Genomic DNA, 144,179 nt, shown 5'->3' with positions numbered 1-144,179 from the left:
TTTCCTTTCCTTGTAATATTAGACAGTTGTAGGGCACTCATGTTTCATGTATTTGATTTCCTGTTTGTCGAAAGAGATGGTAAATGTATGTCGTTTGTTTCAACCTTCCAATGGAGAGGTGATCATAATAATAAAATAAATAGATAACCCCAAATTTTCCTTAATTTCTCATATATCTGATATGTTTTATTCTCTTAATAATTAGATTTCCAAATAATGTTAGAGAAACCACATATACAACGGGTGTACCATTTGTTCTGACAAATGATAATTACATGTTACCTCAATTAATGTGTTTATCTCACTGGAAGCTAGTTGTAATATCACTTAATTACCACATTATATGGTGATGTGGTGTATATATGTGGCATCCTTAACATCACTCGAGATTCCTCGTAATTAATAATATATGTTAACAAATCAAAGGATGAGAAAGAAGAGTTAACAAGAGTTGGTTGAGTTGGTAAGGATCATTATCTTCGCTAGACCAAATTTTATGTTCGAGTTCAACTGCTGACAATCCCTTAGTGGACAATCTGTTAAAATAAAAAAAGGGGCTAAGACCCCCTCTATAAGTCTTCCATAAGGCTTGTGTATGCCTTAATCTTGGGATGGGATATCCTCCTGCACCCCTAAAGTTTTGATTAACACTAAAAAGAATGAGAAAAAAGAAAAAACTATTTACAAATTCTCTTGTTCCATAACACAAAATAAAGAAGACCACAAATTGTTAAAATGCCTACATAACCAAAAGATTACATTTTGTCAAACTTTATTTTTGTACTAAGTTACAACATGTATTTATAAAGACCTAATTCTAAAACAAATTGGAAAAAAGTCACATCCCGGCCCGGGACGGATCACTTCCCGGGCCTGCTCCACCACCGTAGCACGATATTGTTCGCTTTGGGCTTACCATTCCCTCACGGTTTTGTTTTTGGGAACTCATGAGTAACTTCCCAGTGGGTCACCCATCATGGGATTGCTCTAGCCCCCTTCTCGCTTAACTTCAGAGTTCCTACGGAACTCGAAGGCAGTGAGCTCCCAAAAGGCCTCGTGCTAGGTAGGGATGAGAATATACATACAAGGATCACTCCTCTGGGCGATGTGGGATGTCACAATCCACCCCCCTTAGGGGCCCGATGTCCTCGTCGGCACACACGCGATCAGGGTTAGGCTCTGATACCAAATTGTCACATCCCAGCCCGGGACAAATCACTTCCCGGGCCCGCTTCACCACCGTAGCACGATATTGTCCGCTTTGGGCTTACCATTCCTTCACGAGCAACTTCCCAGTGGGTCACCCATCATGGGATTGCTCAAGCCCTCTTCTCGCTTAACTTCGGAGTTCATACGGAACCCAAAGCTAGTGAGCTCCAAAAATGCCTCATGCTAGGTAGGGATGAGAATATACATATAAGGATCACTCCTCTGGGCGATGTGGGATGTCACAAAAGTAATCTAATTAAAAGGCTTTAGGACAAAAGTTACAACATGTATTCACATTTACGCTGCAAGTGCAAAGAAATCTGAATAGCTCACAACTTCAGGACAAAAGTAAGTTTTGTGGACTCTTTCTTAAAAGGCTTAAATGTTAAGATGGTACTTGTAATATAAGCATATGGTCAATTTAGTCTTTATATTTTTTATTGGGTTTAGTTGACATACCCCGACCCAGAAAGTTCACTTGGACCCTGAATCGAGCTGTGCTGGCCGACACCTGGAAGGTGACGAAGCCATAAAATGTGATAGAGTGTAGAAAAATGTGAATAATTTGAACCTAAATTTTTTTAATACCAGTGTGCGTTGTGAGCGAGAGCGAACCCATTTCACACACGATGTCAGAGCATAAGTAAGGCACATGAGTGTGGGTAAGAATCATACCCTCAGAAATATCCATCGATACTAAGATTTGCCACAGATCCTTGTCGATACAAACTCAGCAGCCAAAACCTGGAGGGCACCAAACAGAAAGTGTGACTGAGTAATAAAACCAAGTTTCCCAAAGTTATTACCTCTCTAAAAGTAATGCCCCTAAATGTAAAACCCGTATCGTTTTCCATAAGACAATACAACATATATACATATATCCAAACCATACTCAGAAATGACCAAAACCACGGTTTGCCATCAACTCCACCATGCATTAATAAGTAGGCCAATTGAACTTAATCAATACAAAATGATATATCAGTCGGAGTCATCTAATATGACATGTACAACTTATCCATATCTCATCAATCATGGCGAGCATATAAGTCAGAGCCACCTGTACGACTTATTCATATCTCATCAATCATGCTAGCATATAAGTCGGAGTCACATATAGTGACCTGTACGACTTATCCATATCTTATCAATCATGGCTAGCATATAAGTCGGAGTCACCTATAGTGACCTGTACGACTTATTCATATCTCGGCTAGCATATAAGTCGGAGTCACCTATAGTGACCTGTACGACTTATTCATATCTCATCAATCATGCTAGCATATAAGTCGGAGTCACCTATAATGACTTGTACGACTTATTCATATCTCATCAATCATGCTAGCATATAAGTCGGAGTCACCTATAATGACCTGTACGACTTATTCATATTTCATCAATCATGTTAGCTAATAGCTCAATAAGTATACCTGCACACGAGTCGGAACCACCTAAAGTGGTCTGTACGACAAAACTGGGTGTAAATAAATACGCTCAAGTGCTACGATCACGTGAAGACTGTGCGAATAATCGCAGGTCACCTACGAGTTGAAACCACCTAAAGTGGTCTATATGACAGGACTATGCACCTACCTTGGATCCAAGGTGAGCATAAAGTGAGGGAGGTGAACATCACGTGAAGGACTGTGCCCTGGCCACGGGCAGGAGCACTAACACCGAGGTGCAGGTTTATGAGCTATAATATATCTCAACATAATCATACTCACTAACATCAACATGTACTCACTTGAGGCTTACCTGGGCGTCTGCGGCGTCATATAGCACTTCAAAGCATTCACAATAGTCAGGTCCAGGTAATATCCATATGAATATGCCATGATGCAATCTAAACCCAAACATTTCATGATATTCCCAAAATATATAATACTGCGTAACATGTACAATCAATAACACCCTACTCCCAAACTATTTACTTTTGAGAGTAATCATTAGTGATAAGCCCAATTAGACTCTAGTTGCATTAACTATCATTACTTACCTTTCCTTACTTCAATTTCTTGATTCTTCACGCATTGATTTATGATCAACATTTAATTACCAAATCACAAAGCTAAATCTCACAATTCCCACCAATGTCCCTCACATTGCCCAATTCACTAAACAAGCCTATTGTCTCAATTATTTAATCTCATTTATTATATGGCTGCATCTAACGTCTTGTTAGACTGCCTACGTGCTCTAAACAGGGATCAAGCCATTCGTAGTTCGCAATGATTAATTGTAGGTAACAAGCATAGATCACTATAGAAGTGCTTGTGCAACTATCAATTATATGCCTATGAAAGAAAAAGACCCATTCACCTGGAGTCCACACTATGATTATCTTGCACGCACATCGAGACATCACAATTTATCGTTGCCTGTGACCAATTATCAAATCATGTCTCAAAGTTCTTACCGATAGAATACATAATTTACATAAAACATATCCTCAAGGACCTTCAAGAATAATTTGAAACCCATTGACCAAAAGTCAACCGTCGATCTTTCTACAACCCTGTATAACTCGATTCGGAAGATCCACATATTAGATTTCCAATCCATAACTTCCAAAGATCCACATTATGCTTCTAGAATAACATATTAAAATTTTATTATGATCCAAAGGTTAGATCCTAGCAAATTTCCAAAACTGATTAGCGGTTAACGTTTTATTTTATGAATTTACAAATCCAATTCGGAAAGATCTGTACCTGGGATTCCCAATCTGTAAGTTCCTACATTCTTCAAATATTATGTACTACAAAGTAACAAAGTTTGGTGACGATCCAACGGTTGGATCGTCGATTCACATAAATACCTATTAACATATCGTAGAGAATTTAGGTTCCAACGATCAACCTACATCATTCAAATATCAAGACTAAATTCAAGACATTCGACATAGCCTAAAAATAGCATTGGCGGCCCACTGGCCACGCGCCGCCGCACGCGCCGCCGTGGGTGGCGGTCGGCCGCCCCGACTCGTTGGAAAATCCAACTATTTCCAAAAATTCTCAAACTTCACAGAAATGAAGATCTCAGTGAGTGGAGCAACTTTCATACCTGTCACGAAGTCCAAAAGTGGACGGAAGATGGTCAATTTTGCCCACAAAGTCGGTAGGTGCCTAAAACTTCCCGACGTCGATTTGTCGTCTACGGTGGTCCAACGGGTTCAAGGTTGGTTGGGTTTTTCTCCTGGGATGATGGGATACAAAGCCCAAGTGGTGGCATTGGCCATCGCTTTGCCGATTTGTCGGAAAATCGAAAAGGGTGGCTGGAGCACTATTGATTTTCGTCAACTTTCGTGGCCTCCAACCGCCACATACCATGGTTAATCAAGGTGGTTCTTGGGTCAATTTTGTAGAGGGGAATGAGAGCTTTAAGATGGTGGTGGTGGCGTCGAAAAACTCCATCGGAGTTGGCCGAAATCGGCCTTGAAAGATGGGTGGTCGTAGAGGTGTACGGACGGAACCCGCGGGAAAAGCTCCCAGCTTTTCCTTTTTTTCTTTTTTTTTTTTTTTTTTTTTTTTCTCACTAGTCCTCCACCCCTTTTAATTTGATTGGTCCATTTTTCTCTTTACTTAAGACTGATTAGTTAGTCTTCCCACAAGGTGGGAGTTCAAATAATTTAACTACCTTTAAATAACCAACTTCAAACGTCCGTAATTATACCATTATAATTCGGACTTGCAAACGGCTTTCGCCTATGCATTCGTAATGACAAGTACTACGAGGATATGCTAAAAGAATAAGTCATATGTCGCTCTAACTGATGATCAATGGAAGTCAAAGTCTTTGCCTCTAGGGCATTTTCATAAATTTACGCTTCTAAAATTAATAAAAATGTAAAATTTGGGACAGGTTGTCACAATCTATCCACCTTAAAAAATTTCTTCCTCGAAATTATAATCAACTAGAGGTGTATAAAAGAGAATGCCCTTCCGTCACGATTAGGGTGCATTGATTTCTCTTTCATGCCTCAAAACTCAAACTTTCATTCTCTTTCAAAACAATACTACAGTATAAAATCTCTTATGAAAACATCAAGTCAAAATAGATATATTTAAATCAAAATTGAACATTGAAAGTTTCCGCCCACACACTCGTAGTTTTACCTAATTTGAAGGTAAATGTATAATAACATTGGGTTAAGCCCAACAATAAGTAAAAGACTAAATGTAATCGAACGAGGGTGCAACATTACCATCTTGTCCCTCATTGGAGAAATACCCATACATTATCTGAACAAGCTTCAAACGTGCTCACACACTACTTTCCCAAGCACCATCATCAATACTATATAATTTCCGTGTCACACTTTCCATCATTCTAATACTTACCCACAACTCTCTGCTACAACTCACATATTGCTACCATATCTCAATTGATGTCGTACTCATAACTAGGAATGTAACCTCAGTTACACATAACTCTAACAAAGCTAAGTGTCTAACAATCATGTACCAAGCATAAAATCTCCGTTTATCAATTCCAATGGTATTATAACTAACTATGGATACAAACAACTAAAACAAAGATAGTGATATATTACAACCATAGTACTTGTGGGATGAACAAAATGCAACATGTCCACTAAAGTCTAAGTAATTCGCTTCAGTCAAATCTTTAGTTTATGGGTGGAAATATGATACTAAACAACATCTCACTTCTATTTTAGTTGTCTTCACACGTGTCTTGCTGTTGAAATTTCAACGTCCATTTTAAAGAAAGAATCATCACCAATACCTTAAACTTTGAGGCTAAGAAAATACTACTTTCTACTTAAGAAAAACTACCACCAATTGGAACATCATATAAGTGTATCATTGGTTTAGCATCACGATTAATGAATTTCACATTCTTTACACATACAACATATCTCGAACTGAGCATATAAAAAGATACTTCCTAACTCCATTCATATAACAAAATGATTAAAATCATTTGAACCATTTCTTGATAGATTAAAGGTAACTCTATATCGATACTCATATTTCCCAACTAAATAGAATAGGACAGGCTGAAAGTGTGCGAGAGTAGATACACAATAGTGCACTCATAGATGCTAATTTAATTCTACTATTGCCTCTGACAGAACTTAGCTTGTTCCAAAAAGTAAATGTAATAAAAAGTTCTAAGATCAATGAAGATTTGGACACACTTTCCTACATAAGAGTACCAATCAGTTTTCCAATGAAAATAAAAATTGTTAATTCTAGGTCATAAATATGATGGTTCATCTTTAGCAGTTCTACCACTAAGAAACATAAGCGTTAACATACTAAGAAAGTCTGAATCCGAATTGACTTGTCACATCAATCAACAATCACCATGCATCATCAAAATCTCCACAGAGAAGTGTCATCTAGCCTTCGAAATAAGGTGATGATTGTTGACTTTAGGTCAATGAATAAGATGGTTCGTTTCAAACAGTTCTAATCGTTGAAAAATAAAAGCAATACTCCGTCATGTTGCCATACCAACTTAACAATGTGGTGGCATCCGCGGTAAGATTTTTGGAATATGATGCCCCAAAAGTATACGTCCTCAAAATGAAAATACTACTAACCAACTCTACGACACGAACTAAAAGGTCTTCACAGTTTCCTCAACACTCATAACAATCTAACAGTGAGATATCATCTCGCATTTCGATTCTAATGTCTACCTATGGAAGTGATCAAGAGGTGGTTAGTCAAAGGGTTTTCGTTTACCTAGATAAGTGATAGGGTAAAAACAACAATCATGAGTTTACCGTCCTATTACAAAGCTTATTCCTAAGCTTCCACAATCCTAATTTATTCGGCTCAAGCGAAGTAGTTCATTGATCCTAGAAGGATTTGATGACTGCTTTTCGGATTTCTACAACTCCCAGGATATGACAACTTACATTCGCAAGCCTATTCTCACCCATTTAATAAGTAGAACTACGAAAGCAAAAATCTGGGAATAACGTTGATTGAAAAATCTCAATGCTAGAAAAAAACCTTGCTTAAGATCTACTTTCAAAAAGACTTCATTGACAGTCGATCTTCCTCCTGAATATCCAACATGAACACAAGTATGCTTGAAGATATTAGTGCTAATAGGGACCAAAAATATTTATCCCTCAGATGATCTTCCGTGAAATGTTACTAAGAAATCAAGACTAACTAAGATTTCCAATCTCTAAAGGATCAATACTAACGGCGATAGTTCAATGATAGAATTATTTGGTAATATCTCTGGCGATACATGATTATCAAAACATTTACTTAGGCCATCAACTTGCCTCACTTTCATACCTTTCCTCCACAAGGAAAATCTTCGTTTTAATCCTAAGGACAAATGCCAAAATGATTTATAAAATGTCGTCAAGGCCACAAAACAGTCCAAAACTGAAGAAAAGTTAACATATTTTTCCGTAATCGACGAGGCGGTAAAGTCCGAGCATTAGACACAAAACCAAGAATGCTCACATCACGCGTGTGATGAACACAATACTGCCCAACTTATGCTCTAATACCAAACTGACACACCCCGACCCAGAAAGTCCACTTGGACCCTGAATCGAGCTGTGCTGGCCGACACCTGGAAGGTGACGAAGCCATAAAATGTGATAGAGTGTAGAAAAATGTGAATAATTTGAACCTAAATTTTTTTAATATCAGAGTGCATTGTGAGCTGGAGCGAACCCATTTCACACACGATGTCAGAGCATAAGTAAGGTACATGAGTGTGGGCAAGAATCATACCCTCAGAAATATCCATCAATACTAAGATTCGCCATAGATCCTTGTCGATACAAACTCAGCAGCTAAAACCTGGAGGGCACCAAACAGAAAGTGTGAGTGAGTAATAAAACCAAACTTCCCAAAGTTATTACCTCTCTAAAAGTAATGCCCCTAAATGTAAAACCCGTATTGTTTTTCATAAGACAATACAACATATATACATATATCCAAACCATGCTCAGAAATGACCAAAACCACGGTTTGCCATCAACTCCACCATGCATTAATAAGTAGGCCAAATGAACTTAATCAATACAAAATGATATATCAGTCGTAGTCATCTAATATGACATGTACAACTTATCCATATCTCATCAATCATGGCGAGCATATAAGTCAGAGTCACCTATAGTGACCTGTACGACTTATCCATATCTCATCAATCATGGCTAGCATATAAGTCGGAGTCACTTATAGTGACCTGTACGACTTATTCATATCTCATCAATCATGCTAGCTAATAGCTCAATAAGTATACCTACACACGAGTCGAAACCACCTAAAGTGGTCTGTACGACAAGACTGGGTGTAAATAAATACGCTTAAGTACTACGATCACGTGAAGACTGTGCGAATAATCGCGGGTCACCTACGACTCGGAACCACCTAAAGTGGTCTGTACGACAGGAATGTGCACCTACCTTGGATCCAAGGTGAGCATAAGGTGCGGGAGGTGAACATCACGTGAAGGACTGTGCCCTGGCCACGGGCGGGAGCACTAACACCAGGGTGCAGGTTTATGAGCTATAATATATCTCAACACAATCATACTCACTAACATCACTAACATCAACATGTACTCACCTGAGGCTTACCTGGGCGTCCACGGCGTCATATAGCACTTCAAAGCATTCACAATAGTCAGGTCCAGGTAATATCTATATGAATATGCCATGATGCAATCTAAACCCAAACATTTCATGATATTCCCAAAATATATAATACGGCGTAACATGTACAATCAATACCACCCTACTCCCAAACTATTTATTTTTTAGAGTAATCATTAGTGATAATCCCAATTAGACTCTAGTTACATTAACTATCATTACTTACCTTTCCTTACTTCAATTTCTTGATTCTTTACGCATTGATTTATGATCAACATTTAATTACCAAATCATAAAGCTAAATCTCACAATTCCCACCAATGTCCCTCACATTGCTCAATTCACTAAACAAGGCTATTGTCTCAATTATTTAATCTCATTTATTATATGGCTGCATCTAACATCTTGTTAGACTGCCTACATACCCTAAACAGGGATCAAGCCATTCGTAGTTGCAATGATTAATTGTAGGTAACAAGCATAGATCACTATAGAAGTGCTTGTGCAACTATCAATTATATGCCTATGAAAGAAAAAAAACCCACTCACCTGGAGTCCAAGCTATAATTATCTTACACGCACATCGAGACATCACGATCTATCGTCGCATGTGACCAATTATCAAATCACGTCTCAAAGTTCTTACTGATAGAATACATAATTTACATAAAACATATCCTCAAGGATCTTCAAGAATAACCCATTGACCAAAAGTCAACCGTCGATCAAAGATCGACGGTAGGGTCTACAACCCTGTATAACTCGATTCGGAAGATCCACAAATCAAATTTCCAATCCATAACTTCCAAAGATCCACATTATGCTTCTAGAATAACATATTAAAATTTTATTACGATCCAACGATTGGATCCTAGCCTATTCCCAAAACTGATTAGGGGTTAACGTTTTATATTATGAATTTACAAATCCAATTCGGAAAGATCTGTACCTGGGATTCCCAATCTGTAAGTTCCTACATTCTTCAAATATTATGTACTACAAAGTAACAAAGTTTGGTGACGATCCAACGGTTGGATCGTCGATTCACATAAATACCTATTAACATATCGTAGAGAATTTAGGTTCCAACGATCAACCTACATCATTCAAATATCAAGACTAAATTCAAGACATTCGACATAGCCTAAAAATAGCATTGGCGGCCCACTGGCCATGCGCCACCGCACGCGCCGCCGTGGGTGGCGGTCGGCCGCCCCGACTCGTCGGAAAATCCAACTATTTCCAAAAATTCTCAAACTTAACAGAAATGAAGATCTCAGTGAGTGGAGCAACTTTCATACCTGTCACGAAGTCCAAAAGTGGACGGAAGATGGTCAATTTTGCCCACAAAGCCGACGGGTGCCTAAAACTTCCTGACGTCGATTTGTCGTCTACGGTGGTCCAACGGGGTCAAGGTTGGTTGGGTTTTGCTCCTGGGATGATGGGCTACAAAACCCAAGTGGTGGCATTGGCCATCGCTTTGCCGATTTGCCGGAAAATCGAAAAGGTTGGGCGAAGCACTATTGATTTTCGTCAACTTTCGTGGCCTCCAACTGCCACATACCATGGTTAATCAAGGTGGTTCTTGGGTCAGTTTTGTAGAGGGGAATGAGAGCTTTAGGATGGTGTGGTGGCGTCGAAAAACTCCATCAGAATTGGCCGAAATCGGCCTTGGAAGATGGGTGGTCGTAGAGGTGTACGGACGGAACCCATGGGAAAAGCTCCCAGCTTCCCTCCCCCCTCCTTTTTTTTTTTTTTTTTTTTTTTTTTTCCTCTTCCTTTTTTCTGATTTCTCACTAATCCTCCACCCCTTTTAATATGATTGGTCCCTTTTTCTCTTTACTTAAGACTGATTAGTTAGTCTTCCCACAAGGTGGGAGTTCAAATAATTTAATTACCTTTAAATAACCAAATTCAGACGTCCGTAATTATATAGTTATAATTCGGACTAGCAAACGGTTTTCGCCTATGCGTTCGTAATGACAAGTACTACGAGGATATGCTAAAAGAATAAGTCATATGTCGCTCTAACCGATGATCAATGGAAGTCAAAGCCTTTGCCTCTAGGGCATTTTCATAAATTTACGCTTCTAAAATTAATCAAAATGTAAAATTTGGGACAGGTTATCACATTAGTCATTATGTTTGTATCTGTTAACTAACTGAGGACATTTTATTCAATCTCTTTTAAAAATTTCATAAGAAAAATCATATGAGAAATAATTACCATTTCTCTTTACAAAAAAAATGCAAATCAATGGGATAAACACATATAAGAAATAAAACTTCCAATCTAAAAAATGATTGAGGTTGTTACATAAAAAAGAGAGGGGCTAATGTTAGGGATGAGGTTGGAGAGTTGGGAGGAGAATAATTTTTCCTTTAATTTTTAGGTTTTATTTCATTTTAAATATTGTAAATCAAATAAATTATAATTTTATAAATAATTTATAAAAAAGAAAATTTTAAAAAATTAAATGAAAATGTCTTTATTTGGCTAACGGAGATAGATAAATACAAGACCAAATCGGCTAAATTAAAAATACATAGAATAAATTAATCTAATGACTAAAACACATAAATAATTTTAACATTTAAGCCATCTTAAAAATGCTTGAAAGCTCAGAATGGCTGGAGCAGTTTATGTAACAATTACTTTTCGACAAAAAGAAAATTCAACGACAATATAAATGAATACCAACAGGAGATTTAAAATGAATTTTTACCGAATCTTGAGGGTTAAAAGACTCTAAGCAGTGGTCTATTAAACGAAAAACAATCATCTTTCAGTCCAAATTTTGTTTGGATATATAATTCTCATGAAGAACATTTTCAATTCCTTCTATTTAAAATTTCGTAAATAATTTCTTACTAATTTAATTTATTTTTTTTTTTCAAATTTAAAATCTCGTCGCTAGTCACTTAGTAATATGGTCTAGTTGTATTTCTCTTTACTTGTACTTAAGAGAACTTATATTCGATTTTTGCTAAAAGCAAATTTGAACCACATTATTGATAGCCTCTTGTGAGACTAAGTTCATCTCCTCTCAGATAATATGATTTGTTAAAAAATAAAATAAAAATCTCGTCACTCAACATAACTCAAGTGTTTCCTGTTAAAGTGAGTAATTTATTTCAAGCAACTCTGCCCCGACACGGCTCAATTTGTCTTCCTCTTCGGCCATCTCCAACCGAAGGGTCCAGAGGGCCAGCCAGAGGGTCGAAAATAGCCTGAAAACCGTCTCCAACTGAGGGCTAGGCTAGATGGCTCGTAGAATCTGAGAAGGCCCTACAGAATCTAAAAGGGCTGGCCAGAAAACTGATTAATCATGTCGGTTATAACCGACAGGAATTCTTAAAAAGAATTTTGAATCCAATGGCTAGCTAGCACCAGTTACCGTTGGATTCAATTTTTTTTTAGGTATTTTGGGCTTTTTTTTTTAAAAAAAAAAAATCTATTTTTTTTCCTATAAATACCTAAACCATTCCTCACAAAATTTTAACCATTCCTACACCATTTCAATTCTCATATTTTCCTTCCTCTTTCAAAAATCTATCCTTCAATTTTTTTAATAATTTTGAAATGGCCTCGTTTGCAATGAAAGGTAGGGCTTGGACCCGAAAAGAAGATGAAACTCTTTGCAAGGCTTATAGATGGGTGTCAGAAGATAGTGTGAGGGGGAATTGTCAAACAAATGACGGTGTTTGAACTCGTGTGTCTAAAAAATACTTAGAGTTCTATGAAGGCACCACTCCAGTGAATATTCAAAACCATGAGAATTGTTCTTCAAGATGGAAGAAACATCTTCAACCAAGTTTGAACAAATGGCATCAAGCATTATTAGCAGCCGTAAGTAGCGCTAATTACTACGACGAAGTAAGTGTTTTCACAATTTATTTTAAATATTTAATTATATTACATTTAATTTCATAAATTAATTTTCTTTAATTTTTTTCTAGGTACGCCAAGCGGAGGAATTGTATATGGACAGCAGCTTGAAACCCTTTCAGTTTCACAGTTGTTGGGAAATTTGTAAAGGGTGGGTGTTATTTGAAGATCCACCACAGAGAGCTCCTACGCCTATGTTCGGAACTTCATCCTCAGCTGCAGATACGGATGAAGATGGATCTCTAACCATTCAACAAACAAGGGTAGACAATCTGTCTTCGGGTAAAGGTTCCATACATAGGGCTATGGGATGAAAGCACGAAGGTTGAAGGAAAAGGGCAGGGCAAATGATGATTATGCCGCTCAACATGAAGTGGCGGCCTCATTGCAATTATTGGCGGAGCAAAATGCCCTTGAGGTGGAAGAAATGAAGTGTTGGCATGAAGAATGGGCAAAACAAATACAAGAAGAGATGGATGATAAGAATATGGAAATGAACACTTCGAATTACACTCCAATGAGTAAGGCCTATTTTGACAGAAAAAAAAAAATTATGAGCCGACGACAGTTGTTTACCTCTGACTATACTCCTACGATGGCGGATGATGAAGATGATGTTGATTATGGATATTAAATTTAAGTTGTTGTAGTTTTTAAATTTAAGTTAATCTTGTTTTCGAATTTAATTTGTAGTTTTTAAATATAATTTGTCGTTTTTAAATTTTAGTTGTAGTTTTTAAATATAAGTTGTTGTTGTTGTTTTTAAATTTAAGTTGTAGTTTTTAATAAATAATAAATTATGTTTGGCCCTATAGCCCTCTGTTGGAGACGGTTTTTTGTGACTGGTAAAACGAGCCCTCTGACCCTTTTGCCCTCGGTTGGAGACGGAGACAAATATGGTCATGTACTGTTCGTTAAAATATTAATATCTTGGATGACCAGAAGACTAAAACGAGCCATTTGGCCAGTCCTCGGATGGAAATGACCTTATTTTCTAATATTGGGAGTTGAAATATCAAGTTAAGAACACTACAAAGCATGGAGGATTGGAGCGCGCTTTCAATTAAGTGATCTACATATTTTCTTCAATTATTTCCCATATTTCATGGCTTAAATTTGTGATTACTTTTTCAAAAATAAAATGTCAAATACTTTTACTAAAAGTTAATGCTGTCTATTTTTTTTAGAAAACAAGTTAAAAGTGGTAATTTTATTGATAAAACTTAGTTTACTATGTATATAATTGTCTTCCAGTAGACCATCGTGGATAGAATCAAAAGGACTATCAAACCCTAAAAAATTCTTACTAGTATAAAGAGAAAAACGAATTCACTGTTGTGCGATATTGGGATTGTTCAAAATTCTACAATGAACCACTTGTTAGGATTCAAATCATATATAAAGTTAGCAAATAGAACGAACCAATCACATAAATAGGAAAGGATTCAGATCATGTATTCGGTCAATGACATTTATAACCAAATTAATCTTCCACATATCAAATAATTGGTAGATTGAAGCATTTACTAGCTAGATTCGGACCAATAATTTTTTAGCAACGATTTTTTTCTGAAAATTAAATTCAAAATCTCTCACTCATGCGTTAAGAGAAGTATATACCACTTACAATACTAGTGAAAGATATTCAGTTGTTTTAATGACTTAATTTTGAAAGGCATATTAATTATTTTTAAAAATAATGAGCAGATAGGATTTGGCCTAGTGTCGAGTGCCGACCAAAAATGAATTGTTTTTTATGAAGTATAGGATGCACCTTCACTGAAGGGGATCCTCTTCGAATCTTTTCCACCTAATCCTCCTCATCAAACAATGTGGACTCTTGAAATTTGATCCAACGGCTAAATTTATCATGACTTTTAAAGTGGGCCCATGTTTTTAGCCGTTGGATCAAATTTCAAGGGTCCAGATTGTTTGATGAAGATGATTAGATGGAAGGGATCCGGAGAGGATCCCTTTCCCACTTCACCACCTTCACCAAGAAGAAGAGAAATTCTAAGAAGATTTTCTCGAAAGTAAGATTATATATGACTTTTTGCCACCTCATGTGTTTTGTATAAATCTCATACTAACATTATAAAATAATATGCTAAAAATATGAGATGACGAATAGTATATAAAAAATCCCACTTTGAGAGACTCCTTAGCATTTCCTATAAAAGAATTGTAGAAAGTGAAGTTAGTTCAATAATTGTTCTCTTTAAAGTTCTATATATAATCCAAATGTTTGGTATTGATCATGAATTTAATGGGAACATAGGCTGATACAGTGGGGTACACAATAATTCAAATCTAGATCTTATCAAATGGTCAGGGCCTTACAAGTTACTGTAAGAAATTTTTAGTTGTGACGGGAACACAAGTAGTACATCACGTGTTTTAATAGGAGTGGTGGGAAATTTTATTTTTTAAGTTATTAACATTTTAACACACATCTCATCATTTACATAGTAACATATGATATACCATGTACTAATCACACTGAAAATCTCTCCTACCCTACACGTGTACTTCTATTATATGTGGATAGGATAACATTATAAAATAGAAGGCAAGATCATGTCTTCAAACCACCAACAAACTTTCCACCTTGAAAATAATTTTCTTTTATTTTTTTGTCGATTTTATTTCACAGTTCGTCTCCTAATAAACCAAAGTTTGATTTAACTGCCATACTAAGTTGCGTCAAAACACGCATGTTTCTTTTTACTCAAGATTTAGGGTTGAATGAAATGTTTCTTAAGATTTAGGGTTGATGAAAAATTAAAGGGTTTTTTTTTTTATGTACCCGTGAGCCGTTACAATACTTTTCCCCCAACTGTGGAACGGACAAATATATATAACTCAGAGTCCGTAACTATATTTAATGACTTTGGGGGAGTGAAAAACTCGCATTGAACCGAACAATCACCACCCTCGCTAATAATACAGTGTGAATTGAACGTATCATTATATTATAGGTTCGAGATAATACTGTGATGTCAAAAATGGATGCATGCAAGCAATAGCGGAGCTACACTGGGGACAATGTATGCTCACGACCCCAATAACCCAATGCTCCTCCTTGTATTTTGTTGTCTTGACCTCATAATTAGTTCAAAGAAGACCAAATTTGATGGTGTAGGTGGAGCGATGCTAGATATTTTGCATACCATCCAACTGGAATTTGGCTTCATCAATGGGACTGGAGATAAGAATTTTACTTCCTAATTCATCTTTCGCTTGCCAATTAGAATATTACATAATTCATTTAATTACATCTCTCATTAATTGTTTCGGCAACTATCTTCTTATTAAGTCTTGAATTTGATCACAATTTACATTATCATACCTAGTATCAACGATGGAGTTTTAGTTTTCTTTTCAATGGATTGAATTGATCTAATAATTGAGCATTTGTAAGACTCATGGCAACTGATCACATATAATTGGTAACTTTTTTAATACAATGATATATGTATACTGAAGGGTGGGGGAATGAATTGGATGTGAACTCATCATTCACGAGACTTGAACCTACAAACTCTCATTTACAAGCGAAGAGTAATAGCATTAGACAGTAGTATTAAGTGAGACATGTATTTATACTTATAAATAGGTTATTTCATTTAATTTTTTTTTCCTTGTGAAAAGCTTATTTCTCATGGTCCCATTATTATAGAATTCTAGCTCTGCAAATGCAAGTTATTCTCCAGTTGAGATCGGGTTTAAACAATATATTAAAGTTACGGAGTCTTAATCCAGCTTGTTTATTAGGTGGAATTTCCCTGACTACAATTTTGTTTCATCTTTTCATAACGTTGGATTCTTGCTATTGTCTTATACGATGCCAGTTGTTGTTTTTACCCTTCCACTTGAAGAGTCTGATTTACCTTGGGACTTTGTCTTTTCTCATCATCTTGCAGTCAAATATAAAAGAACAAAATAAAACATGTGACAAATTCTTCCCAGCTTGCAGTGGATAAGATTCTGGAAAAAGGGATTTTAAAGATGAATATGACAGTGAAGCAAAAAGATTGAATATGGTTCACCAAAAAAAAAAAAAGAAGAAGAGATTGAATAGTCCTTTTATCTTCACCTAGAAGAAACTTAGCTCATATCATCATCAGGTTTAAAACTTGGGAAAAAAAGACTATCAATCTAAAACAATACCTAGTCTATATAGATGATGACAATTGTTTTTTGAGGTCCACAATTAAAGTCGATTATCCTCCCTTCTCCTTTGATCAATATATTGTTGGATGAATGATGCTGGGCACACGAAATGTTTGTAGTAAGTGATGTGGCACCAATCAAATTTGTATCTTGATTCAAGTTGAAATTTGACTAATAAATAAGAATTTATATGGTGTAGAATGCGCCATACCATTTGGTGTACAAATTTAATGCATGAATTTAATGTATGTAGCACCGCCCATTGTTAGATATCTAGTAAATAGTGGAAGATATTTTGCTCTTCGTATACTAAGTGATTTTTTTGTGTAAACAAATCCGAATTTGACATGTCAATTTTCTATTTTAATGATATATATATATATATATATATATATATTTTGTACGTATTTGTAATACAACCATTTGCTATTATAGTAAGTCTTTCTATTTTTTCTTTTGTTGAATATCAATAAGTTCAAGGGATTCAAAATTTTAACCTCCTTCAATGTTGAAAAGATAAGTACTCATAAATTATAGCCTCAATCATAGCCTCGCGGCTAACCAAAAGCATTGCACCTGATTTGTTGCATGTTAGACATGAAGCCTTAACATAATGTTGGAAAATAAAGTCCTACATCAAAGACACAATAAAATACTTTACAATTTATTTGTACAAAGTTCACTGCTAATACTATCGAATCCTTTTGTTATATAACACTTCATATTTGATAATACGGCAATTTTTGATGCAAAATAGTATGATGATTTAGCGATGTTCTGTCACATCCCGGCCCGGGCGGGACGACTTTCCGGGCCCGCTCCACTACTGTAGCACGATATTGTCCGCTTTGGGCTTACCATTCCCTCACGGTTTTGTTTGTGGGAACTCACGAGCAACTTCCCAGTGGGTCACCCATCATGGGATTGCTCTAGCCCCCTTCTCGCTTAACTTCGAAGTTCCTACGGAACCCGAAGCCAGTGAGTTCCCAAAAGGCCTCGTGCTAGGTAGGGATGAGAATATACATTTAAGGATCACTCCCCTGGGCGATGTGGGATGTCACAATCCACCCCCCTTAGGGGCCCGACGTCCTCGTCGGCACATTTCCGGCCAGGGATTGGCTCTGATACCAATTTGTCACATCCCGGCCTGGGCGGGATGACTTCCCGGGCCCGCTCCACTACCGTAGCACGATATTGTCCGCTTTGGGCTTACCATTCCCTCACGGTTTTGTTTGTGGGAACTCACGAGCAACTTCCCAGTGGGTCACCCATCATGGGATTGCTCTAGCCCCCTTCTCGCTTAACTTCGAAGTTCCTACGGAACTCGAAGCCAGTGAGTTCCCAAAAGGCCTCGTGCTAGGTAGGGATGGGAATATACATTTAAGGATCACTCCCCTGGACGATGTGGGATGTCACATGTTCAGTAATGAACCATGCTAAATCTAAAGAGTTTATCACATAATTGAATTTTTGTTTCATTCAGAATGCGTGCATGCATGCAGGTCATCATTCCCGCGTAATTGAATCTGCATGCGTTTAGCATGTTCTATGTAAAAATTGTAAATACATACACACACAAGGACACACATGCTTTATGTATATGCAATGATCAAGTTCCTACAAAAAAAAATACAAAAACCTTCAAGTTAAAAGAGTAATATTGTTAGGAATATTAAATTTAGAAACTAAATTTGTAAACTAAATGATGTGTCACCAATAAGAATAAACACGTTTATCAACGTTTAAATAATAAATCAATCATCAACTTCTATATCCTTAATTTTTAAAACTGTCTCCAAATTTAATCTTCCTATCATTACCCAAAGTTAAATTGACCAGTCACATCGTCTCATTGGGTGTCCTTACTCCTTAATGAAAGGACTCGGCTTTTCTAACTTAACTGTCGTATTCAACATAGTTGTAATTAATCAACTTAAACCATTTCGTTATGATCTAATTAATATAATCTTAAGGTGCATGCAGATTAGGTAGCTAATTCTACTTTTCATTCGATCTTTGACATCGAGATTATCTTAATTAGTGCCGGTTAATTTTAGAGAATTTTAATGAAATACTTCACTTTTAACGAAAAACCATATTTTTACCTTTCTCTGGCACAATTTACTACACCTTTATTTGTCTTTTTTCATTAAACTAAAGTTTTTTTTTTTTTTTGATCTTTTCATTAGTTTTCCTTTAATTTTATAAGCACTTCTGAGTGATCAAATTTTATGAACCTATTTTGTGTGGTTCTTTTGTTATTGATTGACACGTATTAAGTTTATAATAATTTCATGACAATAAAGTTAAGCATGGTCATGTTTATTATCACGTATCAATTAATGATAGAGATCACAAAGAAGCCACACGTAAAAAGAGTGCAAAAAAATTGAACTCCGTCTCTGATCACATCACCATGGCACGTAAACGCATTTGTATCCATGTATAAACATATGTAAGAGTCAAGGCTCAAGATTTATAAATTTGTTTTGTTGTCCTTTTTATGAAGAAATTAATGATTTGATTTGGCACATGAAAGTCGAACTGAAATGTAGGCAATAATACAACTCAATTTGCTGAGAAGTATGAAGGAAACGTAATTCTTCTTATATATATATAAAATAAAAATTAAAAAAAAAAATTGAAAAAAAAAAAAAAAAACCTGAGCAAAAATCTATGATGGCCAACATTCCAGCCAGATTCATTCAAAGCTGATGGGTCTTTTCCCTTTGTCCTTTGGTAATATTACTTAAGAATGATTGGTAAGAAATTGAATGTGGATACGGTTTGACTATTGGTGACACACCTAGACCGAGATCAGGGCATGTTGGCTGTCATGTGAAGGTGACGTAACTATGTGCACAGTGCGGAAGCTAAGAATATTAATAAAAGTACGAATAAATAAAAACCAAGCTATACACTAAGTAGAAAACATCCAAGTGCAAGCGTAAGTGTGAAAAAACAATATTCAGAGCACGAAAGACTTAGTGCAGTCCGGGGAAACAAACACTACATAAACACACCCAGAGGTGGTCCTACTCTGGTGATAATCTGTCAGATATGCCCTGAATCCCTCGAGAGCCACCAACAGAGCTATCCAAACTAGAACCTGGAGGGGCGCAAAACAGAAAGCGTGAGTGGGCAAAAACAAAGCTTTTCAAAACCATTTCAATAACAAAAGTTCTAACCCCTCGCCGTAAAACCTGTATAGTTTCCCAGAAAATAGAATATACACATATATACAAAATATGCTTAGAAATATGCCATGTCGAATGCCTCTAAATAAAATGCAAGTACTCAGGTAATGTCGAATGCCTAAAGTGGTCTGTACGACAGAACTGGGTGTAAATAAATACGCTCAAGTGCTACAATCACGTGAAGACTGGGCGAATAATCGCAGGTCACCTACGAGTCGGAACCACCTATAGTGGTCTGTACGACAGGACTATGCACCTAACTTGGATCCAAGATGAGCGTGTGGTGCGGGAGGTGAACATCACGTGAAGGACTGTGCCTTACTCTGGGCAGGAGCACTAACACCGGGGTGCAGGTTATGAGCTCTCTATGCATCTCAATTCACTACTAAATATAAATATAAACCATAACTTACCTAGCACTTACCTGTGCGTCCACAGCACCACATATATATGTATATATAAATATATATATATATATATATATATATTTATATGTATATGCAACTACTAATGCATAATTAATTAGGCAAACACAAAGCATGGCATTTAAAACATATAAGCGTTTCATTTCATTTTCTGGGAAAATCACAAGTATATAGGTATATACGGAAAACCAAAAGCCCACTCACTGGTATGTAGAAGGGTCGTAACCCCCTTGCCTCGAGTGACTGCGCTCGTCCTCGGGATAGGTCTCACCTATATGTGAAACAACTATAAAAACGTTAATTTAATGCACATAACCCAAATTAGGTAAGAACTTCTCATACAATGCTCAAATAAGGTGCATGAATACACCAACGTGATCTACTCAACCTCACGAACATCCCTATATTTTTAAAATAATTTTCTGACGCCGCACGTGCCGGCCAAGGCACGGCCACATGCGCCGCCCACATGCAGGCACACTGACGCCGTCACCGTCAGGAATATTCCGTTAACTCTGACAGATTCCGTTAAAGTTAACCTAACACCGTTAGGAATATTCCATCCAAATTGACGGAATATTCCGTCGTCTTCTCTGGCCAACCTCCGGCACCGTTGACGTCACCGGAAAATGGGGAAATTTTCCAAACTTCATTTCTCGCGTAGATGCTGTCAGTCGTGTCTTGCTTCATGTACATAAATGTCTTTCTGGTGATCGAAACGGTCGGCCAAAGCAAGCCATAGAGTGCATGGGTCCTGTTTAGCAAGGTACCCCGTTTGCAGCGCATCATGGATATGTCTTCAAATGAAGATAATTGCAGTAGCTTTCTAAGCTTCATCGATGGGGTAATCGTCTGTAGGTTCCTCGATGATGGCTCTAATACTCTTTGCAATAAGATAAAGCTTCACATCTTGAACTCACTTCAGGTAGTTTTTTCCAGATACTTCTAAAGCGTTGAAATCGAGCTTATTCAAGTTCGACATGTCCCTAAGACGGAGGGTACAACAAAATGTAGTTAGTCATATGGTAATCCATAGACATACATTGTAGAACATTCAGGTTCTATAGACATGTATTGGTTTAACTTAAACATGAAAATTGCAGGTTTCATCTGGTAAGTTTTGAGTGAAAACTTTGGGTTTCAAAGGCACTAAATATGAAACTATAGGTTCAATTTAGTTTTTATGAATGATAAGTTCATAAAGGAAAGGTTCTTGCAAGAACACATAATGCAATTGAAGTGTAGTGGTTTTGAGTTGCTTCGGGAACTCAAGTGTGAGAGCTTGGGGACTATGAAAAAAAGTTAACGGTTCAAAGTATAAAAATAAATTATTGAATCATTAATGTCCAAAAGTGATCTTTAGGTGAATAATTTTGGATTAATTATCAGATTAATGGACTGCAGGTCACCTTTAATTAATTCAATAAATCTGGATCAAATAGGATCGATCGTGTAAGCAAAATAATGACAAACGGGTCATATTAGATTCCGTTGGTAAAAATCAAGTGAGAATTAAATTAGAATTAATTAGCGTAAACCAAAGTACCCAAAAAAAAAAAATATTTGGGCAAGATTTATAATGCGAGAATGCCAAAAATTGGCATTGGGTCGAAAAAGTAACACTGGAATAAGTTATACAATTCGGCTATAGGCTTATTGGGTCATGAGAAGGTTGCAGGAATTAGGCCATGTGGTATGGGGATCCTAGCAGTAGCTGCTAGCATTTGGGCCAAACAAATAGACTCGGGCATGCCCATTAAAAGCTGGTCATGGGTTGGTCCATGAAGCCCAACCGAAGCTGGGTTGGGGTTGGGGTAGGCCAAGCCTAGTAACAAAAGCTGCAGGCAAGCGGGCCGAAGTCTGGAGCAAAGCCCAGTTAGCTATGGGCTGCTGCAGGTAGGCCAAATCATGGGTAAGAAAGAAGCCCAGCAGCACTGGGCTGCTAGAATGGGCCACAGATGCGCGGGACAAAAGGGCCAAGAACGCTGTAGGCTTCTTGGTTGGGCTAAGGGACTTCAAGCCCGTTAAGCCTACCAGGTCGAAGGTCTGGCATGTCTAGGTTAGCGCAGCAAGCCCAAATATATATATATATATTTGTTTGGCCCAAAACGACACCATGCCATGATATGCTCCACACGGCTATGCTTCAGGCCAGCGGTGGTTCAGCGGTGGTGCCAAGGTGGTATGGTGGCCATGCCGCATAGTCCCAATATATATATATATATATATATATATATATATATATATATATATATATATTTGTTCGATTTCTTTAGGGTTTAAAAAACCCTAGAATTGCTTCTAATTTAGTTATATGCTTTGACTCACAAAGTCAACAAAGCAAAATAATTGCGTAATGCATGAAACAGATATATACATATATATATACATTGACAAATATATGAATCATATACAATATATATATATATATATATATATATATATATATTTGAAGGAAAATATAAATATAGGGGGTTCATGCATCATGGAGAATGTTTTCATGCTTCGTGGACGCTTCAAATATCTTATTTTATTTTAAGCCTACCTGATTGGCAGAAAACAAATGAGAGCCTTTGAATTTTGTAAAAGAGAGCCTCCTCTTACGTGGACATTTCAAATATCTTATTTTATTTTATGCATACCTAAGTAGAGCCTTTGAATTTTGTAAAAGAGAGCCTCCTCCTACGTGGACATTTCAAATATCTTATTTTATTTTAAGTGTACCTTATTGGCTGAAAACAAATAAGATCCATTGAATTTTGTAGAAGAGAGCCTCCTCGTACAATCCTTCAGTTCCTTAGCTTCTGGCAAGAGTGTGATGATAATGTGTTGTAGCCCTATTTAACTGAACTATTCTATGGGAATAGAGAGGGGGGAGGCCGGTGGCAATAAGAGAAAGAGAGGAGAGATTTAATTGTGAGGTGTGTCTTATATCACCCAATTGTGCCTTTATTTATAGTAGTAGGATATGTAGAATCCTTACCCTTTTAGGATTATAACTCTAATAGGTATTTAACTACTAAAGGGAATATAAAGATATCTGTAGATACACTAGGTTTTACACAATCACATTCCTATGATAAATATGATTGTAGCATATATATATATATATACACACACACACATATATATATATACATATAGGGTTATCTTTGAATATTCTCTTTAGTAGTTAATATCCTATTAGAGAAGTAATCCTATAATGGTAAGGATTTAACCTATCCTACAATGGGGTGATACAATATACACCTCACAATTAAATCTCTCTTCTCTCTTATTGCCGCCGGCCTCCCCCTCTCTATTCCCTTAGAATAGTTCAATCAAATATGCTTACAACACGTTATCAGCACGCTCTTACCAGAAGCTAAGGAATTAAAGGATCATAGGAGGAGGCTCTCTTTTACAAAATTCAAAGGCTTTTACTTGTTTTCTGCCAATCAAGTACGCTTAAAATAAAGTAAGATATTTAAAACGTCCACGAAGCATGAAAACATTACCCATGATGCATGAACCCCTATATTTATATTTTCCTTCTGATATATATATATATACACACACACACACACATTTCATGCATTAAGCAATTATTTTCCTATGTGGAATTTGTTAGCCAAAGCATATAAATAAATTAAAAGCAATTTAGGGTTTTTCAAACCTAGAGATGTTGAAAAAAAATATTCTAGGAATTGTGTGGCACTGCCGCCGACCTCTGCGTTGGCCTGCAACCCAGCTTAGTTGAGCACACCACCAGGATGACATCATTTTGACCTCTGACCCCTGGTTGCAGCCTTTTGTGCTTGCCAAAACAACTCGGCCTCCTTGGCCTAGGTTTGGTTTAGATTAGGTGTGCAGCCCCAACTCATTTACCAGCACGGCCTGTAGTCGTTTGCTAGGTTCTACCCTCGCAAGCAACCCATGTGTTGCTAGGCCTAGTTCTGTGCCCTAACCCTGCCTGCAGGCAAGCCCATGTCGCTTGTTGGGCTTTGCCCATGCCTCAGCCCACTTGCCCGCAGCTCTTGCTGCTGGACTTAACATGCCCCGACCTAAAGACCCGAAACCCAACTTCGGCCAGGCTTCCCCACACCAACTCGCAAGCCAGCCTTAGGCTAGGCTTGCCCCGTGCACGATTTTTAGGCCCAAGCCAACAGTTTTTTGCTACTGGGCTTCCAGACCACATGGTCTAGAAGCCTGCAACCCTCCTATGGCCCAATGGCCTGTAGCCGTGCTACAGGGCTTATCCTCGTGTAGATGCCAACCCACTTTTGGTTGGACTACTTTTTTTTTTCCGACCCAATGCCAATTTTTTAGCATCCCCGCGTTATAAATCATGCCCAATTTTTTTTTTTTTTTTGGGTACTTTGGTGTACGCTAATTAATTCTAATTTAATTATCAATTGGTTTATCACCAACCGAAGCTAATATGACTTGTCTGTCGTTATTTTGCTTCCATAATCGACCCCGTTTGGTCTCGATCTATTGAATTAATTAACAGTGACCTATAATCTAATAATTAATCCAAAATTATTGACCAGAAGATCATTTTTGGACATTAACGATTCAATAATTTATTTTTATACTTTGAACCCTTGACACCATTTCGTAGTCCCGAAGCTCTCACACTTGAGTTCCCGAAGCAACTCAAATCCACTACACTTCAATCAGCATATTGCATTCTGTGTTCTTACAGAAACCTCTCCTTTATAAACTAATCGTTCATAAAACGAAATTGAACCTGTAGTTTCATACTTAGTGCCTTTGAAACCTGAAGTTTTCATTCAAAACTTACCACATGAAACCTATAGCTTTCATGTTTAAATTAAATCAATACATGTTTATAAAACCTGAATGTTCTACGATGTATGTCTATGGATTACCATATGACTAACTACGTTATGTTGTACCCTTTGTTTTAAGGATATGTCGAACTTGAACAAGCTCTATTTCACCGCTCTTGAAGTATCTGGAAGAAACTACCTGAAGTGGGTTTAAGACGTGAAGCTTCATCTTACTGCAAAGAGTATTAGAGCCATCATCGAGGCACCTACAGATGCCAACCTCGTCGATAAAGCTCAGAAAGCTACTGCAATGATCTTCATTTGAAGACACATCCATGATGCACTGCAAACCGAGTACCTCGCTGAGAAGGACCCACTCACCCTCTGGCTTGCTCTGGCCAATCGTTTCGATCACCAGAAAGACATTTACTTGCCTGAAGCAAAACATAACTGGCAGCATCTATGCTTCCACGACTTTAAGTCCGTCAATGAACATAACTTTGAGGTTTGTAGAATCCGATCACTACTTAGGTTCTGAAAAGTGGACTTAACAGATGGAGATCTCTAGGAGAAGACCTATTCGACCTTCCATGCCACCAATATTGTCCTGTAGTACAAATATAGGGCACAGAAGTTCACCAAATTTTTGGATATGATCTATGCTTTACTTCTCGCTAAAAAGAAGAAACAGCTTTTGATGAAGAATCATCAAGGTCGACCGGCTGGCTTGAACGTTGCGCCTGAAGCGTATGCTACCAATTCTAGCAGCCACATATGACGAAATAATCATCCTGGCCATGGAAATAGATGGCAAGCCCAACCATGGGCCTAAGGTCAACAGAGTTAAAGCCCACCCAAGGGATGAAATTTGACATAGAAATGCCAAACCCTTGCCCCAAACTTTAAGAGCAAAGGAAAAGCTACCGTTCAATCGGTTTCCACTGAAATTGACATGTGCTACGGCTGTGGATCAAAGGATCATTGTCACACGTATGCAGAGCTACCCCCGAAGCAATCGCCAAGTACCATTCTCTTCATGAGTCTAACTTTGCCCATGTGGAACATCCTGAAGATGCTACTACAACCATGTGGAACATCCCAAACCCACTAGGAGTGGCCATACCCCCTAATTTTAGGTTTATGGTTTAATTTTTGGACAATTTTTCTAAGTATTTGGAATAAATTGTTTTTTTTGGTTTGTTTTGAATTATGGATAATTATTTTATGGATATTATTTCTCGAATTGATTAATTGAATGAATGGAATTATATTTATGCATGTGACCAATTCAATCAATTTATTTCTAGGTATGTCTAGTGGGACGGTTAGTTGTTTGGCTGATAATGCTACTACGCACACCATATTGCATGAGCAACACTATTTTACTAACTTCGTACCTAAGAAAGCACCTTTGACAACTCTCTCAGGCTCATCCAACCTGATTGAAGGATACAGAAAGGCACGTATCATGTTGTCTAATGGTACTGTCTTAACCATTAAATAGGCCCTTTATTTTCCATGTTCTGGAAGAATGTTGCTGAGTTTTAGAGATATTCGAGATAATCAATATCATATTGAAACCATTGAAGAGAATGGTTCTGAACTTCTTTGTATTACTTCTTACGAGTATAACCAGAAGCATATTCATGAAAAGTTGGAATGTATCCCGAGTAGGTTGTACATCACAACCATTTGTGGCATAGAAACCCACCATGTGGCCGGCCTTGTGCTTGAGTTCCAGAGCACTTTGCTACTTTTGGACATCCTAGACGTGATATGATGCGCCATATCCTCAAATCATCACATGGGCATCATTTACCTCCTTACATTGGATCCCGCCATGCAAAGCTTGTTCTTTGGGGACGTTGAATACTCAACCCTCGATTACAAAGATTATTCACAACCCCCTTAAGTTTCTTCTGAGGATTCAAGGGGATATTTGTTGACCTATCTAACCAACATGGGGACCATTTAGATACTTTATGGTGTTGGTTGATGCATCGACACATTGGTCACATTTCTGCTTATTGTCCACATGCAACGTTGTATTTGTGAAACTCATAGCACAGATTATTAAGCTAAGGGCTTACCATCTTGATTATCCGATTAGTCGATTCAACTAGAGAACGCTAGAGAGTTTACGTCCCAGACTTTTGACGATTATTGCATGTCAGTTGGGATTGAAGTCGAACATCCTATACCCCATGCTCACACCCAAAAAGGCCTGGCAGAAGCTTTCATAAAGGGCCTTCAATTGATAGCTCAGACTTTAGTTATGTGAACCAAACTACCGGTATCTACCTGGGGTTATGCAATATTGCATACAGCTATGCTGTTTAGCCTGAGGCCCACCACTACCTAACCTCATTCACTGTTACAGTTTTTTACTAGATACGAGCCTAACGTCTCACATTTACTAGTGTTTGGGTGCACAGTCTATGTGCCAATAGCGCCGCCACTACGTTCCAAAATGGGTCCTCAAAGAAAAATGGGAATCTATGTCGGTTATGATTTGCCATTATTTATTCCCTACTTAAAGCCCTTGACAAGTGATCTATTTACTGCTTGTTTTGCAGATTGTCACTTTGATGAGACAGTCTTTCCGTCATTAGGGGGAGATAAGCATGCTAATGTTCCTATAGAACACCGTGAATTGTCGTCATATGCTCCCAATATGTCTCATTTAGATCCCTACACTGCCCAGTCTAAAACTGAAGTGCGACGAATTATAGATATTCAGAGCATTGCTCAAAACATGCCGGATGCTTTTACTAATCTAGCTAAGGTGACAAGATCACATATACCTACTGCAAATGCGCCTGTAAGGATAGACTATGTTCTAACACATGAGGTTATTCTAGATTATGGTGATGTCTTAGATGAGACAGCTCAACCTCCCGAGAATCATGAGATTTCAGTCCACTACGCAGTATTGGATGAGGTTTGGAATCAGAATGAGATGATTGTTGACGATGCATTTGTGTACACAGTAGCTACTGACATCATGCTTAGCGATGACATTAAACCACGTTCCGTTGATGAATGCCGGCGTAGAACAAATTGGTCAAACTGGAAACAAGCAATCCACGTCGAACTTGATTCGTTTGCAAACTGTTAAGGTGTTTGGGCTTATAGTTGCTACCCCACCACATGTGAAGCCCGTGGGCTATAAGTGAGTTTTCGTGAGGCAATACAAAGCACGCCTCATAGCGTAAGGCTTTTCTCAACGTCTTAGAATTGATTACGAGGAGACGTATTCCCCCATAATGGACGTCGAAAGGTTCCGCTACATTATCAGTTTGGTAGTTTCTGAAAAACTGAATATGCCACTTATGGACGTGGTAACCGCGAATATCTATTGGGATCTAAGTGGTATAACCATCTGAGTGGAATATTTGACAAGTCAGGGTTTTGTGAACAAGGAATTATGCAATTGCGTGTTCATAAAGAAGTCATGTTCCGGATTTACGATCGTTGCAATTTATGTCAACGACATGAACCTTATCGGAACTCCCGCAGAGCTTGAGGAAATTACCGTTCACTTGAAAACGGTATTTGAGATGAAAGATCTTGGGAAAACTCGATATTATCTCGATCTGGAGATCTAACATTGTTCAAATGCAATCCTAGTACATTAATCCAACTACACCTAATAGGTGTTGCGATGTTTTAATGAGGATAAAGCGTAGCCTTCGAGTACTCCTATGATCGTTCGGACTCTAGATGCTAAACGAGATCCTTTCCATCCCAAAAATGATGATGAAGAGATTTTGGAGCTTGAAGTTCCATACCTATATGCAATTAGGGCTTTATTATACTTGGCTCATTGCACTAGACCTGACATTTCCTTCGCTATTAATCTTTTGGCTAGATACAGTAATGCACCTATATGCAGACACTGGAATGGTGTTAAAGACATTTTCTGCTACCTCAAGGGTACAACAGATTTGGGCTTGTTCTACACCCACAAATCTTCGAGAAAAGCCGCCGCCCCTTGGGTTTCGAGTTGATTTTACGCAGATGTTGGATATCTATCTGACCCATATATGACACGTTCTCAAATGGCTATGTCTTTACCATTAGAGACACTGCCATATCTTGAAGGTCTACCAAGTAAACGCTAGCTGCGACTTCTTCGAACCTTGCTGAGATCCTCGCCCTGCATGAAGCATCGTGTGAGTGTTTTTGGTTGAGAGCAGTCATGGAACATATTCGAAGCACTAGTTGTCTTACTTCCGTGGTTGACCTTCCTACGATGATCTTTCAAGACAATACAATTTGCTTGCATAAGAAACCTTTGAGATGGGATGTCAATTTCAGTCTGTTAGGGTTGTTTTGCTATTTTTACTAATGGGTTTTGCGTTTTGTATTTGCAGATGTCGAAAACACATTACTCCACCGAGCGACAGAAAATTGGTGGGAAATTTTTAATTATTCCTTGCACTAGGAACCCTTCAAATAGGTTTTGACTTTCGGTCTTTTAGGGTTCCTTTTCTGTTTATGGCGTGGTTATGCTTCCTCAAATTTGTAAGCTTTTGGGACTTTATTAAATATGTCGGTGATATTATTTGGCAATGTTTTTGTTTCTCCTTGAATGAAATGCATCTAGGTAAGTGGATTGGTTTTTTGTTCCTCCTTTAATGAAATGCATATAGGTCAAGATGTTTTTATGGGGTTGGTGTGAGTGATATGCCACAGAATTAGGCATGTTGAAGGATATGTTTGTGTTTATGTTTCGAGGCCTACATAAGGTAGCTGCTGCCCAAGTCAATTGGCTCTAAGTACCATATATATTTTTGTTTTCTTGTTGTTTAATTGAATCGGGAAATGCATATCAGCAAGGGGATTGCTTTTTTGTTTCTCCTTTAATGAAATGCATATAGGTCTAGATGCTCTAATGGTTTAATTGTCTGTTTTATGTTTAACGGTATATATATGGTTCAAATGCTTGATTTAGTTATGTGTGGGGTTGGTGTGAGTGATATGCAACATAATTTGGCATGTGATGGGATTTATGTATACTTACTGAATATTTTTTTTTCCTAATTGTGCAAATGTCAAACCTTATTAACAGTTGTAAGGCAGTGACGACTGTATCCCGTTTGCCTCCCCTGGCTCATTCGTCAGCTGCCACTGCTCCAGCACAAATGAACCACATGCCGATTGGTCCCGGAGTCTCCCAAGCGCCGGCGTCATCAGCCTCATCAGTGGCGCTACCTATCAGCGCCAGGCGTGGTCACCACCACCCCCGCACGCCCTACACACCATCAATATCCACTACTAATGCCTCGGGGTCACAACAAGGTATATTTTAATAATGCCATGCACGTTGATAAGTGTTTTTCTTTTTTCCTATAATGCCTTGGTGATTTCTCCATATAGACTGTTCTACGTGATATTAGATTGCCTAATGATGCTACGAGGGTGGTCATTATTTCTTTGTAGAGAACAACATGTCTTTAAAAATGTTTGTTCAATTTTTCTGCTTAATTCCGAGTTTTACTAGTTTAATTTTTTTCAAAAATTTGAGCTCCACCTGCTCTAAGTTCGATCTTTAGTTATTTAGGTAAGTAGAAAGAAAATGTGTAAAGCAGACGTATCATTGTGCTTTTCAATTGCATATGCTTCCATGAACTGAAAGTAATTGTCGTTTACTTATGCAAGTCGCGGAGTTGGATTGCATTTACATATTGTAACAGTGCATACAATGTTGGCAAAAGTACAAACCTTATAAGGAATACCAAATATGAAATATGATAAAAATTTGGTTAGCTTGTTTTTGTTATTTTAGGTTCAGTTTGTTAAGTTGTCATTTAAGGATTAAAAAGTTATTATATATATTGTTTATTGTTGTCATCGTTCTGAACCTATTATTAAACAATTGTGATCATCTTGTTGGATACATATATTGTTTATGTTATTTTCAGGGTTTTGGGAAATGTTTTAATTATAAGGAGGTTATGCCGAAATTTTAGTATGATTTGTTATTAGTTTTTGGTTAACGTTAATTTATATTTCTTTGCAGCCAAGAAAAACACCCGGGGACTTTGTCTCCAGTTGAAGACGGCAAAGATCATCCGGGTGACCAACGGATGTATCACTATCGGATACGACAACCGGCATCGGGCTGCACCAATAGCGAAGTAGCATAGCGCATTGGCCCATGACATTGGTCACGTCGTTTAGACCTATTGCCCTATGCAATGGAAGTCTTAGAAGGTGATGCCAGACGAGGTGAGGACGAAGGTGCGCCCATAGTTGTCGGTAAGTATCCTACCTTTTAATTGGTGTTCCTTCAAATTTTATATATTTATATTACCTAATGTATGTAATTAATTTGTTACATTATTGGGTGTCGCTCTGTAGTCATTTTCAGGAGCCCGGCTATGTGGTACTTTTTTATATTAAGTTTAAAATTATTATACGTTTCCTACTAATCTTTATTGATTTTTTTATATTTCATTTAAATGTTAACTAATGCGTTTATTTTTTGTATAACAAAAGGCAAAAGCCAACAAGAGTAATAGGGAGAAGAAAACTTTTCTCCACCATTCCGATTCGAGGCCCTTCTCATATAGAATGGAGGCGCGGCGGCGGGTAGTAATAAAGTTTTTCATATTCAATTTTTAATATGTCATTAATATTATTATTAATTTTTTTTTTTTTGTACTAACATTTTTCTTCTCTTGTTCTATTTAGGAGGGTTCAAAATTCCCGAAGATCGATATCTTTAGCGACGTTTATGTTCAACCCGGGGATGAGTTGGTTGAGTCCCTTCATATAAGTATTCTTCAATTTTAATTATTATCTTACGCATTCAAGTTTAATGGTTATTATATGAATATTATAATTAATATTTGATGTTATATTACGCAAGCAACAATGATGGAGAAGAGGCAATTGGTTCTTTAAGAGTCCGCCTTCCAGCTTCCTCCCGAGACTCCCCTCGAGTTTGTGGATCCCTCACAGGATGTGAGATTTCAAATCCTTACGGAGTACTTGGATCACACTTTCAGGCGGAGGCTGGGGACATATTGTAGGGGGATAGAGAATGCCCGATGGCAGGAACCTAGAGCCCCTTCATCATCGCAGTCAAACAATTAGGTGACAGCTTTGACAGCAGAGGTGGCCGACCTTAGGACTCAGTCAGTTCGGAATTCATCTCCAGAATCTTCGTCCCCCGTCGACATCTGAGCCCCTCCAACCCGAGCATGCCCACACCTCTGCCCCTTCGACCTCTGAGCCCGTCCACAACCTCAAGACCTTCTAGCTGTTTCCAAATGACGACCCGTTAGATTACGCCACATTATTTTCTTAGTTTTTTACTTGTTTACTTTTTAAACATTTTTCTTGTACATAGTACATACATTTATATTAATTTAAATATATTATTTTTCTCTTCATTACATTTTTAAATTGCAATTTAATTTTATTACAAAATTAAAAATTAAAAAAAAACACAGAATGTAAAATTAAATTTTAAAATTTTTTATTTTTGTGCAACGAAAACCTTCGTCTGGCAAACCGCAAGCGACAAATATGCTTTCGTTGTGCAATAATAAACTGTGGTCGTGCAAAGTTAAGAGAGACGAATAGTTGTCGTCCCACGTATATATCTTGGTATTTTGAGCAACAAAAACATTTGTTCGTAAAAATTTTGTGCGATGAAGGTTAAATCGTCACGCTGTATTTTTGTGACCAATGATGTTTTTCGTCGCGCAAAGTTTTTTTTCACAATTTTCCACGACGGATTCTGCGCGACGAAGTTTCTGTCGCACTGAAGTTCATGCGACGAAAATGCACTTTGCGCTACAAACTTTGTTTCGTTGCACAAATGGTAAAACGTAGTAGTCATGGGTCATTCAAACTCAATCCATTAGCTTATGGTAAAAATGGTTGACCCGAAATGACTCATTCTGTTATCGAGCCAACTATTTCATTCGTTAATGAAATTTTTTTTTTATTAACATTCAACTGAAACCTAACTATTTCACGAACTATGTTAATGGGTCAACCTGTTAGTCTAGTTTTGTACTTGCCAACAAAACAAAGTACATATGAAATAGGAAATTATTTCAAAGTAAATCAAATAACGACGTAGATTATATAACAACAAGTAATCATTTTAACAACTAAAATTTTCTTTTCATTGGCTCAGACACTTTTCGAATTGGTACCAACTTCGGTGTTATATTCGAATCCACGTTGTAGTGCAAGGGGACCACTCCTCTATACCACTATTGTAGAGGGCCACTAGTGAGTCAGTTATTAAATGGTGTGAGGATTATACCAAAATATTCTTCATTAGTTTTATGTTTTGTAATCAAAATGGTCTTAGAGATTGGTATAACACTTTATGTCCCAAAAATTGAAAATCGATAAAAGTGATTCCTAAGTTTGTTAACCGTAAATCATTTTGGTCCATTTGTGAAAAGTCTGTCAACACCATCATTAAATTGTCATAGGGTTATTATACAAAGTGGTCCCTGAGATTGTCAACCATCCATGATTTTGGTCCTTCTGTTAAAAACGATTTTGGGCAATTTTTAAAGCTTTGTAACTCAATCGTTTGTTAACCAAATTCAAACCATAATATATCAAAATGAAGATAGGAAAGTGTAGAATAATATTATACCTATTTGGAAGCCTAATAGTTGCCGGAGATGGCCGGAAAATAGCCTAAAAGGTGACTAGTCTGCGGGAAAACTGGAAAACTTGCAGGAAACTGGGTAAACTTTAAACGTTCATAACATCTTCAATACTCAACCAAATTGAGTGATTCAAAAGCAAAAGTAATACTTCTTGACGAGACGAAGAGAATGGTACCTTTTTCGAAGGCTAACTCGCTGTGGTTTGGTCGGACAATGGCTCAAAAGTGGTTAACCATTTTCGAGTTAGCCACTTTCGAGCAGTTTTCCAGCCAAACCACAGTGAGTTAGCAGTAAAAAAAAATACCATTCTCTTTTTCTCATCGTGAAGTATGATTTTTGTTTTTGAATCACTCGATTTGGTTGAATATTGAAGAAGTTATGAATGTTTAAAGTTTACTCAATTTCCGACGAGTTTTCCAGTTTTTCCGTGGACCAGTCACCATTCAGGCTATTTTCTGGCCATCTCCAGCAATCATTGGGCTTCCAAATAGGTATAATTGTGTTCTACACTTTCTTATCTTCATTTTGATAAATTATGGGTCGAATTTAGTTAAGAATCGATTGAGTTACGAAGTTTTGAAAATTGTCCAAAGAGTTTTTAACGGAATGACCAAAATCATGGATGGTGGACAATCTCATGGACTATTTCTATTGGTTTTCAATCTCAGGGACCATTTCTATTGATCATGCAAATCTCAAGGATCATTTTGTATAATAACCCATTGTCATATAAGCGACCACAAGACAACCTTTTTAATAGTATTTTTGTCAAACCAACTTTTTTTAACCAAAATGGTCGAAATTAGCATAACTCCTCATTTTGGTCACTAACAATGAATATTAATAGATGTTGTTCCTAAATTTATCAATCGCAAATCATTTTGGTCATTGTGAAAAATTTGTCAATATTCTCGTTAAATTGTCACGTAAGCAACCGCGTGATCACCTTTTAAAATGTATTTTTGTCAAACTAGCCCTTCCACTTAACAAGGATATTGACAGAGTATTCAAGGAATGAACAAAATGTCTTACGATGAACAAACTCAAGGATCATTTCTATCGGTTTTCATTGTTAGGAACCAAAATGAAGAGCTATGTCGATCTCAGGAACCATTTTGGTTAAAAGGGGTTGGTTTGACAAAAAATACCTTTAAAAAAGAGGTTACATTGTCACTCACGTGAAAATTCAATGATGATGTTGACAGATATTTTACTGAATGACCAAAATGATTTATAGTGGACAAACTCAGAAACCACATTTATCGATTTTCAATCTCAAAAACTAAAGTGAATAGTTATGATAATCTCAAATACCAAAATTTTAACTAAAAACTTTTTCTTTTTATACATAAAAAATAGTGAATGTGCTTCTGAACGAGGACGTAAATGTGTCAACGAATCAGATCTTCACTAGTTAAAGCCATCCCTAGTACCGCTGTTTGGAAAGTAATTACTAATATGATTAATGGTTGTACAAAAATATATATTATATGAACAGCTCACCGTGCATGTTGATTGATGTAAAGCGGATTTTATTTTTTGGTAAACTTGGGAAGGTGGAACTTGGGAAGGATTTTCACATTATTGGGGTGATTAATATAATGTTATTTAAGTCTAGTTAAGCATGTTAATAAAGCATTTAAGCATCTTTTATTTGTTTGTTTTCATTCTTCTTAATTTGTTGTAATTGTTTGGAACAACTAGCAAGACAACTCTAGCCAGCATTCACTACACAATGAAAGATTATTCGTATTTGGAAATGAATATTTAGTTAAAACCTGTATTATTAGGCAAATGGGATCGTAAATATTTGCATCCTAAACCTTCACAGTCAGAGATATTCGAATCAATTAGTTAAAAGCTATGAAAATGGTGAATGTGACAGACTACGTACTACAGTCTGGATTATTTGAGAGAGAGAGAGAGAGAGAGTGTGATCTGAGTCTCGCAGCAGCCGACTGGTCCCTCATCTGGTACAGTAAGAATCATAGTTAGGTAACCATGCACAGTTTTCAACGATGTCGATCACGAAAAATATTTTATAAACAAATTCAGTGAAGACTATGTGTTTATATTATCAACCTAGAAATAAAGCTCCATCTCTTGTTAGCTATCCTTTCTGCTACGTACTCTTATTGCATGAAACTAAACCTTATTAGAGTAAAAATAATCATACCTTAGGTGATAGGTTTAGGGAAATGGTTAATGATTTTTGCAAGTATTTGATTTTTTTAGTTTTTTGGTTTTTAGTTTTTTTTCTTTATTCAATTTAAATGCTAAAATTAAACAAAGATGTGCACCACAAATAAAAGAGTGTGTGAGAATTATATCTCTATATTTATTTATTATTATCTATGTTCACAATGAAAGAGAATTTTATGGCTTAATTCTCATTGTATTACATAACTGAAAATATATACAAGATACAATCTTTATTTCATAAGGAAACAATAGTCAATAAAAGACACAAACATATATCATTCCTAATAAAGGACTTCTAAAATTTACAATATATTTACATCTTCTTTTTAATATTACTCAGGGCAATAAATGAACCATCGATTCCATGAAACAAGATATTAAAAAAAAAAAAAAAAAAAAAAAAAAAGGGCTTATAACAAAATTCAGTCAAATGCCTCATTGATCCAAACATTAATTGACAATCTATTCATATAGTCTGGCCCCATTGGTTTTATTTTAACATTAATCTTGTTTTTCACTAAGATAATTAATAATTGCCAAGTAAAATTTGGCATGATTACCGTGGTGTTAAGGGTAAAGACCAAAGCTATATAAAGGACGAAGAGGCTTAGCTTAAGAGGCAGAAAACCAAAATCCCATTCTTTAAAAAAATGGGGAAAATGGGGCCTTTTCAAGTGACCTCTCTTGTGGTCACTCTCCTAGTGGCAATAGTCTCTCTCACATTGCCTTCAGAAACTTCAGCTAACCACCCTGACTCATCTCCACCACCACCGGCTTCTCCTCCCTACCACCCCAAGTCACCACCACCATCACCAAAGCCTTACCACTACAAATCTCCCCCACCACCTCCTCATGCAGTTCACTCACCACCACCTCATCCAGTTCACTCCCCACCACCACCCAAGGAGCCTTACCACTACAAATCTCCACCACCACCACCCAAGAAACATCACCATCACAAGTCTCCTCCACCATCACCCAAGAAACATCACCATCACAAGTCTCCCCCACCACCACCCAAGAAACCTCACCATCACAAGTCTCCTCCACCACCACCCAAGAAGCCCTACCCCCCGGTGCACTCACCCCCACCACCACACAAGAAGCCTCACCACCCAGTTCACTCACCACCACCACCACCACCTATTAAACCTTACAAGCCACCAACTCCTCCAGCAGCTCACCCACCACCCGCTTACATCTATTCATCACCCCCACCTCCTCACCACTACTAGATATTGAGAGCTTAGTTGCATCCAGCTGGTAAGCTTCTCCATTCTATGTTTTTAGATTCATAATCCATACAACTGCATGCAGTCGCCAAATAATTTGACAAAAAAACATTTCCCTAGCTATAAAATTATAATACACCAGTGTTTATTTTATTTTTTGGCTAATAATCCCTATTGGTATATGCATGCTTAATGCATTTCCAGCATATCGCCATTACTCAATTAAGGTTTCTTGATATTTAGTAGTACTCATGTGTAACAAATAGACCAATGACAGAGACCTAACAAGTAACAGTAATATATCTTTCCAGGTAAGGGAAGAAGAAAGGTCAGAATAAAGAAAGGGGATGTCGAAGTCGAACAGCCTTATCACCACACAAAGAAGAAGGGAAAGAAAAAACGAGTCTCCACGCAGCTGCTGATGTAACGTGTTTTATTTATGCGATGTTCGTTAAGTTTCACATATTTCCTTTCCTTGTAATATTAGACAGTTGTAGGGCAGTCATGCTTCATGTATTTGATTTCCTGTTTCTCGAAAGAGATGGTATATGTATGTCGTTTGTTTTAACCTTCCATGGAGAGGTGATCATAATAATAATAAAATAAATACATTTCCAAAATTTTCCTTAATTTCTCACATATCTGATATGCTTTATTCTCTTAATAATTAGATTTCCAAATAATGTTAGAGAAGCCACATATACCATGTTGCTGTACCATTTGTTTTGACAAGTGATAATTACATGCCTCAATTAATGAGTTTATCTGATTAAATGCTAGGTGTTGTATCACTTGCTACATTATATGGTGATGTAGTGTATATATGTGGCATCCTTAACATTAATCGAGATTCCTGGTAATTAATAATATATGCAAGTTTTGTTAACAAATCAAAGGATGAGAAAAAAGAGCCAACAAAAAGTCGATTGAGTTGGTAAGGATCGTTCTCTTCGCTAGATCAAAGTCTATGTTCAAATTCAACTACTAACAATCCCTCTTAATAAACGATCTATATAAAAACAAAAAAGCGGGGCTATAAGACCCCTTTTGTAAGTCTTCCAAAAGACTTGCAGTATTCCTTTATCCTGGGAAACCGTTTGATAACTTTTCCAATGTGAAATGGCATACTCGGCCACCTTTTAATCCAAATAATAATATTAGTTTGACCCTTTCATTGAGCTAATAATTATACAATATAATAATTTCAGAACAAATTGTTGCAGTCATATCTAGAATAATGCGATTGTATTAATCCTAGTGTATTTAAGGATATTTTTTAATATTCCCTTTAGTAGATAATATCCTATTAGAGATGTAATCCTTTAAGGGTAATGATTTAACCTATCCTACTACTATAAATAAAAGCACAATGGGATGATACAATATACACCTCACAATTAAATCTCTCTCTTCTCTCTCTTATTGTTGCCGGCCTTCCCCTCTCTATTACCTTAGAATAATTCGATCAAATAGGCCTACAACAAGTTATCAGTATGCTCTTGCCATAAGCTAAGGAACTGAATGATCGAAGGAGGAGACTCTCTTCTACAAAATTCAAAGGCTTTTATTTGTTTTCTACCAATCAGGTACGCTTAATAAGATAAAGTAAGATATTTGAAAAGTCCACGAACATTGAAAACATTCCCCATGATGCATGAACCCCCTATATTTATATTTTCCTTCCGATATAGATATTATATATGATTCATATATTTGTCAATACACACACACACACACACATACGTTTCATGCATCACGCAATTTTTTTCTATGTGGAATTTGTGAGTCAAAGCATATAAATAAATTAGAAGCAATTTAGGGTTTTTCAAACCCTAGAGATGTCGAGAAAAACAAATTCTGGGAATTATACGGCACGGCCACCACACCATTACCGTGACACCACCGCCGACCTCTGCACTAGCCTGCAGCCCGGCCGCGAACAAAGACAACCTAGCTTCATTGGCCTGGGTTTGGTTTAGATTGGGCCTGCAACTCTAGGCCATCTACCAGCACGGCTTGCAGCCGTTTGCTGGTCTCTACCCTCGTACCCATGGCCTATCACCAGCAACCCGTGTATTGCTAGGCCTGGTCATGCACCCTAGGCTGTCCGCAGCAAGCCCATGTCGCTTGCTAGGCTTTGCCCATGCCTCAACCTACTTGCCCGTAGCTTTCGTTCCTGGGCTTAACATGCCCGGACCCAAAAACCCAAAACCCAACTTCGATGGGCTTCCCAGCACTAACCCGCAAGCCAGCCTTGGGCTGGGCTTGCCTCGTGCACGGATTTTAGGCCAAACCAATACCTTTTTGCTGCTGGTCTCCCCATACCACACAGCCCAGAGCCCTACATCCCTCCTATGGCCCAATGGCCTGCAGCCGTGCTGCAGGGCCTATCTCCCTGTAGATACCAGCCCATTTTTGGCTAGGCCATATTATTTTTTTCGACCTAACGCCAATTTGTTGGCATCCCCGCGTTATAAATCATGCCCAAATGTTTGTTTTGGGTACTTTGGTTTACACTAATTAATTCTAATTTAATTATATAACTTGGTTTATCACCAACTAAAATATGACCCATCTGTCATTATTTTGTTTCCACGATCGACCCCATTTGGTCTAGATCTATTCGATTAATTAAAAGTGACCTGCAGTCCATTAATCTGATAATTAATCCAAAATTATTGACCTGAAGATCATTTTTGGACATTAACGATTCAATAATTTATTTTTATACTTTGAACTGTTGACATCCTTTCATAGTCCTGAAGCTCTCATACTTAAGTTCCTGAAGCAACTCAAATCCACTACACTTTAATCAGCATATTGCATTCTATGTTCTTACAAGAACCTCTTCTTTGTGAACTAATCGTTCATAAAACTAAAGTGAACTTGTAGTTTCATATTTAGTGCCTTTGAAACGCGAAGTTTTCATTCAAAAACTTACCACATGAAACCTATAGCTTTCATGTTTAAATTAAACTAATACATGTCTATAGAACTCAAATGTTCTACGATGTATGTCTATGTATTACCATATGACTACCTAAATTTTGTTGTACCCTCCGTTTTAGGGACATGTCGAACTTGAACAAGCTTGATTTCACCACTCTAAAAGTATATGGAAGAAACTACCTAAAGTGGGTTCTTACTGCAAAGAGTATTAGAGCCACCATCAAGGCACCTACCGACGCTAACCTCGTCGAGGAAGCTCAGCAAGATACTACAATGATCTTCATTCGAAGACACATCCATGATGCACTGCAGACTGAGTACCTCGCTGAGGAGGACCCACACACCCTCTGGCTTGCTATGGTCGACCGTTTCGATTACCAGAAAGACATTTAATTACCTGAAGCAAGACACAACTGGCAGCATCTATGCTTCAAAGACTTTAAGTCCGTGAATGAATATAACTTTGAAGTTTGTAGAATCTGATCACTAGTTAAGTTCTGTAAAGTGGACTTAACAGATGCAGATCTTCTGGAAAAGACCTATTTGACCTTCCATGCCACCAATATTGTCCTGCAACAATAATATAAGGCACATAAGTTCACCAAATTTTTGGATTTGAGCTCTGTTTTACTTCTCGGTCAAAAGCAGAACGAGTGTTTAATGAAGAATCATTAAGATTGACCCAGTGGCTCGAACGCTATGCCTGAAATGCATGTGACCAATTCTAGCCGCCACAAATGACGAAAGAATCGTCGTGGCCATGGCAATGGGCGGAAGCCCAACCATGGGCCCAAGGTCAACAGAGCCAAGGCCCTCCCAATGGAGGAAATTTGACCCAAAAGCACCAACCCCTTGCCCCTAAGGCCCTAAACTTTAACAACAAGGGAAAAGCTACCATTCATTCAGCTTCCACTGAAATGGTCATGTGCTACTGCTGTGGATTAAATGATCATTAGTCATGCGTATGTGGAGCTACCCCCAAGGCCATTGCCAAGTATCATTCTTATCGTGGGTCTATCATATTGAAACCACTGAAGAGAATGGTTCTGAATTTCTTTGTATCACTTCTTACGAGTATGGCCAGAAGCATATTCACGAGAAGTTGGAACATCTCCCGAGGGGGTGGTACATCACAACCATTCACGGCATAGAAGCCCACCATGTGGCCGGCCCTGTGCCTAAAATCCAAAGCACTTTGCTGCTTTGGCATGACTATATGGGACATCCTGGACGTGATATGATACACCGTATCCTCAAATCATCACATGGACATCATTTACCTCCCTACGTTGGATTTCCGCCATACAAAGCTTGTTCTTTGGGGAAGTTGAATACTCAACCCTCGATTATAAAGATTATTCACAGCCTCCTAATTTTTTTAGATGATTCAAGGGGATATTTGTGGACATATCCAACCAACATGAAGACCATTTAGATACTTTAAGGTGTTGTTTGATGCATCGACACGTTGGTCACATGTCTGCTTATTGTCCAAACGTAATGCTGCATTTACAAAACTCCTAGCACAAATTATTAAGCTAAGGCTCACCACGCTAATTATGCAATCAAGTCAATTTGACTGGATAATGTTGGAGAGTTTGGGTCATAGACTTTTGATGATTATTGCATGTCAGTTAGGATTGAAGTCGAACATCCTGTACCCCATGTTCACACCCAAAATGGCCTAGCAGAAGCTTTCATAAAGTACCTTCAATTGATAGCTTGGACTTTGGTTATGCGAACAAAACTATCGGTATCTGCCTGGAGCTATGCAATATTGTAGGTAGCTATGCTGGTTTGCCTGAGGCCCACCACTACCCAACCTTATTCACCGTTACAATTGGTTACTGGATGAGCCTGGCGTCTCGCATTTACAAGTGTTTGGATGTGCAGTCTATGTGCCAGTAGCATTGCCACTACGTACCAAAATGGGTCCTCAAAGAAAAAAGGGAATCCATGTCAGTTATGATTTGCTATCAATTATTTGCTACTTAGAGCCCTTGACAAGTGATCTCTTTATCGCACATTTTGCGGATTGTCACTTTGATGAAACAGTCTTCCAGTCATTAGGGAGATGAGCATGCTAATATTCCTGTAGAACACTATGAATTGTCGTGGTATACTCCCACTATGTCTCATTTAGATCCTCGCACTGCCCAGTCTAAAATTAAAGTGTGACGAATTATAAATCTTCAGAGCATTGCTTAAAGTATGTTGGATGCTTTTACTGATCTATCTAAGGTGACAAGATCACATATAATCGCTGCAAATGCACCTGCAAGGATAGACGTACCTTCGCGTACGCCGTAATATCGCCTGTGAAGACTGAACCCTCCCCGAAGGTGGGGAGGCCGCACCTTCCACGTAGCCTGGTACATTGGCGGCTAGCCAATCATCTGCTCCAACCCTGAAGTGTGGCAGACCCCTTAGTTCAAAGGATTCACGATCCTGGAAGAAGAAAACGGCACAAACTAGTTACCCTAGTCTTAATCCGACCATTGCACACTTATCTGTTCCAACGCCTGAGGCTATTCTAGATTACGATGATGTCTTTAATGAGACAACCCGACCTCCTGAGAATCGCGAGATTTTGGTCCACTAAGCAATATTGGTTGAGGTTTGGAATTGGAATGAGTTGATCGTCGACAATGCATTTACGTACACAGTAGCTACTGACATCATGCTTAGCGATGACATTAAACCATGTTCTGTTGATGAATGTCAATGTAGAACAGATTAGTCAAAATGGATACAAGCAATCTAGGTCGAACTCGATTTGCTTGCGAAACGTAAGGTGTTTGGACCTATAGTTCCCACCCAACCATATGTGAAGCCCATGGGCTACAAGTGGGTTTTCATGAGGAAGCGTAATGAGAAGAATGAAATAGTACGATACAAAGCATGTCTCATAGTGCAAGGCTTTTCTCAACACCCTGGAATTGATTACCAGGAAACGCATTGCCCCGTAATGGACATCGTAACGTTTCGCTACCTTATCAGTTTGGTAGTTTTCAAAAAACTGAATATGCCGCTTATGGACGTGGTAACTGCATATCTCTATGGGGATATAGATGCGAAATTCTACATGAAAGTTCCAGAAGAACTTTCATTAATTGGTTCAAATAGTTCTAGACCATGAACACTTTCTCCATCAGATTAAAGAGATCACTCTACGGATTGAAACAATGCGGGAGGATGTGGTATAATCGTTTGAGTGAATATTTGACAAGTTAGGGTTATGTGCACAATGAATTATACCCATGTGTGTTCATAAAGAAGTCACATTTCTGATTTACAATCGTTGTAGTTTATGTTGACGATATGAACCTCATCAGAACTCACGCATAGCTTTAGGAAATTGTCGTTCACTTGAAATCGGAATTTGAGATGAAAGATCTTAGGAAGTAATCTGACTGATTTACACACATTTCTCATATCTCTCCAATAAGTTTAGCTTTAAAAAAATTAATAATAAAAAAATGCAAACCATTTTGCTTTAAAAGGCGAGACATTGTAGTAAAAATATTTTCATCATTTTAATTTATCGAGCCCATAGTTCTTTGCTCTATACATTTTATCTTTTTGGTGGTCCTTGTTTTGGTTGCTGTAAATTGCGAGGGATTGTAGTAAAAAGTGTCGGCAAACAACAATTTGCGCCGATGTTCTCGTCACCTCGCGTGGAAATCGGAATGGAGGGCCAAATGTCAATTTATATTTCAATTTTTGTGTTAAATTTTTCAAGTTAATACAAATCAATGGTTGAAATTGCCGTAGAAACCAACACATCATGTGGACAACAAGGAAGAAGACATGAAATCGGGAGCCTAGGATAACGAAGTAAACAAATTAAACTTAACTAATCCATTTTAATACATGTTGGTGTTTTCACTCATGGGGAAATGGAGAAGGAAATAATCGTTACCCACTTACAATTGAATGTTTAATCTATTAACTAGATAGTTGCAAAGTCAAAGGTTATCATTGAATAGAATCATAAGACGTATACATCTGGGATTAATATGTGGAAGATAATTAAACTAAAGCGGTGTAATTCTGTAATGAGTTTGTAATTCAAATAGTTAAGAGAATTAGTTCACTCGAAGAGTTGTGATCAATATTAAATCTTTAACTATTGCTTGTGCAGAACACATAGGTTTCACTACTAGAATTTGGATTCTTTTGAACCTAGGAGTGCAATGCTAATTCTTTATCTTTATGTTAACCATAATATCAAAGAAAGTTATAACCAAACACGATCAGCAACTTGGAATATAGAGACAAGATGCGCGACTTAAGGGAAATTTGAAGTGATTTTCGAAACTCCTTTCTTATTTTCTGCACACCCCTTTTAAGTGTAGTTCTAGATTCTTTTTTTATTTGTTCAATCTAATTATAAGAAAAAGAAAAAGTAAAGATGTGTGGGAGGTAAATATGGTGTGTAGGTATCTGTTCCAACTATCATAATCCGTCAATTGGTTGTAATTCATAGGGGACCTTCTTGGGTACTACGGAGGACCCAGTACTTTGGAGCAGTAGGTGACGGAATGCCTCTGCAATTTAGGCCAAATTGTCCAGCAAAATAGAGTAAGAGTTAGGAGCCCGCATAGGTGGCCTAGACGGTAATTTAGGCGATGGTTTTTTTCTTTTTTTTTTATACGAACTCTCTGTTTTCTTCAATAGCCGTTGCATCTCTTGTCTTCGCTCGTCGTTGCATCTCTCGTAGACAACGAAAGATCTAACGAGAAGAGGGAGGGTGGGGGAGAGAGAGGCGAGTTCAGATCACAAATCTGCAATTGCAGAGAAAGTGGTGGAACGACGGTAGATAGGATATTAACATTTAAGTCGGGTTACTTTTTTTTTTTTTTTTTTTTTTAATTAGGGAATGTAAATATATCTTCCTTTTGTTTTTTGTAATGACAAAACCAAGCCCAAATTTCTTTAGAATGTGAAAACAAGGCCCACAATGGTATGGGCTTAGAAAATGTTATATCGCCCAATAAAAAAGCTCTAAAATCTTACGCATGTACTCATATTTATAATATATAGTAAATTTAGTTAAAGCTAGGCTCCAATTTGTGTTTCTCAACTCAAGCAAGCCTAGCTTTTTTTTTCTTTTTTTTTTCTTTTTTTTTTTCAAAATCATGGTCATTCAAAGCAAAAAAGCGGAAGCAGCTCTCAACTGCTTTCGTAAGTAAAAGGAGCCGGGCTCGAACAAAATATTTTAGAAAAGTGAGTTGACCAGCTCATAAAGATCGTGACCAGCTGTGTATCATTTTATTTTGGAAATGCAATCATTTGAAAGTATAAAACTATGTCCGAGTACGAACAATATCATTTGAACCAAACACCTGGTATCTGGCGTCGCTAAGCTCATTTACACTCTATTTTCTATTTGCAAACCGACCAAAGTCTCGTTTGACAGCTCGAATTGTACTGACTATTTGCAAACCGGCGTGCATAGTATAAAATAGACAAGGCCGGTGCTAATTTAATACAGAATGGCACCAGACACCGCATTGTATTAAATAGTATTATCCGATGTCTAATACGGCATGCCAAACGAGGCCCAAGAGTTCTCATTAGGTAGTTACCAATCAATGACGCTCTTACATTCTCTTTTGATTTCTTCAATTCAAACTATAAATAAACATAGGTGTGAACGAGAAGAAAACGAGCGCGATAAGATTTCACGAGAAGTCTGCCATGCAATCATCGTGCGAAGCGCTTGGATCAAGTCGTGATCGGCAGAACTGTTAAGAAATGAAAACCCTAAATCTGTCATATTTTCTGAGCTTCCAAATGTTCCACTCACAAAACGATTCCGAGCTGAAAACCAAAACAGTCTGCACCAGTTAAGACAGTTACAACGCACTGCAATACAATCTGTTCATCTTCAAGCTACCTTTCTAAGCTCGTTCATGCCGATGCAACCCTCGACACCCCTTCACCCCCACCCCCACCCCCCCCCCCCCCCCCCCACCCCGCGCGCGGCGGGGTGTGAAAGATACGCTGCGTTTTATGATCGCATCTACACCAAGCGCTTCATCCGACATAACCATCACTATAAGTGTGTAGAAAATATCTAGCGAAGCGTCTACATCTCATTACTCAAAAAGATGACATTTTACAATGACATTCAACTGGGTGTTTTGCTTACATGAATTTTACGACAGACGGGAAATCAGATCATCATGCACCATTGACGTTGTGTTGGGCAATCTCTGTAATTTTCTCTTTTCCTCGAGTGTACAATATAACCTCTATATCCATGTGAGAAACAAACAAAAAAACCAAACCTCCATCCATATCCCAAATGCCTAAAAATGAGCTGGTCAGAATGTTGCAAAAAGAGAAGTTTCGGGGACTTCAGAAATTTTCCGAGTCGTGTCATGACACTCAAGTGCCATTGGAAGGTTCCGAATTTTCCTGAGATTTCAAGCATTTTATTTCAGAATGAGGCTCAGAAAACACGGGAGAACCAAACATCAAGAAAGATGGGAGGGTGTCCTACCTGGACTTCTTGGAGGAGAGATTCAAGTTGAGTTGTTATATCGGAGAAGGAAGGCCGATTGGGAGGAAATGAATCCCAGCATCTCTGCATTAATTCCAAAAGCTTAGGGTGTCCATTATTGGGAATTTCCGGTCTCAGCCCCTGGGAAATAGAATGTCAAAACAATACATAGCTATTAGGCACAAATACACATGGTGGCCGATAAAATAAACATGAAGTGTTAAGGATTAACAGGACTTCTTAAGAAGCAAATACAATGTGGGCTGTAGCAAACATGTCTCTGCATGAATCTAATACAACATCAACAACAAAGCCTTTTCCCACTAAGTGGGGTCGGCTATATGAATCCTAGAACGCCAATGCTCTCGATTTTGTGTTACATCTTCGGTTAGATTCAAGTACCCTAAGTCTTTTCTTAGAGTCTATTCCATGAATTTAATACACACAAAAAAAAATAAAAATAAAAGTGTGTGTGTGTGTATATATATATATATTATAATATATAAAATATTATAAATTAATTATAAACAGATATATGAACCAACAGTAAACCTGTCTAACTCCCAAGGCAGCTTGTAACGGAGTCATGGTATCATATGGAACCTGCAATACAAAATCGTACTAGTTAAAAAACACGATTTAAAAAAGTTTGATAATGTGTATCACATGAGAGGAAGCATACTTTGGCTGTTACTAGCTCCCAAAGTACAATTGCAAAACTGAACACATCTGCTTTCTGATCATACGGTTGATGGTTGATAACCTTGCAAAATACAAGAAACCAGTAAGATATTGAAATGACAATGTAAACTAATGTTGTCGAACTATGGTGCATTTGCTATAGTAATGACGCAGTCACAAAAGCAGAATGTTAACATCTGAAATGCGATTAACAAAATAGGAAATTCAATCAACCATAGCCTGCTTGCCAAAACAAAGGGGATATTGTATGGGTGGTAGCTGGTAATCGTTAATGATAAACTAATCAATCCTTAGATCACGACAAAGGCCAGTTTCCGAACCAAGTCCAACGGTTTAAGAATTGACAATAATTTTCAAGAAGACTGTCAAGAACTTGCATAAAATTCCTGATCTCCTATGGAATAAAATTGGAAAAAAAACAAATAGAAAGGAACATATTAAACCAGAAGAATCAGACCTCAGGTGCCATCCATCTATAGGTTCCAGTCTCTGCTGTCATTACACCCTCTTGATTCTGGAACCGAGCAACACCAAAATCTGCCACCTTTACAACCTAAAGACAAATAAGAAAATGATTTCAACTTTTAAATGAACAGAAACCTATTTGTTTTTCTAAACAAAAAGATAGAACTGCCAGGATATGAGAGCAGAGACTTCAACCATTATTACTTGGAAATCTAACTGGTAAACAGTTTACCCATTATCAAAAACTAAAACATGCCAAGTTTAACAACAAATTCTACTTATAGTTTTTAGAAAATATCAATATAGTTGTGGAAAGTAGAATTGCATTACTCACATCTTTAAACACATATCAATATACTGCATCATTCACGTTATCCTGAAAGTATCAGTTTCACCATTGAGAAAATTTTGGAAGACATCAACTCAGTGTGTCCAAGAGAATTTTGGTAGAATTGAATATTTGAAACACAGATATACTTCTTCAAACAATCAAACTTCATATCTCAAAGCACAATGCATTCATGGTTTGGTTACTCAAGTCGGTCCAATAACCATAACTTATATCAACTAAAGTAGCAATAGATCCACTAAAGAAATTATGGCCCTTTTTAAAAAATTACAAACAAATCTGTTGAACTCTACTGTTTTCCTGTCGCCTAAGTTAATCTATACATGTACAATCACAAATTAAATCAATACAGTTATCACGAATATGCAGTTATTCTTCCCAAACCTAGGTTGCATTTATGCACGAAGTGAAGCTGCCAAACAAGCGAACAAAAACCTTTAATTCTTACATTGTTAGTGTCCATTAGCAGATTTGCTGTCTTCAGATCCCTATGAATTATGTTATTCTGATGCAAATACTCCATTCCTTTACAGACATCAATCGCAAACTTCAGCAGTTCTGAAAGCTTCAAGATATTATGATTCTTATGCAAATAATCGTATAGACTTCCACCAGGCATATACTCTGCAAGAAGAAGAAAAACCAAACGAAATTTCGCAATTATTTTCATACGATAGGGAAAAAAACGACAGAAGAGTGGAAAAGGGAGGTTAAACGCATGTGCAGTTAAAACAACTTCCAATAGTAGAAGCAGAGAGGCACTTACTACTAGATAAGCATATGAAATATATGATTAAGAGTGGTAGCCATATCTAAAGGATAAAGCCCACAATTTCCAAAGCACTTTAACATACAGAACTGCCCTAAGCCTTGGTACGATTCTGACTGATTCAGGTGATCAATGACTAATTTAAAAATGATTACTGTACCAATTGAAGGAGGGAATTGTGCTAAAACAGCCAGGGTTAACGAAGCTAAACTTCTGAACCAAATAGTCTACTGCCAACCAAAATGTATCCTAGCTCTTGGTGCCATTTTAAGGTAACCTGATGATGAATGGCCACAATTAACACTTGAAACTGGACCGACTTCTCAAATGAAATTGGAGACCTACAATCACCATCTGAGCCTTTTTCATTCTTAATTGGAAGATGGTGAACCAGCCTCGTAAATTTAGAACTTCCTAGCTTATCCTCTCTGAAATGCCATCCCAATCCTGTTTACATTCTTTATGAAGTTGCTGTCTTGTGCTACATGGATTTACCAAAAAACCAAAAACAAACAAAGATGTACTCATGACATAATTTTTAGCATATTTTTAGCATCCATTACTAACAAGACATTTTTCTTCTTTTGCAAAAGAGAAGAAAAATAACAAGTGTAGCTTTTCTTTCCTGAACCATTGTCTCGATGAAAATATTGAAAGAGCTCATGACAGACCTTATGTTATAGATCTCAATCCCTATAGTTTTTTTATTTTTTTATTTTTTATGAAAACCACACTTTCATTAGCAGAAAAAGATCAGTACAATACAACGATAAGTTGTCACTGGACTAACTATACTCAGCTACAACTACAAATGCATCTAAAAACATAAAAGTTTTACATAAAGAAATCAAGATGAGATCTACAATACAACAATTTACTAACCACAAAAGGTACCCTGCCAAGAACTATGTCTAAACCCTCAACAAACAACACCCAAAGGTAATCCCAAAACGAACTCTATCTCACGAATGATCTACATCCTTCTACTCCTAACCCTCATGAAGCTTCAGAATATGCAACAATATGCCAAAGGCTGACATTGCATATAATTGGTAGTTCCAATACACATGACATCCAAACAACTTAAGAGGAATTTAAGATATAGAACGCACAAGAAAATCTTCCTAAATGCTGCATACTCAGAGTAGAAGCATTAGCACCTCCAATGCTTAAGAGTATCAACAAAGTAAGTTCCGAAAAAGATATTTTTAGTTCCATCAATACTTCTCTTGATTCTAATAAAAAATTTCTAAAAGTTAGAATGTAATTTGTTGGCTCCACCGATATCGGTGGAAACCATCCGATTTCATTGATTTTTAGTACACCATCCAGTTTCATTGATTTTTAGTAAGAATGATTCTTGAATGAGATCATAAAAAATGAACAGTTTGGATCAAAGGATTGCATTGATGGTTGGGCACACAAAGGTCTGTTTTGGTGAATGGTAAAAAGGGATACCTTTTAAGAAGGGAACATCCGATTTCATTGATTTTGTGTAAGAATGATCCCTTGTTCCATAAAAGATATTTTATGAGGTATGTTTTGAGTGGTAAAAAAGGATAGCTCTTAAGAAGGGAAATGAATGTTTGTGTTTGCGTGTCACCTTATTTTGCTGTAAATTCATTTAGTGGAATCTACTATGCTTCAGTTACAAAACTGCAAATAAAATAAAAAAGTATAAAACAATCTGATGCTTATTCTTACTTTTCTTAGTTGCAATGCTTCTAAAAGTATATGTAAGATTCTGATACAGAATGAACAAAACCACAAAAAGAAGCTAACTTACAAGTATAGTAAATGTTGGAGGCAACCAACAGGAGAGTTCCATACCTGTCACTATGCACAAATGTGGAGACTTTGTACATGCACCGATAAAGCGCACAACATTACTATGATGGACCTCTCTGCCATCATAAACGGACATAAAATATATCAGTATTTAAGAATGAGTAACATACAATATCTTGGCATTTATTTTGAAATTTGTACTGAGGAAAATCCATGCAAACGGACACCTGATCAAGATGAAATAAAATATATGCCCTTGAAAAGCATGTAGCCTTGATTTTTCCAGATGATGTGCCCCCACCTCAAAAGAAGAGAGGAATAAAAAGAGTGGTACTAAGAAGGTAATTTTGGGCACATAGGATCTGTTTGATATTTAAGGGAACTATCACAACTGGTTGATTTGGAAGATTAGGAAATTTGCTATGTTCAGATTGTCCATAATCAAGAGTGGAATTGTTCACAAGGGTGCAGAAAGAAAACCACCCAGAGAATGTAGGAATTGTTCATGTACAGTCTAGCACATAGATGCAGAGGGTGAAAATAAAATTTCCAAAAAAAATGATTTCTTTAAAGATTGAAAGTGCAACCAAACTCGCAGAAACTTACTTCCAGGAACCTTGATTTGCTAAACAACTGGAAAGAAACTAAGCTGTAACCTTCCAAAATCCCTTTTCCTACCCCTGTTCTACTTGAACCAACTGTTTACCAGAATTAGGACAATGAATGTTATCCCTTATAATCTAAATTCATTACGAGAAAATAATGGGAAAATCTTCAAAAGTTCACAAGTGGAGAAGAGATCTCAATAGATTTGGTAAGCATATGAATTCCCTAGCAGGAACCAGCCAAGATCAAAAGGAGGATAAAGCTAGAAAATTATTCACCTTAAAATTGCCACTTCTTGAGCAAACTCATCCTCTAGGGCATCATTCAAATGTTCAGATCTCAAAATCTTAACAGCAACATCTTGACCAAGATAAATTCCGCGATACCTGAGAATGAACAGCAATATAAAGTTAAGCAGCAGAAAGGACTATAAACGAATAAAGGAATTCCAGAAATAAAACACGTCTTACAAATCTCCACATGACCCAGATGCAATTCTGTCTCCTATCTTTAATAATCTTCGGTCTATTTCCCAGTTTCCCAGTTTTTGTTTCACCGATAATGCTTTCTCCACAGCCGAATGAGAATGTGAAGATCTTGACCATGACCCCTAAATTACCAAACAACAGATATATATTACTATCTTATTATTCTTCGATTATTTTAACAATGTGATGCAATTTACCTCACTTCTCGCAATTGCCTTTTCCATAGCTTCATATAGATCATCTGCATCCTGACCACAACATTGCAAAGTCAGCAACATTTGAACTCAGCACAATTCCCTGTCATATAAGAAATATAATCGCAATTCCCCTTGATGTATTCCTAAGACATTTTCCTTGAAACTTAGTTAATTTGATAAAACTCAGTATTTATAACAAAAACACTGGAAAGCATCAGATACAATAACTGTTTCGTAAAGTGAGAGTCATTGTAACAATGCCATAGTATAGATCAAAGATAAAGGCTGACTAAAAAGCATTCATCCATGCATACCAAAAGAAAGCATTAACAGCTTGCAGTATAGCAAATCCATAACCAACAAAAAGAGACCTTTAAAGAAAGAAACAAAAATAAGCGTAATGTAGCAGCATATATTTTAAGAAAAGCCATCCGACGTTTCGTGTATTGGACATTACTCATTTGTAATATAGTTAACACGCAAAATTTCAAGATACAAAACTCTGACAGTAGAAATTACACAGTGAATGATGATAAACACGTTATATAGTAGAAGAAATCTACCTCAACAGGCCATCCATCCACCACAAATACGTCTAAAGAGTAGCCATCAGTTGTTGAGAAGACATGTGCTTCACGGATGTTAAGTCCTAAATCCGAAAGCAACGAAGAAAGCTAGAGAAAAATGATATAAGTCAGAAAGATGCGACTATAGTATGGTTCCAGTTCTGGAGTTCTCTTGGATTCTACAACATAAACAATATTTGTAATATGTATCAAGGGTACTGAATTACTAGTCTGCTGCAACCTTTAAATTTATTTTCCACTTATTTCAGAATCTGAAGGCCATACATTTATAACTTCATATTAATAGATACAAATCATAATGACAAAGAACTATTCCAATACAAAGTCTTCTCACAATTATCTTTAATACCCAAGCTTACTGTATTGAGGTGCCATTGTGTTTAGAGTCTAGACTCAAGAGTTGACACAAAAAGATCTGATGGAGAACCAAAAGACACGAATACCAGGCCATTACAGTGTCACATGACTACATCGTATTTTCTCCAAACAAGTAATAAACCCACTGAAAGGAGGCCAAAACAAAACCCCAGTAGAAGCTGTCTACCCCAAAAGATCATAAGCATAAGCAGTACCAAATAAAATAAAAATAAGTAAACATCGGGTAGAAACTTGTATACATCCAAGTAAACCCATTTTTTTAGATAGCTTTACACAGGACGACAAGTTAGGGTGTCATTAAAGAATGAAAACAATGATGGTGGTTGGAGTTATAAACATTAGGTATTGAGCACACATTCATACTAGTGAGTAATACCAAGAGGACTGCTTAAGTGGAGACAGCGTATTACATGGTATGAAGCTATCAAATGTTAAATACCCTTTAAAATTGAAAAAAATCTGTACATGTGAACACTAAAATAGTAAAACTACAGAAATACTATCACTTGATGCTATTCAATCAGATGATCCTTTTGATTATTAATTGAAAAATGAATACTGAATCCAACTCCATGATCCAGAATGCAAGTGCAGTATCAGATAAGCTTGCCACTATCCTACCATACTAATTGTATATGACCCCTTTTATATTTAACACACTGAATAGTTGGACTTAGTCTACAAAATAGACCTTCAGCTTTAATTTGCAAACACACAAGGAAACAATCAGCAGAGTTTCGAGCTTCAAACTCCTTATTTTTCAGAATTCAGATTCTAAGAATATTTTGAAACTGAAATCCAGGTAAAACTCCAGGTGGTAATACCAAACTTGATAACAAACAAATAACTTAAAGCTTCTCAGTCGTACCTGGCTAAGAAGCTTAGGCCTGTCAATAGTTGAAAATATTACTTCATGAATGGGAACATGCGGTATATCTTGCCTGCGTTATACAGCCCAATGGTCAATATCATTTCTGCATAAGTATAAATGTATTTTCAAATGGCAAACAAAGTTTTATTAAAGAAACTCAAAAGCACAGTACAAGACTCTGTGAACAACTGGTCCACCAACAAAATGATTCAACTCATAAATAATAAATAAATCCGAATTACACCTATGACGGTGAAATGAAACTCTAAAAACTACCCTATAACAGCTCCCCAATCTAATAAGATGTTAGAAATTGATAGATCCCTAAAGGTGGAGAAAAACCAGCCCATAAGTATAAATGTAATCTCTCCAATATACGGACACAGTTCATATAAAAACAAAAGGGATTATGTTCACTGCTGAAAAAAAATGCAAAAGAACTCCAATTTTATCAAATTCAGTAGTTTCAAACAAAACTATACTTTAGGCTAATTGTTGATAAAGCTAATATCAGCATATAGAAAAATTTATTTTCTATTTTTATTTTGGAAAATAAGACCTTTAGCATATTACTTAATACATATGTCTGTTTATATGCATGTCTATTTATATATGCATGCATATGTGTTTATGCATACAATTTCATGTTTACATATATGCTTCTATGCATCATGTCTACTATTTATGCACATGACATATCATATACAGTAATTGTTTGTCAACATATTCTTTATAGCTTTACGAAACGTTTATCTAACTTATGTTTGATAAGATACAAAAAAATTATCAGAATAAAATTTTGATAAAAAAATACTGCACATTAAAGCAAGAAGAAAGTAAGTTTTAAACAAGTGTCTTCCAACCTATGGAAAGAGAGTTTCACAAAATTACACCCAAAACTTTGATACTGAAAGCCTGCAACATGCTTATTCTACTAGTAACTACTAAGAGCTAAAAATACTTGATGCTTGACCCATAACAATATTTTCAGTACGCATCTCAATATTAACTCACTCTTCATCATCCCAAATCCTCGAAAATTTATACGGAAAATATGAGAATTCAAATGAAGCAAAACAATAACTATCTTTACTGAACATAACAATCTGCTCCATAACTTAACCAATTCATATCTCTTCAACGCATCTATTCCCCACTCTTTCTACTATTTATGCACCATTTAGGAAATAAAGAAAGGTCTGACTCTCCTTAGTATCAATTACTAGTGTTAAAAAGTCAATATTTCATTAGCCAAAGCCCAAGGTTAAAGTTAACTTTCCTAGCAACCACTGAATTCCATTAAATTCTTAAGGGGAAAAAAAACTGATAGTGACAACCAATCAACCTTCGAAATAAAGATTTCCTATGAAGGGTTACTCAAAATAATTAGGGAATAGGGACCAAAGCCATTATGGCTCGTTGCTCTCAATATGCATTATGTTTCTATTGAGCCCTGTCATTTTATTTATTATTGGTTAGAGGCCAAAGAAAAGCTTGCAGCTCACTAAAATAAAGTAAACGAGTAAACCAAGATGCTGGCAAAAATTGAAGTAAGAAATGGTAAGCATTAATCTGACAATGGGAAAAGGATGGTGATTTTCACACCCCACCACCCCCATTTTACCTCCCACACGCTCTTTGAAGTTTGAATTTAATATTTATTTGTTCTTCCATCCTTTGTCCTTATCTTTAGAGGTGGGCCTTGAAGAAGAGCAAACAAATATTAAAAACTGAAAATGTGTGAGGGAAGTAAAATGGGGCGTGTGAAAGTAAAAAATCTTGTTATGATGAACTACAGTAGTGTTTATTCTAAAACAGAAAACAAGCCAACACAATTTTGTCAAGTACCTTGTGGGAGAACACTCCGTCAGATGCCTTCCGTCCATGTCCATAGCATTCTTTTTAACATCCAAATTTAGGTCCCCGAGCCTAGAGCAAGGTTCAAAGTCAACCGCACAATTCCTAGTTCTACTCAGAGAAATGAAGTAAATAAGAAATAAATAAATGACCACCAAAGGTCCACAGATCAATATCCACAGAGTCACTGAAACCCTTGTTGGGAAAAAAATACAGCAAAATATTTAAGCAATTAGATACTGAATACAACAAAGATATAATACGGTTAATACCCCTGTGACAGAGCAGCTCTTTCAATAGTTTCATCACACGATGGCCTTGGGGTTGAAGCAATACTTGTAAATTGTTGAACATCATCATCGTCATCATCTGTCCTGGTAGAAGTATTCTGATCACAAGTACACAGATGAACCAAAAGAAGATTAACATAAACATTGAGGAACTTTGTGATAAAAAAATAGAAGGGGAAAAAAAACTGATTACACATTGGAACAGCAGCAAAGTTTCTGATGCTTTAAAGATTCTGTAAAATCTTATTTTTCAAGTGTAGTCAAGGCTTCTTTAGTGGGAAAAGGCTTTGTTGTTGTAGTCAAGGCTTCTTTAGGTAAAGTGACAGTCAGTACATGCAACAAGATTACACATTACCACACATTGTGATTGATCCAGATCCTGGTCAACAACATCGTGAAATAACAATTCCAACTTTTTTCCCAGAACCCAAAAATGTTTCCGATAGAATAGCTAGTAAAAATCGTATCAGGCTAAAATAAGGTATAGTTGAAATGCTAAGTAAATTAAATCACACTAGCTAATCAGTTTTTTATTTTGTTCTAATTAACAATATAACAAGTAATGTCTATATGACATAATGACTTTTTATTTTATTCTGAGACTAACCATGTGGAAAATCTTATTAAAAGAAAACTTATATCATTAATTACCCCAAAAAAATATTAGTTCTGAGGTTAAGAGCAAGGACTTAGGTAATGGTAACTTTTGTTGAAGTTCTAACATATTGAAGATCAGAAGCCGAACTTGTGCGACAAATAGTAACCAATTGGAGATAAAAAATTTAAATGAACCTACAAAGTTTACAGTGAATGTGCTGAAAAAAGGCTAGATTAGATTTTGGTTTTTAAGAACTAATTTGGTTTTTTCATTTGGGCTGTCTTGACACTTGTGGTGTATACCCAAGTTTTCAAACCTAAAGCGCACAAGTTTGCATCAGTAGACAAGGAATTTATAGTCCTACCATATTTGGAACTTGAATCCATGCACCAACCTTATCTTCTTCTCCACTGAAGCCCTTTACTTAGTGCAAGCCAGAGTCATAATAAAGTAGTAGCACAGAACTGTTTGTGTTAATTATACCTCCTTCCTCAACGTTGCAACCGCTGCTTTATACCTTTTAAGGATAACATTTTCCCAATTATTCCATCATTTCTCAAAGCTAACCACAGTTAGGGACATTGTGAGTCATTGTCAAGGAAGTCGCTGGTGTCCCATCCTTCTGTGGGCTTAAAAGGAAATATAGTATTCGTCCAAATAATTTAAACTTTTTTCTGGAATACAAAGATTATGTGAATACAAGTTGTTATAGACATTCTAACATGTGGCTTTTCATAACAACAGGAAATAAACTAATACTTGGTTTAGCACTGGAACTCAAAAGTAATTCTAGTTCAGAACAAGATTTTTAGCACTGGAACTCAAAGTAATTCTAGTTCAGAACAAGATTCCAAACATAAACTACTGAAACAAATGATGGTTAGTACCTCCATGAAACGGACATGATAAACGGGCCGCTTTTCTGGGTCTTTTGCCAAAGCAAGAAGCTTTTGATGTAACAAGACATCTTCCACTCTATCCAAGTTAACATCAAGTCCATAACTGTGCAGAGAACAAAATCAGTAAAATAAATAAATAACGTAGAATTAGGTTCATCACCCTCCCCATCAAACGGGCAATGAAACATGTTGCTACTGCTCTTATGAAGTTCTGCAGTAGAAAATATCTTGGAAAATCTAGTGAAATCTTTTCCCGGTAATATTTTAAACAAATCTTCATTATAACATAGGGTCTGGAAAGGTTTACCTTGAAATAACATTTCTTGACAAACCACAGGAAAATTTGTGCCTCCCGGAAAGGTACTTCCAAAAAGAAGAATACTTTCCAGCTCAAATAAAAATCGGAAAAAAAATTGACGGCACTGTGCGGGACTAATTTCCGTCCAAACACACATTGCATATCTCACATAGTCAAACCGACTAATTCTTACAGATAATAAGCAAGAAAACAACACACACACAACATTTCCAGCTTAACAAATAGTCATATGCATACAGAACAAAGATTACAGCACAAAATCGACATTCAAACGAATGCACAAACTTATTGGTGCTGAAACATTAAAAACTTCACCGAAACCGCTCCGAAAGCATATTAACTCAAGAAATCAATCATGTTTGGATCATCATTTGAGACTCTAAGAGCTTCACAACGATTCATACTTCAATAATATAATAATATTCTGTTCTTAAAAAACTGATTCCAGAACAAATCAATAGCCGAAGTTCGTTAAAATGAAAAGAAACGAAAATACAGGAAAGTGATCGAAGTGGAATACCTAGCCGGCAAGCGGTTGAAGTGCGCGTCCAAGCGTCCACGGAACTCCGGCAGAGTCAGAGCGTCTTCATGGCCGCTCTCCACCAAGCGGTTGTAGACATCGTTTCGGACATCGTAGTTACTGAAGCCGACGAAGCTTCTCGGCGGCGAGGAGCTCTCTCCGACGCCCTCGGTCAAATCCATAGGGGAAGGTCAAGTCAGCAGGTTTTCCATGAAAATACGAAGGAGGTGGAGGAGAAAGCGAGCTCGGAGAGCTGTCGATGATAAGCAGAGGATCTTTGACTGTTGGTGGAATCCGGAAGGAAGACGAGGACCTGTATGAGATTTCGTGAGGAAGCCAAGGGCAATTTCGTCATACAAAATCACTGTAGCAGTGTGAAGTTTCCAAAAAGAGAAGGCAAGTTTGAACTTTTGAGGGAGAGAAGAATGTCGTATGGTTAGAGAGAGAGAGAGAGAGAGAGAGAGAGAGAGAGAGAATGAGTAGAGATTAGAAAAGGAAAAGACCTCCGTCCTAAAGTCGAGACAAAACATTTTCCCTTTTTTATTCATATTTTATATATTATCTAATGTAAACTACAGAATGAGTAGAGATTAGAAAAGGAAAACACCTCCGTCCTAGAGTCAAGACAAAACATTTTCCCCTTTCTATTCATATTTTATATATTATCTAATGTAAACTACATATTCATATAATTCCATTTGAGCATACCCCAGAGCCTCGAGTAGCACAGCCGAGAGAGTGGTGGGTTTTCTGCATCTACGAGGGTGGAGCGACAGAAGTTTTCAGAATGCAAAAGTTTATTAGTGAGAAGAATTGATGAAAGCTTGAACCAAATTCCTACAATAATAAATATAAGTACAATTGAAATTCCTAAAAATTTTTACAGTTTTTTTTTAAATCTCACAGCTAAATCACTCTATCATACCATTTAAACTAACCATCTGTTTCTCCCTTCTTAATTGCCAATCTTTTTTTTTTTTTTCGAATGCTCAATTCCGTGAAAAGCAAATAACTCCTCCTATAAAAATTTAAAAAATAATATTTAAGAAAAATAAAAATAATAGTTCTCACACACATTTAGTGTGTGGCCTTTGCTAGTATTAAATAGTGTGGAGTGGATATGGTTGAAATGTTCTGTAGTTAAGAAATGCCCAGGGCTTTGGGCACAATTTGCTAAGAGTCACGTGGTAAATGTGGCCTGCTGTTTACACGCGGTGACGAATAAAAAATAAAAAATAAAACTCAATACCATAATTATGACGAAGCTCCACCGCTATAGATTTATTAATGTATGCAATCCTCCATATGACAGTTGGGCTGATCTGCTCATTTGTTTGTTTCTCCTTTCGTCCAATAACTCACATTTTATACAGGATTATCATTTTTTTTTTAATGTGAGTAGCCAGTGCTGGTTCTAGTACTCGAGCATTGTGAGATTTTTGTGCTGAAGGTTTAAGTTTTTTTAAAAAAAACAGAGGGAATTGCAAAAGAAAAAATTTTAATATATTCACTGAGACATTTCGTCATACATTTGGTGGGCTTGTTGCCATAAGAACCATATTGCGCCCATGTCAACAAATATCAATACGTGCCAAAGCAAACTAATGAGTGCTATCGAGAGGATTTGAATGATCTCAACGCAACATGCCGAGTGCTGTCGAAATATGTTTAGCAAATATTACATCAAACACTTGGTAGTCACAAAAGGATGCATACTAAACATTTCAGCGAGCCCTTAAAAAACCTTCACACGTATAAGATGGTCTTGGGACCACCTGGTCCCAATGTACATTTGTCGCTGTGAGCAGCATATCTTAGAAGCATTAGACATATCTTGTCCAATTTCATGTAATGGAAGTTGGAAGCAAGTGTTCTATTTATAAAGTGCTTACCAAATAAGTGTTCATTTATTTAGGGGGTGTGCTATCCACACACCCCATTTTATTTCTCACACACCTCTTGATCATTTATGTCCGTTGATCTTCTTTAATTCATCTGATTCGACAATCGAAAATTAAAAAGAAGTGTGAGAAGTAAAATGGGGTGTGTGATATCACATCCCTTTATTTAGTATCGTAAAGAGAGAACAAATAGAAGTGCTTAGGGAATGATACACCAAAACGATCAAAATAAAAGGCATCTGGCACATATAAAGGTACGTGTGAAATCAAATATGTGCGCTACCGTGAATGAAGGAGTGCAAGAATGGTCACCTCCAAAAAAAAAAAGAGACAAACTGTGAATTCCTAGGCATCGGTGTGGTACCAATTCAAATGCTATCCGAGGTCAAGTCAGTAAAGGTCTTAGAACTCAAGTACTGGGCTAGAGAGCGTATGTAGAGTGCACAATATTAGAATTACCTTGATGAACCCTAAATAGGTGTATTATAGTGATTAAGAGAGAGTCATTTTAGGGTAGCGAATCTGCATAAGCTGGGAGAATTCTAACAGATATCTAGCAATAGATATTCTTTCCTTATAGGATTGTGATTACTTGTGGCTCAAGTGAATCCCTAAATTGTAGAAATCTCCACAATATAGGAAACTAGTTCATATGAACAAGCTTCCATATCTTGCAAAGCAAGCATGGTTATTCTCGACATGACCTACGAGCCTCGCCCACCATTTGTACAGCCCAACCCAATCGAACCCACTTATTCCATAACCGGACTAGAGAGGTGCTTACATTTCGATCCACCGTACTCCGACAAAAAAAAAAAAAAATCATGTCCCACAATATCTTTATTCTACAACTGAAAATTTTGAACTTTATGTCCTACATATACTCACCACATCCGCAACAAAGTTTACTTCCGCGAAGAGAAGAATGAGAATCCGCATGTCTTTAAATAAAGCAATGAGTATCCATGGAGATTAAATATATGATCAACAACAATCTTGATATTCCCTTTTGAAAGTCCTAGGACGGGTACTAATCTAACCTAGAGATATAAATTAACTTTCTACTTAAAACTAATCCAAATTATAGTTCAAATTAATAGTTATGCAAACTTAATCCTACACAAATATTCAACATAAATATAAAGAACACACACATGATGTAGGATTTAACGAGGCAAAACCCACCACTGGGAAAATCTTCGGGCTACCAAGCCAGGAAGCACTAAGAAATAAAGAATACATAAAGACTTACAAAACTCATCAACTAGACACCCATAGCAGTTGGTAGCTTTGTCTTCATGTTTTGCTACTCGATCTTTCTTCAGTCTTCGAGTTGAAGTGGCACGATACTAACGCGATCGTCAATCACCTTTTCCCTCGAACTTTGCAAGATACTAACTCGGTCATGCAGAATGTTTATATGATGAGGTGTTTGTTTGAAAACCAATCAATTACGAAAATCACAAGGCACATTTTCATAATTGACATTCAATAAAAAAACCAAATGAAACTAGCATGAAAATAATATTTTCTCTTTAAACACGCATGCTATTGAAACCGCAAGATGGCAGCAACATAAAAATAATTTTTTCTTTAACAAAAACACACTGCTGCCTTTAGTTGCTTTTCACGAAGAACACAAAATTCATGCATATGCGGCTCACCCAAAAACCAATTCCAAACCTTCCTTATAACACCTCAAGGCACGACAACAATTTGGAACTGATAAGGATTCCATAACTAATGATAGGGTTTAGTTGGATAACAATCCTTATAACACCACAAATCCTAAACTGATGAGAATTTGACACACACGGCAACAACCCTTATAAAAAATTACAACCATGCAATCCATTTAATTGGATAACTCTCACCAACATGCAATCAGATAAGTCTCTTCAAATACAATCAAATTATCTTGAAAGTAGTTTTAATAAGAGACCTATCTCAAATACAATATTATGAGATATAGATGAATGTAGTTGGATGCATGGATGCATGCATGCAAACATACCTGTATAGTATCTCGTTCACGTAACATCTTTGCATCAAAAGTGTGAGAGACCATCCTAGACTTAAACAATTACAATTGAAAATATGTAACAAATCTAAGCTATTACAGACTCAGGCATTTTGTCAAGAATTGCCAATTTTTCACTAACAATCTCCCCCTTTGGCATTTCCTTGACAAAACCCTCAAATACAATATTTAAAAAAAATATTAAAACTTATGCACTGAAGTCTGTAATCTGCACACATTAAACAAAACACCTGTGACGTACAAAAGATAGATGGTGCAAGTTTATTAAGAAATAAGAATAATCATTTTGTCAAGAAAATGATCCAGACGAATATCCCGAGGAGGATCCCGCGGAGGATTCAGAGGAAGATCTCTATTGGGTTACTGATGATGAATCGTTGCCCAAGCATGATTGATTCTTTGGCTTTTCCTATGACAAAAAGGGGGAGAGTTTTAGTTAGTAGTTAGGAGGAGCAATTTTAGTTTAGCTAGGAGAATATTTGGCTTAGTGAGTTTCTTTTAGTTGGATGATACATCATGTTTGGTTGATTATCTTTAGTTCTTAATAAAGCTTATTTTTATTTCTCTTTTGGACGATGAAGGATGGTGCAAGTTTATTAAGAAATAAGAATAATCATTCAACCATCCTTCATCATCCAAAAGAGAAACAAAAATAGGCTTTATTAAGAACTAAAGATAATCAACCAAACATGATGTATCATCCAACTAAAAGAAACTCACTAAGCCAAATATTCTCCTAGCTAAACTAAAATCGCTCCCCCTAACTACTAACTAAAACTCTCCCCCTTTTTGTCACAGGAAAAGCCAAAGAATCAATCATGCTTGGGCAACGATTTGTCATCGGTAACCCAGTAGAGATCTTCCTCTGAATCCTCCGCGGGATCGTCCTCGGGATCTTCGTCTGGATCATTTTCTGGAGTAGGAGTTGGCAGCAGTGTACGTTCCAGAATAGGTGAATAGGGAGTGTGAGAAGGTGGTGGAACAGTAGTAGGACGGAAGTCAGAATCGTCATCAGATGATGAAATATGAATGAGATGAGTAAGCAAGTGATTAGGGATGCGGTGGATACATTGCTCCAATTTAGAAAGTCGATGACTAAGATCCTTGGTAGAAATCTTAATGAACTGCTCCAACTGCTCCAACTGCTTGCTTAGATCAAGAAGACGCTTGAAAACCTCATTGGGACAATCAGCAGAAAAAGTTGAAGAAGCAGGTGGGGACGCAAACAACTTTCGAGTGACAAACCATGTGCAGGGAGAAGAGAAGGAATGAGTAATACTAGGAGTCTTGCCTTTCAAAGCATGAGAACATGCAGACTTGCGTGAGGAAACCATGATGAAAAAACTGTGTGTAAAACAAAGAGGAGGTCGACAACAAAGAACAAAGATGGAGGCCACGACAATAAAGAAACAAAGATGAAAAAAACCAAGGCAATATAGAAGAAAAAAAAATGAGTCCAAGTTCAAACCCAACTAAAAGACCAATAAGATAATCAGAAAAAAAAAAATTAGAAACTTAATCTAGAATCGGAAAGGATAAAGCAAAGAAAAGGACAAAAATGTTTTTTTTTTTTTTAATAATGTCCACTGAAACATAATACGAACAAGAGATAGCCAAAACAATCGTGACTATAGAAATACAATACGATTAAACAAGTCAACTCGACAGCAACCTCTAAACTCACAAGGAATATTCACAGAGGTGAAGTGTTTACTCTCAAAAAGATCATTATATGAAAATTCTACCATAGGCTTGCAAATCAATCTCGTCTCCACACATCAAAAATTACCATCGTTGGATCAAGTAGGTCTTTGTGAAGGATGGTAATGAGGCTTCAGGTACTTGGTTAACGAAATGAATAAGATAGGAAACACAAAGTCTAAGAAGACTAATAGAGTAGTTGGAAATGAAACCAAGAGAGAAATACAACAATGAACCATGTAACTTAGCACTCAATGGAGCGGTTGGATTTGAGACATACCACCGCACAATTCATTTCAGATGATTCTTGCTCTTCATGTAAACCAACACACATAAGTTCGTATAAGGGTGGTAGTTCACTTCTAATTCATAGTGACTTCTTGTCCTCTTCTCTTCTTTTGTGCTTCATTTGTAGTGAGCTTTCTTCACAAAATTTGTATATTCAACTTTTAAATAATCTTGATCTCTCTCCTTTGAAAAATGTACTCTACTAGCTTCTTAGAAGGGAGGGAATTTGCAATATAAGAGGCTTGGGAAGAAAAAGTAAAGTTTAAGACAATAAAGGCTCAAAATGGCGAACTAGGGAAAAAAAGTAAAGACACTGGCATATATAGCAATGGTGGAAAGTCCTAATGCCTACTATCGTCTCCAAAATAGAGTAATATATGATACAGAGTTTTAAGAGGTCTCAAAGCAAGTTCTAGAGAATCAAAACACATAAGATCGCACACATGAAAAAATAAGAGTATGAAAAATGCACACACTATATTTAGGCACAAAAGCTAACATGGTGTGGAGTTTCAGCCAAGTAGGCATGTTTAATCAATAAACATACATATAGTAACAACCACTAAGGCAAAGCATATTATGTTTAGCACGAAGCAGATAATTTGGGGGACAAAAGTTAGGCAGACAAAAGAAAAAAATGAAAAGTGAAAAATAGAGTTTACAGAACACGACAAATTCCTAATGCCTTTCGAAGAGTTTTGAAACGATGAGTGCCTAAAGGCTTAGTAAACAAGTCTGCAAGTTGATGTTCAGTGGCAATAAACTCCAATATTAAAACCTTCTTTTCAACTAGAACACGAATAAAATGGTGACGAATGTCAATATGTTTGGTACAAGAATGTTGAACATGATTCTTGGAAATGTTTATAGCACTAGTGTTGTCACAGAAAATAGAGAAGGTGCCTTGATTAATGCCATACTCACTAATCATTTGCTTCATCCAAAGCAATTGTGTACAACAGCTACCAGCAGCGATGTATTCAGCTTCGGTAGTGGATAAGGAAACACAATTTTGTTTCTTACTATGCCAAGCAACAAGATTATTTCCAACATAGAAACATCCTCTAAAAGTACTTTTCCGAAATCAGCATTTCCAGCCCAATCGACGTCTGAAAATCCAGCAATTTCAGAATTGGTTTCAAAGGAATAATGTAAACCAAAATCAACTGTGCCACGCACATACCTGATGATTCTTTTGACAGCTTCCAAATGCGATTCTTTTGGATCAGCTTGATATCGTGCACAAGCACCAACACTATAAGAGATATCAGGCCTACTAGCAGTAAGATACAACAAACTCCCAATCATACTTCTATAAAGTGTTTGATCAACACTTTTTCCATTTGGATCCTTGTGAAGTTTTGTGGTTGTTGCCATGGGATTGGAGACTGGTTTTGCTGAATCCAAACCAAACTTTTTAACCAGCTCACTTGCATATTTTGTCTGAAAGACAAAAATACCGTTATCAACTTGTTTGACCTGTAATCCCAAGAAAAAATTCAATTCCCCACACATGCTCATTTCGAATTCGCTCTGCATAACTTCAGTGAATTCTTTGACAAATATGTCAGATGTTGAGCCAAATACTATGTCATCCACATACACTTGAGCTATCATCACATCATTTTGTATTCTTTTAACGGACAAGGTTTTGTCAATAGCTCCTCGAGTATTAACAAATGGGTTGAGAGTTTTTCATACCATGCTCTAGGAGTTTGTTTCAAACCGTACAAAGCTTTCTTCAACCGATACACATGATCCGGATGTTTTGGATCAACAAACCCCTTTGGTTGCTCCACGTATACTTCTTCTTGAAGTACTCCATTTAAAAAAGCACTCTTAACATCCATTTGATATAATTTAAAATGCAGATGACATGCAAAAGTAAGTAACAACCTAATGGACTCCAATCTCGCAACGGGAGCAAATGTCTCGTCAAAATCCAAACCTTCTACCTGAGTGTATCCTTGAGCAACTCGACGAGCTTTATTTCTCGTGATGATACCATGTTCATCGCTTTTGTTCCGAAAAACCCACTTTGTTCCTATAACATTTGTTTCTTTGGGTCCGGGAACAAGGTACCATACATCATTTCTAACAAATTGATTGAGTTCCTCTTGCATGGCCATTATCCAATCATCGTCTAAAAGAGCTTCCTTGGCATTTTTTGGCTCAATCTTTGATATGTAGCACGTGAAGTTTACTACAGCAGTAGTTTTGCTTCTTGCTAGCATTTTATCTTCTACATTGCCAATAATGTCGGACTTGGAGTGATCTTTTTGCACTTGCTTGTGTCATTTTCTCAAAGCTTTTGTTGAGTCAACATTTTGGTGCACTTCAACCTGAGTAGTGGATGACTCATCGATTTATTGAAAAATGTCTATCCCACTAGCAACTTTCACACTACATTTCAACTTATTGAAAAATACTTCAGCATCATCATCATCACAAATTTGACTAATGCTAATTAGGTTAGCTTTAAGTCCATCAACTAACATGACATCTTTTAAGCATGGAATTCCTAGAGTTTTGATTTCTCCTTTTCCAACAATCCTTGCTCTTTTTCCATCTCCGAAAGTGACTGCTCCATTTTTATAATCCTCGGTGAAGGTTATGAACCATCTTTTGTCTCCAGTCATATGCCTCAAGCAGCCACTGTCGAGATACCAAGTATCAGACTGACAAGTTGAGAAGGCAGTGAAGGCCACTAAACATGTAAGATTGTCTTCATCAGATGATGGTGACATCATATCCAATAAGCAAACTTGAGTCTCCTTTCTTCTCTATACTTGCTTTAAGTTTGAAGTGATGGAATTGAGCATTATTTTTTAAATTCTATTCATTCCCTTCGGATGAGCAACAAATCTCATTTTGAGATTTGATTTCCAAAAATCCAATGGGTGGTGTGCTTAGTTCGATCTTCCTTTCGAAGTTTGTTACATCTAGGTCTGATATGTCCTATTTTTCCACAGAAGTGGCAAATATGAATGAAAGTTTTTGACCTAATGAAATTTCTTGGATTAACAAAGGTGCTCACATAATTTGGCTTATTTTGTGGTACACGAATTTCCAAAGGGTTCATCACTACTTTCTTTCCTGCTTGGTTCTTGTAAAGCTTTGACAAATTTAGTAACAGAAGAGGAAGAACTTCCAGTCACATTAAAATCAAAACCTAAACCACTTTTATCACCTGAATTTTTTCCATAGCTTAACATTTTGTCAATTTTTCTTGATCCAATACTAAACTCTTCAACCTTCTTTTTCATGTCACTTAATTCATTTTCAAGAATTTTGTTGTTTGATGCTAGCATATGTAGCTTTTCCAACATTGACTCTCGTAGCTTCTCTGGATGTTCCATTTGAGATTAATGCTCAATCTTCCTTCTTCTCACTTTCAAGCTGCACAAATTTATTTTTCAGTTCATCATTTTCTTTCTTCACTTTCATGGTGATATCATAAAGTGCAGTATACTTTTGTAAGACTTCTACAGAATTAGGTTCTTCAACTACCGAGTCATCAATCTCATATCCATCCAAGATTCCAACAAACGCAACCATTTCATCATCATCTTCAGATGCCGTGTCCTTTTTTGAATCACTGTCACTCCAGGTGGAGGTTAACGCCATGTTCTTTTCATCCTTCAACTTTTTAAGAGTATTGGCACATTCATGAGCATGATGTCCATACCCTTGACATTCAAAACACTTGTCTCTATCATTTGAACTTTTCTTTTCACCAAGTTTGACAAACTTAGAAGAATTTCCATAAGAGACATCTAGAAAACGAGGAACTTTGGAGTTTGAATCAAAGTTGTTTAGATTTTCACGTCCCCTAGAACTTCTGAGTTTCAAAAATTTCCTAGCTTGTTTGGTGAGAAGAGCAAATTCATCTTGAGTCAGGTTTTCAAATGAATCATCATTCACTTTTTCATTATTGTCTTTGAAGGCAACATTTTTTCCTTTCTTGACTTCGGTAAAGTCAGACTCATATGTTTGTAATGATCCAATCAATTGTTCCAACTTGTAAGTGCTTAAATCTTTCGATTCTTCTATAGCTGTCCTTTTCGCATGAAACCTTGAAGGAAGAGATCTTAGAATTTTCTTAACAACTCTATGTTCAGGAATGCTGTCACCAAGATTGTGACAACCATTGACAATTACACTAAGCTTAGCATAAAAGTCAGAAAAACTCTCATCATCTAGCATTTTGATATTTTCAAATTGTGTGATGAGATTTTGAAGCTTGGATTCTTTGACATTGAAGTTACCTTCATGAGTAACTTCAAGAATATCCCAAGCTTCTTTCGCCGTTGTGCATTTACTGATGTAGTTAAATTGCTCAGGCGAAACGGCAGTGAACAACGCATTCAATGCTCTTTGATTGAATGTGCAAATGTTGCGTTCATCTTCGCTCCATTGTCTTCTAGGCTTAAGCATAGAAATAGTTACAAAAGATTGTCCTTCGCCTTTTGTTTCACTAACTGTTGGAGGTTCCCAACCTTCTTTAACCGCAAGCCACACTCTGTCGTCAAGCGCCCAGAGAAATGATTTCATCTTTGCCTTCCATGCAGCGTAGTTGTCTCCATCAAAATGTGGTGGATGAGAAACTGAACCCATAGCCTGATTCATCCTAGACTACCCACGGATCTCACTAGGTATTTTTAGTAACCTGCTCTGGTGCCAATTGAAAGTCCTAGGATGGGTACTAATCTAACCTAGAGATATAAATTAACTTTCTACTTAAAACTAATCCAAATTATAGTTCAAATTAATAGTTATGCAAACTTAATCCAACACAAATATTCAACATAAATATAAAGAACACACACATGATGTAGGATTTAACGAAGCAAAACCCACCACTAGGAAAATCCTCGGGCTACCAAGCCAGGAAACACTAAGAAAGAAGGAATACATAAAGACTTACAAAACTCATCAACTAGACACCCATAGCAGTTGGCAGCTTTGTCTTCACGCTTTTCTACAAAAAAAAAAAAAAATCCAACCCCTTGCAACTCAGAAAGAAGAGGATGAATAAGAATAAAAATAAAAAAAAATAAAAAAAAAATAAAAAAACTCAACCCAACCCAGTTCGTGTACTCCTGCAACCCAGAAAGAAGAAGAAAGAGAAAAAAAAGAAAAAAAAAACAAAGTGAACCCATTTCGTCTCCCCCCCCCCAACCCAACCCCTTGCCAACCCCAAATCCACCACTCTCATCCATTCTCCACATCCTCTTCCGCACCCATCCTCCACCTTCTTTGTGCACCCATCTTCCCGCCGACGGGATCTGGGTTTTTTTTTTTTTTTTTTTTTTGGGGGGGGGGGGGTTGTAGTAGGGAGAAGAGGGGGTGGGGATGGGGAAAACTGAGGGTGGGTGCGGGGGAAGACAAATTGGAATTTCTTTTTTTTTTTTTTTTTTTTTTGGGGTTTGCAAGTCGGGGGAAGAAGATGAAGATGGGGAGGGGGAGGGGGAAGGGGAGGGCAGGGGAGGGACGAACTGAGGGTTTTTTTTTTAACTTTTTATTATTATTTTAATATTTAAAAATATTAAATAATTTTTTTAATTTTTAATAATATTTTAATGATTTTTTAATAGAAAGTGGGTCCCAAATCAAGCCACGTCAGCATTTAACTAAAAAGTAAATGGCCAAGTAACGGAAGATATAACATTGGACCGAATTCTAAAGATGAGGTATGACATTGTCAATTTTAAAAGATAAGATATAAAAGCGTCTTGACACTTGAGGTAATTTTTTGTACTTTACCCTATAGTTTATTTTATGCTAGGTCTTCACTTTCTGTTTCCTTTTTACATGTGCTTGTTGTGTATTTGAAAAATGACTTGTCACTTTCTGTTTCCTTTTTCCAGTTTGAGAAATATAGCCGAATCATGGTAAAATACAGCCAGTTTGGGAAATGACTTGTTACATGTGCTTGTTGTGTATTTGAAAGCTCATACTCGTTGGAGGAAGATAAGGACTTCCAATTTTAGTTAATGATTTGCTCTGAGTCGTTGAAGGAAGACTTTAAATGAGTGTTTCAAATTTAAAAATGTATCTTTGCTCGTTTATTCCAGTAGAAACTTATAAACTAAATGCTTAAAATCTGGAATATGTCTTGTTTACTGATGGAAGAGATTTTGCTTCAGTGTATTAAATTTTAGTGTTGGATTTATTGCCTAGCACATCATGTTACTCTGAGTTATGGTAATTAAGTGGTGTTTTATATTAGGTTTGCATATGTTCCATGCCCACATAATGCCGGGACACTTTCCGCTATAATGATAGATTGCTTATCAGAGTGGAATATTGATGGTAAGTTGTCTGCTCTCACGGTAGATAACTACTTTACAAATGATGCCATGATTTAGGATATAGTGACATATTGCAAGCTTTCACTTGAGTTAAACGGAGAATTATTTCATATGCGTTGTTGGTCAAAGAGTATGAACTGAAGCATAGACCTGGGCTTCGGTCTTCTGAATCTTCTTCTTCGACTGATTTTCCATCACAGTCATGTGATTTCAGAGTTGGTGATCCTTTAACATCTTATGACCAGTTTGTATGGATTCTACCATCGGTAATGAACAATCTGACTTAGACCTATATTTGGGGGAGAAAGTCTTTCCTAGGACTCAAGATTTTGATATATTGTCGTGGTGGAAGACAAATGGGATTAAATATTCTATTTTGCATTATATATTTCGAGAAATTTTGGCTATTCATGTATCTACAGCAGCTTCAGAGTCTTCATTTAGTACGTGGTAGGATTATCAGTCCACACCGTAGCCGACTTCATTTAAGCACAATGGAAGCACTCATGTGTTCTCGAGACTGGTTGTGGAGTCAAATGCGAGGTACTTATTGTAAAATTTCATATAAATTATGTATATGTTCAAAAATTTACTATTTTAGCCCAATTTTAATTTTTACTATTGAATCACATTCAAACTCTACTCCTCGTGTTGAAGATTCCTCATTCGGTGATGATATTGATGTGAATGTGGTAAAAACTAATCTTTATTTTTGTTTTTAACTTTGGAGTTATTGGTGATACTAATTCAATTTATGCATATGGGTGTGTGAAAAGTCATGGAATGTAAACCTTCTGTTTATGCATATTAATGAATGGTGATACTAACTCAATTGATTTGGTACTCCGCTTTTGTTTGCTTTTTTTTTTTTTTTTTTTTTCCTGATAACTGACTGTACAGTGTAAACCTTCTGTGATCACTTACCTTTGTTGGATTCATGCTAATTGGTGTTGGTGTTCCTAAATGGGATACTAATTCAATTTACACATTTCTTTTGTAGGCTTATTTTGGTGACAACGAGTCGATGAGACTTTGTGATTGAACTTGCTAAAGCATTAGTGTTCGAAAGTGTTTAGTTTCAGAATATTTTGGAGCTTTGAATCATCTAGTATTCAAGATAATGACTACTTTTTGTTTTTAGAAGCTTTACTTTATTATCATATGGATTATAATTAAAGACTTGCTTTGGTGTAGCAGAAACATATCGTTCGTAAACTATTATTTCAATTATTGGAATTGTATGAGGACTTAAATGATTAAAATAGGGAAATGCATGCTAAAATGTACCTATAATGGTGTTTAATTGTCAGAAAACAAAAATTATGACAAATTTTTCTTTTGTAATTTTCAAGTTGTTAAAAAAAATATAACCATGTAGAAAGGTGAAAAATGGGGTAAATGGGTTAAAAAAAAAAGAAGGATAAACAGGTTCAAAAAGGGTAAACAGATAAATGGTTATGATTAAATGAGTAAACGGTTATGATTAAATGGGTACACGGTTATGGGTATGGTTAACCGTTTATAAACGGTTATGGGTATGAGTATAACCGTTTATACAATTACCCAAACAGTTATGCGGATATGAATATAAACGGTTGTGGGTAAATAACCGCGGTTACCCGTCTGCCATAACCGTTGTCCATCCTTAACCATTCGATCGGCCCCCAAAATTTTCAAACCAAATATAAGAACAATACTTCAACGAAGTGGAATAAAAATAAAATAAAATACATGACATAATTCAAGAACATGAGCAACAATTATCAGAGTTTAGGAACGGAAATTAAATTGACTAATGCTAAATTCAACCAAAATAATATTATTACTCCAAACTTTTTTTTATTATACAATAATATAATACACAAAAGAGGTGCATGAATAAATTGGTGGGGAACTCCCCATTTTTGAGATTTGAACATAAGACCTCTTAATTAGAAGTGAAAATAAATACTACTAGACCGTAGTACTAAATAACTACTATTCCTCCAAACTTTACTAATTAAAATATGCAAGTTCGAACCTCCAACTTTGTAGCAAATGTTTTAGCTCATTTGGCCACTCTCTTCATTCTTAAAGTATTTGGTTTAATAATGTTCAACTTCAAAATGGCTTAAGGAATGCCTTATGCTTGAGTGCATATTTGCTCCCCATTCCATTAAAAATCGTTGGATTAATTTAAGTTTTAAGATTTGTGTACTAGATATATTAAATCAAACTCATCCAACGGTAATCAATAAGATTGTGAGCATCACCGTCACTTTAGTGTAGTGAGTATCACCTTCACTTTAAAGTGGTGAGCAAAAATATTTCCCTTGCTTTAATCCTTTGCTTTCTCAAAATAATTTCAAACCTAAAACATAATGAGTTGAAGATAAAAACATTCTTCATTATAACTCCACACTTTGCGAAAGTAAAGTTATTTAGCCAAAATAATCTCTAAGATTGTTATAACTTTTCAGTTTGGTCACTGAGATTTAAAAATGATAGAAGCGGTCCCTAGAATTATTCATCGTCAATCATTTTAGTTATTTTGTGAAAAATCTCATTTAGATTGAAGAAACCATCAGTTCAAGAGGAGAGGTTGATTTGACAAAAATATCATCAATTTAACAGAGATTTATCACAAAATAACCAAAATGATTGATGGTGTACAATCTCATGAACCACATTTATCGATTTTAAACCTCAGAGACTAAAATAAAGAGTTGGAAGGATGTTGATTCCTTGCATGATAGCGTGGGTTCAAACCCATCAGTAACTAAACTAACATCTAATTTAACAAAATCTATCGTTTGACAAAAAAAACAATTTTAGAAAAAAAATCTATTTTTAGTTATTTATTTATTTTTTGTGTTTTGCACAAAACAGTAGCAAGTCTCTTATTTTATTTTATTTTTTTAATAAAACAAGTCTCTTATTACAACAACCAATACTTGCGTCTTTTTTCCACGCAGCCCACAATCCACCATTTGATTCAACTGCGTTTCTCTCTGTCTCACTCTGAGTCTTCGATCTGTGCATTTCCTCTTGTCCAGTTCTCCGGCAGCCCACCGCAAAAAGCCATGGACGCTCTCCCGCAGGACACGCTCCACCAGATCTTCTCGAGCCTTCCCCTCCGTCAGATCATGATCTGCCGCTCACTCTCCAAGTTCTTCAACCAACTCCTCACCTCGCCCTCCTTCCTCCACCTCATCTCCACCCAATCTCCGCCCCTCAACCTCCTCGCCCTCCGCCCTCCCCACCACCGGCACCTGTCCTCCCCATCCTGCCTCCACGTCTTCGACCCCGACCTCAACCAATGGCTCAGATTCCCCCTCGATTTCCTCCCCTTCCGCTCCCCACACCCCGTCGCCTCCTCACTCGGCCTCGTCTACCTCTGGGGCGACTCGCCCGACCCGCCCGAGTCAACCAAGTCACTCATCGTCTGCAACCCTCTGACTCGCCAGTTCCGAGTCCTCCCTCAGCTCGGCTCAGCCTGGTCGCGCCACGGCTCGGTCCTCGTTGACTCCCAAACCCGAGTCATGGTCCTCACTGAGCTCGCTGCGCTCTACTTCTCCGGTTCGAACCAGTGGCTCAAGTTCTCATCGAACCTCCCTTCAAAACCCAGAAGCCCAATTTTGGTGTCCGACTCGGTTTACGCTCTGTGCGATGTGGGTTCGCCGTGGCGGTGTCAATGGAAGCTGTTCCATTGCACAATTTCGAAGCTTAAGACCTCGCAGACGTGGACTCGGCTCGAAAAGCACGAGTGGGGGGACGTCTTCGACATCCTGAAGCGACCCCGTTTGGTTCGGGGGAATGGAAACAAGGTGCTGATGGTTGGTGGGTTGAAGTCTTCTTTCTCGCTCAACGCTTCGTGTTCGACGATTTTGATTCTGCGGCTGGACTTGGATAGCTTGGAGTGGGACGAGGCGGGCCGAATGCCGGTGGAGATGTTCAGGTGCTTTCAAGAGTCGAGCAAGTTCAAGGTGTTTGGTGGCGGCGATAAGGTTTGTTTTTCGGCAAAGAGAATTGGGAGATTGGCTTTGTGGGACCGTTGTTCCGGGAAAGCCGAGTGGCGGTGGATTGATGGGGTTCCCGGAAGTGGCGATGGGCTTTCCCGCGGTTTCGTTTTTGAGGCCACGCTCACTGCATTTCCTTGATGGGGTTCAACGCAAATATCAGAGCTTTTGATGTCAAGTAGAGGTTGGTGTTTATCGATTAATGAATCCCAATGTTGTATTAGCTTTGAAATTCGTAGAATTTATTATGTTAAATGAATTTCTTGATACAAATCAATAGAATTTAATGTTCCAACTAATGCGTTAGAATTGCTTTATTCTCTATGTATCCAGTCTCACTAATTACTTGTATGGTGAATACATAGCAGCCGAAAAAGAAAAAATACAAGGACAAGAATACTTCTTCTTCTTCTTCTTCTTCTTGTTAAAGTATCGTGCACTTGATTATGATTAAGGATGAAGTTATGTCGCTAAGTAGAAGAATGAATGAAAACATTCCGTGTTAGTGTGCTTGTTTTAGTGTTTGCACTGAAACTACGATTTGAACTTCACCATCTTTGATACAGGTAATAATGGGAAACTTTCTTATAACATCACAATGGTGTTATTTGATACTTTTGTTTGGTCTTTTATCGCTGGTGTGGCTGTAAATATTTGTATGTGTGTCTCTATGCAGTTTACTTCTCTCTTCTTTTTACCATTTTGTACCATAACTAGCTTGTGACTGATCTAGATGTATCTATTTGACACATTATTCTAAGCAAGAAGGATATGAAAAAAGAAGAGCTAAGTAATATAATTTAGGGAAGTTTCTGCTCACTGAGACGCACAGTTGATTTCTTTTCCATCAAAAGTTCATCGTATTGTACGACTAACTGTGCTGAATTTTAAAATTCTGGGCTGGGGTTTCAGTTTAACAGCTTGACAAGTCACTTCATAATGCATTATCCTATCAAGACATGCACAGTGGAGACTTACACTTAGATGAGCATTGTTGGTTAGGTCAGTTTATGGAGCTCGTTAGAAGGTTAGTTTGGTTTGCTAGTCTGTTTTGTATGTTACCTAAGCGTCTTGGGAGCTAAGTAATTCTCAGTTGTATAAATAGTGGGATGCATCACTAAAACTGTACGGTTCATTCTATTGGGAATATACAAGATATACCGATTCTTTCTTCTTCCTTTCTCTCTCCGTTTCTTCATTTCTGCATTTATTGTCAAACATCATGATCACCACACCATTGTTGTTATGATGCTATCACGAACCAGAAATGGCTAACGCTGTTTGATCTCTATTCTTCGGTGTACTCATCTGGGTTCAAGATTGCGACTTTGTCTGCAGAGTTTCGTTCTGGTGTTCGTGCATCCCACCTATTTGATCCAATGTATAAGTCAAGATCTTTTCCTGAGGTTATGTTTTTCTCTGAGATTTTCTTGTCTCTTTTGTGCTCATTTGGTAAATTGGGTTATGGTGGAATTTTTGTTTAGAAGAATGATTGTTGATTAGTTTGGCACAAAGCCTCTTTGATTGAAATTGTAGAAATGTTATTTGGCACGAAGCCAGTTCTGATTTGATACTTCTTAAGGCACGATAGCTGTCTCTCTAAGTTGAAGTTTTAGGCACAAAGCCAATTTTATTGGTTTGGGAATATTAAGGCACGAAGCCAGTTCTTTGATCTTCAATATTAGTGTTATCTTCTAATTTCTGCAGTCTTTCAAGCTGAGAGCAATAGTGGACAGATTATCATAACAACGAGTTGAAGGGGGAGATAAAACTGATGTCAATCTTTTAAAATGAGCCGTATTCAAAGCTTTGTACTCCGCTTCTGTGGAGCTTCTGGACAATGACCCTTGCTGTTTACTTTGCAGGAAACCGCAACTGTTGTGAGCAGCTGACCAGGTTGCTTGCTTACTGTTCTCACGATACTTGAATTGTAGCAAGGCTGGAATTTTTAATTTTGGATTGAAGTCAAGGAACTTGAGCCCTTAGCGCTTGTTTGAGGTCAGATTCCTGAATGTATTGGGAGTTCCATTAATCCCTTTGTTGATGCAGTGTGATTCTCTGAACTCCGAAATTGTATTTGTTATGCTCTTGGGAGCTCAAGGGTATTTAAATGGGACCAAGGAGCACAAATGCTAGTTGGAGCTTGCATTTTTGGAGGTGATGTAGGACAATAGTAGGAGAAAGTAAGAGAAGAGAGATTAGGACGCACTCCATCCATTTCCAGCATTTCTTCGTCCTTCGGCAGGACGCGTAAGGAGCCTTGGACTCACTCCAACAAACTCATGCTTCCCAGAATGTAGAGCATAAAGCTCATAACTTGGTAAGCCGCCATTGCCATGGTACAAAGGCCTCTCACAGTTACTGATAAATCCTAAGTTTATCATATGAATCAACAATATAGGTATGTATAATATATTAATGATGAATCACCCATTTATTTGATATATTTGGATGACTAAGCGATCTCATGTTCAAATGAAACTTTGCAAGGATAATCTAGACTTGAAGATTAGAAAGTTGAACGGTTCCGATTATAAGATTTTTACGGTAAATATACATTACTTGCAAGTGGAGGAACGAGCCCATCACCCAAGGGGAAAATGCAAGTATATCCAAATAGAAATTGTTCCGAATCATTGAAATATGAGGTATGGGAAGAATTTCCTTAACTTGTCAAAGTTAAAAGAGATTTAAGAGACAGCGCACAGCAGAACATACCATATATAATATCGTATCATATCAAAATTCACACAAAGATTAGGTATACATAAGCATTAACCATCTTATTCAATTTATATATTGGCCAACTTAATTAGCACATCCGACCAGGCATACATGGATCGTTCCTAATGGCCTTTTCCTCCTTAATTTTCACAGATAGTTCTTCGTTATCAGTTGTTGTCGTACCAAAACTGTTTCTGAAGATAATCAACCAGCTTGTTGTCCACCTGGAAGGCCTTGGCTAGAACATCAGGATTGATGGGAGGCTTGGATCCAAACACTGCATTTGCTATGGTGATCACTCCTGGGTTCTGGCTGCTAAGTCCAGCAATCGCTACTGCGTTTCCGTATCCGACATTGAGTTGGAAGTGAATGAGACCAATCGGGAACACAAACACATCTCCCTTGTTCAACACTTTGCTTATTAGCCGATTATTATCGGCGTTTGACGTGACGAGTGTACCTTCCAAGACTACAAGAATTTCGGAGCCACGAGGGTGAGTGTGAGGAGGGTTTAGGCCATTTGGTGCAAAGTCTATGCGAGCCAGGGATATGCCGAGAGTGTTCAGTCCTGCTAGGTTATCCACGTTCACCGCTGTCACTGTCGAACCAACTGGATACGCTGTGCTTTTCGGGACTTGGAGGCCGGGAAAGAAAAAATCATTTGCTGTGACAAGCTTTGGGTCCTTGCAGAATTTCCCATTCACAAACACTGCTTGCACTACAAGGAAATGAAACTATTTATTATGTGTTTCTTGGAGGAAGTAGGTGAAGTGCTTTTCTAAGATTCACTTGCATATTTACCAAGAATTGATTTCAAAAACATTTTCATCAAAAGCGCTTTCACTTATTCTAAAAGCACTTCCAAGCAAGCTCTTAGTGACCAACCCTCTTATACATGTGTAATCTACATCCATGGGACACACCTCTATTAGACGCGTGACCAGTAAAATGATGATATAAATAGTACAAATAACATGGATTCTTATACGTATGTATATATCAGCTTTACATGTCTATACATGTGTATATGCATGCAGATGAAATTTTCATGCATATAAACTATGCCGTGCAAAAACGTATAATTAACAGAGAAAATAGATAAAATTACATAAATATGGAGACACATGGTATATGAATAATATGATATACTAATATATATTATATATACCAGATTGGGGGTTATTAATTGGTACGCAGAAGTCCTGCAGAGGACTGGGATCGTAGGCAGAGACAAGGAGGGTTGCGAATGCCAATGTGGCCACAATGCTTATGAAAATGAACACTTCTCATCTTGGCTTAATTAGGTTGCCTCCAACTTAGTTGTTTGGTTTGGTTTAGGAGTTGCTTAATTTGATGATAGCATGATGATAAAACTGTATGAGGCACTCCTCTGCAAATCTCTATTTATAAGCACGTGTTTAGTGACTTGATGAATATTCGTACTTGGAAGAAGGAAATTAATTGGCTGATGAAAATGTTTAGTGGATATCGACCAAAGTTGCATTAGACTCTAATTCGATATTAATATCCTAATTCCTTCCTTATCCGTAGTTTCAAATGCTTAAACTCCATCTTAATGTTTTATGGGAGAATAATGAAGACAATAATCAGTGGGTGGAAAATTTAAACACTCCAACTACTGAAGTACATTAGCCCTAGTTTTATGTGGTGATGGCAAGTGTTAATCACATCCATAAAACAAGGGTCATATTGCCAATTAATTTTGTGGTGGACCTCGACTTCTTCTTGGCATCAAAACAGGTTGTCTCCCATATGAAGCCAAACGGCCACATGTGCTCCACATCATCCTGTTGTGTAGTCTACGTGTTAGGCTTGAAAATTCGCTACACGTGAGTATGCGTGTTGAGAATGAATCTCACATTGATAGAATGAGAGACCTTACATGAACTTATAAGTAGGTTGAGCTACTTCCTATATTACCAATGAATTTTATGGTGAGTTTCCAACTTTCTTCATTCCCTGAGTGAAAGAGTTTCAATGGTGGCCAAAAGTGATGACACACGATTGATACAAATATTTTAGAGTAAATTGTAGCAATGGTCCCTCAACTTTAATCAAATTTGAGCAATGGTCCCTCAACTAAAAATTCATTACCATTGGTCCCTCAACTCATCAAAATGTGTAACTATGGTCCTTTTTGTCAACTTCGTCAGAGTTTTGTTAAAATAAGTTAAGTTGGAAAGACCATTGCTACAATTAAGATCCCTCAACTCATCAAAACTTGAAGCTATGGTCATTTTCGTCAAATTTGTCAGAATTTTGTCAAAATGAGTTATGTTGGAATGACTATTGCTACAATTAGGTTAAAGTTGAGGGATCATTGCTCTAATTGAGTTAGTTGAGAGATCATTTCTCTAGTTGGATTAAAGTTGAGGGCCCAATGGTAATGATTTTTTTAGTTGTAGGACCCTTACTCCAATTAAGTTAAAATTAAGGGACCATTGCTACAATTTACTCAATATTTTAATATTGTTCCAATGTTTATCATTGAACGCAAATCTAATTAAGATAAACAAATATAAAACAACTGAATTAAAGATGACTCACGAAAAAACACTGAAACTCAAGAACACGTGATAAATGCATGCAGATCAACCAGAAAAGATAAGCATTGGAAGATGTGAAAAGGGGATACCTAATTCTTTGAAGAGATTTTCAGTACATTCGAAGCACAATGCGGTATAGCATGTACCATAGGACTTATATGTCTTATTTTAAGGTATACTTTTATTATCCCTCTATTTATATTATGATTTATGATGTACCACTTAATATTTCGAATACACTGAAATATTTCTTATGCTTTGATGGTTTTTTTGAGTGAAAATTAGGGATTGTTTAATTGGGTTCTTACTTCTGGATCAAGTCTAAACGCATGTGAATGACCAAATCAAAAGATAAATTAATGAAAATATGTCTTTTCCCAATGGCAATAGTGTCCACTTGTAAGAATGACGATGAGCGGCCGATGGCTAAAATCCAAAAATTGACAATAAAAAAAAGACGAGTAATTACAAGCCTCTTAATTTGCCTAGTTCAAACTCGGTTCATAAGTAAAACGAGGTTAACTTGAACAATTAGACCAAGGACTTCATAGAAAAATGAGCCGAGCTTGAGCTTTGCTTTGTTCGGCGCATAAACCAGTGAACAACTTGTATCTTTTCATAAGACATGCATAAGTTTGATTTGTTCGTTAAAGCTTGAATCATAAATTTCTCTTTAATTTTATTTTCAATCTTTCTATTATCCACTCTTTAAATATTACTATTAATGGTTCATTATTGCTTAGAAGATAATAATCACCGCTGATCACAACCTTTTCATCACATTGCCAATGTGGTGTATGAGATTTACACAAATTATATATAACCATAAAATCTAGACCTGTTAATTTAACGAGTCACTCAAACCCAACCTGTTAAGCTAACGGATCATCCGAACCCAACCAGTTAACAATTATTTTATTTTATTTTTATTTTTTTACATTTTATCCAATCTGCAGAAAGACTCCACTACCTACTCTGAGGCAGTGGAAGGGAATCTCTATGACAACACGATTCAAAACTACCCGAAAATACTCTACTCCGAGGCCAAGCTCCAAAAGAAAGACTCCACTGCCTCTTGCTGCTCTTAACAACCAATAATTAAGAATTATAACGTTTAAAAACACTTAAAAATTTATAAAAAAAAAAAGAAAAAAAAAAGGAATAAGAAGAAAGGAATTAGGAAATTGGCTACGGGAAAGCTCAAGAACTCGGACCCTCTTGGCCTGAGAGTCATCGGAGCAACTAAGAACAACAAGAATTCCACACCTGCGGCATGTTGTGGCTGCTGCCAGATTGTAGACACCTCCTCCACCTCAAGTGCATTGATCCGTGGCTGCGGTTGAACCTTACATGTCCTGTCTGCAGAACGTCTCCAATCCCAACGCCCTTGTCAACTCCTTTGGCCAAGGTGGTTCCATTGGCTAGCAGGCATGCCTGATTCTAAGAAGAGGTAGAAGGGAATCGAAGCCTACCAGAGAGAGAGTGGTGGAGTTCGGTAAAATTTTTGAGAGAAGAAGATGAGGGAGATAACTGGAGCTAGAAGGGAAGGAACACAGTGATCTCTCAAAGAGCAACGACGTGCGGCAAATAGTCATGAGGGACATAAGGGTTTTCTATTAAGACTATTGAAATTACACAAAAGTCCTCAATAATGGATGTTAACGGGTTTTACGGGTTCACCTAAAATGACCCGTTATTTAACGAGTGATTAACAGGTTGACCCGTTAACCACCCGACCCGTGTATCACTCATCCGAATACTAATTTTAACGAATCGGGTCGGGTTGGATTAAAAGTGCCAGGTCTACTAAAATCTAAATCACTAGTTAGTTTTGAATATATCCTAAACCCTAAACTCTAAATATATATCATATATGTGATGTATTTATCTTTTAACTCTCCAAACTCCAAATAAGAGAGATCCCACAGATAACGCACACACAATGAACACAATAACTTTATATTAATTAAGGATATCAAAAGATCCAAGTATGGATGACAAAGTATAAATAAGCAACCATCTTATTCAACTAATAATAGATCATACTTAGTAGGTAGTGAAAAGCTTAACATATTCACTCAGACTCGTGGACCGTTCCTTAGCCCTTTTTGTTATTAGCTGTTCTTGTCCAAGAACTGTTTCTGAAGATATTTAACCAGTTTGCCATCGACTTGGAAGGCCTTGGCTAGAACATCAAAATTGATGGGAGGCTTGGAGCCAAACAATGTTTTTGCTATGATCACTCCTGGGTTCTGGTTGCTAAGTGCAGCAATGGCCACATCGTTTCCGTATCCGACATTGAGTTGGAAGTGAATAAGACCAATCGGGAACACAGTTCAACACCTTGGTGAATAGACGATTATCTCAATTCCATATATGTGACAAACCCAACGAAGAGTGTACCTTCTGTTGGAGAGAGTTAGACCCTTGTAATTAGTTAGTTGCCTATTTGGGTCCTTGTAATCAGGATGTGATTAGGGTAGATATTATTTTATGTTTCTTCACTTGTAAATTAATCTTGTACAATATATGTTTTCCTTCTTGGAGAGAAGAATAATATCACAGAATTAAACCCCAAGATAAGCCCTAATTAGCATGGTATCAGAGCAGAGATCCTGGGATTTCTGCTCTGCCCGTTCCTTCAAGCAAACCTAGCCCTCCCATAGAGAACCTACCACCACTCCACGCTGAAATCAACAACCCCATCCTAACTGATACTACCCCTATCCTAAACACTACTACCTTAACCGAGCCTCCCATGAATCTTACTCCATCTCTAGCATAAATTGTTCATCATGATTCTTTTACGGCTTCGATTGGCATCAAACTCAATGGTGCCAATTATGGAGTTTGGTCTCAAATTGTTGAGATGTTTGTTGCTAGTAAAGACAAGTTGGGCAACTTGTTTGGGAGTAATCCCCAACCCTCTACCGACAATCTAACCTTCACCAAATGGCATACGGAGAACACCATCGTGAAGAGTTGGCTCATCAATTCTATGGAACCCAATTTAATTGGGTATGTTCTTCGACTACCAACAACGAAAGAAGTGTGGGACACGGTTGCTTGCACATATTATGATGGTTCTGATATATCTCAAGTATACGATCTTACCTGCAAGGCCTCTCACATGAGGCAAGATGGACGGTGGAGACATACTATAGTGATCTTCAATCTTTGAGGCAAGAAATTGATTATCATCAACCCAATCCGATGAAGTGCGGTACTGATATTGAAATTTATAATAAAATTGTTCAAACAAATCATGTGTATACTTTGCTTGCTGGATTGGATAAGATGTTTAATAAAATTCATAGTGATATTCTACAAACTGAGCCCTTCCCTTCTGTCGAACAAACCTTTGCCTATGTTTGCCGAGAAGCAATGCGACATCCTGTTATGAACACTAGAAGACAACTATCAAGTGAGAAGCATGAGCCAAGGCTCCACCTCGTCCCTATACCCCCGAGAACCCGCCTGCACCGAGCCCAGGGCTGTAGCGCCAGGCTACTGCCTCGAGCCCAGCACAATGCTCGCTTTTTGCTGCCAAGATGGCCTCATGGCTTACCGTGGGCCCTCGCCCTCTTCGTCTCAAACCACCAATCCCTATTTGTGGTTGTACCTACTGCGGTAGTGTGAAGCACGACCGTGATAATTTCTTTTAGTTGCATGGTTATCTTGACTAGTGGGAACCATTGAAGCTTCAGAAACCACGAGAACGAGATGAGCAAGCCAAGCTTGAGTAAGCCAATATTGCAACCTCAGTGTCCTAACTATCTTTGATATCTTAGGATGATCCTTCTCCTGTTTTGAGTTTTTTCCATATGTCTCCGGAGTCTTCAGGTAACTATGTTTATGCTTTTAATATGAATAGTGATGATACTCAGTTTGGTTAAATCATCGACTCTGATGCCACTGACCATATGACTTATGACCCCTCTGATTTAGCATGTGATACCGTTCCACTTCCACGTAATATTACCAATGTTAATGGTCTCATTTCACCGGTGACTGGCGCTGACACTGTACGCCTCACGCCCACCCTCTTTTTGCCTCATATACTACTTCTATCTTCACTAAAGTATAAATTGATATCTCATGGCCAAGCCACTGAGCAATTAAGTTGTTGTGTATTAATGTATCCGAAGTTTTTTCTTATTCAGGATAGTCTCACAAAGAAGATAATTGGTCGTGGTACTAAGAGGGGAGGTATCTCTATTTTATGGATAATGTCAGTATAGGTTGAGTTAATCTCACCCAAGGAGCTGTCAACCACAAGCGGCATCAGATATAATTATGGCATCACCGTTTGGGTCATCCGTCTTTTAGTTATTTACAGCATATGTTTCAAGATTAATTTGTTGGTTGTTTTGTTTCAAACTTTAAATGTGACACTTGCGTACTTGCAAAGAGTCACCGTGTTTCTTATTCGTTGAAATCTAATAAAAGTGTTACTCCTTTTGGCCTTGTTCATTCGGATGTTTGAGGGTCATCTCTGATTACTACTTTATCTGGTATTAGGTGGTTTGTGACTTTCATAGACGATTGCACACAGACGACATGGTTGTACTTTCTTAAGCATAAAAGTGATGTGCTTTTGGCTCTTAAGACATTCCACACCATGATTCAAACACAGTTTTCTACTAAAATCCAAATTTTGCATTCTGATAATGGCGGTGAATATGTTAATAATGATTTTACACATTATTTGACTAATCACAGAATCTTCCACAAAACTACTTGTCCTTATACTTCTCAATAGAATGGGGTGGCTGAACGCAAAAATTGCCATCTATTAGAAACGGCTCGGTCTCTATTGATTGGGGTGCATGTTCCCCACCCTTCTTGGGATGTCGCTCTTCAGACTGCCACTTATCTTATCAACCGAATGCCAAAGTCTTGAACTTTCTTACAAGTTCTTGCTACATTCGAGCATCTACTGTCGATTTTGGTGCTCCCACCTCGGTTTTTTGGATGTGTTGCATTTGTTCATCTTCATGAGAATCAAGGAACAAAACTTGACCCGTGTGCTCTCCGTTGTATTTTTATGGGGTACAGATGTCACGCCCGGACCTGCGAATAAAGACTATTCATGAGTTAGGGTGTGAGCCATATCTTAGCTATAGAAATAAATTCTACAACCAAGATATGGTGGAAAATAAAATAAAATTATAACAGTTACACCATACATCAACAAAATCTTACATACAAATTTTTAAAATATGCAGCGGAATAACTATAGTGCACAAATTAATTCTTAACAAAAGTACCAACTAAAAGAATAATTGAAATGAGTAGCTCTTGCAAATACATAAAATGTATGCCATGAGATGCATGGAGCATTTGCAAATAAAATGGATGAATGTACTCACTCCCTTCTAATCCTGTCAACACATATCTAAGGCACCCAAGCCTGCACGTCCCATACCATGCTTATACCACTTGGCTTTGGATACGTTAGAATATGAGTTAACTCCCGTTCATCCCTTAAACTCAATTTCTGTAGTTAAACTCTTAGTTTCCACTTTATTAAATATGCACTTCCCCCAATGCCCAATTGTATATTCAAGCTCTGCACCCGACGCCTGACATATACAAGATTTCGTTATTTTTATAATCAACCAATTTGCATACTCAAGCCCTGCACCCTACGCTTGACATATACACGGTTCATTATTATTCAAGACAAACTTCAGCCTTTGAATATCCTCACAACGCAAACACTTTACAAACTCAACACAACTCTTTTTCTTGCTTTGCAATGCATATGTATATGTCATGTTCACATAGATATCAATACTCACACTTTATCTTACAAGTCTGCAAGCTTCAACATAAATCAAATTGATTAGTAACAAGAATAATATAATCATAATATTAATAACAAAGTAATAATTTATAATCCATCATATAAAATGTTGCTCGTAGACCACTCCATATATGTTTTTCCAACGTCTCGTCCATCTTGGTCGGGCAACCTGTTTTCATTAGAAAAGAATAGACATTCATGTTAGAGAAAATAATTTTTAGAGTGAAATATATGTCTCAAAGGCCACAAGGCATGGAATCATGTTTCTAGCTTTTCCCTTTCCAAACATCATCTTTTATTTTTATTTTAGCCCACCACTTCTACTTCTTCTTCTTTAATATAGCTGAAACTATCAGCTGTTCAAACTGGGATACAAGTCAGCACATGGATTAGATTGATCTATTTTTTGGATATGTTATAGAGAAGATGATAAGGAACAACTTTTGTGAGAGAAGTGTTTCAATTGGAGCTACGAAAAATGGGGTTTTGGTACTCATAACATGGCTGTCCAGTTTTCTGCGGGATTAGAGACTGAGTTGGTAATTTAAACATATTGGAAGATCGCACCGTTGGATTTTCCTGAAATTTTGATATATCATGGTAGAGATACAGACGAACAACTCTTATGAAGAAAGTATTATGATATAATCTATGACTGATGGTGTTTTGATCTGTTAAATAGGCTCGACGAATTTCTAGTTTTTGGATATCTTTCTTTTGATAGATGAAAATGATAGTAGTTTGATGGAAAGATTTGTTGGGTAAAGTCTCATGTATTTTTCTAGGATTTGTCTCACACTCTTGTACATTCTTGTATATCATTCTCAAGTGAAAATAAATGGAGATTTTTGATAGTTTGGTGGAAGTGCTTCTCATGGAAATGATCTCAAGTGTAAACGCATAAACACACAAGATTTAAGTGGTTCGCCAAATCGACTACATCCACTGGGTTTTGCTTTTATTGTATTTCACTATATATATAAGGGACTTTACAAGTACAATGAAAGATGGCTTAAAGCCTTAACAATATGTAAAAGAAAGGTAATTGAGTAATATGAAAGGGAGGATGGCTTTTTATTGGAGTTGTTTTTTTCTTCCTTTTCTTCTTCTTCTTCCTCTCTCTTCTCTCTTCTTCCTCTTTTCCTCTATGTCCCCCCGTTGTTTCTTTTCTCCTTCCTTTATGTAGGTTGCATGACATCTTCTTCTCCAAAGAATCTCCACCAGTGTGCCAATGGAAAGAAAGCAAGTGTAGTGCTAATCATTACCATGAAATGTGTTCCAATCACAAAGCAACAATTGTTGTCCTAATCAATAGCAATGAAATGTGTTCCAATGGAAAAAACAAGTGTTAGATTAATCATGAATTAATGAATATCATGCAAGGTGTTCCTTGCACCCAAATGCCACGTCCAAACAATTTGGAGAATGAATCCTCACCAATTATCAACCATGATATGTGGTCCAATAGAAAAACAACAAATGTTAAGCTAATCATTAGCCCTACTATGTGTTCCAATAGCAAATTACCAAATGTAGTTCCATGATAGTTCCATGATATATGTTCCAATACCATGTCACCAAGTGTTGTTCTCATCATTAACAATGAAATGTGGTCCAATAGACAAACAACAAATGTTAAGCAAAACCTTAGCTGTAATATGTGTTCAAATGGCAAAGAGACATGTGTGAAGTTAATCAATATTATGCAAGGTGGATACAAGCATCCAAGGCCACGTTCATCTCTAAGGAATATGCATCCCACCCATTCTCACCTCATTGGAAAATTTGGAATGATAGATTGAAGCATTGAAGAGAGAATATAGACAATTAATTGAAATTCCCCTAGGCTAGTGAGTAAGCACACTCTAAAACAACAACATATTGCCACATGCATGCCAATACATACACATACCTAGCTATGGCTCTATATAGACTCACACCTCTCCAATGTTTAGGGATGAGTAATCTCTCTACATTAACTCAACTTGCCAACTCACTCCTACTTGATAAAAATATCAAACCAAACTCAACACCTAGCCACACGTATAAGCCAAAGGCTTCCCACCTCCACACCCTAATTATTAGCTTCTATTAATTACCAATTTTCACCTTAACCTATCTAGAGTAGTGACTAACTCCTCCTCTTTATTCTCTAATGGTTGTCAAATGCCACAACCTTTGTGAGAAAAATCTAGCCAAACTCATCATAATCCCCTTCTCTAACTCAAACTAAAAATATCCCTAATTACATATGAACATGATATACTACTAGCTAGTTTTTGAAATAATTTGTAGCAAAAAAAGGATTTTACATTGAAACTATTTCACATATTGAAAGTAGGTTCTTGCACAAAAATAAATCAAATAAAATCATTACGTAGAAATAATCACCCACAAACACACACACACACACACACACACACATATATATAATTTTTTTTTTAATATGGGGTACTACAATAGACTACATCAAAAAGGGTACCGTTGCTATCATCTCCCTTCGCAACGAATGTATGTTACCATGGATGTCACTTTTTCCGAGTTCGAGATGTATGACTCTTCGACTTCTTCCAAACCTACTTTTCAGGGGGAGACACCAAATGATGAGCAGGATTGGACCATGGCTGCTACCACCGATCTTCCATTGCCACTATAGCCGAGCTAGCAACGGCTGTGCTGTTAGCCCAGCCAACAACAGTAGTAACGCTGCCCCCGGAACTAGCAACAGGCACAACAGTGCTGTCACCACCCACGACAACAGTGCTACCACTTGCCGATTTTGAGACTTCTACTGATATACTCCCCCTCGTCTTTAAATATAGTACCACCAGATGACCATACTCCTGAGAATATTCCTGAGGTAAGCTCTACTATCCCTGTTGGTGTATCCGATGTTTTGAATTATCAATTACCTTTCAGGCATAACCGAGGAAAGCCCCCTAATCGATACTCACCAGAAACAACAAAAGGCTCTAAATATCATTGAAGAAAGCATTATTTGACTATCGGTGGACCAAGATAATGGAGGAAGAAATGGATGCACTTCATAAAAATCAAATGCGGGATTTAGTTTTGCTACCCTGAGGAAAGAAAATAGTCGGATGTAGATGGGTATACACCATCAAGTACAAAGCCGATGGGTCCATAGAGCGATACAAAGCACGGTTGGTGGCCAAGGGATACACTCAAATGATGGTGTCGATTGTACAAAAACATTTGCCCCAGTAGCGAAGATTAATACAGTAAGAGTGTTACCTTCTCTGGTGGCTAAATTAGGTTGGCCCTTACAACAATTCAATATGAAAAATGCTTTCTTACATGGCAATCTTAAGGAAGAAGTGTATACGGATACAAAGCAATTCCTATCATACACTTTTCTTGAAATGTTGAATGGGTAAATTGACGACACTCATTATCTATGTGGATGATATAATTGTTACCGGTGATGATAAAGAGGAAATTTCAAGGCTGAAAGGTTATTTAGCAACCAAGTTCGAGATGAAAGATTTTGGTGGATTGAAATATTTCTTGGGTATAGAAGTAGCTCAATTTAAACAAGGTATATTTCTATCCAAAAGCAAATATGTTTTGGACTTGTTAACTGAAACCGGAATGCTTGATTATAAACCGGCTGACACCCCTATAGTCCAAAATCACCATATTGCCATGCACCCTGATCAAGTCCCCACCAACGAAGATCGTTATCAAACGTTAGTTGGGAGGTTAATTTATTTATATCTCACACCATGCCTGATATTGCATATGCAGTGAGTGTTGTTAGTCAATTTATGTATTCCCCAAGTGATACTCATATGGGTGCGGTTGGACGCATTCTACGATACCTAAAGTCCTTCCTGGGTAGAGGCATCATGTTTTCCAAGAATGGTCATTGCCAGATAGAAGGTTATACCGATGCAGATTGGGCAGGGAATATTACTATTCAACGATCCACCTCAGCATACTTTACATTTGTGGGAGGAAATTTAGTGACCTTGCAGAGTAAGAAACATAAAGTGGTTGCTTTATCAAGTGCAGAAGTGGAATACAGGGGTATGGCAAAACGAGTATGTCAATTATTATGGCTTCGGAGGTTACTCGAGAAACTCGAGTGTCCTTTAATGTTGGCATCAAATTTGTTCTGTGATAATAAAGCAGTCATTGATATCTCACACAATCCAATCCAGCATGATTGTACGAAACATGTGGAAGTTGACAGACACTTCATTAAGGAAAAGTTGGATGGGATATTATTCAATTCCTGTTCGTAAAGTCAAAGGATCAATTAGTGGACATCTTAACTAAAGCTGTTGTGAGTTAAGCATTCTACAGCTCTCTCGTCAAGTTGGGCATGAAGGACATTTATGCACCAATTTAAAGGGGAGCGTTGGAGAGAGTTACCTTTGTAATTAGTTAGTTGCCCGTTTGGGTCCTTGTAATCAGGATGTGATTAGGGTAGATTGTAAATCAGTCTTGTACAAAATGTATTTCCCTCTTTGGTGAGAAGAATAATATCACAGAATTAAACCCCAAGATAAGTCCTAATTAGCACCTTCCTGGAGAAAAAATGACTTATGTGGCACGAGGGTGAGTGTGAGGAGGGTTTAGACCATTTGGTGCAAAGTCTAAATATAGAAAGTTTTGAATGCAAAATGAGAATTTTGGAGTGCCAATAACAAATTTCCTATATATAGGTATTTTTCCTTTCCCATGCAAACTTAAACAGAAAAATAATCTTCGTATATTTCCTCCTCATCATAAATTACTTTCATCATATCATAAGGTGATGCGATCCCTGTGCCTTGTCACTTTGACCCTCTGTTCTTCATGGAAATGATTCGCCCCTAAATTCCTCGCATTGGTTTCCGATTACATGGAGCTAGATATCAAAAGGGAGTGAGTTCGAGTGAAGGTTCTTCCGTTGTGCAAGGAAGAACCTAATTAGAAGAAGTAGGTTATGGACCGTTTGATCTTAGGGACGACGTGGTGTTTATGAACTACTTGCACACTTTGGGCAGAGCCGCAAAACATATTAAAGAGAGTGACTCTATCTACAACTCATTCCAAGAATCATTCATCACTCAAAGCTTCTACATTTACCTGGTACATTTGTTCCCTATTCTTTCAATTTGTGGCCATCTCGGAAGGTGTGTACAACATCAGCTCGCGTATTCACACCACCACCTTCCTTGTCTTTGCCACTTTCCGGCACTATTGCTACTGACCTGCATATTCTCATTGGCTTCTTTTCGTTCGTGGTAAAAATAAAAAAAAAAAGCAATAAAGGAAATAGTAAAATGTAAATGTAATTATATTCCTTAAATCTTCATTTTGACGGACGCTAGTGGGTGCTTAATGCATCTGCATCTTCTGTTACATATGATATAATGTGTACTCTTGAACTCCCTTGATATCCAAGACTTGCCAACACCTGCAGTCAATGGAGTAGAACTTGGAGAACTCTGACCAATCCTCCTCAAACTAAACGCCCGATTGCATCTTGGAAGCTCAAGATATAGAGAAATTTTTTATTGTAACGGAAACACAAGTGGTACATCATGTGTTTTAATATAAGTGGTGGAAAATTTTATTTTTGATGTTATTAACTATTTAGCACACATATCCCACAATTTGTATAGTGACACGTGGTCTACCATCCCGTGTACCGGTCACACTGAAAACTCTCTCCAAGATGTAACAGACTTGATCATTGTTCTCCATTTTTCTTCACAAAGTCCCCTGGAAAATTTCAGCTTTAACAGAACATGCATATATATCTTTATATGGGCAAGAAGTGATAATTTGCACGTGATAAAGGTTGTAAGTCCCTATTTACCATAAATTGGTGATGCAAAATGTCAACAAATAAAAGTTAATTCAATTTTTATTCATTTATAAGATATTTTCTAAACTTCATCTTATTTAAGGATTAAAATCTAGTTTTGTATTAGGATTTTTCACCACATAATTCAGAAGTGCAACAGATGAAAATGTTTGCCGATTAGTTACAGAAGCCATGGTTGAACTCATGGACGGAGGCACTTGGAGGACAGCGTTCTTTGATGCAAAGATAATGGGGATATCGTTTCAGTCTACTTGCATGCATGTGAATAACGTTTTATGGTTATTTTGATATTATATTTTGCCCACATAAAGTTATGCATGATTTTTTTTGTCCACTTCACGCTACATGTCGATCATCAATCAAGAAGATAGCCTACGGGAGGACAACTTTCCGATTGCTTGAACCAAGCACTTCGTCCGACAACTTTCTGACGAAAATCCTTAAAGAGTATGCCTGCTCAGACTTCAACTCTACACTACGTTTCAATCATCAACATAAAAAATAGCCTACGATATGATGTGGCGAGCAACTACAAAGAACAATCGGTCTGACAAATTTCCGATCACTTGAACCGAGCGTTTCGTCCAACAGGTTTCTGACGTAAAACCCCAAAGAGTAGGCATGCTCAAACGTGAACTTTGCACCACGTGTTGAATGCTGATCACCCACATGGAAGATAGTTTGCGGCGGACCCTCACCTGCAACCCACCTACCAATTGCAGCAGCCCAAGAATGGTCCCCGCAAATAACGTCCGTGGCCACAAGCAATTCCACCCGACTCTTGAGCACTCGGAACAACGGGAAGAGATCATTTACGGATCTCTTCTATCAAAGCAGGGCCGGTCCAGGCTTAATATGGGTAGGATGATCATTTGGGGTCCAAAAAAATTGGAGGCACCAAAATTATTAAGGCGGTATATTTATGTATGTTTTCATAAGAGTATAAATTTATAAAATTTGGTTTAATGGCACAGCAATTTAACTAGAAGTGGTGGTTTTGTCATTTGAAAATAATAAGGAGGTCTTGGGTTCAAAACAATACATGTGCTTACTTACTTTCCAATTTTTACAAATTTCTTTTTATAAGAATATAAATTTATAAAATTTGGTTAAAGGATCAAGAAGTTTAATTAGAAGCAATGATTTTTGTTGTTTAAAATTAACGAGAGGTCCTAAGTTCGAAATGCTATGTGCATGTTGATTCTTTTCAAATTTTACAAATTTTTGTTTGGTTGTTAATTTATTTTTAATTACTAGATAGTAGCTATGTGAGTTGTTATTTTTAAATATTCGTTTCAATTTAAGTCTAATCTTCAACAAAGAGTAATACGTTGACCAATTTTTAAAGCAAATTTGCAAATCATATGACGTGTCATCAAAAAGTTTAACTCAGTGTCCATTCATTACTAATACATATGAATAAAAGAATTGAAAACATCATTATTTTTTTAGTCCCATATTGACAAGGTTAGTAAATAAGAAAAAACACCTCACGATTTATACAAAAACACTTTCAAAGTTTAGATGGAAAACAAAACTCATCATCTATCTATTTGTAAGCCCGAAGTTTTTTGGTTTCTTTCTCTCGATACAAAATAAATTAATTTTTCTGTGTTTCTAAATTATTGAGTTTGAAGTGCTTTTATAAGTATAATTTTATCGATGACTTACGTATGAAAGTAAATAATTTTCTTATATAAAGTTAGGGCACTATTTTTTGCGTCGTCCTGGGCCTCAAAAATCTTTGGACCGGCCATGTACCAAAGCCACCAAATCAAATTATCCAGACCCTTAAAATTTGATTCAAATAAAGTTATTATAATTTTTAAAAAGATCTCTATTTTTAGCTGTTGGATCAAATTTCAAAAGATAACTTAATTTAGTGGTTTTGATGGAAGAGATCTTTCTCGTAACAGCTGCAATAAATTAACAAAAGTAAAAAATCTAGTCCTCCCTGGCTCCAACTCAGTCTAAACGACAAAGACCTAGATTCAGAACTTGTTCCGCCTGGTTCAATTTTTTGCTGAATATTCATTTCCCCCCCAGTGGGCCCATTCTTATCTACGATTCCCGTACGTCGTCGTTTTTTGATCATTGAGATTGGTGGACGGACCCATGGATATGATTGAGCATAGCAAATGAATATCTTCATCATTCCGAATTTCCAAAGTGTTAATTAAATCTCTAGTCGAAATCTAATAAAACATTTGTTTGTCGCAAAAGAATTATAACACCAAATGATTTGAGTTTAGGATACGATCAGAAATGGTAATGATTTCCATTTCATTCTAGCGATATTTCAATCAAATATAAATTCAATAAATAAATTAAAAAAAAAAAACCAAATTTAAATGTGAAGGAAAAACATTAATGTATTAGTCAATTCGGTTACACCTGTTTATAAATAATACGTCATTTTTTTAATACAAACATACATTTCTTTCAAGTGTTATTTCTTTTACGTCTAATAGTAAGAGAAATAACACTTAAAAGAAATGTAATCAAATTTGGACGAGTTAGGAATTGTAGTTCTTAGTATTGATTAGTTACTATCCTAGTGGTTAGGGAGAATTCTTGACCCTTTTCTCACACAACTCGTCCTGAGTTTGACTCCTTATGCTGGTGAATCACCTGATGATGGTTAAAGGGGCTAAAATGCCTCTGTGAGTCCTTTCTATCTCTAAAAAGATAGATTGCCGCGACTTAACTACCTATTGATCCCTTTTTAAAACTTTTTACATAAATGAGTAGCTTCTGAACTAAAAAGTGACCATTGTAACACAAATAATGGTTTAATTTAGTTAAGTTCTTGATAACATTTTTTTTAGTAAAAGAAATAAAATAAGCACTTGAAATTAACGTGATTATATTGGTGAAAACTTAGTTTGGTTTAACCTTCTTTTTTTTGTTGCATGTAACACTAACTGGAGTGACTTTTCAGTAGGAACACGAAGTAATACCCCATATATAATTACACAATTTGAGAGACACTTAAAAAAATTTCACTAATTGTATGATGTGGTGTAATGTCACATCCCGGCCCGGGCCCCCATCACATTCATGGCTCGGCTTGACTCCACCGTAGCACGATATTGTCTGCTTTGGATCCCGACTACGACCTCACGGTTTTGTTTCTGGGAACTCAGACGAGAACTTCCCAGTAGGTCATCCATTCTGGAATTGCTCTCGTGTGAACTCGCTTAACTTTCGAGTTCATATGAAACCCGAAGCCAATGAGCTCCCAAAAGATCTCGTTCCTATGAAACCCGAAGCCAATAAGCTCACAAAAGACCTCGTACTAGGTAGATATGAGAATATAATAAATCCTTTTAACGTTTAAATCTTGCATATATATAAAGCCCACGACATACTATCACATGAAATTTCACCACACCATCATCACATCTTAAACTTCGGACCAATTTCTGACGACATATTCTACACGCTTCAATGTGTGTAACGTATTTTGGAAAAAAAATGTGTGTAACGTATTATATATAGATGATTTTTTTTTTTTGCTCTAGAAAAGGTGAAACTTTTATAATACTTAATTATTTTTTTCATTAAAATTTCAAAAAAATGAAAAATCTAAAAAAAAACCTACGTTTTTGCAAATATATTTTAATAAAAAAACAATAATATCTTATGTAAACAAATAAACACAAAGTAAAAACAATAAAAAACTAAGAAAAAATAATAGCAATGATCCCTTAACTTTAACTTAATTGGAGCAATGATCTCTCAACTAAAAATCTATGATCATTGATCCTTTAATTCATCAAAATGTGCAGCTATGGTCATTTTTGTAAATTCTGTTAGAACTTCCATAAAAAATAAGTCACATGTTAGGCATATGTGATTGAATCAAGGGATAAATATAGAAAACCAAATGAAAAAAATTATAGCAATAGTCTTTCAACTATAACCCAATTAGAGAAATGATTCCTCAACTTTAACTCAATTGTAGCAATAGTTCTTCCAACATGAGTCATGTTGACGGAGTTGATGAAAATGATCATAATTGCATGTTTTGATGAGTTAAGAAACTAATTATCATAAATTTTTAGTTAAGAAAATATTGCTCCAATTGGATTGGAATTTAGCGATTATTTTTGCAATTTTTAAAAAATACTAATTGGCACACGCGTCCTAGTTTTCTAATTAGCAAAAATAAGAGTACTCAGACTGATTATTCATTCGTGGCAAAATATTACAGAACAGATTCTCTAAAATTCCTCGATATTTATTACAAACCACAACCGCCAATAACGGCTATAAATACTAAACAGAAACCGACGCTCTTCCCTCCCTCCCTCTTTCCAAACTCTCCTCCCCCTCTTCTGGTGTTTCAGCTCCTCCAACTCTCGACCGTTCGATCCTTCGGCATTAGAGGTTGCATGGATCATGAAAATGGAGTTGTGGCGGTGGAGATGTTACCCAAGGATTTCGATCCGACGGCTGTGGTTACGGAGCCTCTGCCTCCGGTCGTAACCAGCACCGCCGACTGCGATCTCATTGGAAAATTGGCTGAGGACCACAAAGGAACCCGGGAGAAACAGATGGTGCTCGGCCGGAACGTGCACACCACTTGCCTCGCCGTGACGGAGCCTGAACCCAACGACGAGTTCACGGGCGATAAGGATGCCTACATGGCCAGCGTCCTCGCTCGCTACCGCAAAACCCTCGTCGAGAGGACCAAGCACCATCTCGGTAAGCTTCGTTTGTGCGATTTTTCGATTTAAATTTTAAATGAAAGCGAAATCTTGAATCTGAATGGTGGGTTTTGGTTGGGATTGGAAATGCAGGTTATCCGTACAATTTGGACTTCGACTATGGTGCTCTGGCGCAGCTTCAGCATTTCTCCATCAACAATTTGGGTGATCCTTTTATCGAGAGCAACTATGGTGTGCATTCGAGGCAGTTCGAGGTCGGTGTTCTCGATTGGTTTGCTCGGTTGTGGGAGATTGAGAAGAATGAGTATTGGGGGTATATCACCAATTGCGGCACGGAAGGCAATCTTCATGGAGTCTTAGTTGGGTATGTTAAGTTTTTAATTAATTGTTTGTGTGAATCTGCTCTTAATTTATTTGCACACTAATCTAATGACAAAGCTAAAGCTGTTGGATGTGATGTACAACGCAATTGAATTCTTGCAGGAGAGAAGTATTTCCAGATGGGATTCTGTATGCCTCTCGAGAATCGCATTATTCGATATTTAAAGCGGCCAGAATGTATCGAATGGAATGCGAAAAAATTGATTGTCTGATCTCTGGTGAGATTGATTGTGCGGATTTTAAAACTAAACTTCTTGCTCACCAGGATAAACCGGCCATCATCAATGTTAATATAGGTATGTGTAAGAGTTGAGATACACATTGACACAAATTGAACTCAACCGTATATATGCGCGCATGTTTGTGACTCTGGTTTGTTGGTTGGTTGATTTACTGGGTTGCTTGATTTGCAGGAACAACTGTCAAAGGAGCTGTTGACGACTTGGATCTTGTCATAAAGACCCTTGAAGAATGTGGCTTCAAGCAAGATCGTTTCTACATCCATTGCGATGGAGCATTATTTGGACTTATGATGCCTTTTGTCAAACTTGTGTGTCATCTCATTTCAATTCTTGTTGTTGTTGTAGATAGGAATGTCTCGTATGCCTTATTCCCATTAATTCCTTCGGTTCCAAACTGTTTGGTGTTTCATACATTGCAATTTTTTTGGGGATGTTTTGATTGGGTAGGATTAATTAATGTTTGCAGTCTACTTTTACTGAATCGTCTTGTGACTTCGAAGATGATTGTTTTTATTAGTTTTTTCCAACTCGGTTAGTGTATGATGAGATTAGAATCCGCTTGTATTCAAAAAGCTAGTCTGATATAGCTGTAGTAATATTTTCTTTTGCTTCCTCATTTTGATATGCGCATATTTTCTGTTCTGGATCAATGCTTCCCCGTTTCTCATATGCTTGGTGATGAGCAGGCACCAAAAGTTTCGTTCAAGAAGCCCATTGGAAGTGTCAGTGTTTCTGGTCACAAGTTGGTGGGATGTCCAATGCCTTGTGGTGTTCAGATAACAAGGTTAGAGCACATTAATGCCCTTTCAAGGAATGTAGAATACCTAGCTTCGAGGGATGCGACAATCATGGGAAGCCGAAACGGTCATGCTCCTATTTTCTTATGGTACACGCTTAACAAAAAGGGTTACACAGGGTTCCAAAAAGAAGTCCAGAAGTGTCTTAGAAATGCTCACTACTTGAAGGGCCACCTCCGTGATGCTGGAATCAGTGCCATGCTGAATGAGCTAAGTAGCACGGTGGTGTTTGAGCGGCCCAAGGATGAAGAGTTTGTTCGTAAGTGGCAGTTGGCTTGCCAAGGAAATATTGCACATGTTGTGGTGATGCCGAGTGTCAGTATCAAAAAGTTGGACAATTTCTTAAACGAACTAGTTGAAAAGCGCTCAACTTGGTACGACGAGAAAGTTCAGCCTCCATGTCTTGCAGCTGATGTAGGAACTAAGAATTGTTCCTGCAGGCAGCACAAGTGATTAAAGTGTTTGCATTGAGCTATTGTATTGTAGTTTTGATTGAACTTCTGGATCTCGTAGATTGTAGTGTTTTGTTTCAAAGGGGTTCCTCCCCTGGCTCGTAGAACGCTTTACTAGTCATAGCGGATATGAAAATGAAATTCCCGTATCAGGGCATTGCTTTTATGTTGTTCAACCGTTACTTGACGCGTTAAGCAAGTGCTCTTTGTTGTGAAACCACTTTTTTAGGCACTAAAAAGAACTTCGGCATCTTTCCTCTGCTACATGTTGCATATAGTTCTTCAAGCTGGCTACAGAATGGTTTCATGTTCATTACTTGGGTTTGACAGATTATCTTGCATGGTAAGAAATAAAAGGCTGAGACTGCTGCATCAGTGTTTGCGTTTGCCTTTGCAGTGGGGGCGCTGCGCTGATCCCCTGGCTATTGACGGGACTTTTATAACCTATCCCGCTCCATGAACAGGGAAGCGGAATACCTACTATGGAGCTGGTCCTATATATTTAGACAAATCATATTCTTTGAAAGCATTGTAAAATGGCTTGTGTTTGTTAACTGTTAAGTGTTTGGATTAGATTTGCTTGGAACAACTTCCAATAGCTTCAAGGAAATACGATGTCTTTTTAAGTATTGCCTTGGTCATCCGTTAGCTCTTAAATTTTCGGTTCCTTTCCGTATTAAAAAAAGCCGGAATACATGTTATGATGGACTGACTGAGATGGGGAAGAGAGTTTTCCTTGACGTTGCATGTTTCTTTAGGGGAGAGTACAGGGAGCGAGTGGTTGAAATACTAAAGTGCTATTTTTTCGACGCTCGTAACCTGGTAGATGCTCTGGTTGAGAAATCTTTCTTAACTAATACCAATTACAACTACGCCGAGATGCATGATTTGATGCAAGATATGGGAAGGGAAAATTGTTCGTCAAGAGTCTCATTTCATTGGTGGAGATGTGCAGTCTGTTTTGGCGTCAGGAGGACATCATTTTACCATTTTAGGTAGTATTTTTGTACAGTACTTGTAGCATATCAGATTATTCTAGTGTTGCGCCCAATGGCCTAATGTGCCTCCACATTACTCAATGTATTGTCTATGTATTTGGCTCGAGTGCCGTAACAAGTGAAAATGAAACCTTGCATCAGTCTTTGAAAGGTCTTGGGCCTCTCTACCCATTACAAATTTATTTCGGATAGTATGCTCACATTCTAACGTGATAACATTACCCAGTTCATGTCGTGCATTATTTAAAAGCCAAAAGGAAAATATTTGAAATGGATGAACTAATCAACCAGAACAGCTTCTGGATATTGAAAATTTGAGGCATTATTGCATAACACAGCTAGCTAGGACTAATATAATGATTGCTATTGCAATCAGTGCCTTGGGATCCACGTTTTAAAGTCGCTCAGCTACAATTGGATACTTGTTTTTTGGCATCCTTACAAGTGTTGGCTGGACTGAATCATCCTTCTCCAGAGGACTCCACCTGCATTGGATGATTATATATTGTTATCCTATGCATCTTACTAATTGGATTGAAAGATTTTTTTTTTTTTTTTTTTGTGCTTCTTACTTGTATCTGCACACCAGATGATGAATGAACACTGAGATTTCGAGCTTTGCCAGGTTGAGTCCAGGGCACATACGCTGTCCACTACCGAATCCAAGAAAGCTAAAAGGCTTTAGGGGTTGCTGCATTTTGTTTAAAAATTATTTAGCGGTGTAATAGTTTCAGGAAGTTATCTATGTCAACTACTGATTGGTTATATGGGGACAGACTTACATCAAACCGCGAGGGATCAAACTTTTGAGGATTGGGGAAGACTTCTGGGTCATGGTGAATGGAGACGACATCCAAATTGACAGACCAACCTTTCTCTATTTTGTATCCTGTAATGTGGATTCATGATTTAGAGCCACATATTCAAACTTGTACAGAGAACAATATGGCTGCTTTTGTAATCTGGTTTTTTGGAGTCAAAGTGTTGTACCGTCAATCTCGAAATTCTGGGCCGCTTTTCTTGAATACCAAGGCAAAATAGTGGCTCTCCGAAGAGTTTCGCTGATTACTTTCGCAGTGTAAGGCATGTTGTTAACTTCATCCCATGTTAGATTTGCTCCACTGTCTCGGTTTGCTTCGATTTTTTTGTGCTCATCCTGCAAATTTGACAACATTAAGTTCTTAGTCTTCGGCGGAAATCAAATATCAATCAAACGATGCCTAGATGGCAAAGATACATTACCCTTAGTTGTTCCAGAACAGTAGGATTTTCTCCCAGGAATTTAATAAGCCATGTGAGCCCGGCAGTTGTAGTATCATGGCCTGCAACCAGCAGAGTTAATATGTTGTCCTTCAATTGTTGATCAGTGAGTTTATCCTTATTATCTTCATCCCCTTCTCCTTTGCTATGTTTCATAATCAGCGATTCTAAAAAATCTTGCTGAAAGCCACCTCTTCCACTTCTTCTTTTAGAAATGGTCGAGTCTAACATCGCATACATCCTATCCCGTGCCTGATAAAAGAGAAAAATGCATTCGAGATGAATCCAAAATTTTCCTTCCATCTTTGACAGTTACAAGTTGTAAAAAACTACATAAGAACTGATACCTGAATGCCGCTATGGAACGCTGTCCCAGGGATCTTAAATGGCAAGGATGCGAAGGAGGAAGAGATGAGTTTAAAATTTGACCGAAATTGCTCCTGCTCTTCACCAGCAGGCTCCAGACTCATGATCATATTGCCAATCACTTTGAGAGTGAACTGCAAAAATATTAAAGGTGAAATGATTATCAAACGGGCCTCAAGTCAAGAATGTAGAAAATAAAAATTTGCTCGTTCGTTTGGTAACTTGATACTAAACTGTAGAAGCCTCTTCAAGAACCAGTACAGTTCGTCCAGGCCATTGTTCTAGTGTTTCAATTGCCAGAGTATTGATGAACTGGAAATATTTTTTGAGGCCATCAACCGATAGGGGCTCTGCAATCAACCGCCTAAGGCGCTTGTGTTCTTCACCGGTTGTTTGGAGCAAGCTGGTAGGCCCTAGCACCTGCTGCCCGGTGTAGAATAGGTTTAAGCTAACCATCCCATCTCTTCCTGCTAACAAAATCTTGCTGGCTTCCCTCCCAGTCATGAACACAGTAAATCTCCCCAACACAAAACTCTTGAAAACTTTTCCATACCTACATAAACACCAAGCTTAGTACTAACTGAAATATCACATATAGATTTCTTTCTGATATTTCGGAAAGAGCAAGTGATTTTCACACTCGTGTTTTCTCCTTCTGAATCCTCTCCTTGTTTCTGTCCCTTGATTCCCAAGGAAACAAAAAGAGTGAAAATCACTTCCCTTTCGGAAATTCATTATCTCGTTACAGAATTCAAAAAATGTAATCGATTTACCTCTGCTGCCTGTTGTTCATGAAGCTGTATATACCAGATGGACTTGAAAACTCCGAAATAAATGAGAAGCTCTCTCCCACAATAGGCCAACCCAAGCTGCCCGGGATATCCTTCATGCTTTTTGGTGACAAGGTCCAAGATTGCAGCACAAAAAAAGCCGAAAAAACAAAAATGGACAGCAATGCCAGGATGATCAAGATGAAGAGCGCCATTGCAAGTTTTGGCTAATCGGAAAATTATCAGATGATCGTCTGTCTTTTGACTCTAATTACACTCTTAAATCATATTTTGCAATGAAAGATACTTTAACATGGCTCCCATTACTTGTAATTAGCGCCAGCATTTAAGTAAACGTTAGATGTTTGATGAGCTCTTGTTTTAGCATTTTTGTTTCTTCCTTAAGTGGTACTTTAGGGAGGCCATTGTTTTTCTTCTTGTTCTTCTATTTTTCTATAATACGCTGATTATTATTTTTTTAATCAGGCTTCGTGCTAATCTATTTCTTAATTTAATCACTAATCCGTGACAATGGGACATAAAAAGAATCGGAAGTGTAATTTGTCTTCATTTGTGAGTGATGGTGAAAATTACAATGCCGGCCCTTGCTAGCTTATATGTATTATTCTTTCAAAATCTCCCTATCTTACTAAGACAAATTATTTTATATTTGCGCTTGTATTTTGATTCAGTGTTGAGAGTATGGATTCCACATCGGCAAAATAAAAGATTTTACATGTACTTATAAGTAATTTGACTATTTTTCATATTGCCAATTGATTTTATGGTGAAACCTCAACTTTCTTCATAGTATCAGATCAAATTGTCCCACATGTGAAGCTCAATGGCCACACATGCTTCACAGTACCCAATTTGTGTTGTCTATGTGTTAAGCTTGAAATATATCACTCATGAAATGGTGTGTTGAGTAGGAATCCCACATCAAAGAAAGAATGGATCTTACAAGTACTTATAAGTAATTTGGCTACTTCTCATATTGATGATTGATTTTTTGGTGAACCTCAACTTCCTTCGTATTATCAGAGCAGGTCATCTTGCATGTGAAGTCCACCAACGGCTACACGTGCTCTACGTCACCCAATTTGTGTTGTCTACATGTTAGGCTTAAAAATAAGCCAATTGATTTTACGGTAAAACCTTTACTGAGGTAATGAAGAACGAAAAATCACTAATTGATTTTATAGTGGAACCTCCACTGAGGCAATGAAGAACAAACTAGACACATCTTGTATGTCTAGTTAATTATTTGATTTGCTGTCATGTTTGATTAGTAATTTAATTTGCATATTAATTTGGACATAATAGATTAACGACTCAAAAATAAAGAGTCTGTTCTCGGTGACTACCCTTCGGATATGTTTATATGGGGCTCAGAAATTGGATTGCATCGGATTGGAGAGCGTAGCACTAATCCAATGGTTGAATAATTGAAAAATGCAACTATTTTGAGTTTCACTTTAAACATGGTTCAATTAAATCACAAGTCTTGGTGTCGAGCAACATATCCGGGTAACTTGCGTTGGGTCACGAATCAAGCTCCCGATCTAGGTCTTGTGCCCATTTCACCAAGTGTCGGAGTTTCTGAGTTGGACCGATGTCTCCATTCAGTTCCCCGACATCAAAAGTTCTCTAACCAGGTCTTTTGATTTCGATGTCCCTAGTCCAAGTCTACAAGTGTCAAGTTCTCTAGGCTAGGTACTGAGCCCCGGAAGTCCCAGTCTGTCCTAGGTGTCTAACATCATCTCCGAATGAGATGTCAAAACCTATGTGAAATTCTATGTAATCAAATTTGAAGGTAAAAGTGAGCTCCAACCGATGTGTCAATCCTATGTGGATTGACATATGAGCTTTCATATGTCAAATTTGACATATGAGAAAAGGTGATGTCAATGTTTTTTTTAATTATTTTATTATGTAGATCCTATTAATGCACCAATTATAAATCTTGAAAAAATGTATTTTAATTGATTTCTTTTTAAAATGGGTCTTACATATATCATTTATAACAAAGAAACATATCGGTTGGAAAAAGAGAAAATCTAACATTACCACATCAGCCGTCAAATTAACATTTAACATTTATCTTTTGATATCTCCTTTGAAGATACTCAAAGGTTCCTGTTCGAGTCCTGAACCTCCGAGTTCTTGACCCGAGTCAAGCTGAACCCCGAGATCTCTAATAGCCGAGTTCCGCGGTCTGGGTCCTAGGCGTCTATCTTACTGCGTCGTGACCTAAAGAGTTGGGATTCATGGGCCTTGACTCGGCGATCAGGGTTCTAGTCTACGTCTAGGGCGTATGTCCAGTCCCCCACATTGAGCCACTGAGCCGAAACCTGTTCACCAACTACAAGTCTTGGGTTCGAGCCTTGAGGTCACGAGGTCGAAGTGGTTGGATTAATTATCTCCATTGTTTTGAATGGATTAGTTTTCCTAGGTAAACACAAATTTCTCTTCACTTTTGAGTACCAAATATAGGATCGATTTAACACTTATCCTACCTACCAAACAAAGCCAAAAGAAGTAGGAATGCCGGTCACAATAAGCCATGATAGATTCCCACTGATACTTCCACATTCATTCTTCTTTCCCCCACTTTCTTGTCCTTTTGAGATTTGTACACAAGGTAAGTGCTGTACCTGGTCACTGCCACCTATGTTCTATATTATATAAGAAAAATGACTTGGATATATATGCTTTGATGAATCGAGATCCGGCAATCCGAAGCCGAAGGATTAAGTAATCTTGACCACTCATTTCAGATCTTACGACCCCCATCAATCCATCACATTGGCCACCTCACAAAAAATAAGGGTCCAGATCTCTCCCTCCATCTTTTGATCAACCCGGATTACAATGTTCCATCAGCTCTGGACTGCAAGATCAGGAGAGGATGTCAATTCATCCTTTGACATTCCTTAGATTGTGGGGTAGTGAAAGAGTAAAACTAAAAGGTTACCTTAAAAGAAGAGGAAAACTAAAAGAATAAGGACACTAAGCAAAAAACAGCAGCAGCAGAAGAAAACCCAAACAAGAAGAAGCTTGCAGATAATCCAGACGCATAATTCCAATTACTATATACCAAACTACATAGACTACTTTCCCAAATTCCCAATTGAGAGAGTTCTTGGGCATGTCAGACACATAGGTTACTCCAAAGTTATTCACGCAATGCATGCATCAGATAAAAATGAAATCATTGTGATGATAATCAAGTGGCTAAACAATTTCCAATTTTACTGACACACCGCAAATTTACAAACCATGCCCTGGTCTGTGCTGTATAGCATTTTGCTAACCATGTACTTACTGAAGCCCAAGCATTTAGATAGAACAAAGTACCTTTCACAGATTTACGTATCTTTTTAGCTGCTACACTTGCTTCTCTTCATCCCGAATTTGTGAATACCTTCCACATAATTAGCCCCGTCACCTTCTCAAGGACCCAAGAACCTGTGGTTCACGTCTATTATTTTACAAACTACTGCACAAAGATGTTAGTAAATGACCCTTTTGCTCGATAATCGTCAAAATCTTATGTATCACTTTCATATCTCCCTTCTCTTTCAAGTACTCCAGAAAAGCAGCCAAAGAAGAAAAATTATTCAACTTCCAGCAGGGTTCAGATGTAAAGTTGGCTGCCTTTTTCATTGCGTCCTCTCCTTTCAGACCATCTGTACGGTAACCATTGCCAAAAAACCTACTGCACCTGCATAACCTTTCCACTTTTCAATTTCCATGGCTGTGTATGCCTTTCACATCCGTTGTTAGTATAAAACGCAGCATCTAAGTATCTTATACATTTTAATGTTGAAGTGTTCACGGTTTTACATAATGATTAAATTGGAAAAGATCTTGAAGTTCTTTCTACTTGTTCAGCTGGTAAAAAGAAGAGCACTTTCACAAAGGTTTAATGAATTTTTACTAAAGATATTTTTGTGAACATCATGTGAAAAATGTGACTAAGTTGTCTGCTTGTTTAGTCAATTAAAACATAAAAATTAACAAATCGGGGAAAATTAAACCTCTAGCCACTCTGCATGTGTGAGATTGAAACTTTCGGAAGTCCAAACATCACTTCCTACTACACTCTCTCACACATGAGGAGTGCATGTGGTCTAAGGGTGATTTTGGACTGCCAAAATCATCGCTTTTGCTATCGCATGTAACTAGCACCTACCAAGATTTTAACTGCAGTACACTATCAAAACGTAAAGTGAAACCAAATAAGAAGAGACTATCCTGGACTGATATAACAACCAGGAGCAAGGGTAATATTGGGGGTTGAAGGTTTCAACAGAATAGAGCATAAACTGCAGAAGCATAGTATGCAGTTTCTATGTTTCCATATATAACGCACAGAACACCAAGCATAGTATCAAAGATTGTGCGACTAAGAAAAAGCATGCAAAGAAATAAGCTGAGACATGACACAGAATTTCCTACACCACCATATTTGTGCATCGCATAAGGGCACTCAAAGAACAGGAGATCTACGGATTCTTGACATCCATGGAAAAGCACACCCATAAATAAGGAGAATTGACCAATTTCAATCTGTTGGCAAAAGCAACAACCAGATATACATGCAGCAAAAACAACAGCAGCCCAAACCACACAAACAAGAAACAAAAATTAGCCATTGTTAGCAAATAAGACTCTTACTACCAAGTTTTTTCAGCTTTTGCATTTGTGTTTTTCTTTTTTTTTTTTTTTTTTTTTTTTTTCAAAAATGAGATCTCCACATTGTTTTTCAAGATATTGCATTGGTAGATTTCAATCTAACATCATAAACGATGCCCTGGTAACCTGTCGTTCTTTATGTCACTTTTCTCAAGAAAATTACGTGTAATTTGAAGCTACCAATTACAGAGTCATCTGGAGCATTATGAAGATGATAAAACCATTGTAAAAAGATGCTATACTACAGATAAATACCTCTTCACAATGTTACATAAATATTTGTCTTCCACCCTTGTCGTTGACTTGTACTGTCCGTATATTGCATCCCTCCATCCTGAACTTTATAAATTCGTTCCATATGATATCCCCCTTCACCTTACTCCAGAACAGCGAGGTCACCACCATCAAAATGATTTTCAATCCTATCACACAAATCTGTTGGAAGATGACCCCTTTCTCTCAATAATCCCAATATCTTATGTGCCACTTCCACATCTCCCTTCTCTTTCAAGTACTCAAAACATGCAGCCACAGTTAAATTATGGAACTTCCACCCTGGTTGACATGCCATGTTTGCTGCCGTTTTCAATGATTCCACTGCCTCTGTCATCTGACCATTCGTACAGTATCCAGTAGCCAAAAGGGACCATGTTCTACAATCCTCCTTTCCTCCATCTGAAAGCTTGTTTGCCCATGATTTGGCCTTCTCCAACAGACCTTTCCCGCAGTAAGCATTGATCAGCAAGTTTGGTATTTGGATGTCAAAGGATTGGTTCCCAGATTCCCATTCCTCCAGAATCTTCTCGGCACCATCAAAGTCATCCATGTTCATCAACGAACTTAACATACACCGATACCCATTATTGTAGAATCCTACAATACTTTTGTACAATCCCCAAATTCGATAAACCTCATCCTTCTTACCTATACCAGCATATGAAGTCATCAGGTATTCATATGCAATTTTCCTCGTTTTAATGTTGATGCGTTGCTCCGCTCTCCTCAGCAATGTCGATGTCTTCTCCAATAGTCCAACCTTCAAGAATGCTTCGGCTGCACTAACATAACCATGCCAGTCGACAGACACCAGAGGATCAGCTTCCATCTTCATCAAAAGCTTCTCCATTCGATCGATATCAGAAGTGGCAGCATAGGAAAATAACCGAATGTTTAACGTGTGAATGTTATAATCAACGCCTCTCTGTTCCATGTCCTTAACTAGAATATCTACCATTCCATGTTTACCCATTCGAGAATAAAGTGTCAGCATTGTATTATAAGGCAATGGCCCTCTTATACCCGAATGCTTCATCTTTTTGAAAAGAGCCTCGGCCTTTTCCAAGCAATTATGCTCTGCATAGCAGGACAAGAGAGCACCACACACCTGAACCACTCTCAATAACTCCGGGATGCTATAGAAATACTTCTCTGCTTCTTCGAGGCCACGGACCTTCGAAATCAACTCCAACCGAATTGCAATGTCTCCGGGATGCAGATCATGGTTCAGCTCATCGCTCATCCACTCTGAAATCTGCAGGGCTTGGGTGTAGCGACGGAATTTTCGGAGCTGCTTGATGAAATCTTGGAGTTCTGTTCGCTCAACGTTTCTCCCTTCTTCCAGCCACTGATGGAGCACCGGCAGAATGGAAACCCTAGGGTTTCCGGACCGCAAAATCCTACGGCGCAGAGGCACAAATGGGTGTGGTGCGGAGGCAGAGACGGAGGCGGAAGCGGAGGCCAGCGCCTCAGTTGAGTTGAATAGCGTGCCGAAAACCCTAGAAATGACGTTGCCACGCCATGGATTCGAACCAATAAGCTTCATCTTTCAACCCTAATTAATTTCACAGAGAACTGTAACTTTGGGGTTTGACGCTTTTTTGTTCGAGGGGAGTGAACTTGAACGACAATTTAGGGTTTAGGGTTTTGAATTTCTTTCCCTTTTCTTCTTTTCATTGGAGCCCAAAAAATTGAACAAAGTAAAGTGATCCACAATATATTGGCAGCCCATTCACAGAGAACACACGAGAGAAAATGAGCTTTTGATCTCTAATTTTGGCTTCTTTTTTATTTTTTTTTTGGCCATGACACTTGTTTTTCACCAAATTTTACTTTATCTCCTTTACTCTATTGGCTTGTTTGAAAATACCTTTAAAATGATTGAAAACGTTTTTTAAGAAACTAATTTTAGGTTCCAAAAGCATTTTCAGTGCTTTTTGGAAGAAGTATCATATAGTGCAAATGCCTATTGGAAGTGCTTCTTGTGGAAGGCACCAAATATGTGCTTCTTGCAGAAAGCACTTAGAGTGTTTTTTCATGATTGGTTTAGATTTTTGCCATGGACTGGTTTAAAAAACATTTCCACCAAAATCACTTTCAATCATTTTAAAAATAGTTCCAAACGAGTCTCATATTTACTCACTTTACCACGTACACTCTTCCTCCATGTTCCACTTTATCCCTACACTCTATATTGTCTCACTTTAACATCTTCATTCTTCCTCAATGTCTCACTTTATCTTATTTCTTCAAATAAGTTAAAAATAGCCATTAATTATGCTAATGTGGCATGAATAATTTAGTATTTTCAACTGTGTTAGTAAGACCCATGATTGCAAGGATGTGGGTTAAACTCACACTAGTATTTTGATTTCTCCATACTAATAAAAATAAAGAAGAGGAAAGCGATAAAGGTAGACATTCTCATGACAAAACCCTAAGAATCTTTGCAAAAGGATTCGAAAACATTGAAATTAATTAGTGAATCTTGAAATTCAACCTTCTTTTCTTATATTTTTTTTCTCTTAATCTGGAGGAATCAAATCCTAGTTTGAGTTTAACTCACCTCCCATTACCCATGAGTTACACTAACATGCCATGCCACATGCCACAAAACCAACATGGTTGAAAAGACTAAATTGTCCATTCCATATAAGCACAATTAACAACTGTCTTAACTTATACAACGACATAGGGTAAACTGAGATATTGACAAAGAGTACATGTGTTAAAGTGAGACAATATGGAGTGAAGCAGTTAAAGTGGGACACGAAAGAAGAGTGTAGATATTAAAATGAGACAAAATAAAGAGTAAGAAGTAAAGTGAGATTTGGTGCAGGGTACAAGTGCCAGAACAAAAAATATGCCTTTTTTTTTTTTTTTTTTTTAAGGTAATACTTCCTCATTTTCTTTTTCCTTCTACTTGTCACTTTTCCTTTTACAAACAATAAAATATCTACATTAAACTACGGAGAGGGGATTCAAATGAAAGACCTCGACTTTAAAAGTGAATATGCCCAATAAATTGAGCTATAAGCCACTTACCTTCTACTTGTCGCTTTACTTTATCGTGCAAAATTGCAAATATCATAATTAGAATTGATTATATTTTTTTGTTATCATCTCTAAAAAATAATCGGCTGTCGTAATAACAAGTTACAACATCACAACGAATCATCAAATTTCTTTTAATTAATTGAAATTTCAAGAACGAGATTGCAACGCTTCAAAACTCATGCAAGCTACATCGTCATACGTTGGTTACGTGACTGTTGTAAAGGTTGAACAAATACAGTGGCAAAATGAAGCCTCTGGTTCCAGCTCTATCTTATTATCCATCAGCCTTCTCGGTGTAAGGCTCTTCGACACTCCAGCATAACATCCTCAAAAACTCTTGTCCGGATCATAAAACTATCGCTCGAGAAGTAAGCAAGCTGCGCCTTGTTCGGTCATAAGGATAATCGAATACAATCCTTAAGTAATATAAAAGGCTCGTGTGAATTTCGTGCTCCTATTTTCGCATCAATAAACATTACTGCCAGTGCAAAACAGAACTATGAAACATTTATGTGAAGTGCATATGGAAGGTAATAAACACAAAACTGTCAATGCATAAAGTGAAACCACGAAAGCAGATTTAGAAGCACAACTTTTAAGCTTACTCACAATAGCTAGAGCATAATCTGCAGCTGGTAACCCTCACACAGTGCAGCCGCGACACCACCAAAACAAGAAACACTAACCTTCAGACATAACATATATTTGGCTGCTACCACATTGTTGAGCTAAACTGTCGAATCCATCCCGCGATCCTGAACTTTATCAATCCTTTCCATAGGGGGTTCACCACCATCAATATAACTTCCAATTTTATCAAACAAATCTGTTGGAAGATGACCCATTTCTCTGAATAATCTCAATAATTCATGTGCTGCTTCCACATCCCCCTTCTCTTTCAAGTAATTGAAACATGCAGACAGAGTTGAACAATCAAACTTCCACCCTGGTCGACATACCAAGCTTGCTGCCGTTTTCAATGTTTCCACTGCCTCTGCCATCTGACCATTCATATGATATCCGGTAGCCAATATGCCCCAAGTTCTACAATCCTCCTTCCCGCCCTCTGAAAGCTTCTCTGTGTATGATCTGGCCTTCTCCAAAAGGCCTTTCTTGCAGTAAGCATTGATCAACAAGTTGGGTATTTGAATGTCAAATAGTTTGTTTCCACATTCCCATTCCTCCACAATTTTTTCAGCACCTTCAATGTCATCCAATTTCACCAACGAACTTATCATACAGCGATACCCACTATTGTAGAATCCTACGACATCTTTGTACAATCCCCAAATTCGATAAACCTCATGCTTATTACCAACAGCAGCATGTGAAGTCATCAAAAATTCGTAACCAGACTTTCTTGTTTGACTTGTAATGAGTCGCTCTGATTTCCTCAGCAATGCCCATGTCTTGTCCAACCGTCCAGCCTTCAAGAACGCGTCCGCTGCAACAGCATAAGCATGCCAGTCCACAATAACAGTCGGATCAGCTTCCATCTTCATCAAAAGCTTCTCCATCCGGTCTACATCCGAAATGGCTGCATACGAATGCAACCGGTTGTTCAACGTCCTAATATCATACTCAATGCCCTTCTCCTCCATCTCGTTCACTAAAACATCAACCTTTCCATGTTTTCCCACCTCAGAATACAGATTCATCATCACATTATAAGTAAATGGCCCCTTCACAAACCCCAAATACTTCATCTTTTCGAAAAGAGCCTCGGCTTTTTCCAAACATTTATGCTTTGCATAGCTGACCAAGAGAGAACCATACACATTAACAACTCTTAATTCATTCGGAATGCAATCGAAATACCTCTCGGCTCGTCCGATTCCGTGGACTCTCGAGATCAAATCCAGCCGAATCGCAACGTCTCCAGGGTGCAAATCGAAATTCATTTCATCTCCCATCCACTCAGAAATCTCCAGGGCGAGGTTGTAGCAGCGGGACCGGCGGAGCTTACTGATGAAATCTCGTAGCTCTGATTGCTCCACGTCTCTCCCTTCTTTCAGCCATTGATGGAGTACTGGGAGAACGGAAACCCTAGGGCCTTTATTGAACAGAATCCTATGGTGCAGAGGCTGAAATGTGGGAGATGTGGTGGAGGAGGAGGAGGAGGAGGTCAGAGTATTGGTTGAGTGGTTCAGGGAACCAAAAACCCTAAAAATGGCAGTGCCACGCCATGGATTTGAACGGAGAAGCTTCATTGCCGAACGCCAATTAATTGCAGAGAGAATTAAACAGAAATGTTTAGGATTCAAAACTTTTCTTATTTTATTTTGAGAACTTCAAAAAATAAATTTTGAAGAAAATTATAATCTTTTTGGGGATTTGAACATGACCTCCTAGAAGCCCAAAAGAACCGCACAAAACAAGTAAAATATGGCCCATAACAATAATTTAGAGGAGTTGTTTTGAATTCGAAACGTATGGGTAAAAACTTAACGTCCTATTTATTAGAATATCGTATTACATGAAAATTTTAATAAAATAAAGGAGAATGATTGAGCAAAAATATGATGAGGTGCAAAAGAAAAAAGTGAGTGTGCGCATCACTGCCAATCAGTAAAACACAAGCAAACCAAAATGATCGTAAAAATAATGTTGAACTATGCAAAACTTGTTAATTTGGTCTCCCAATCTCAAAATCACTTCATGCCATCCTCGTTTCTTGTACTACACATTCCGCTCCATTTTGCAGAAAAGTTCGTAGATGGCCACTAAAATGGTAGGATCACATCAACATTGATGTGCGTTTGAAAAAAAAAATTGGTAACATGTCACACACATTATCAATTTTGACAAAGTTCAGTACAATGATGACATTAGAGATCACGTTGAGAATGAGAATAACATTGAGGTTCCGTTAGATTATGTGACAAAATTGAGAAAGAAACTTGGACATAATATGTCAAAATTGATATTTTCAATTCTTGATATGATAAATTTCGAGAAAAAAAAAATTGAATGTGATGTTATTGCAGGTATATTGAGTTTCCCCCTTTTTTCAACACTAATTAGTATTTATTACATATCTTTTCTTGTACTTACTAAATACGAGAAAGAAACTGATTTCTCATTTTTAAGCCCATTCTTTGTCTTGGTAATACGATTTTCAGTTCACCCCAAAAAAAAAAAAAAAAACAAACAGCCCCGGTGTCTTTAAAATTTGAGGGATTAAATTGTTATTTTATCGGGCACTACTGTGAAAAATCCTTAATTGAACTCAACCCAAATCCAACTAGTAACAAACTTTATAGTGGGTTACCTAAACTGATAGAGCTGGGCTTAAATACCTTTGCTCGAACCGTGGCTCAAAAGGATTGAACTTGCAAAAGTGTGCATGAGCATGATTATTTTTTGATACAGTGGTACAATGTCACCAGATTTAAAGGATTAGTGCACCGTTCAAGGTAACATAACGACATTCCTTTGGAAACCAAAAAGAAGAATTTATTAGAGGGGGAAATGAGAGATATTTTGTTCCACCACAGAGAATTATTTTATTTTTGCATTTAAAAGAATTTACATGATGCATCAGTACAATCATTTTTAGGATTCCTAAGAGTGCATTTATCCTTTATGTATGAAAAATAAATAAATAAAAGAAAGCGCTAGAATCTACATCTACACATTGATTCTTTTTTCTTTTTTTCGTGAACTTTGTTGAACCATATGCATCAATAGGTGCATGTACGGTTTCTAAGGGATACAACTTTATCCCAATCAACCGATTTTAACGAGAAAGATTACCTTTTTTAGGCCAACGGGTTGATAGCGAGATCTCGAATCAACTTATTGGTCTTATGGTATATCTCAATATAGAAGATGAAATAAATCAAAATATGAATTTTTTTTCAAGAATGAAATCTTATTGGAACTGTCAATATCCAATTCATCCTTTGGAACCATATCACATGCATATTACATATTATCTAGTCTATTTATTGTGCAATATTTTTGTCAATATAAGCGGCATTTTAACCACTAGAGCAATTCACCACTTATTTTTTATTTTAAGTTATGCAAAGAATAGTGTGCGGAAATAAATCAAACCTAGAACCTCGGTTGAGAGGAACATAACTAGTACCATATTATATACGATAACATAATGAGTGACTAGTCTATGTATGATTTTTGTATATAATAATAGTAATAATTGTTTTCTTGTCTAGTAATTTACGTACATTATACAATATACTTAGTTGTATAATTGGAATTTTGTTAATGAAATATAGAAGAAGGTTGAACAGGAAACCCTTACCTAACTTGCATGTGATATTTCTCCTTCTCCATCATTATTAATGGACTTGGTACATATGACAACGACACAAATCATTCTTTAGTCATCAACTAACACGAAATAATTTATTTCTTTGACAAGATGCACCATTATCGTTATCCTTCTTTTTATCACACAACAAAGTGCCCTTATTTTCTACCCCCCACTCATCCATAGAGAAATTCTCAGGTCCGACAGTCTCCGTCAGCAATACAACAAAACCCAAAACCCTCCATCCGCATTTATGGCCCACCCGCCCCACCCTTGGATCCCACCGCCACTCTCGGACGCAGTCCACCCGGGCGAAGAGAAGGATTGCTCCATACATAAGGTGTTTTTGTTCCATCCCAGCGGCGGCATTCAAACAAATTGTACGTCATAATGTGGTTGGTTTGGATACGGCAACTGTGGCACCCCATGTACAGGAAATTTTTTCTAAAGAGGCGACGAAACGGGATAAGACTCACCACCTGTAAGCATATCGACAAGCTTAAAAAGTGGACCAACACAACATTTGCTTGTTCGATAAGTACAACATTTGCTTGAATCAACCATAACAGAAGGAAGACTGATTGACATTGCTTGGCAAAGGGGACCAACACAACATTTGATGTTATAAAGTTATAAGCAATGCATAACCAACCGTTTAAACCCTAGAGGTTGCTTGTTCGATACGTACAACGACGGTAAAAAGGTGTTCCTGTAAGTTTTGGACTCTAAGATGATATTCTAATCCGCCAGAAATAATAACATAAGAGTAGATCTGTAGTTTTTAATTAACTGATACAGGGTACTGTGGGGTTCTGTGTGTACTGGTGAGCAGCAATCTTCACAGCCTTCAGTCCTGTACCACATACATATACATTACCTGTATGTATGTAGTCTGTACAAGAAGCTATCTGATGAGATTTATTACCCTCTTCTAATTCAAAAAACATTATGAAATACCTAAACTGTGGTTAATGAGTTCTTCGAGAGTTTCTATGCCCTCCCGTTGAAGTCCATAAAGCTCGGGTGAGCCTGCCCATTGGCGACATTCTGGTTGTGATGCTGCTGGTGCTGGTTCTGCTGGTTGTGGTTCTGGTGGTGCTGGGTCTGACCATATTGAGGGGGAAGCCCTCGGTAGAAAGGGTTTCCATTCCCAGCCCCGGGTGGGATTTGGTTGGTTTCAATCTTAAGCCGCTGCACTTCCTCCTTAAGTTTCTCATTCAAAGCTGTAGGTGTAAAATAAAGCAAACGGAAACTATAACATAATTTTAAAAGAACTAATGGTTAAAATTTAGCACAAACTTATGAAATGAGATTCATACCATCTCTAAGCTGTGCTTGTTGCTCCAGAGCCTGTAGGCGAAGTTTGAGCTCCTTATTCTCAGCAGTTATGACAGTAGTGTCTCTCTGCACAATAGATAAGTTGTGTAAGCACAACAAGAACGTTTTGTATTGTGATTGTAACCTTTGCTTTATTTACCTTTCTAGTTAATTTTTTGTGGCGACTCCAACATCCAACTAACATAATAATTTGGGAAGACACAACATGAAAAACTCTGGTTTTAAGGTTGTACAGGTAAACTACTAAAGCTTGTGAAGAAATCAAATCACTTATGACTATGCCTATTTACAGAAACAAGGGCTGAAGTAGGAATACAATAAGAGGTTATTACCAGAAACATTGAACACCTAACATTAACAACCAACCAATATTTAAAGGGCAGAGACATGAAATATGCAGTCATGTAGCATGTCCAAAGTGTTTGCAAATCAAAGTAGATATAAATAGTTTCCGTAACCAAAGAATACAGGACATGTAAATACTAAATAATAGAGACGATGTAAAATGCAAGACACCTACTTTTCTACACATGGAAAACTAAGCAATAACAGATACAAATTTCCATCATTTAGACAGCCGCACAAACACGCATATCATTTACTGCATCTTCAGGAACCATGGTGACAATGGCTAATTTGTTGACGAATATATAATTCAAGAAAATGTCAAATTTGAGTATCTTGGTTAGTACCCTTTCTCCCTGCTAAATCGACCAATAAGGATGCCGAGATATTGTTAGGTGTTAAACTAAAAACATTCGCCTATATTTAGGGAAAAAGAAAAAAAAAATTACTTTGCTATCGGATCTGACACTTAGAGAAAAATCCTAAACTGAGACATCTGAATTACCTGAATTACGTGCTATACAAACTTGCTGTGTTTTCCAAGGACACATGCTATAAGTTAAGACTAGGGTCACACAACAAAGTCCCTTTAAAAACAGCTTGGTTTTAAACTCTGCCAAAAAGCAAGGGTCCAAAACCAGACAACGACCCTTAAAATGCTGTTCAACTGTGGCAAACTTGTTTGATTTCTTCCCAATCAAACAAATTAAGAAAAACATCCCAAGACATCTACGAGGGCTCAAGTGTGATTGTAACTTATGACTTTTCAATTCTCCTCGGCTAGTATGCATCTATTACTGCATTCATGGACATGGAGGCTGTGGGGCAGGTGTTGAGGGTTTGGACTCAAGTTCTTGGGGTTGTTTAAGTAGCTGCCCAGGTTTAAACTTTAAAGTAAAGTATTTGTTGTAGGTTATAACACCGTTTTCCCTTAATAATGTCTCCCTATTTACATCCTTCTAAATACGTTGCCGGTTCTATTTTGGATACACCAAAATATAATGCAATCAGAAGCAGACACCCAAAAAGAGAGAAAACACAAAAAAATTAACAACCGCAGCAATGGCATACACAAATAGTTAGCATGTAATGGTGGTTTTTGTAGGTGATTATTCGAACCATGAACACATGATTAAAAAAAACGTTTCCTTGCATGTTAGGATTAAGCATGTCAAGCTTAGGGTTTATTGGAAAGATAATTACATGGAAGCATGCAATGACGCAGATTTTGACATAAGCAAATTATCACCACTGAAACTCAATGAACACACATTATTAATGTGTACAGTGTACATTTCCTTCCTGGGTTGTCAATGTAAGTTCAAAATCATACCAAAATAAGGATTGATCAAAGTTAAACTATCACTTAAACAAAGCACATTCTAAAAACAATAACGGCACATTTTTGTATCCTGGATCATTCCAAAATCACACCAAAACATTATCAAATCAACCATGCACCCAAACCAAACCCCGGACACAAATAAACAATGAAAATAACTTCATGGCAAAAATAGCAAAGCAGAAAATACCATTTTTGCAACGACCATGATAAAATATCCGTTTCATAACAAGCCAAGCTGTGGGATCCATTGGTTTAGCGTGTAGTACCGAAAAAGTCTTGCCCAAATGATACATCTAATTCTACAAAGCTACAAAAGTCAAGGTCTTAAGTATTATACCTGTAACAGAGTGACCTGCGCGGAGAGGGTGGTTGCCTCCGTCTGAAGCGTCTGCACCTTCCTCTCCAGCTCATTCGTATACCTCACCTTCCTCTCCTTTGACCTCGCAGCCGATTGCCTATTAGCTAATATCCTACAAAACCAAATAATTAAAAAGAATCAATTTCTCATTTAATCAAATAATATCCACAAAAATAGTCCATAAATTCAACAAACACACACGAATAAAAATAAAACTTGAAAATCTTTCCTTTCCCAACACAAACTTCAACCACAAAATTTAAGCAAATGTAATTTCTAACAAAAAATTTGGAGAATAGAAATACCAATTTATTTACGATAATTACAAAATAATTCAATTGCAAGCAATTTAATCGAAATTAGCAGAGTAAAAAACCCTAAAAAAACAACAGAAAGCAAAAACATGATTCAGTAGAGGAAAAGGGGCAACCTTTTGGCTCTCTTAGGGTCAATCAGAGAGAGCTCAGCAAGTCTCTCAGGAGCAACGGACTTCTTGAAGCCATTCAGCGTCATCACCGACGAGTCCGCATCGAAAGACGAGCCGTCCATCGAGCTGCTGTGCCTGTGGTGGGGCCCAGACCTCTGCCCCCCGCTCACTTCCCTGGCGGAATCCCCCAGGCCCAGGCCGTCGAAGAAGTCGGAATCGACGGAGAGGCTCCGGAGGTGGGCAGCGGTGGCGGTGGAGCCGGAGGAAGCGGCGGGCTTGGGGGTGGAGGAGAAGGGGTTGGGTGGTTGGCCCTCCGAGGAGTCGTCGGAGTCGAGGGACATGGGGATGTTGTTGTTGTTGCTGCTGTTGCCGCCACGTGGCAGGAGGGTTGGGGAGGGGAGACAGGAGAGGTCGAGGTCGGAAGGGTCGAAGAGGAGGAGGTCGTCGAAGTTGGGGATGCGGAAGGAGGTGTCGGAGTGGGCCCGGCGGTGGTGAGACCCGCGCTGAGGGGTCTCCGACATCTGCTCCATGTCAGTCGATGATGTCGGGGAGGGTCTGGAAGCAGCGCCGAAGTTGTTGATGTTGTTCGAATCCATTTTTTTGTCTTTTGGTCGTTTTTTTCGGTTGGTGGTGGCGAGTGGTGGCGGAGGGCGGTGGCCGGAGTTCAGGTTGTTGAAAGCAAAGGAGGAGAAGGGAGAAGGTTGGTAAAAGTGAGGAAAGTGCTTTTGGTTTTGGTTTTGGGTAAGTAGGGTGGACTTGGAGAAGCTGCAGCTGCTGAGTAGCAAGTGGAGAGAAGGGGGGCCATTTTGGTTGTATTTATATCACAAACGCGATGCATGTGGTCTAGTTTGAGAAAGAAGTTGAAGCTGTGTGCTTGAACTGCAAATATTTGTAACTTTTTTTGTGCTTTTGAATTTTATTTTTTACCATTATTATTCTCATTATACAAAGGAAAGCTCTCTTGATAATATATGAACTATATTCTACTTTAAACTAATTTAAATTTCATGAAAGAAGAATTTAGATGCAGAAAAATTACATCTGTTAAAGTAAACATGACTACGTTTACGTTGCAATACTAACATTTGAATGAAACAAAAAGCTACCACGTGGAGTGAGCAATGCATAATCCTTTAATTAACACTATTTGTTGAGTGGTAAGTTAAAACTCTATCCTTTTAAGAGAAATGCGTTATATTCATCAAATCGGTAAAAAGAGACATCGTACAAAAGGATACAATACAAATAGTGGGTTTGGGTATAACAACTTGTCGGAAAAGACATCATACACCAAAACTAAGCACGAGAGTTATCCCATAATAAAAGTAAATCCTCAATCAATTGGGTGGTTTTTCAGATCAATGTTGCAAGTTTTATTAACTTCAGAGATCTTGATTAATGAACTTTTGATTGAGTGACCAATTCCAAGCTAGAGTAAAAATTGAGGGACTAAATCTAAATTTTTCTTCCATGAAATGGATGTTAGGTTAAAAGCATCCTAGTGTAGATAAGCATTCCATACGAAATCTCCCTTGAATAGCTTTCCATTCTTGCATAATTACTTTCTCAATAACTTCCAAACTCTTTTCCATTAGGGATTTGGTTGAATAGCTTTCCATTCTTTTATAATTACTCTTAATAAATTCCAAACTCTTCCCATAAGGGATTTGTGTTGAATAGATTTCCCTTCTAGGGATAATCCTACTTGATTAGGTTATAATTGCTTATTGGGACAAACTTTCCATCCTTGAAGATAAATTAAGAACTTATATTACAAGATACTTCAGAACATCATGGAAACAATAATCCTTACTTAAAATATCACAATTATTTAATTATTGGCCAAAGGGACACAAATCGATAAATGGACAATTTTAAGCCCAAATACATCGAATCCAAGCATTTAAAATTTCAGTCCATACTCTTACAGTCTTACTCAACCCAAAAGAGATGCAAAATGAATAAAAATGATTCTACTAAAATATCAGCCAAAACATCTAATTAGAAAACGAATAAATTATTTACACAATAATTTATTTCATTTTGGATTGTAAGGCCTTTAACTAAATTATAATTTATTTTTTGGGTTTTGGTTGCATGCAATTTGAGTAGTTTGCTGGTATAGTAATTTGTTATCCTAAATTTCAACGGATAATGAACTCTAACTTGTGCCAATTTTGGAAGCGAAGTGGTAAACACCTGGATCCGGATATCCAGGAACATACCCAAAATTGAAGTGTGCTAACCGAGGCCTGAAAATTGACGAAGTCATAAATGGTAGATTATGTGTAAAAAGTATGAATAAATATTTAAAACCAAAGTCTAATACTAATTAAAACTAAGAGTGAGAGTGTGCGCAGTGCGGATGAACCCGTATTATAGAGTATGTAATGTCAAAGCATAACGCCAGTATAGTAAATGTAACATCCTACATCGTCCAGGGGAGTGAAACTTGTTAGCCTTATATGCATATTCCTATCTCTACCTAGCACGAGGCTTTTTGGGAGCTCACTGGCTTTGGGTTCCGTAGGAACTCCGAAGTTAAGCGAGTTCGCTCGAGAGCAATCCCAGGATGGGTGACCCACTAGGAAGTTCTCGTGTGAGTTCCCAAAAACAAAACTGTGAGGGTGTGGTAGGGGCCCAAAGCAGACAATATCATGCTACAGTGGAGTCGAGCCCGAGATGTGACAATTTGGTATCAGAGCCAATCCCTGGCCGGAAGTGTGCCGACGAGGACATTGGGCCCCTAAGGGGGTGGATTGTAACATCTCACATCGCACAAGGAAGTGGATCTTGTAAGCCTTATATGTATATTCTCATCTCTACCTAGCACGAGGCCTCTTGGGAGCTCACTGGTTTCGGGTTCCGTAGGAACTCCGAAGTTAAGTGAGTTCGTGCGAGAGCAATCCTAGGATGGGTGACCCACTATGAAGTTCTTGTGTGAGTTCCCAGAAACAAAATCGTGAGGGTGTGGTAAGGGCCCAAAATGGACAATATCGTGCTACGGTGGAGTCGAGCCCAGGATGTGACAATTATCCTATGCGTTGACTCGTTGACCCAACCCCGTTGATTGTTGACCATCAATGTTGACTTGGGTTGACTTTTTTGGACTTTGATCGAGTCCCCTCCAATTCAGTGGATTGTTCGCTTTGGGCCCCTACCACACCCTCACGGTTTTATTTATGGGAACTCACACGAGAACTTCTGCAGTGGGTCACCCATTCTAGGATTGCTCTCGCGCGCTACGGTGGAGTCGAGCCCGGGATGTGACAATTATCCGATGCGTTGACTCGTTGACCCAACCCCGTTGATTGTGACCATCAATGTTGACTTGGGTTGACTTTTTTGGACTTTGACCGGGTCCCCTCCAATTCAGTGGATTGTTCGCTTTGGGCCCTTACCACACCCTCACGATTTTGTTTCTGGGAACTCACACGAGAACTTCCGCAGTGGGTCACCCATTCTAGGATTGCTCTCGTGCGAACTCGTTTCCTACGAAACCCAAAGCCAGTGAGCTCCCAAAAGGTCTCGTGCTAGGTAGAGATGAAAATATACATATAAGGCTTACAAGATCCACTCCCTTGGGCGATGTGGGATGTTACAGTAAAAGTGAGAGTATTCACATCCTAGGTAGAATGGATAATGCTACAAACTATAGGAATAAGAATTCCTACATTGATTGGTGTGAATGTCAGAACCGCTGGAGAACCCTCACTCGCCGCAAAAATCTAGCCATAGAAGACTTGGAGGGGCGTAAAATAGAAAGTTGCGAGTGGGTAAAAAAAAAGGGTTTAATTAAACTTTTGTCTTCCATAAAATACTAACCTCTCGATGTAAAACCAATATAGTTTTCAAAATTCATACTACGTATGGTATGAAAAACAAGTACTGTATGAAACAATTATTGTAAAGTTATGATAAACACAAGATCTCAACAATATAACATATACTACCAAATGTTCATCTATATACGATGATATACAAGTTAATGCAGGGATATTCTGACATGAAACAAGCTGGGTGTAATAAAGATCTAAACTCTACTGCATTACAAGTGAAGTCGGTGCAAAGCGTGTCACATACAACTACAAGACATAACCGCCTAAAGCAGACTAGTATTTCTCTTAAATATCAACTAATTGTTTGTCGTCCTTTCATGCGTACGAGAGCAAAGCTCATCTTTACGATGCCTTGAAGTAGATCCAACTAGCTGATTATTTATGTCACGAGGTGTAAGTTGGCTCTAACTAGCTGGCCTCACTAATTAAGCCTGTTTTTACTAGAAGCAGAGGTTGCGTTACTTTCCCATATTTTGTATTCGGACGATTCGTTTTTTGTACAAGTGATGATGTCTATCCGTAATCTGCAAAGTTTTCTAGACAATTACAGTCGGGTCTCTAGTCAATTTATTTGCTCCGACTACAAGATTTTTAGACACTACTGGCATATTTTGCATCCAACTTGCGTCAAGATTTTTAAACTCAAAACGCATTTTTGTGTTCAAGTCTTCGTGCTGCGGCCTTGTTTGAATTGAAGAAGATTACTCGTAGAGAAAATTCACAATCAATTAAGCCAAACAGTTGCAGCTCATTTCGAATCATGCTACATTTTTCTTAGCAACCAAATTAAATACAATTTGGTAAACGTAATCAAGGTGAGTTGATTTCAACAAAGAAGTTTGGGGTTAAAACTCTTTAATCATGATCAATATCATGATTATCAATCATATACTGATATACATATACATATATGTGTATGTATAGTTCTCAGTCAATTAGTCAGCAGACAACAGCCAGATTCTGATACCTTTGGCCAGCAACAGCTTTTTTCATGGTTTCGCCCTACGCCACGCATACTGGTTTGATCAGATTCCAAAACAGCAGAAGCCATTCTTCGGAGCTGTGCAATTTTAAGAACAGAGATGATTTGAACTTCACTTGTTTCAGACTTTTAGTTTCATTCTAACACTAAAAGAAAATGGGAAGAAAATAGTTTGGAAAAAAAAAAATGAAGAAAAGTATTTCTTCCACAGAAAAGTATTCTGACCTTTTCAAGTACTGTTTGAAGGAATTGAATGGTTAACTGGGCGTAAGACGGTTAGTCATATTTCAATCCTTTTTGGGGTGATTCGTTGGCAGGGATAGATGAGCTTTCACTTGACCCTGCCCCATCAAAATGTTCAGTTATTTTCTCCATGCTGATCGAACTTTGTACATCTGCTGAGTTGTCGATAGGCTTGTAAAGAGAAATGCTTTCGTAGGGGTCGTTGAGGTCTTGTGCATCTTGTTTAGTCACCAACCGCACCCCACACTTCTTCAGCTTCAAACATTTTTTGGTTTCTCCCCTCGAACAAAAGGTTTACGAAAAGCACCTTTCCAGTAATTATTAGGATCATAGCCCTTAAAGGAAAGATAAAGTAACCAAAGGTGATCTGACTGAACCTGGCCGGCTTTATAATAAACCCCTTTCACAAGCAAAGATGTTTTCGATCGACCGACTCTTGAAAAACATTTAATTCCACAAGCATCGCATCCTAAACAATCAAGTTCGGGGGCAGTTGGGTTTTCTTGAGGTGCAAAAACAGCACATAAAGCATACCCCTTCAACTTGCTTCTAGTTGGATGTACATCAAAAGGCTGCTGCACAACTACTGAATCTCCCACTGTTCTACCATTGAACCACTTTGGAATTTCACTTCCAGGAGTTACGATATTGAAACTATGAACGACAAAAGGAGGGGTTCCCTGTAAGCCAAGAAACAATTATATCAGCAAAAACAGATTTTTACAGAGAGAGAGAGAGAGAGAGAGAGAGAGAGAGTACCTGAATGAATTGCTTTAACATTGAAAATATCATGTTATTGCTGGCTTGATTGCCAACCAATCTGTAGCAATTGACCGCTCTGAAAAAGAACCACCTTAATCTTCTTATATTTGGTGGATGTGACAACACTTTTAAGCTAGTGCAATCATCAGCTGTTACAGTTAACTCTTCATTTGATGGGAGGTCTGGCAATTGTTCAAGCCTTTTGCAACTCGCCAAGTTTAAAAACTTGAGATTATTAAGCCATCGAATACTTGTAGGAAGGCTAACGAAATCGTTACCCTTGAGAGTTAAGTCCTCTAAAGAGGACAAGCAGCCAATATCATCTGGGATTGCTCCTTCACAAAGACTGCAGTCACTTAGATCTAATTTGCTCAAACAATTCAAATAATCTAAAGTAGTCAGCACCAAACCCATAGGGTCATGGCTCTTTCCGGAAAATAAGCCTAAACGAAGGAACAAATTCCATGATTTAGGTGAGGGCCCTTTACATCCACGTAAATATAGTACTTTGAGATTCTTCATATGAAAGAGAGATGATGGTGCCTCTCTCATTGCAGTTCCACTCAAATCAAGCTCCTCCAAACACTCAATTTCCTCCAAATTTTCTGGAATTGTCTCAAGTTTTGAGCATCCAGACACGTTGAGATTTTTAAGAGACTTCAGACTACAGATGGCAGTAGGAAGACATAACAGACTTTTACAATCTTTGAGATCCAACGAAATAAGCCCAATCAGATGATCAATTGAAGAAGGTATTTCCTGAATAGCAGTCCCATCTAAAGAAAGCGTTGATAACTTTTTCATGTTTCCCACAAATCCAGGAACCCTTTTCAGTTTTGAGCAGCCGGAAAGAATAAGAACTTCGAGAGATTCCATTTCTAGCGCACCGGGAAGACCCCTAATACCATTACAGTTTCTAAAATTCAAAACTTTAAGCCTTTTAAGAACTGTAATGGATAGGTGAATCTCAACTAAATTCGTACAAGATTCAAGCACCAGCCTCTCAAGATTTTGAACACCTGTGAAATCTGGGGTCGCGGTCAAGTTTTGAGAGTAACTAAGATCGATGTGTTTCAAGCAGGACATGTACTGTACAAAACATAAAAGGTGACATAATCATTAGCTTGAAAACACAAATAAACAAAAAAGTGTATAGTGGCTTTTATCAAGTCTCTTACCTTTATTCCACTCCAAAGTCGATCAATTTTGCTGTGATGCAAACTAAGTTCAGAAAGTTCGTTCGGTTGAAAAGTTGGTGGGAGGGATTTTGAAGGATACCAACTCCAATCAAGCACTCTCAATGCACTGGAAAGATATTTGGGGCCAACAGAAAGTTTCAAATTATGAAGTTTGAGAACCTTTAGTCTACTTATCTTAGAGAAGCTTTCAGGATTCCACTGAGCTTGTTCTAATTCAGGCAAGCGTAAGACGATGCCTTCAATTGCTTCTGTTCCCTAATAAACAAGAAGATATGGGAGGTTAATTTCATAAGCAAGTTTTTTATCTATATGTTGAAATGAACTACGGTACTATCCCTGGTTGGTATTTCTTGTACTTACCGTATTCTTCATGAATACATGGAAGATGTCCTTATAAAGCCACAGCCTACTACGTCGGCCGGGCTCTTCAAACGATTCTTGTCGAACAATTTCCCATCCCATTTCTTGTGTCAAATCATGCATCATCACATACCCATCCATAATAGTTAAAAGAGATTTCTCAACGAGAACATCTATCACAATATGAGCGCAAAAGCCACAATTTTCTAGTGTTTCAATTACTCGTTCCTTGTCATTCCCAGTATGGAAACATGCAACATCAAGAAAAACTCTCTTCTCCATCTCATCAAGGCCATCATAACTTATTTTAAGTGTTTGGAAAATTTTTGCATTCGGAGCTTTCTTTAGTTTATCCAGCGCACTACTCCAGGCGTCTTTCCCTCTTTTGTACAAAGATGATCCCAAGATAGTAAGAGCTAAGGGATGACCTTCAGCATAATTTACAAAACACTTAGACAGCTCCACATAATCATCATCTGGCTGATCTGTTTTGAAGGCTTTCAAACTAAAGAGATGAAGAGCTTGATCATCATTTAGTCCCAAAACCTCATATCTTTCATCAATACCATGCTCGATTAACAAACGCTCATTTCTTGTTGTAACAATGATTCTGCTTCCTGCACCAAACCAATCCATCTTTCCAGCCAATATTTCTAGTTGGTTTAGTTCATCAACATCATCAAGAATGAGAAGAACCTTTTTATTAGATAAAAGGCTCTTAGTCATAGTGCTTCCACTATAAACATCCCAAACTTGTGTAGTTTTCTCCTTCAAAACCAAGGAAATAAGTTGGTTTTGTAGATGAGATAAACCAAATTTCGAGGAATGCTCTCGAATATTGGCGAGAAAGCTGCTAACTTCAAACTCATGGGAAATTCTCTCATAAACTAGTCTAGCAAGGGTTGTCTTACCCATCCCGCCCATCCCCCATATCCCTATAAAGCGAACATCATGTGCATGGATAGATAAAAGCATGTCTAAATATTTCAGTCTAGAATCAATTCCGACTATGTTCTCTGTTGAACCTGAGAGTGTGTATGTAGGATGCAGCTTTTTCCATACGACTTCGACAACCTCTTTAACAAGCTCTGTTTCATACCTACAAGAAATTCAAGTAAAAAAAAAGAGTCACCAAAGGAGGTTCAAGGAACACGACACCCGAGTATATAATTCTCATGGTGACTTTGCTTACCGATCGTTTGAAGTCCACCCTGCGAGATTACTCACGTTCGTTAAAGAATCTCGCCACCAATCCACCGGCCACATGTTTTCCTTATGCTCTTTTTCATGCTTTGTGAAAGCTTCAGCAAAAGTCCCCCTTTGATGTCGTACGTCAGAGGGATCAACATTGTAAAAGATTGGCAGAATTGTCCCCCTCTTTGTCATGCATTGGAAAATCATTGCGAGTTCACTTAAGCACCAAGTTGAAGAGGCATAGTTTGGCGAAAGAACAACAATAGCAAACTGAGATTCTTCGATTGCACTACGAAGCTCAGGAGAGATAAATGTCCCTCTTTCAAGTGCTTGGTCGTCCTTGAAAGTTTTGATTGCACGCCACTGTAATTTATCATAGAGATGGTCTGTGAAACCCTTGCGGGTGTCTTCACCCCTGAAACTTAAAAACACATCATATTTCCATCTGCGAGCTGCAGGAGCAGATGCGGAGGCGCTTCCATCAAGAACTCCCTTCGAAACCAGGACCGGTCATCCCTCTCCATTCTTTCCTCCTCCAAGAAATTCATTGCTGAGTTACTGACAACTTTCCCGTTTTTCTTTAAACGAAGAAACACCAAAACAATCAACAGAAAAAGGAAGGTAAAGACGGGGTAGCTTCCTGTAAGAGACGAGGGAAATTCCAGTTGGTCTCGGCGTGTTAGGTGAAACTGAAATGGTAGAGAAAGAGGCTCTTTTGACTTTCGGTAGTCAGATTGGACAGATTCAACGCTCCAACGCACATGCTGCTAATTAATTTTTCTTCTTTAATTTATGGAAAAATTAGGTTTCATTCTTATTTTTTCTACTTCATTAATTAAATTCTTATTTATTTTTAAATTTTAATCAAAGTCTTTCATTTTTAATAAATACCATTAATTATTTAAAAATAAAATATTTACATGTCAAGATAATTAAGTTTTATTTTTAAATAAATTTATTTAGCATTAGAAATGTTGGTATATTATATTTATGACTAAACTTTGTATCATATATTTATATTTCTAGTTTGTACCCATTTTTAATTTGCAACCCTTTTTTTAAATTGTACTAATTTTCTTTTAAATTTTAATTTGTACCCATATAAGAACTTCTTTTTGTCCCTTATTTTTTAGTACTCATAATTTTTTTAACCCTTTATTTGTACCCATAATTTATTTATAATGTACCCTTTTTTTTTTCTTTTTTTTTTTCAAATATACCACTTTGTTATATGTAAAATATATCCCTTTTTTTTTTTTTTGTAAGTACCATATTTTATGTAAAATGTACCCATTTTTTAATGTAAAATCTATTTATTTTTAAATCTAAAATGTACCATTGTTTTTAACCACGTTTTTATGTAAATGTAAAACTCCTCCCAAAACTTTCTTGTAATTTTACTTTTCCCCGAAGAATTTATGGAATTTTAGAATTTAGTCCCCCACTTATTTTGTCAATCCCCAATCCTGAGATACGCCTGAAATCGACATGTGATGGTAGGCTGTAGGGGGATGCCAGGAAATACAAACTGAAATACTGAACTGGAAATAACAATAATCACATCTTTTTAAAGAAAGTATAGGGGTAACCCAACATTCCAAGCTCCTGAACTTTGTCTGCTACCCCAAAGCTCCTCGTATCTACTAAACATGCACAATCGCCCCCTACACCATGGGAAGGAAAAACCAACCATCGATTCGGTTTATAAACATCAAATATAAAATCATATTTTATGAAATCATAAACAAGTCACTGAAAATCCCGAATGAGTCACCCAAACTTGTCTGAAACAAGTCACTGAAATCATAAACTTGTCTGAAACAAGTCACAAAAGCTAACAACCATAAACTCATACAACACAATGAAAAGTAGGGCTAGAGCGACACAGTTCAGATGAAGCCTACATCTCTGAAGCTATCTCAATCCAAACTCAATTTGAAGAATCAACAAAGCAATTAATCAGGTTTTGGACCTCTTAACAGAACCATAACACCAAATGGGTTTCCGGACCACTCAACGGAATCCAACCAAGATACGATTCTGGACCACTCAACATTATCGAGGAGTATAAGGGATTCCGGACCTCTCAACGGAATCCGAGTGGATACGATTCCGAACCTCTCAATGGAATCGCGGAGTACAATGCATATCAAACCACTCAATGAAATCCTAACTGGATACGATTCCGGACCACTCAACGAAATTGCGGAGCACAAAGGGATTCTGGACCTCTCAACGGAATCCAAATGGAGCAGGGAACCGGATCACTCAACGGAACCTCAACGGAAACCAGTTCCGGATCACTCAACAGAACTGAGCAGAAGGCCAACAACCATAATGTACAACGGCTCAAAGAATCGAGACAAGGCACAAGGTACTCAATTTACAAAAGTGAAACAAGGCACAAATACTAAATTTAGAATGAATCAACAAAGCGGGAAATGAAACAATATCGAAGCAAAAAATCCTCATCACAATGGGTTAACGGTCCACTACTAACCCTCACATTTCATCACAACATGCCAATCATACAAATCAAACCATATTTCAAATATACATGTCAAATCTCATTTCATAAACATAAATCGAAGGCTAAGTATTAAAAATAACAATTCAATAGAAAACATATCTATAAATCCAAGTCATATCCATACAGGATAACAATTATGAAAACAGGGTAATCACCAATATCACATATATTAAAGTTACTCACCTTGAGTCCGCGCTAACGCACCCTAGCATTAGAACTGAGACGTCACTCACTATTGTCGCCTAAAACAAAGTACAAGTCCACAACAAGTGGTGGATCTTAACACAATTTCGCCGGATTCTGCAGATTTTCTGGGCAATCTTTAGAACTCCATATCTCACTTGTTTCTCATTCAAATTCGATCCATAATATATCAAAACGAAGCTAGAGAAGTGTAGAACAAGATTATACCTGCTTGGAGTCTAAATGGTGGCCGGAAAATGACCTCAAAGATGGCTGTCAGCGAGAAAACTGGTAACTCGCCGGAATTTCTGGGCAAACTTTAAACATCCATAACTTTGTCAATACTCAACGAAATCGAGTGATTCAAAAACGAAAATCATAGCTTGAAACGAGACGAACATATTGGTACCTGTCCCGATGGCTAACTTGCCGTGAATTGGCCGGAAAATGGTCTGGAAGGTCACAGGTTCGCTGGAAAATGGGCAAACTTTAAATCGTTGTAACTTTCTCATTTCTCAACCAAATCACAAGATCGAAACATGAAAATTTATCTAATCGATGAGAGGAATCAATTTATACCTGTTTTGAGTTCAAAAGATGGTTGAAAATTGTCTGAATCACGGCTAGAAGTCTCGGCCCAAAACCTTGTTCTTCGAACTCGAGGTTAGGATTCGTTTTCAATGAAACAAAACTCAAAACTGGGTTCATGGTGGTGAAGACATGCAGAAAATGGTGGTTTTGGTGTTCAACAAGACAAAATTTTGGTGGTGGTGGTTGTTTGTTTCACAGGGAGAAAAGGGAGAGCCGAGAGAGAGAGTGAAGGGTTACGGGAAAAAAGAGGAAGGAGAGAGAGGGTTCCAGAAAAGTGGGGGTGGCCTCACATGGCACTCATCCAATGGTTAGACAAAAATATCACATGTCCAATTAATTATCAATTTACCAAAATATCCTCGACGTTCAAAACCTCATAAAATCTTCGCTATAATTCTGAATCAACGAGTACTATCCAAATATATAAAGACAAGTGGAAAAATACGTAGGGGTCAAATACACTGTAAATATAAAAGCATTGAAACCAAGAATACGAAATACGAAATACATAATTTTAAATAGTGAAATCTATGAATGGGATTTCACATGTTTACCCTATCCAGATCTACTTTTCAGATTTCCTCAAACCCCTCATCCTATCACTACTTGCCATGTGGCAAGTACTCATTTATCTCTTCTTCTCTCTTTCTTCCCCGATCACTCTCTCAGCTCTCTATCTCTCTCACACCTCTTTTACTCCCTTTCTCGGATCTTCCTCTCTCGCCGATTTAACCCACACCTACACATCGAGGTACTAGAGCCACCTCGACGACAGCGTAGCACCACTACCACCCTTGTGAACCTTCCTTCCTTCTCCCTCTATCTCTGTGGAGCTCTAGGGCACCCAAAGAACACCCAACCCAAGTTCGGCGAACCCCTGTGAGTTTCGAGCAGGATCCCGACCACCTTCGGCCACCATTCGACGTGTCCAAGGTATGTAATCCCTTCCTTTCGTCTTGCTCTTCATTTTGGCTCCTAGATCGTAGCCTAGGTGTGAGTGTTGACGGTGACCGAAGCTCGGAAGGCTCCAGCATTCTTCCCTAGCGAGGAAATGGCATTAAAACCTAAACCCAAGGAGACAGGCCCTTTAGGCTATGGCCGCTAAACCCCCAAGAGCAACCTGTTTATTAATTAGTTTTTATTTTGTTTTAATTATTTTCTAAAATTAGCCCTTAGGGTCGTGTAGATATGGGGCCTCCGGGCTGTTGCATCTAAGCTCAACCGAGTGAAACCCTTTTAAATCCCTAAGATCAAAGGCCTTCGGTCCATATGGAACCTGGGCTTTTGGCCCATGGAACTTAAGCCCAGACTGTCACATCCTAGCCCAAGCCCCCACCACATCCCAGACTCGACTCCACCGTAGCACGATATTGTCTGTTTTGGGCCCTGGCCACCCCTTCACGGTTTTGTTTCTGGGAACTCACACGATAACTTCCCAGTGGGTCACCCATCATGGGAATACTCTCGCGCAAACTCGCTTAACTTTGGAGTTCCTACAGAACCTGAAGCCAGTGAGCTCCCAAAAGGCCTCGTGCTAAGTAGAGATAGGAATATACATATAAGGCTTATAGGATCCATTCTCCTAGGCGATGTGGGATGTTACAATCCACCCTTCTTAGAGGCCCAACATCCTCGTCGGTACACATCCGGCCAAGGATTGGTTCTGATACCAAATTGTCACATCCCTGCCCGAGCCCCCACCACATCCCGGGCTCGACTCCACTGTAGCACGATATTGTTCTCTTTGGGCCTCGGCCACGTCCTCACGATTTTGTTTCTGGGAACTCACACGAGAACTTCCCAGTGGGTCACCCATCATGGGAGTGCTCTCACGCAAACTCGCTTAACTTCGGAGTTCTTACGGAACCTGAAGCTAGTGAGCTCCCAAAAGGCCTCATGTTAAGTAGAGATGAGAATATACATATAAGGCTTACATGATCCACTACCCTAGGCAATGTGGGATGTTACACAGCCTGTCAAAGCCAAGACCCAAAACCCTATTGGATCCAGGCCTTTGGGCCATGGATCTGGTCCACTAACCTTAGGTCCACTAACCTTTGACTTGGACCTAGGTTGACTGACTCGATTTGACCCGGACCCCCGACCTATTGACCCGGACCAGCGACCCGTTGACCCGTTATCCTAGACTCGTGACTCGTTGACCCAGGCCTAGTCTAACTGTTGACCATTGACTTGATCAACGTTGACTGTTGACTTTGATCGGTAAAAGTTGACTTTTTGTTGACTTTTTCGAGTTTCGTCCGGGACCCTTACTAAGCTAATTTCGACATCCTAGATCCGTTTTTGACGTCCATTTTCCCAAATTCAATCATTTGAATAGAGTTTTATTAATGGTACCCTTTATGTGTTTAGGTGCAATTATTAGCAACGATCCCGTCTTTCCTATTTCTTATAGCTCTTCTACGACGGAGTATCTGTGAGTGGATCCCTTCTCAAATGCATGATTTAATAGTAGAAATTCATACATGAAAAGCATGATTTAATGACTACATTTTATGAGATATTTTGCTTACTTAGAATATTTTGAATTACCATATTTCATCAAACTGATGTTCTTTGTAGTATATATGATGGATGACTATATACTATTTAGAACATGCTTTTACACATTTCTTTATAGTATAGATGATGGATGACTTTATACTATGAAGATGTTTTGAGATATATGTATTATGCCTTGGAAATACTATATTCAATGTTTTTGTGTGTATCTCGTGGTCATTGTTCTGCCTACGGGCGATGATACTTATGTTGGCTTCGGCCAGGTGTAGGTTGGTGCCTGTTTGGCAAATGATACTTATATTGGCTACGGTCGGGCGTAGGTTGGTGCCTATTTGGAAAATGATATTTATATTGGCTTTGGCATGGCATAGATTGGTGCATGTTTGGCAAATGAAGTGTTCTGCAGGAAGTGTTCTAAACGAAGAGTTCTACATGTCTTTCGGGCGATACTGATACCACTAGTTAACACATATATACAATATATGTTTCATGAGAAGTTTTATGGCATGCTAGGGTTTTTGGAAAAACCTACTACATATTATACGCTATTGATGTTTTCATAAAACTTTAGGGGTTAGTATATTGATAACTGTTTCATCATTATATATATATATATATATATATATATATATATATATATCAACTTGGTCTACTCATGTTTGTTTTACGTCCCCTCAGGACATAAGTACGAGGATTACGACCCGATCTACGAGGTTTTCCCCTACCAGTGATATCGTGTCATCCTCTCTGCTTTGACTTCACTTGTAATAACACCTTCCACTTGTAATCTAAATTAGATGTATACTCTGAACATGTCATGCGTCATCATTGTGAATTCATTGTTGGCAATTGAATATTATTACGGTGATAGTACCCTCATTCACGCTATGAATACTCACATCCTATTATCTTGCTACAATTTATGTGAATGATTTATATGTTCTCAACATGTGCATTCATTAAATGGCTTGCGTCACCTCCAAGTGTCGGCCATCACGTGACCATCCTGATGTTCGTGGGACATCGGGATCGGGGCATGTTAGTCAATGTACTAATTTTTTATATATAAAATGTAGCCAAATTTTATTATATAAATGTACTTATTTTATAAAAATAAATAAATAAAATAAAATCCCCCTTTTTCTTTTTCCTGTAATCTAGAATGCCCCATAAGCAATTATTATTATTATTATTATTATTATTTATTATTATCAAAACCCATCAGCAATTTTGAATAATTAAATTGGTAGTGTAAATGAAAAAAAAAAAAACGGTTGAGTCTTTATTGGTGTTATTGCATCTCTTTTATTATTATGTTATTTATGTAGGAGAGGTCAATAAAAAATCTAAAATGCATAAGGTTTTAGTCTATAACAGTTAGGACCAGGGACCACAACTAAACTATGACAACCCGTCCCTGCCTTTAAATTTTTCTTAATTTTAAAAGTGTGAATTTACGAAAATGCCCTAGAGCCGAAGGTTTTGACTTTCATTGACCAATGTGTAGTGAGACATACTAAATATTCTTTTAGTGTATTCCTGAAGTACTCAATGATACAAACACGTAAGCACAAGCAGAAGTGAATTCGGAGTTACGGTTAAAGTTTTATAGAGTTACGAACCGAAGGTATTTTGAAGAAACAACGATTCTAATTATGTAATATTATATTACTGTATACTAAATTTGAGGACACATGTGTGTGTGCAGGTGTGGCCAAGAGAAAAGAAAGAAAAAAAAAAGGAGGCTGCCTGATAGCAGCGAATGAGAGGGGAGGAAGATAACACATGAGGGACCAGGAGAAAAGTGGAGGAATGAGGAGAGGAGAGAGTGAGAAAGAACCAATTAGACAGGAGAAAAAGGAGGGAAAAGAGGGAAAGGAGGAAAGGGATCGGCTAGATACCCCTTGACCCGCACCAAACCTTTTGACCCGGTTCTAATTCTGGCCAAATTATGTCTTTTTCAGGTGAAATTCACCCATCCAATACTGTAAATTACTCCATACCCTTCCCTATTCTTTTTCCACCTGAAATTATAGTGAAATTGGTTGTATTTTGGGGGAAAATCTCGACGGGAACCATGGGTGCCGTGAGGACTCTCGGCCGAAATCCTCCAAACCTGAAATGTTTCCATTCAATTAATACCACCCATGTACTTCCCTTGAGCCTAGAAGCAATGCCCAATCATTATTTGGAGCGGCGGAGTTGAGTTGAGGACGAATCAAAGCACACCCACACCTAGGGTTTCAATGGGCTTTTATGAAATTAGGGCTTTTCCCGGCCAAATTGGCCTTAGCCGCAGGTATAAAGTTTGCTCTACTCTTTGAGATCTTCATTTCTGTAATTTTTGAGAATTTTTAGAAATGGTTGGATTTTCCGGCAAGTCGGGGTGACCGACTGCCACCCACGACGGCGCATGCGACGGCGCGTGGCCAGTGGGCCGCCAGTGCTATTTTTAGGCTATGTTAAATGTCTTGAATTCAGTTTTGATATTTGAATAACGTAGGTTGATCGTTGGAACCTAAATTCTTTACGATACGTTAATAGGTATTTATATGAATCGACGATCCAACCGTTGGATCGTCACCAAACTTTGTTACATTGTAGCACGTGATAATTGATGGATGTAGGAACGTACATTGATTATACCATCAAACTCCAAGTCTTCAACCTCATTGATTATATTATAAAAAATTAGCAACAGACACTATATCAATTAAAGTTTCAACATATATTATAATAATTACTTACTTGTCAGCCACCACTTAAACTGTGCTACTTTTGCAATCTTGATACAACACGCGATTGTTGTACTTTGCGGCTTTTGTAGTCCCAAAATTAACTAATCTATATTATATCTTAAGAGAACACACCTTGTCAACCTTTTTGCACGCTTTTTCCAAATTTGCCCCTCACTTTCGAATACACAATGTTGAGATAGGAGGGCAAAATCGTAATTTTGTAGCTTTTGACAAAACGACAATTATATCCATTTTTTCCTATTTTGCCCTCACTTTTGATACACAATATTTACATAAGGAGGGCAAAATAGTAATTTTGTATCAAAATATTTACACAAGATAAAAATATTCACTTATTAAGAGAAATTGTCCCGCCATCATTTTTTCATACAGGTAAGTGAAATCATGATGTTTTTTGGATAGTTTGAATGAATTGAAGCGGTTGCGCTTGAGGAGAACGTGGGAGGAGGTGGGTGGTTGCGGTTGTGCTTGAGGAGAAGGTGGGCGGTTGTTCACATACACAAAGTATGTGCTCTCTGCTAGTTTGTAAAAAACAAATTGATTGGTAAAATTAAAAAAAAAAAAAAAAAAAAAAAAAAAAAAGCAAAATTAAGTTGAATTTTTTTTTTTAAGAAAAACTAAACAAAAATCAATTTAAAAAACGAATGAACAATGGCTGTGTCGAAGCAAGGAATAAGGTAATTGATTCAAAATTCTGGAATTCGAAGCCAGTTCGGTTGAGAATAGAAAAAGTGCTTCAATTGAAATTCTGGGTACTGGGTTATTAAAGAATTGAGTTATGATTATCAACTTATGATCCTTGAAATAATACAAGGCTTGGAATTTGATCCTTGGAATGCGTATTACAAACTGTAGTTTTCGAAGCGTCAATAAAGAACGGAAAGTCGAATTGGTCACTGTACTAGAATTTATTTCCCCTTTTTTTAATACCTATACACATATGTAAAAAAAATAAAAAATTTTGGTGCTGCCGTAACACCTGTATATTTCTCAGAAAATAGAATACATATCTATCTCAATCCCATACACGGTATAACAAAGTCCACATGAATATCATGCTATAGATCTCAATAAACATCTATATCTCATCAACATATTAGCCGGAGTCACCTCACGTGGCCTGTACGGCTGAATCAGTATCTCATCAATCAATGCTAGAATATAAGTCGGAGTCACCTATAGTGATCTGTACGACTTATCCATATTTCATCACATATCTTATCAATCATTGCTAGCATGCAAGTCGGAGTCACCTATAGTGACCTGTACGACTTAATTCATATCTCATCAATCATTGCTAGCATATAAGTCGGAGTCACCTATAGTGACCTGTATGACTTAATTCATATCTCATCACATATCTCATCAATTATTGCTAGCATATAAGTCGGAGTCACCTATAGTGACCTGTACAACTTAATTCAGAGCTCATCCATACAACCGGAGTCACCTAACGTGACCTGTACGGCTAAATCCATATCTTAACAAATATACCTACACACGAGTCGAAACCACCTAAAGTGGTCTGTACGACAGGCTGGGTGTAAATAAGTACGCTCAAGTGCTACGATCACGTGAAGGCTGTGCGATGAATCGCGGGTCACCTACGAGTCGGAACTACCTAATGTTGTCTGTACGACAGGCTGGCACCAAACTTGGATCCAAGGTGAGTGTGCGGTGTGGGAGATGAACGATCACGTGAAGATTGTGCCCTGGCCCGGGGTGGGAGTACTAACACCGGGGTGCAGGTTTATGAGCTATAATATATCTCAACATAATCATACTCACTATCATCACTATCATCAACATATACTCACCTGAAGCTTACCTGGGCGTCCACGGCGTCATTTAGCACTTTAAAGCATTCACAATAATTAGGTTCAGGTAATATACATATGAATATGCAATCTAAACTATTTACATATGAATATACATATGAATATGCCATGATGCAATCTAAACTCAAACATTTCATAATATTTCCAAAATACATAATACAGCGTAAAAATGTACAATCAATAACACCCTACTCCCAAACTATTTAACTTTAGAATTAATTATCGGTGAATAGCCCAACTAAACGCTAGTTTAATTAATTATCAATACTAACGATTTTTCACTTCAATGTTACGATTCTTCACACATTAATTTATAACCCACATTTAATCACCAAAACATAAGGTTAAATCTTACATTTTCCATCAATCTTCTTTACATTGCTCAATTCCCCACATAAGGCTATTGTCTCAATTATTTAGTCTCATTTATTGTATGGCTGCATCTAACATCTCATTAGACTGCCTACGTACCCTTAAACAGGGATCAAGCCATTCGTAGTTCACAATATCAACAATAACATAAGTAATCACTAGATGCATATTCTAAAACATAAAGCATATATACTTGTATAGAAAACCAAAAACCCACTCACCTGGAGTCCACGCTATGATTCTCTAGCACGTGCATCGAGGTGTCCCGAATGATTGGCGTCTGTGACCAATTATCGAAACACATCTCAGAACTCTTATCAATAGAATACATAATTCTTACAAAACACATCCTCAAGGGCATTCTAAAATAGTTTGAGACCCATTGACCACAAGTCAACCGTCGATCAAAGATCGACGATAAGGTCTACAACCTTGTATAACTCGATTCGGAAGACCCGCATATCATATTTCCAAATCCGAAACTTCCAAAGATCCAAAATTTGCTTCTAGAATAACATACAAAAATTCCATTATAATCCAACGGTCCGATCTCTGCCAATTGCCCAAAACCAAGTGGCGGTTAACATTTATTTTATAAACTTACAAATCCAATTCGGGAAGATCTGTAAGTTGGATTCTTGATCCGTAAGTTTCTATGGTCCTCAAATATTACGTACTATAATATAACAAAGTTTGGTGACGATTCAACGGTCGGATCGTCGATTTGTATAAATACCTATTAACGTATCATAAGAATTTAGGTCCAAACGATCAACCTACGTTATTCAATCACCAAATCTGAACTAAAGGCATCTAATTTATTCTAAGAATAACATCAACGGCCCCCTGGCCATGCGCCGCCGCACGCACCACCGCGGGTGGCGGTCGGCCGACCTGACTTGCCGGAAAATCCAACTATTTCCAAAAATTACCAAAATTTACAGGAATGAAGATCTTAATGAGTAGAGTAACTTTCATACCTGTGACCAAGGCCAATTAGGCCGGGAAGAGCTTTAATTTTGTTAAAACCCGTCGGAAACCCTATACTTGGGTGTGTTTGATTCGACCTCCAAACTTGGTCCGACGCCTCCACCATTGTTTGGGCTTTGTTCCTGGGTTATAGGGAAGTGTTTTGGTAGTGGTAATTGAAGGAGATTGATTCACAATTAGTGAATCCCGAGCAATGTCTCCCGGCACCCACCGTCGGTTTTTAGAACAAGTTACCACCAAATTCCTCCTAATCTTGGGTGAAAATGGAAGAAGGGGGGGGGGGGGCGCCAAGGGATGATTTCCAAGTGGAGAATGGGTGAATTTCGTCGGATTACTTGGTGGAAATTACTCGGAATTAGAATTGGGTCGAAACCAGTTTTGGTCGTGGGCGTGGGTGTGGCTGACGGGAAGAGGGAGATCCCCTTTCTTGATCGGCTGTCCACCTTTTCCTCTAATTGTTCATTTCCCCTTTTGTCTGATTGGCCCACTCCTTCCTCCCTAATTTTCTAATTGGCTACACTTCCCGCATGGTGGAATTTAATTTTCCTTTAAATCTAAAGTTTAGTGAAACAATTTCTAAGTCCGTAATTATACCGTTATAATCCAGACTCGCAAACAGATTTCGCCTATGATTCTGTAGCTTCAAAATCTAATCGGAAAACATTAATTGTGACTTCGAACGGTCAACGGATGTCAAACATCTTCGTCTCAAAGTGTATTTTCGTAAAATCGCATATTAAAATTATAAAATCATCATTTTTAGGGATGGGCTGTTACACTGACCCTCCAATATATTAATATTTTAATGAACAATACAAGACTATATTTGCCTCCATCTCCAACCGAGGGCCAAAGGGCCATAGGGCTCACTTTAACCCTGTCACAAAAAACCGTCTCCAACTGAGGGCCAAACATAATTTATTATTTAAAACTACAACTTAAATAGAAGTTATAGGAAATTAAGAAAAATAGGAAACAAATTTTGTAAAATTGAAGTTATAGGAAAAAAAAAAATTTAGATAAAATATAAAACAAATTTTGTAAAATAGAAGTTATAGGAAGTTATAAAAAAAAAAAAGAAGTTATAGCAAAAAAATTGTGTAAAAAAATTAAACTGTAAAAAAAAAAAAAAAAAAAAAAATCAAAAGTAACGGCTAGTTGACATCAGCTAGCCGTTGCATTTGATATTTGGCCTAGAATTCCTACTGGATATAACCAACAGGAATGCTAGAATTTCTGGCCTAGCTCGGGGCTGGCTAACTGGTTGGATTGGGCCAGCCGGTTGGCCCTTTCAGATTCTGTGGGACTCACGAGCCTTCTGGCCTAGTGCTCGGTTGGAGACGATTTTCGGCTCTCTGACCCTCTGGACCCTTCGGTTGGAGATAGCCTAATAGACAAGGGAAGTTCCACTTTGTCTTTGGTGTGTTAGGTGAAATTGAAATAGGAGAGAAGACTTTCGTCAATCAGATTAAACAACTTCAACGCTGTACATGCAGCCAAAATTTTTATTTATTTTCTATTTTTTGGGGAAAGTTGACTTCTTTTGGTTGAACAAATTCATTGTTATCAATGAAAAATAAAAGAAGGCAACTATCTCACACACTACAGCAAACTAGTCATACATTATTAACCGTACATAATACAATACATGTTTGGATTATAAATAAAAATAAAGCCTGCTATGGGCTTTATTTATTTTTATTTACACAAAAGTTACATAACTTCGATCCACCAATTTCTAAATTGAAACTACGTTCAGACGATCATTTCATTTTGCCCTAACTTGTCCAAAGCATTGGATAGAAGTCTCTCATAAGCGTGTTTACGAGGCAAACGACCAAAGACTGGAATATCTTGTCCACTTAAATGCATACGTACACATCATCTGACACGCTGAGGTCACTACCGCGATTGTCTAACTGCCTCAAGACATAGTTGAAGGCCACCTACCAGAAATTACAGTCATTGTTAGCACCACATAAATGATCTACCCATGTTTCAACTTGGTGATATGATCGAGGTTGCTCCTTCATCATTGCCTATAAATAGAACCAGTGACCTTTAAGTTGAGGACCTTCGTCATATTCAATCTCTACGATTACATAATACCTTGAATGATTCTTCAATCAGCCCAATTTCTTTTTAGCAAACCTAATTGCTCTTCAGCAAAACTCTCTTTAACTCTTCAGCTACAACCTCAAAGCCTTTTTTTGAAGCAAATACTACATACAATCCATGAGATCTTAAAATTTTACCGCTTTGCCACTTCGTGGAATGATTCGTTTGATGTGCAATTCCAACCACTCTGATTTCCTTGAGGCGGTTGTTTTGCACTAAGTCCAATATAATACCAGTGATCTCGGTGGACTCTTCTAGCATTATTTTGCCCTTCATGACTTGAACCGTGCTAGAGTTTTAATGATTTCTTTGCATTTCCAATCACTTTACAATTCAAGTCATGTAGTGCAGCCTAACGGCCTAGATTTTACTTTTGTGAACGTTTTGTAACTTGACTTCATTATGAAATAATTACATTCTTTTTCTCGTTTAAGTTTCTATTTCATTTTTATTTACTTTATAGGCAAACATACACGAAGTTACACTAAATATTAAGTAATCGTTCACTCGAGGCACAAAAAGAACTTAACAGAACCAGCGTCCCCCACTCGATGCACACCATTTTGGTTTAGAAGTCATATTAACACGTAGCCTTCGCACATACTCAAACACAAAACACTATCTGTTAGTAGCCTCTAGCAGTGGTACACCTATTATCTCTTTCTCTCAAGCCATATCGTGTCACTGAAATTGAAAACAAAACTCGAGGCAAATGCATGTTGAACCTCGTGCCTAAATTTCGTCAGAGTTTTGGCATCGGCAATAGAATCCCATTATGTTATGGAGAAGAAGGGGGGGGGAACCCAAACCACGAATAAGTCTCACCTTGCAAAATCCATAGTTAATGACATTATTAGAGAAACTAAAAACTGATCATGAACAAGTTGAATATTAGAACGCACGATAAACAAAACTACAAAATAATAAGAATATAATAAATAAACAAGATGCCGATGCGGCTACATAACCCAAAAAGACTACATTGTGACTAATTTATTTTTCTATATAGTTACAAGGTATCATATATATATAAAATTGACATAAGTCTAACAGGCCCGAAAACGAAAAGGGCTAGGCCCAAAAAACCAAACAGTAAAATAAACCTAAGACTAATATTTTCCAACACCCCCACTCATGATGGTACATGACATGAGTTTGCCACCAGATGTGAATGCAAGCTCTGTTAAGTTATTTCTGATGCCAACTCTAATACGAAATTCTATCGATGCAAGTGCAAGATTCCAATGCTAGTGCCGATGTAAGATTCTAATGCTAGTGCCAATACAAGATTCCAATACCAGTGTAAATTTCAATGCCAGCCAGCACAAAATTCCAATACCAATGCCAATACAAAATTCCAATTCGAATTGATGGCAACTAAGGTTGTCAATGTCAGCTAATGTTGTCAATGTCGAACTTTGTCTTAATTTATACCACATTTCCTTGAACATGCTCTTACAATATAGAAAGAAACAAATTGGTGGCAACTAGCAACAGTGTAAAACTGAATAGATAGGAAAAGACAAAGTAATTCCCAAGTGGTAAGATAGAGGGAAATTCACTGGAAGAAATGCGTAAAAAATTGTAAGTTGTGAACTTGTCAGATCCTTTTCTTGGAGATCATTAGAAATCCACAATCATACCTGTTTATTATGCATCAGACCGTTATAAATTATTTTAAATTTAAAATTAAATATAAATAATACCTAACGAATTTAACCGCAAAATGAACACAAGGATCCTAAGATCTCCAGCGAGGATCCTTTTCCAGATCGAACTCGTATTATCTCTCTCTCATCTCCATTGATGTCGTCTTCTCTCATTTTTCTTTCTTGATTGGTTTAGAGATTAAGAAAAGAAAAAAGAAGTGAAAAACTGCTTGTCATTAATGACCTGCTTGGAGGAGTTGACTGCTGGAAGCGCCTCCTCATCTGCTCCGTCAGCTCGTCGATGGAAATACGATGTGTTTTTGAGTTTCAGGGGTGAAGACACCCGCAAGGGTTTTACAGACCATCTCTACGACAAATTGAAGTGGCGTGCAATCAAAACTTTCAGGGACGACCCAGAACTTCAAAGGGGAACTAGTATTCATCCTGAACTTCTTATGGCAATTCAACAATCACGGTTTGCGATTGTTATTATTTCGCCAAACTATGCTGCTTCCACATGGTGCTTGCTTGAACTGACAAAGATTCTTCAGTCCATGGATGAGAGTGAGACCATCCTGCCAGTTTTTTACGATGTTGATCCCTCGGATGTCCGACATCAAAAGGGGAGTTTCGCTGAGGCCTTCGTTAAACATGTGGAGAAGTTCAGGGAAGACATAGAGAAGGTGCAAGGGTGGAGAGATGCTTTAACAAAGGTGGCTAATCTTGCAGGGTGGACGTCAAAGGATTACAGGTACGAAACAGAACTTATCAAAGAAATTGTGGAAGTAGTGTGGAACAAAGTTCATCCTACATTGACACTGTTAGATTCTTCGGAGAAGTTAGTCGGAATTGAATTTAGATTAAAGGAAATATGTTTGCTTTTGGATATAGCGGAAAATCATGTTTGCTTTATAGGGATATGGGGGATGGGAGGGATTGGTAAGACAACCCTTGCTAGACTTGTTTATGAAAAATTCTCTCATAACTTTGAAGTTAGCATCTTTCTTGCTAACGTCGGAGAAATTTATGCAAAACATGGTTTAGTGCATCTACAAAAGCAACTGCTTTCACAAATCTTGAAAGATAAGGACGTACAAGTTTGGGATGTTTATAGCGGAATTACTATGGCAAAGAGTTTTTTGTGTAACAAAAAGGTTCTTCTCATTCTTGATGATGTAGATCAATTAAACCAACTAGAAAAGTTGGTTGGAGAAAAATACTGGTTCGGTTTAGAGAGCAGAATCATTGTTACCACTAGAGATCGACATTTGCTGGTCGCACATGGCATAGAGAAACAATATCAAGTTGTAGAATTAGACGAGGATGAAGCTTATCAGCTCTTTAATTGGAAAGCATTCAAAGAAGATGAGCCTCAGGAAAAATATTTGGAGCTCTCTAAGCAGTTCGTTAAGTATGCTGGAGGTCTTCCATTAGCTCTTAGAACTTTGGGGTCTTTTTTGTATAAAAGAGATCCAGATGCATGGAGTAGTGCATTGAACAAACTGAAGCAAACTCCTAATAGAACAGTTTTTGAAATGCTAAAAATAAGTTATGATGGACTAGATGAGATGGAGAAGAGAATTTTCCTTGATATTGCATGTTTCCATAAGTGGTCTGATAAAGAGCGAGTAATTGAAGTACTAGACAGTTGTGGATTTTGCGCTCGTATTGTGATAGATGTTCTTGTTGAGAAGTCTCTCTTAACTATTTCTGGCAAGAGTGTCTGTATGCACGATTTGATACAAGAAATGGCATGGGAGATTGTTCGATGTGAGTCTTTTGAAGAGCCTGGTGCACGAAGTCGTTTGTGGCTTCGTGATGACATATTTCATGTGCTCACAAAGAATACGGTAAGAAGTTATTTGTAAATATCAAGTTTGGATAGCATTATAAAACCTTAATGTTACACAGTACTATGAGACTTGTGGAGTTAACTTTTCCTTCATTCCTGTTTATTAGGGAACAAAAGCAATTGAAGGCATTGTCTTACGCTTGCGTGAATTTGAAGAGGCACACTGGAATCCTGAAGCCTTCTCTAAGATGTGTAATTTAAAGTTGCTTCACATTGATAATTTGAGACTTTCTGTTGGCCCCAAATATCTTCCTAATGCCTTGAGATTTCTCAAATGGAGATGGTATCCCTCCAAATTTCTGCCGCCAGGTTTTCAACCGGATGAACTGACTGAACTTAGTTTGCCCCATAGCAAAATTGATTGCCTTTGGAATGGAATAAAGGTAAATATATGTATAGAATAGTATTCATTCAGCAATTTTTTATCTTTTTGGTTAGAATACTTT

General features: G+C 37.6%; 10 protein-coding genes and 2 pseudogenes across 24 annotated transcripts in view; 4 read left to right on the top strand and 8 right to left on the bottom strand.

Annotated features, from left to right (window-relative positions):
• LOC137724399 (uncharacterized) overlaps positions 1-37,979 on the top strand; it is a 39,744-nt gene extending 1,765 nt beyond the window's left edge. For 4 of the 6 annotated variants that reach the window (XM_088695040.1, XM_088695038.1, XM_088695039.1 and 1 more), the window contains one exon: positions 1-164. This exon is cut by the window's left edge and continues 133 nt beyond it. Coding sequence is in view for 2 of the 6 variants with exons in the window: in XM_088695042.1 (XP_088551168.1) it covers positions 37,154-37,362 (209 nt within the window). In the remaining 4 variants the exon portion in view is untranslated. Of the gene's footprint in view, positions 165-37,153; positions 37,391-37,670 lie in introns of those variants that run through there. The other 2 variants (XM_088695042.1, XM_088695041.1) reach the window with 1 other exon arrangement.
• Positions 37,980-46,391: 8,412 nt separating this feature from the next.
• LOC137725769 (serine/threonine-protein kinase STY46-like) lies at positions 46,392-59,076 on the bottom strand. Of its 3 annotated transcripts, none has more exons than XM_068464549.2 (16): positions 58,503-59,076; positions 57,652-57,766; positions 56,149-56,264; positions 55,868-55,987; positions 54,017-54,089; positions 52,747-52,857; positions 52,184-52,234; positions 51,969-52,108; positions 51,777-51,884; positions 50,935-51,008; positions 48,784-48,959; positions 47,979-48,074; positions 47,502-47,582; positions 47,372-47,422; positions 46,820-46,960; positions 46,392-46,734 (listed from the first exon to the last, which is right to left on the bottom strand). In XM_068464549.2, the coding sequence occupies exons 1-16, from the start codon at positions 58,682-58,684 to the stop codon at positions 46,705-46,707; spliced, it is 1,665 nt and encodes a 554-aa protein (XP_068320650.2). In that variant the 5' UTR covers positions 58,685-59,076; the 3' UTR covers positions 46,392-46,704. The 3 variants fall into 3 exon arrangements, with proteins under 3 accessions (XP_068320650.2, XP_068320651.2, XP_088551163.1); XM_068464550.2 differs by having other exon boundaries at positions 55,868-55,948; positions 58,503-59,025; XM_088695037.1 differs by lacking the exons at positions 57,652-57,766; positions 58,503-59,076 and adding an exon at positions 57,129-57,260.
• An 8,404-nt stretch (positions 59,077-67,480) lies between these two features.
• On the bottom strand, positions 67,481-69,050 carry LOC137725095 (uncharacterized). The gene is made up of 2 exons (XM_088693473.1): positions 67,826-69,050; positions 67,481-67,779 (listed from the first exon to the last, which is right to left on the bottom strand). Exons 1-2 carry the CDS (start codon positions 69,048-69,050, stop codon positions 67,481-67,483), a joined length of 1,524 nt encoding a protein of 507 aa, XP_088549599.1.
• Positions 69,051-73,671: 4,621 nt separating this feature from the next.
• Positions 73,672-78,324, top strand: LOC137725432 (SKP1-interacting partner 15-like). 2 transcript variants are annotated; one of them, XR_015963176.1, is made up of 3 exons: positions 73,681-74,929; positions 76,611-77,065; positions 77,623-78,324. XR_015963176.1 is itself a non-coding variant. In XM_068464106.2 (2 exons), the coding sequence occupies exon 1, from the start codon at positions 73,810-73,812 to the stop codon at positions 74,884-74,886; it is 1,077 nt and encodes a 358-aa protein (XP_068320207.2). In that variant the 5' UTR covers positions 73,672-73,809; the 3' UTR covers positions 74,887-74,929; positions 76,611-77,261. The 2 variants fall into 2 exon arrangements, 1 of the variants encoding a protein (XP_068320207.2); XM_068464106.2 differs by lacking the exon at positions 77,623-78,324 and having other exon boundaries at positions 73,672-74,929; positions 76,611-77,261.
• Positions 77,637-78,292, bottom strand: LOC137725433 (germin-like protein subfamily 1 member 20 pseudogene; annotated as a pseudogene).
• A 17,567-nt stretch (positions 78,325-95,891) lies between the features above and the next one.
• LOC137726390 (serine decarboxylase) lies at positions 95,892-98,496 on the top strand. Its single transcript, XM_068465314.2, has 5 exons — positions 95,892-96,397; positions 96,493-96,724; positions 96,844-97,037; positions 97,155-97,291; positions 97,670-98,496. Exons 1-5 carry the CDS (start codon positions 96,085-96,087, stop codon positions 98,231-98,233), a joined length of 1,440 nt encoding a protein of 479 aa, XP_068321415.2. The 5' UTR covers positions 95,892-96,084; the 3' UTR covers positions 98,234-98,496.
• Positions 98,497-99,624: 1,128 nt separating this feature from the next.
• Positions 99,625-101,841, bottom strand: LOC137724542 (abscisic acid 8'-hydroxylase 3-like). The gene is made up of 8 exons (XM_068463304.2): positions 101,630-101,841; positions 101,091-101,409; positions 100,838-100,990; positions 100,473-100,742; positions 100,221-100,386; positions 100,013-100,119; positions 99,803-99,921; positions 99,625-99,715 (listed from the first exon to the last, which is right to left on the bottom strand). The coding sequence occupies exons 1-8, from the start codon at positions 101,839-101,841 to the stop codon at positions 99,625-99,627; spliced, it is 1,437 nt and encodes a 478-aa protein (XP_068319405.2).
• A 2,339-nt stretch (positions 101,842-104,180) lies between these two features.
• LOC137726305 (pentatricopeptide repeat-containing protein At2g20710, mitochondrial) lies at positions 104,181-108,339 on the bottom strand. Of its 2 annotated transcripts, XM_088695036.1 has the most exons (3): positions 106,583-108,275; positions 104,987-105,353; positions 104,181-104,519 (listed from the first exon to the last, which is right to left on the bottom strand). In XM_088695036.1, the coding sequence occupies exon 1, from the start codon at positions 108,147-108,149 to the stop codon at positions 106,704-106,706; it is 1,446 nt and encodes a 481-aa protein (XP_088551162.1). In that variant the 5' UTR covers positions 108,150-108,275; the 3' UTR covers positions 104,181-104,519; positions 104,987-105,353; positions 106,583-106,703. The 2 variants fall into 2 exon arrangements, with proteins under 2 accessions (XP_088551162.1, XP_068321321.2); XM_068465220.2 differs by lacking the exon at positions 104,181-104,519 and having other exon boundaries at positions 104,823-105,353; positions 106,583-108,339.
• A 1,428-nt stretch (positions 108,340-109,767) lies between these two features.
• Positions 109,768-112,044, bottom strand: LOC137726667 (pentatricopeptide repeat-containing protein At2g20710, mitochondrial). 4 transcript variants are annotated; one of them, XM_088695034.1, is made up of 2 exons: positions 110,266-112,044; positions 109,768-110,076 (listed from the first exon to the last, which is right to left on the bottom strand). In XM_088695034.1, the coding sequence occupies exon 1, from the start codon at positions 111,868-111,870 to the stop codon at positions 110,389-110,391; it is 1,482 nt and encodes a 493-aa protein (XP_088551160.1). In that variant the 5' UTR covers positions 111,871-112,044; the 3' UTR covers positions 109,768-110,076; positions 110,266-110,388. The 4 variants fall into 4 exon arrangements, with proteins under 4 accessions (XP_088551160.1, XP_068321703.2, XP_088551159.1 ...); XM_068465602.2 differs by having other exon boundaries at positions 109,768-110,138; positions 110,270-112,044; XM_088695033.1 differs by having other exon boundaries at positions 109,768-110,114; positions 110,270-112,044.
• Positions 112,045-114,499: 2,455 nt separating this feature from the next.
• On the bottom strand, positions 114,500-118,546 carry LOC137725469 (transcription factor VIP1). Of its 2 annotated transcripts, XM_068464160.2 has the most exons (5): positions 117,753-118,531; positions 117,302-117,434; positions 115,256-115,340; positions 114,894-115,159; positions 114,500-114,789 (listed from the first exon to the last, which is right to left on the bottom strand). In XM_068464160.2, exons 1-4 carry the CDS (start codon positions 118,343-118,345, stop codon positions 114,927-114,929), a joined length of 1,044 nt encoding a protein of 347 aa, XP_068320261.2. In that variant the 5' UTR covers positions 118,346-118,531; the 3' UTR covers positions 114,500-114,789; positions 114,894-114,926. The 2 variants fall into 2 exon arrangements, with proteins under 2 accessions (XP_068320261.2, XP_068320262.2); XM_068464161.2 differs by having other exon boundaries at positions 114,500-115,159; positions 117,753-118,546.
• A 3,750-nt stretch (positions 118,547-122,296) lies between these two features.
• On the bottom strand, positions 122,297-126,835 carry LOC137725094 (TMV resistance protein N-like; annotated as a pseudogene). The gene is made up of 6 exons (XR_015962166.1): positions 126,327-126,835; positions 125,135-126,233; positions 124,754-125,029; positions 123,573-124,664; positions 122,796-123,493; positions 122,297-122,648 (listed from the first exon to the last, which is right to left on the bottom strand). The product of XR_015962166.1 is annotated as a TMV resistance protein N-like (transcript).
• Positions 126,836-141,960: 15,125 nt separating this feature from the next.
• Positions 141,961-144,179, top strand: part of LOC137724406 (TMV resistance protein N) — a 4,102-nt gene continuing 1,883 nt past the window's right edge. The window contains exons 1-2 of the mRNA XM_068463149.2: positions 141,961-143,731; positions 143,841-144,116. Coding sequence (XP_068319250.2) covers positions 142,121-143,731; positions 143,841-144,116 — 1,887 coding nt within the window. The 5' untranslated portion in view covers positions 141,961-142,120. The remainder of the gene's footprint in view (positions 143,732-143,840; positions 144,117-144,179) is intronic.

This window comes from Pyrus communis, chromosome 5 (assembly GCF_041283825.1).
Source record: "Pyrus communis isolate YQ-2024b chromosome 5, ASM4128382v1, whole genome shotgun sequence".
Taxonomy (NCBI): domain Eukaryota; kingdom Viridiplantae; phylum Streptophyta; class Magnoliopsida; order Rosales; family Rosaceae; genus Pyrus; species Pyrus communis.
Note: the sequence above shows the minus strand (reverse complement) of the source record. Positions and strands in the feature narration are given on the sequence as shown.

Bases quoted from the DNA above. Each gene is read 5' to 3' on its own strand.
- LOC137725469 (XM_068464161.2), bottom strand. From the start codon at position 118,345: ATGGATTCGAACAACATCAACAACTTCGGCGCTGCTTCCAGACCCTCC. The intron at 115,341-117,301 runs GTATAATACTTA...TCTATTGTGCAG, and splicing joins CGCAGGTCACTCTGTTACAG to AGAGACACTACTGTCATAAC. The intron at 115,160-115,255 runs GTATGAATCTCA...TTACACCTACAG, and splicing joins ACAAGCACAGCTTAGAGATG to CTTTGAATGAGAAACTTAAG.
- LOC137725432 (XM_068464106.2), top strand. From the start codon at position 73,810: ATGGACGCTCTCCCGCAGGACACGCTCCACCAGATCTTCTCGAGCCTT.
- LOC137724542 (XM_068463304.2), bottom strand. From the start codon at position 101,841: ATGGCGCTCTTCATCTTGATCATCCTGGCATTGCTGTCCATTTTTGTT. The intron at 100,743-100,837 runs GTATCAGTTCTT...CTCTTTTATCAG, and splicing joins CGTTCCATAGCGGCATTCAG to GCACGGGATAGGATGTATGC. The intron at 100,120-100,220 runs GTACAACACTTT...TCCACATTACAG, and splicing joins CCAGAATTTCGAGATTGACG to GATACAAAATAGAGAAAGGT.
- LOC137725095 (XM_088693473.1), bottom strand. From the start codon at position 69,050: ATGGGTTCAGTTTCTCATCCACCACATTTTGATGGAGACAACTACGCT. The intron at 67,780-67,825 runs GTGAGAAGAAGG...TGGAACATCCAG, and splicing joins TAAATTTGTGCAGCTTGAAA to AGAAGCTACGAGAGTCAATG.
- LOC137725769 (XM_068464549.2), bottom strand. From the start codon at position 58,684: ATGGATTTGACCGAGGGCGTCGGAGAGAGCTCCTCGCCGCCGAGAAGC. The intron at 55,988-56,148 runs GTATTAACCGTA...TTCTCTGAGTAG, and splicing joins AGAGCTGCTCTGTCACAGGG to AACTAGGAATTGTGCGGTTG. The intron at 51,885-51,968 runs GTAAGACGTGTT...GTTCATTCTCAG, and splicing joins TCTGGGTCATGTGGAGATTT to GTATCGCGGAATTTATCTTG.
- LOC137726390 (XM_068465314.2), top strand. From the start codon at position 96,085: ATGGATCATGAAAATGGAGTTGTGGCGGTGGAGATGTTACCCAAGGAT. The intron at 96,398-96,492 runs GTAAGCTTCGTT...TTGGAAATGCAG, and splicing joins GAGGACCAAGCACCATCTCG to GTTATCCGTACAATTTGGAC. The intron at 97,038-97,154 runs GTATGTGTAAGA...CTTGATTTGCAG, and splicing joins CATCATCAATGTTAATATAG to GAACAACTGTCAAAGGAGCT.
- LOC137726667 (XM_088695034.1), bottom strand. From the start codon at position 111,870: ATGAAGCTTCTCCGTTCAAATCCATGGCGTGGCACTGCCATTTTTAGG.
- LOC137726305 (XM_068465220.2), bottom strand. From the start codon at position 108,149: ATGAAGCTTATTGGTTCGAATCCATGGCGTGGCAACGTCATTTCTAGG.